The sequence below is a fragment of the Anabas testudineus genome, chromosome 23, assembly GCF_900324465.2.
Source record: "Anabas testudineus chromosome 23, fAnaTes1.2, whole genome shotgun sequence".
In the NCBI taxonomy this organism is placed as follows: domain Eukaryota; kingdom Metazoa; phylum Chordata; class Actinopteri; order Anabantiformes; family Anabantidae; genus Anabas; species Anabas testudineus.
The window spans coordinates 12,317,246-12,461,424 of NC_046631.1; the positions used below are offsets into that span (position 1 = coordinate 12,317,246).

General features: G+C 38.8%; 7 protein-coding genes and 1 long non-coding RNA gene across 20 annotated transcripts in view; 3 read left to right on the top strand and 5 right to left on the bottom strand.

Moving 5' to 3' along the window:
* The first annotated feature begins 3,813 nt into the window (after positions 1-3,813).
* On the top strand, positions 3,814-27,636 carry prkcq (protein kinase C, theta). The gene is made up of 18 exons (XM_026362094.1): positions 3,814-3,909; positions 9,766-10,148; positions 14,817-15,016; positions 16,921-16,981; positions 20,029-20,209; positions 20,298-20,329; positions 20,436-20,521; positions 20,953-21,082; positions 22,501-22,610; positions 22,745-22,871; positions 22,967-23,136; positions 23,410-23,583; positions 23,683-23,774; positions 24,026-24,088; positions 24,184-24,322; positions 24,842-25,030; positions 25,317-25,445; positions 26,641-27,636. Exons 2-18 carry the CDS (start codon positions 10,031-10,033, stop codon positions 26,797-26,799), a joined length of 2,160 nt encoding a protein of 719 aa, XP_026217879.1. The 5' UTR covers positions 3,814-3,909; positions 9,766-10,030; the 3' UTR covers positions 26,800-27,636.
* A 2,158-nt stretch (positions 27,637-29,794) lies between these two features.
* Positions 29,795-47,646, bottom strand: tbc1d30 (TBC1 domain family, member 30). 5 transcript variants are annotated; one of them, XM_026362090.1, is made up of 15 exons: positions 46,959-47,646; positions 45,192-45,356; positions 40,374-40,435; positions 40,065-40,130; positions 39,068-39,193; positions 38,136-38,321; positions 37,973-38,042; positions 37,733-37,831; positions 37,371-37,539; positions 37,150-37,255; positions 36,909-37,015; positions 36,319-36,458; positions 35,245-35,463; positions 34,817-34,903; positions 29,796-32,880 (listed from the first exon to the last, which is right to left on the bottom strand). In XM_026362090.1, exons 1-15 carry the CDS (start codon positions 47,470-47,472, stop codon positions 31,640-31,642), a joined length of 3,357 nt encoding a protein of 1,118 aa, XP_026217875.1. In that variant the 5' UTR covers positions 47,473-47,646; the 3' UTR covers positions 29,796-31,639. The 5 variants fall into 5 exon arrangements, with proteins under 5 accessions (XP_026217877.1, XP_026217878.1, XP_026217875.1 ...); XM_026362092.1 differs by lacking the exons at positions 45,192-45,356; positions 46,959-47,646 and adding an exon at positions 42,230-42,403 and having other exon boundaries at positions 29,795-32,880; XM_026362091.1 differs by lacking the exon at positions 34,817-34,903.
* Positions 47,647-48,858: 1,212 nt separating this feature from the next.
* Positions 48,859-57,638, top strand: gnsa (glucosamine (N-acetyl)-6-sulfatase a). The gene is made up of 14 exons (XM_026362840.1): positions 48,859-49,020; positions 49,611-49,670; positions 49,765-49,971; positions 51,064-51,129; positions 51,418-51,516; positions 51,805-51,972; positions 52,093-52,175; positions 52,293-52,411; positions 52,525-52,628; positions 52,889-52,990; positions 53,298-53,408; positions 53,502-53,612; positions 53,721-53,881; positions 54,251-57,638. The coding sequence occupies exons 1-14, from the start codon at positions 48,859-48,861 to the stop codon at positions 54,324-54,326; spliced, it is 1,629 nt and encodes a 542-aa protein (XP_026218625.1). The 3' UTR covers positions 54,327-57,638.
* Positions 57,639-57,853: 215 nt separating this feature from the next.
* zgc:194209 (strictosidine synthase family protein) lies at positions 57,854-62,970 on the bottom strand. Its single transcript, XM_026362842.1, has 9 exons — positions 62,882-62,970; positions 61,642-61,731; positions 61,400-61,521; positions 61,176-61,277; positions 60,665-60,817; positions 60,452-60,567; positions 59,972-60,132; positions 59,686-59,881; positions 57,854-58,995 (listed from the first exon to the last, which is right to left on the bottom strand). Coding segments are annotated over exons 1-9 (1,152 nt in total). The 5' UTR covers positions 62,884-62,970; the 3' UTR covers positions 57,854-58,785.
* A 1,032-nt stretch (positions 62,971-64,002) lies between these two features.
* On the bottom strand, positions 64,003-110,309 carry rassf3 (Ras association domain family member 3). The gene is made up of 7 exons (XM_026361711.1): positions 109,510-110,309; positions 101,600-101,712; positions 72,972-73,079; positions 71,108-71,281; positions 70,559-70,646; positions 69,444-69,559; positions 64,003-69,069 (listed from the first exon to the last, which is right to left on the bottom strand). Exons 1-7 carry the CDS (start codon positions 110,018-110,020, stop codon positions 68,920-68,922), a joined length of 1,260 nt encoding a protein of 419 aa, XP_026217496.1. The 5' UTR covers positions 110,021-110,309; the 3' UTR covers positions 64,003-68,919.
* Positions 94,794-105,293, top strand: LOC113163258. The gene is made up of 3 exons (XR_003298882.1): positions 94,794-95,160; positions 103,920-104,048; positions 105,208-105,293. It is a non-coding gene; the product is annotated as an uncharacterized LOC113163258 (long non-coding RNA).
* A 959-nt stretch (positions 110,310-111,268) lies between the features above and the next one.
* Positions 111,269-115,794, bottom strand: LOC113164833 (apoptosis facilitator Bcl-2-like protein 14). Its single transcript, XM_026364345.1, has 7 exons — positions 115,671-115,794; positions 113,484-113,930; positions 112,948-113,049; positions 112,754-112,830; positions 112,282-112,443; positions 112,083-112,196; positions 111,269-111,995 (listed from the first exon to the last, which is right to left on the bottom strand). Exons 2-7 carry the CDS (start codon positions 113,920-113,922, stop codon positions 111,942-111,944), a joined length of 948 nt encoding a protein of 315 aa, XP_026220130.1. The 5' UTR covers positions 113,923-113,930; positions 115,671-115,794; the 3' UTR covers positions 111,269-111,941.
* A 2,334-nt stretch (positions 115,795-118,128) lies between these two features.
* dgki (diacylglycerol kinase, iota) overlaps positions 118,129-144,179 on the bottom strand; it is a 56,945-nt gene continuing 30,894 nt past the window's right edge. For 2 of the 9 annotated variants that reach the window (XM_026361993.1, XM_026362001.1), the window contains exons 4-34: positions 142,777-142,851; positions 142,117-142,173; positions 141,945-142,010; positions 141,760-141,828; positions 141,016-141,132; positions 140,475-140,549; positions 139,415-139,510; positions 138,520-138,602; positions 138,033-138,093; positions 137,478-137,591; positions 135,066-135,191; positions 134,664-134,742; positions 134,328-134,383; positions 133,850-133,912; positions 132,741-132,814; positions 132,501-132,612; positions 132,327-132,413; positions 132,133-132,245; positions 130,499-130,561; positions 129,069-129,169; positions 128,271-128,350; positions 127,930-127,974; positions 126,909-126,978; positions 126,396-126,436; positions 126,178-126,302; positions 125,842-125,867; positions 124,739-124,776; positions 124,338-124,458; positions 123,316-123,352; positions 122,965-123,064; positions 118,129-122,576 (exon numbers count right to left, since the gene is read on the bottom strand). In XM_026361993.1, the coding sequence (XP_026217778.1) occupies positions 122,469-122,576; positions 122,965-123,064; positions 123,316-123,352; positions 124,338-124,458; positions 124,739-124,776; positions 125,842-125,867; positions 126,178-126,302; positions 126,396-126,436; positions 126,909-126,978; positions 127,930-127,974; positions 128,271-128,350; positions 129,069-129,169; positions 130,499-130,561; positions 132,133-132,245; positions 132,327-132,413; positions 132,501-132,612; positions 132,741-132,814; positions 133,850-133,912; positions 134,328-134,383; positions 134,664-134,742; positions 135,066-135,191; positions 137,478-137,591; positions 138,033-138,093; positions 138,520-138,602; positions 139,415-139,510; positions 140,475-140,549; positions 141,016-141,132; positions 141,760-141,828; positions 141,945-142,010; positions 142,117-142,173; positions 142,777-142,851 (2,478 nt within the window). In that variant the 3' untranslated portion in view covers positions 118,129-122,468. Of the gene's footprint in view, positions 122,577-122,964; positions 123,065-123,315; positions 123,353-124,337; positions 124,459-124,738; positions 124,777-125,841; positions 125,868-126,177; positions 126,303-126,395; positions 126,437-126,908; positions 126,979-127,929; positions 127,975-128,270; positions 128,351-129,068; positions 129,170-130,498; positions 130,562-132,132; positions 132,246-132,326; positions 132,414-132,500; positions 132,613-132,740; positions 132,815-133,849; positions 133,913-134,327; positions 134,384-134,663; positions 134,743-135,065; positions 135,192-137,477; positions 137,592-138,032; positions 138,094-138,519; positions 138,603-139,414; positions 139,511-140,474; positions 140,550-141,015; positions 141,133-141,759; positions 141,829-141,944; positions 142,014-142,116; positions 142,174-142,776; positions 142,852-144,179 lie in introns of all 9 variants that reach the window. The other 7 variants (XM_026361992.1, XM_026362000.1, XM_026361995.1 and 4 more) reach the window with 6 other exon arrangements.

Here is a 144,179-nt window from a genome sequence, read left to right on the forward strand (position 1 = left end):
GAATTACTTCACACTGCAGAGGAGGAGGGGGGAAAAGGTGCAAAGTTTCTAAACAATACAAAAACCTACAGATTATATATATAAATAAATGAGAAAACATCACGACTCATAGCAAATATAGTGTTAATTCTGAGAAATACATTATCACTGGTACAAAGCAGACGCTGCTCATATGGTTTTAGGGAACACAACCACTCTAATTATCCTAATATCTACAGTATCGTTATACTTAAACGTGTAATAAGCATGTCGTAAAATGACACACATATCATTCAACATAATAAACCATTTTCATTGTCCGGATTGACAACTACATGTGTAAAAAACTAAAACTGCCAACAAAAAGAGTACCATTTCATGTAGATTATTATTATTCGGGTCTCTGAGGTTCACCTCAGCTCATGGTTGAGGTTTCAAAACATGTACTACAAGACCGGCTGCAGGCCAAGAACAATATTTAACTGTGTAAGGAACTACTGTTCAATTCCACTCAAGAAAATATACAGAACTGGAGCTCCAGTGAAGTATTAATGTAAGGGTCTTACAGTACAGAAGAGTACAAGAGAGTGTGAGTCAATGCAGGACATTATTAGTACAAGTACAGGACGATATAGGACAGACAGTAAAGCCCAGCACTGGTTAGTGTGGTACAGTAGAGATCATTATAGTGCAGTAAAAAACTCCAGCATAGTAAAAAACAACTGATTATACTACACAACAGGATAATAGATAACAGCAAAGTACAGAAAAGGATGCTGTAGTATCAGGACAGTAAGCGGTAGCAGAAGACAATGCAGGACACTAGAGAGTAGTACAACAGCAGGAGGATTGCAAAGGAAAACACAAAACAGTACAGTAAAGAACAGTAATAAAGTAAAGAGGTCTAAATACAATACATGGTACAACAACATAGTGGAAACTGTAAAATACATCACAAGACAGTACAACAGAAGCGTAACGGACATCTCACGAAGAGTAAAGTAAAAGATAGTATGGGAGAGTGCAGTACATGTACATCAGAGTACTACAACATCCTGTCTGTCTAATGCCTACTGTACAGCTCATTATCACAGGTTACACACAGTATCCCGCTGGTGTTATTTTACACGTTTAAATTATAAAATACTAAAAGTAAAGTTCTGCACTATTAGCACGTGTATAGTAACTCCACCTGTTACTTCACTGCTTCATCTATATTGATTGTTTGATCATCCTTCTCTGTGAAAACTGTAATTAGTAATGAAGACAGTGTCTCCGGTGTGCGACTGTCTGAACAGTTAATAAATAATAAATAAAACTCAGCAGTTATGGGAAGCAATGCAGTTCACACACACACACACACACACACACACACACACACACACACACACACACACACACACACACACACACACACACACACACACACACACAGAGGTTTACTTGTCCTGCTTAAATCTAAAAATTAAAACCTAGCTCCGTTGCTCTATGCGTGACAAACATGATGGATGCGATGTCCAGGCATAAATTTAAAAGAGTAGCTTGGTTGGCACATGCTGCATATGTGCACTTAAGAGCATCTAATCTGCTGATTGATCCTGATGTTTGGCTGCGGAGGTGGACCGCTCTCTCTGGCGCTCAACAGGACAGATGAACACTGGGAAAACTAGATCCAGTTCCGTCATGCTCCAGGGTTAATCATCACAAACTGGTGATGAGTCAAATTATAACTACAGTATAAATAAAACAAACTCTAATTTCTAAGTGAAACTTTTACTATTAATCAAGCAAAATTATCAACGACTGTATCTCAGATTGTGCTTTCCCCAGCATCACTCAGTACAGAGGTATTTGCCTGCATGCTGCAAATTCAGAGGCTATTCCATGAGCACTGGCACCTCCTGGTGGAAGAAATACTAACTAGTATTACAGTGGCTTCAGAATGAGTTCACAGGCCTTCACCCTTTGCACACTTTCCTCACACTCAATAACCAAAAATAACTAATTGAAACATTTGCATACATCTATTAAAAGGTCACCAGCCAAGTGCTCACGTCTGTATTTGTGCTGTTCATCCCACTCTACCCGACAGATCCTCTCAAGCTCTATCAGATTGGATAAAAAGCATCTTCACAGATCTTCTGTGAGGGTTTAAGTCTGGATTTTGGTTGGACTACTCAACTGTTTCATGGCAGAAACTTGTGAACCCAGTTGCAGGTCTCACAGGATCGGTATTTGGCTGCTTTCAACCTCGTCTCCCCCTTGTAGCATGATGCTGCATTGTAGGGGTGGTTTTAGAAGGTGAACCACTCCTGGTGGTCCCAGACTTCCATTTCAGAATTATTAGAAGCAAAGAATCAAGGCTCTAGAAATTATTTTATACTCTTGTGTTGATCTGTGCTTCACCACAGAAAGTTTTCATGGAGGTCTAACAGCTTTTTAACCTGTGAAATCAATTCAAGTTGCCACAAGTCGACTACAGTTAAGTTGGAGACACATCTAGACACAGGGATACTTAAAGCAAACACAATTGTTAATATCACAAGAAACTGTTTTGAAGAAGAGATTTAATGCAGAAGTACAGACTGATGGATCGAATCGGTGTGAATACTTTAAGAAGCCACCATATGTATTCGTCTTCTTTCTAAATGTTCTGAAAAGTGTAGACTGCAGGTGTTGGACATGTGTAATATCTGTCACATGTACGCTGATTCACAACACTGACGAGGATGCACTTTACACTAGTCAAAAATTTATTTTCTGAAAATAAAGAGGCACACTTCCCCTGAAAAGTGTCACATATGATTCATCAGGGAACATTAGCTCCACCAACTTTCCACTGAGCACCACGTCACTATCTGTACACGCCAACTGTCATGTGACTTAGAACCCAAAAGCAGAAACGATCATTTTAAATCACCTTTAGGTAAAACTGTACTACCCCTACTATTAACTGTACTACTACTACTACTACTACTACCACTACTATTGACTGTGCTACTACCACTATGGTTGTTGTCATTGGGTGTAGTAGTTTTTGTAGTACCTGTTAATTATAATTATTAATTAACAAAGTTGTTATTTAACCTATTACGGTAAATTGAATCAACAAATTGATTCAACTAATAAATTACAAGATAACAGATTGTGTTAAAGTTGCTCTCTGCTGCACTCCACCTACTGAAAAAAAGAAAACCAGACAAACCAACAATAAAATAAAAGTTTTATTGTGCTAAAATAAGTGCTGCTTTCTGTTTGAAGACTGTAATGAATTGAGGACTTTATCTAAAACACATAAGCTGTGACTTTTTACATCAAAAGGTCACAGAATGAGTCCTGTAAGCTCGTCTTCTTTTGTTTGGTTGTTTCAGAAGAAGTTTCAGTTTGGATGTGGGTGTGCTGCATTCACGGTCACTCCAAACCTCCCATGTGCTATTAAAATAAATAAATAAATACGTGAGTGTGTAAAGATTTGGACATTAAACAGAGTTTGTAGTGCTGTAGGTCCATTTAACAAATCAAACACCACAAGGCTGCAACAAAAGCAACTGAACGGATTAATTTTAATTAACGGCAATGTAGAAATTTAGAATAAGAAACTTCACTTAAACTAGCACATAATGTAAACGCTCTCCCCCTTTTAAAGTCTCACACTTATACACACACACACACACACACACACACACACACACACACACACACACACACACACACACACACACACACACACACGTGTCCTCGCTTTTGTATTTGTCCATTCAAGTTGGACGAGTCGCGTGGGATCCTCTTGAAGTGGTGAAATTCCGGCAGTCTTTGAACGCCCCGTGTTACCACGTTAAACGCAGCGTCTGCTCCCTCCGGTCCGTCACGGAACGGCTCGGATGGAGAGCAGCTTCACTCAGCGACAGGGGAGCCTGTGGTGTTTTACAGGTTAGTAGCGATTTAATTTGGTGACTTGTTGATGAGTTGTTGGCGTTTTGCCACCTTTACTATGCGCTCTAATAAAGTTCAGTTCGACAGAAAGTGAGCCACAGCCTGCAGGTGACATTTAGTTTACTTTAACCACAGCAGCTGCTATTTTAGTGCTGTCATTTGCCTTTAGCGTCTTTTTACTGTAGGCTGCTGCGGCCAATTTAGAAACAACTGTTTCAATGTCACTGAATCGATCTCAGGGGGAAAAATGCATTTATTGATTTTGCTGTTGTTGGTGATGGAAGGACCACTTCAGGGACACTTGGGGTGTCACTCAGTTGGTGAATTCAACTGCCAGGGGTGACATATGAATCTCCCATATTTAAGTAATTTGAATTATCTAAATATATATGTTTATCATCTAAATATTGTAGGTATATACTGCATGTTTTGTGGTTTACTCTACAATAACACACAGTTCCTACCAACCTCATGTGTCATCATCTGAAAAAGTAAATAAAGCTGTAGGATGAATGTTTCTCAAATCAAACTACGCTGCAGATTAGACAGCACAGCACTTTGCTGTATTTGCAACAACTACATCTACACACGAACGTCCTCTGGTCACTGTGCTTTTTTTAACTTTAATTCATGTACAAATGCTGCCAAGGGTCACTTCCACATTTACACCATGTTCTCCCTTTGAAATAGTGACCATTTCTTTTTTCACTTCTTCAACAGCGTAGAATTACTCTCTAGTCCTGCATTCACAATCTTACTTACTGTAGTGTTTAATACCAACTTAGCTTTGACTGTACTTTACTATATTTTGGTTTTCCATCATATAAATGTTGTGTATAGCAGATGATACTAGAGTTGGGCAGTAACACAACATTACTGTATTCCTTCAATTACCTTCTTGAAAACAATCTGCTGTCCATAAAAGCTTGTAGCTGAATAATTAAGATATAGATAACGTGCTCTTTCCTCCACCCTTGGTACCGTGGAGGATTTAAAAGAGATGACACTGCTTTGCCTGAGATAAAGATGCAGTTAGAGAGCTCATGAGAGATGTTGAGGCTGGACCAGGTGATGGTGCAGTGACTCAAGAGGAGGACAGAGCTGTGCAATCTGTACCCCTAAAAGAAAGGTGACTGTAGGCAGTACCTACTGCACAGAGCCTGGGATCCAAGGAGTGGATGATCCCCTCCTCTGGAGGAAAGAAAACAATGCCCAATGTCAAGGGTGAAACAAAAATATCCCTCTGTGTGTGCTACAGAGCAGGTCTCTAGCAGCACAGGGAAGATTGCTAGCCTGCTACAGTAATACCCTACACTGGGGTATAATTTAGGTTTTAGGGCATCAAGCCAAACCAAAGCGAGCTGAGATGGCAGCAAGAGGTGAAATTAAGCAAAAAGCAAATCCACCCAGCTTGACTTCTACCTGTTTTGTTAAGGAACGCTCCAACACGCCCTGCACAGCTGTTTGGGTATAATCATACAGAAATCACTGATGTTCTCCGATTGGTTAGAAGGGCGAGGCTCAAAATAAAAAAACTAAAAAAAAAGCCTTTAGAAGTGAATATCTCTGCAGCGCTGCAGGATGTGAAGAAAGTTAAATACTGTAGCTTTAGGTAAAAGGTAAGAGTCATTTCCAGAATCGTAGACGTGTTAATGATTGTACAAATTGGTTCTGTTTTTTTGGCAGTTGGGAACAAATGAGCTGCTGTCCTATTGTTTTGTCACTAACGTGACACACAATTGTGTCGCGGTTTTGGTCTTGGTTTCGGAGCTGTTACACAGCAAGGTTAAAAATCATCCCACAACAAATTCACAACTCTTAATTGTGCTGAAGTGCAGTACTTAAATAAATGGACTTTGTACCACTTTGGGCCCATTTTTAGTGTCTGGGCTCTTGTCAAAGCAGCAACTATGGTGAGAGGCTCCTGTCACACATACACCAACTTCCTGTCAGTGACAACAAAGATTTCCCCCTTCCTCTCTCAACCACACAGTCAGTACTTTGATGGTGTTTGGTACAGAGACTCTAGTGGGAGGCTCTTTTAACTTAACCCTCGCTCATAAAAGGTTTCTGAAAGGTCTCCGGCCCTGGCATGCTGCTCCTTGACCTTCCCTGTATTCTCTGTGTGCGTTTGAGGGTGATGGAGGTGGCATTTCAGGAACGATGGGTGGTTGGAGAGAAGTGAATAGACCACCTCAGATGACACCCTGATGCCTGTACACATAGAAGTGTGTGCTCAGTGACAACAGTCTGTTGAATGCATTTTATTCTCTCTGTTGACTCTAGTCAAAAAGATAAACATCAGCCCCACAAAAGCAAACCGCAAAGACTTCACAGCTCAGACAAATGAAATATTAAAATCAATACAATGCCTTGATCAGTGGAAAACAGTGTTGGTCCTTCCTAAATCCACTCACATCTAGAGTATGGTTACGCTATGAGAAAGAAAGAGCTCCTAGACTGTGGAAACCATATTTACATATCAGTGCCGTCAAAATATAACTACAGCATCTGCATACAACCAAATCAAATCAAGTCGAATTACATTTTAACCAAACTCTAATTTCAAAACCCTTAGGCTTTTGTACAGACTGTGAAAGTCATACAGGTGAGAATGCAAAGATTGTAAATCTACTAAACACTGTGCACTTATTATAATATTTAATTGTAATATAACTTCAAGAATCATTAAAGTGTATCTGTGTTGTTAGACAAATACTTTTATTACAGGAACATACAATGAAGAACGAAAATATACTAAATATGTTTAGTTCTGTACCTGCTGCATTTAAAACAATGCAAAACAAAGCAGTTTATGTCACTGTCTATAGTTGTTAATGGACTGTATTTGATGGTGGGTCACCAGATGGGTTTCAGTGGGCTATTCAGAGGGAAAAAGGGAAAAGTTGTCAAATCAAGTGAGAGAATCACTGACAAATCTGATCAGACCTACTGAAAGCTCCACATCATGTCATATTTTGTCATGTCTTCTCCTTGGCTTCTACCCTGTGCTGTATGTGCATGAAATATATATAATACAGTAACATTATAGGTGTTTTTTTGTTTAGACCCTACCAAAACATCTGACAGTCCTACAATTTATAAACAGACTAATTAGAATCAATCTGATACCCATTTTGGGTCTGCATGCCCACAACATACACAGTGGTGCCAACCCACTGTCACGTTACATCCGTGGCTTAGTTATGGATTTATATTATAAGAGTGGGTTGCCAGGTAACAATATGGCGCTCATTCATCCATGTCCAAGTTCCTCAGTGGCAAAATATGCAACTTCCAAGTTATTCAAGTTAATAATTACAGTTACTATAATCCACAGAAACATCAAGGCAGTGTCACCAATAACGTTTACATCTAACCTAGTCAAAATGAAAGTTACTAGTGGCTTCTGGCTGGTTCAGTTTTCTAACAACCACAACAAAACACACTATTGTATAATTCTATCCATGATACAGTACAGGAGACTGTTTAAACCAGAGGACTGAACAGCAACAATTACAAAGTTGTTCAAATGACATTTGCTTTGCAGTACAGAAAATTCTCTACTCTGTGAAACAAACCACAAATGTGGTGTAATTTAATCAGAGGTGCGATCAAGTCAGCATCTCAAATTGTAAATCAGACTCGTGTTTTAAATAGACACCAGAAAACAGAAAACCAGGTGTTAAGTACAATAATAGTTAAAAAGTAATTAACTGGCTCTATGTTTTTTTTAAAAAAGGTTATTTTTTATATTTATATATTTAAGTTCTAATTTCAGCAAATTAAATTCTGAGGGAGGTTTCCTCCTCTTCATTAAATCACATGAGCAATTTAACCACGTCAAATTACAGGTGTAACAGTAAATGCTTACTCCTGTTTTGTGGATGAAAAGTAATTTTACACTAGTAACACTGCAGACAGCAAATCAAGTAATCGTGAATACATTCATAGGAAATGTACCAACTTGCTAAACACTATACATGTTGCTAGTCACTAACATGTTATTAGTTTATGTAGCCACAATGGATGAGTTTTCCTTTAGCACTTTTATGTTTGTAATCTTTGCCGTTTTCTTCCCACCGATTTAAAATTCTTAGCAGCTGTGTATTTAGTGGTGGTGTTTTTCAATCTCATGTCTGCAACAGCCCCACCTGTAAAGCTTCAAAACGAAGAATTAAACCGCCCCAGAGACAGGAAGCGTGGTTTCATCGTCGTAACTCAGGCACCGGAAGTTTTACTGATCCTACATGAGCACAGCAATATACAACAGGTTCAAGCTGCACTGGAAGCTGCAGCTTTGCATATTTCAAATGTTTGAATCTGTACTGTAGGAGTGTGTGTGTGCGTGTGTGTGTGGTGTTAGTGTTGATACCAGGATTAATCTATATGCAGACGACTGTATGCTGATAACGACATTTGGGCTATTTTATTTACTGGGGAAAATCAATAAGGTGGTAACTTCTCAGCACTATGTAAATATTTTGCCCCATTTTAAGTATAATATTTAAGAAAAGGAAGTAAGAATAGTTTAAACACTATCTTTGTTAATTTCATCACCCTTAATTCATTAGGGTTTAATCAATAAAATAAGTTTAAGTGAAAACGGAGCCACAGCTGTGTTCTAGTTTAATACTACTTGCTTAACTGTTAAAAATACGGTGGTGGTCAGTATGTAGGACAATACTTTAGAAAAATGACTGAATTATCTTTACTTTATAGTAGCATACAAACTAAAATCTGTCATGTGTACAATGTAAAACTGATACAGTTTACCACATATGCTGACAGAGCAACATTAGCTTTATTTAAGGCTTCGTGTTAATATAAAAGTATAGTTTGCTGCAACTTTATTTTAATTAGCCTACACCTTAATGAGTAATTATAGAGGTAGCACCCCACAAACTTACTACTGATTAGAATTTAACGTCAGCAATCAGAAATTGAACACTTTATATACAGAACATAACAGGTTTGATATTAACTTTAAATGTATGTTACTTCTTCTGAAAGGACAGAATACTTTCTGGGACATAAAAAGTTAAACATCTATCATTTACTTACATTACTGTATATATTGATATGTCTATCTTTCTATGACACTGCTGACTCAGCGTCAGTCGGAGTTACAGTATAGGAGGTGGTCAGTGCCCGATTCTGATGATTACGTCCACGACAACAAGTGCTGCGGACTCAGGCGTGTGCAGTGGTGTAGTCCTGATCTGTGTCTAGTATTTCAGCTCTATTAATAGTCGCCTCTCAGCCTTCTCTCCAACACTGAGAGTGAGACAGACACACATACAAGTGCACAAACGCAGCACACACATCTATCCGGCAGGCCTCAAATATCACATTGACCATCACAAAGTCAAAAGCTGCGCAATCAAAACCACTGCAGCACAGGCAGCACAAGTGGAATACAGCAGTTATTGTCGTAACTGGTCATGCAAAGCAAAGTTGTAGAGATTTATTTTCAGATAATTTTTTATTCTTACAAAGTGCTTGAAGGCTCTGCTGAGCGTGACAGGTGGTGTTTACAAGTCCTCCAGGTATGGGTAGTTTTATTTTGGTTGCCTTGAGATTCAGATGACTTGTTTCTCTTGCTTTGAGTTTCTCTGTCCCTATCACAACAAATGCTGTTGGTTCATTTGTTGTTGTTTTAGTGCAGGGACTCCATACGGGGAGATGTTTTGTTGTTGATTCAGTTTAAAACCCTGCTTTGACAGCCAGCTGGAGCAGGCAAAAGTTTGCCTTTGCAGGGGAACTCTCTCATCGTGAGCTCTTGTGGTCACGATGTAATGGGTGATGAAATTTCTCTCTCAGTGTCTATGTCTCTCTCTCTTCCTTTCACAGGTCGCTTGAAGCGTCAAAGGCGGAAAACGACAAACCTCCTCCTCTGCCTCCTCCTCGCCTGCCAGCCCATCTTTCCTCTGAGGGAGAAGGGACAGTCTGTGTGTGCTGCAGCGGAGGAAAGGTGGTTGACAGCAGCACCAAGTTGTTTTTAAATTCTGTGAAACCTCGTTGCCTCAAACTGCTTTGCAAAGGAGGCGTCATTGCAAGGTTTTGTGGAGGTTGTTTGGATATTTAAGTGGAGGTTGGACGGTAAAAACCTGCCAACATGTCACCTTTCCTGCGAATTGGCTTCTCAAACTTTGAGATCGATCCCGGTCTGGCCTACCACGAAGAGGTGCTGAACCCATACTGTGCTGTCTACATGAAAGAGGCTATCGACACAGGTCAGTGACTCCTGGGGTTTCATTTATGTGTATGCAATTTATCCATAGAAACAGAAAAGTATGCATAAGATCTATGGTTTTAGTGATGAAGGCTGTAACTAATGTTTACTTTCATTATTGATTAATTAGTTTAAGTACAAATTGCACAAAATTATCAAGAGTTTCACAGATAATCTGACGAAAAGGGTTTAAAACCTATAGATAAGTTTTCATTAATAAAAACAGAAAAGACCTGGTTAGTGTTTTTTACACAACAGACTGTTAATCGGTTAAACTAGTGACAAGATTCAACAGTATCACAACCAGTGTTCATTATGATGATCAGGGATCTATATTGTCTAGTGTACAGTATAAAATCATCTAAAGCAGCATTTTAATAACAGGGATACCATTATAATGGTCGTGCTACTCATGATTCTGAATTGTAAATATGATTCACCTGTAGCAGAGGCTTCGTCTTGGGTATGTGTGTCAAATAGAGCTGCAGCCTTAACTAATCTTTTCCACTCTGACAAAGAAAAGGGTGGCACTGCTATGACTATAGATGCAACATCAGAATCGTTATAGCGCGATATCTACAGGGAGCACATAACTCTAGCGCTGGCCTCTCAAGGAATATAGAAACAAACCTGCAATCTCTGAGGTCAGCTAACTGGTGCCTTTTAGATTTTCTGAGGCCCTGAAAAATAGTAACTCAGCAAACTGTTCAGTTCATGATTTTTTTTACTGTATCTTTCTCTGAACAGGAAGTTAGGAAGTTATACATGTTGTGTAGGTGTTACAATAATATATATAAACATAGAAATTCTAAGTATAGAAATGTAAAGTAGGATAGCAGATTACATGGTGTAATAAAAGTCAAGTGACATAATGTACCTTTAAATATTTTCTGCTATTTTTATGCTCTCTATGGCTCCCAGGCTGATGCTACTTGTACGGTAAATAATACTGAGGAATCTGAAGAGTACAGGGAATCTGAGGTGTAGGATGTCAGGCACCATAAAGTTGGACTGTTAAATAATTCAACACAACACAAAAAGACAACACTAAAACAAATCGACGAACATGTTCCTAAAATAGCAGGCCTCAACGTCCTTTGTTCTTCACGATCTTCATTGTGGTTGTTGATTCACATCCAGTGTTACCACTTTGGGAAACTTCCCAGCGTGATAGCAGATATCTTTGTTCTGCATCTGGCTATCTTTAACTACTGGTGAATATGAGAGCTAAAAACAGAGTGTCACCGGGAGGAAAGAGGAGGCCTTTCCAATGCTTCTTTTTCCTCTTCTGTCAAACCACAGACTAGTCCCACGAGGCTCCAGAGAAATATAATGTGTATTTAATTTAAATGCCAGTGGGTCACTGGTGGGACTAATTCAATTTCATTTTTACCTCAGATAAAAATCTTGTTCATGATTGGATGATACTGACTTGATGATTAAAAAAAAGAAACCGTGTAGTACAGTACTATAATACACACTATGTTTACATCAAAACTGTGTATGAGCACAGTTTTACCTCCATGAAAGCACAATTTAGTACATCACATAAAATAAACGAAATGGTTTCCCTACTGGCATGTTGAGTTAGTGGCTAAAGAAATTTAATAAATATTGATAGGGCCCATCAGGCGTGTTGGCTCGGTGTAGCAGATTTCATCTTCAAATAAACGCGATGGAAAGCTTCGTTAAGCAGCTTTTTTATTTGAAACCCTCTACAAAGTTAAGATCGCTCCGGCTCTTTTAGGTCTTTTTATATCTCTGGCAACTATAGCCTGTATACAAAACCACAGCATTAAGAGAACCTGTGCCTGTTTTATGACTGTTTTCAAAAGTTCTTAAAAAGAAACCCATCGTCATTTGATTCTTAAACATCTTTTTGGTTGCACATGTCACTCAAGCTCGAGTCAAAAGAGCATTTTTAGGGACTATTTTCAGTTGCAGATTAATTAGTGGTGTTTCCATAGTAATGAATGGACATATCACCCACTGCACCAGTGTTCAACATGTTTTCTGGAGTTTTAGACAACAGTGGAGCTCTATGGCACAAGGAATAAGTGTCATACGTTACGGATGACACAGAAAATGCTGCACTTGTTAATACATTTGTTGCTTATTGTGCTAGCACTAGGCCTCGACCGAGATGCTAGTGTAGCTCATACATTTACTGTACTGCTTCGAAGTTACAACAAAGTCAGTTGCTTGTGTCTGTGGAACTGATTTTTAACACAGTTTCCTGTTTTTGTTGCAGTATTATGAGATAGAGCCTCCTGCATTCATGGAAAATCTAGTTCGACAGCTTGTTGGTGTAATGTATCGGTGGGCCGTTCTTGGGTAACTTCCACTTTTAGAATCCAATTCAAATGAAACAAACCAGCTGAGTCAAGGCTTTGGAGATCAAACACAACTGATCATCTAGTCAACATTTGGGCACAAGCATAGCAAAAGGCAGATTCAGTTAGTTATTAGCTATACCAAACTTAAAATAAGGCAGTGTAATACTGGTCCATTATATGCACAACCAGGTATGCTGCTATAAAATGTGGGTCATGGTTCACCAGTCTGTGCCAAATTTCATGAGAAAATTGTCAGTCAGTTAAAAAATAATGCAATAACGCAAGACTGCAAAGAGTTTACAGAAAAGAGAAAGCATATCAAACGAGAAGAACGTTATATCCAGTGAGCTGCTGTATCCAGAAATGCAACCTGAAGCTCTAATAGAAAAGGAGGAAGCCATACATCAGTTCTGTGCAGAAACGTTGCCAGGTTGTATGGGCCAAATGCTCATGTAACATGAAAGGTCCGTTTTCTCCATCTTACGTGTGTTTTCATGTAATGACTGTGTGAAAGGTATTCATATCCATTTAGATTTTTAGTGGATAAAAAGAGGTGTAAACTACAGGATGATTCAAATTAATCTACAGTAAATAGACTACATATTAATAGCTATCATAAAGTATGACAACAATGACACTATAAAGAGCTTTATAAAGACCAGAGCTACAGCTTCTCCTCTCCAGAATTTACTTATATTTACAAAATACAATTAACTTGTCTTTGTACTTTTTACTTTTTTCTGTCAGATAAAGGATGAATAATAATTAGACAAAACAGTGTTTATTATAGAACTTCATAAGGTTCGTAGGAAAATCACATGACATATAAAGTTCCTGTTCCAACATGCGTGTCCTTTCTCTTAAGCTTAGAACCTCATTACTTTTTTTATGAGAACAGGATGATTGTATATCAACAAAGCTAGACTTACAGTACAGTTCTAGAGGAGCACAAACTGTAGCCTTCATAATGATCACATGGTTGAATCAACAGTTATCACCTCAATGAAGAAGGATTTATGAATGAAGGAGAACAAACTGCCAACTCTTGATACTACCTCTCTATGCAGGACCATGCATTAACTTTAAATTTAAACACTCATGTTATTGTCTTTGATAATATATAAAGAGGTAATTGTAAAGTCCTTTCATGGAGTAGAAGCATGAGAGCACACTGAGTCCACATACCACCTTTTATTTTTTCAAAGAATAACACAGGAACTGACTTCGTTCTGGTTGACACCAAAATATGTCACCTCTCACTCTGCATAAAGCTGCAAGCACATTTTCTTAAAAGAAAAGAAAGCTCATGTGTCTGGGGAAAAACTGGCATATTTTCCTCGCTGAGTACTTTAATCAGCACAGACGGCAGCTGGCAGGTCTGACGGACAGACAGGCGATGAGCCGATGATGGAAAAGGCCGCGGATCACTCAGGGGGTAAAAAGCTTAGTGAGCTTTATTGTTGAAGCAGGAGGATAGCATGTGGCTGTTATACAAGTGGATATATGGGATGTTATTGCACAGGAAAAAAAAAATCAGCAAATTATGGAGGTCAGGAGTGTGTTTTTTTAGTTTCCTAGTGATGCGATTACAAAAATTTCTGAACACTGTGAAATGATCATAAAGGTCCGATCAGCCTGTAGTGTGAACTAAATGACAACAGAAGAGGCTGTGAAGTTAGAACATCTTAGACTCTGCAGATTGCATGATTTAAAGTAAGGTAGTCACATTGTTGTTGTTTGGACTGTAAAAGATCATCTAACCCCCTCGGTATATTCATCCTATTTGACCAGACTAACTCCTGGTGTGGGTTTTCCTCGCTGGAAAGACATCTTTTCCATCTTCCAGATGTATTTAATCAAAACTAGTCAACCGTTTACAGTGGTGCATTAGTATATAGTTGGTGCTCTAGTGAGTATTTACAGTAGCAGTATGGTGTATGTGATTAACCTCCAAATGCAGGAAATGTCTCAAGTGGCTCACTGAAGATTTTTTGTCAATGGAGCTGTATCACACAGAGTAATTTGCATACAGAGACACTACTTGGGTTCACTTATTTTTAGCTGATTTCTTGCTAATAAAGAAATAGATGAGTCTCATTCTTGTGTCTGTCCAGAGAAAAGTCTGACTCAGCAGTGATGGCGACATCTTGCTGCTATTTCTACTTTGCCAGGAATTCATTTGGTGATGCAAAGAGTTTCTTGGTACTGAAGTGAAAGTCAGAATAAAAAAAATTGCAGCTTCACTTTCATCTTATTGTGTGTGTGTGTTGCTGATAAAAATCAAAGAACAGCCTATAAAGAGGTCTTGTTGATTTTATGCTCTTTCTGTACAGAAAAGGGCCAAGTGTATAAACAGAAGAAACCCACCATGTACCCGCCATGGAGCAGCACATTTGATGCCCACATCCACCGTGGTCGTATCATGCATGTGATGGTCAAGGACCGGACGGCAGAGCTGAAATCTGAGGCCACAGTGGCTCTAGACTCGCTGGCAACGCGATGCAAAAAGGAGAATGGCAAGCTGGAGATCTGGGTTAGTATCGTTTGTGTTTGTTTGCATTCACATAGCAGCTGTTTGGCTGTTCTGGCAAAGCTCAGATGGGTTGACTCGCATTAGGGTCAAAAGACCAAGTGTTAAAAAGGGCTAATCCTCCTCATCATCATCATCATCTGCACTGCACCACTCAGCATTGCAGGAATAATCAAAGGTTTGACGTCAATGATTGCTCATTATTATCTATATCAGTGAGTGTTTACATCCACTTAAGTAGCCAGGGTAAATTCAGCTTCCTTGAGAAAGGTGATTTTGCAAGTGTCATGTAAACGGCCAAACTGGTTCGTGTAATTAAGATTAAGAAGAAAGAATGTTATATGGGGTGATGCCTCCTTATAGTGTGTTTAAATCACATTTCCTCCAGTCCCTGAGCTATAGCACCAAAATATAATCACGTCATCTTTGAGTAGTAGTTTGATTTTAACATCACCAGGAGACACAGTAAAAAGTAACTATGCTGAATAGTTTAAATAACACCTAGGGTTAATAGGAACTACCTCATCTTCCGCCTGTCATAGTCATATGGGAACTACAGGTGAGTGTAAGCTGCTGGGAACAGTGTCGACATTCGCTTTAAAACCTGGACCTGGTAACATATAGAGTATGACGATTTTATGAAGTGGTGGACTGAAGAGGTCAAGGAGAAGAAAGGGGCTGCTAGGGCAAGTCAGACTTCCTGCAGTGTGTCGTTTGGCGGTGACGGGCATCATCCAGGTACAGAAAGAGTGTGTAACTTTAGCTATGGTGGCATTTATTACCGACTGTGGGGAAAGCGATTTGCGTCTGTTTTTTAATTTGAGTTTGTTTGTTCCTGTTCAAACAACAAAAGTTCCCCACATCCTTAAGCTACATGATGCCTTGTTATTCAAAAAGATATAAATAGACTTAATAGGTCAATGACACATGTAAAAATATCTTCAAGTTTCGCACTAGCTGTCCACTTTGACTCATGCATGAGCTGCTTAGATTTGGCTAGAAGGTCAAAAACCCATCCTGGGTTAGATTTGTTTTTAACAGAGAAGGACAGAGCATGACACATAAAAAAGTTATGTTAAAAGAAACTTTCAAAGCTTTCTAGCTAAATGTCAGCTGTTTGGAATTTTCAGAACAATAAACTTCTGAAAAACGCCTACAGCAACTTCAACTCAACACTATTTTTATCAACAACCATGCAGATGATTCATTTGTGTGTTAAAATTGGAAAACACTGGGTCATCTCGATGGCTTTGACATTTAAAGGCACTGACCATACAGCCACCATATTATTGTCTTCCATCTCTACCGGCATTATTACCATCTTAAAAGTGCTCCCAAATTCTTCCCACATCAGGGGAAGTTTCATCCTACTCTGAATTTGCCCAGTTGGATTTTAAACTTTATTTATCAATGTCATGGAGACTATTGCTGCTCGTGCAGATTCCTGAGCTGCTCCTCAATATATTTTTAACTACTCCCAAATGCAAAACAGGTCACTTCTTGTACACCAGAGAATTTCTTTCCATGGAAAGTCCTGGCATTGAGGGACACCAGAGACATCATGTATCATCTCTAATACCAAAACTAACAAAGGCAAAATAAATAAATAAGTGGATGAATCAAATCAAATAGGTCCTGTTACTAAATTTCCACGGTAGTCTGGTCATGTCTGTGTGTTTCTACGTGCCAGACAGTCTGTCTGTCACAATGCAGCCAACAGGATGACGTACCCGTAATGCAATTCATGCATCATCACCATCATCATCATCATCATCATCTTGAATCCACATCCTTCCCATTTTTTTTTTTTTAAACTTGATGTTTTTCTCATGAATTTCAGTCCTGAAATGTTTTGTTTCCGTTTCTCCCTTCATCCTCCTTTAGCTTTTTTTCTTCTTCCCACACAGCTGGAGTTGAAGCCACAGGGTCGCGTACTGATGGAAGCCAGATATTATCTAGAGAAAAGTGGTGAGTAACTCAACATAACCTAATACTCCTTCATCAGCTAACACAACACTTAGAATATACCGTATTGTACTGTATTAAAATCAACTGTCCAAACAAAATCTGTAAAACTACATGTGAAAATAGACTTTCTCAGAAAGGAAATGTCATGTTAATACCAATCATCCTTCGCCATGATTTTCCCAGAAATTATCTTTTTTTTTTTAAATGCATGTTCCCCAAAACAAGAGCATGAATCATTCCCTGTGCACCACAAAAGTGGGAGTTTAATGGTTTAATAAAATAAAATGTTGAATCACTTTTAATCTGATTCTAATTTCTACTCAACATTTTTACTTTGCCCACATGGAGCCCTCACTTTTTCAGATTTTATCATTTTAATCCGATGCTTTAATGTGACAGTTTACATTAAAGTGCAGCTTTTGAGGGAATAATTTGGTTCTAATGCTGCAAGTGGACATGTGTTTGCTTTGTGTCGGTCTTCGTTCACTGGTGCTTTTTTGGCATTAACACCACGCCAAGGGCCTGAGAAGCCACCCAGAACTAAAAGGAAGAAGCCATCTCACATTTCTATATTTAGACCCAGCAAATAGGAAATCACTGCTCAGAACAACAGGTGGCAAAGTGACTGAATCTGATCTGTAGAACTTCCCCTTTGACTACATCCACTCACTCAAGCACACACTGTAAAACCTGCTACACTGTCATTATTATTTAACTTCATTTTTATAAGAGTGCAGCTAAATCAGCAGCTATTAAAATAGCTCAACCTTTTGTAAATTGTGTCTCATGTGTTACAGTAAGTGCACAGTTTGAGCCAGTCTTAAGAGAAGCGCAGAGAGCTGTATTATTAGTAGTATTACAGTGTCAAGAAAAAGTATGTTAACCTTTTGGAATTTCATGGTTTTCTGCATTAATTTGTCATAAAATGGGTTCTGATCGTCATCTAAGTCAGGAGTATTAAAATAAATAATAACAAAAACAATCTGATCTTTAATGTCTTTATTAAGAACAACAATTAAGACCTAATAGTGCGAGTGGAAAAAGTATGAGAATTAATAACTGGTTGACCCCCCCTTGGCAGCAATAACCTGAATCAGGCATTGCCTTTATCTGTGGATCAGACCTCCACATCGTTCAGGAGGAATTTTAGCCCAACTTTAGCTCAAGTAGGTTTATAGCATCTCTATCGCGTTGAGGTCTGGGCCCTGACTTGGCCACTCCAAAAGGTGGATTTTGTTATTCTGAAGCCATTCTGTTGTGAACTTGCTCTGGTGTTTTGAGTCGTCATTGTCCTGTAGCATCACTCAATTTCAGCTGATGTCCAGATATTCTCACATTATCCTAGAATAAGAATTTTTTGATAAACTTTGGAATTCATCTTCCACTCAATGACTGCAAGCTGGCGAGGCAAAAGCAGGCCCCCATCATGATGTTTCCTCCACTATACTTTACAATTGCTATGATGTTTTCACGATGACACGATGAGCCCTTTTTACACCAGATGTAGTCCTGTGTTCTTTCCAAATAGTTCAGTCTTACTTTGTCAATGTGCTCTTTCGCAAACTTGAGGCTGCAGCGGTGTTCTTTTTAGTAAGCAGCAGTTTCCTTTGTGATGTCCTGCCATAGACACCCTGCTAGTTCAATATTTTACCTATTGTAGACTCATGAACACAGATGTAAGTCAGTTCCAATGATGCCTTCAAATCTTTGTCACTCTGGGTTGTTGCTTTACTTCATTGATGAGTGTTTGTTGTGCTCTTTGTAGAGTAGCCACAGCCCCAAAGTGTCTCCATTTGTAGATCGTTTGCCAAACTGTAGACTGTTGAATTTCCAAAGTTTTTGACATCACCTTGTAATTCTTCTGTCTTTCTTCTTAACGTAAATCATCAATTCTTGATCGTAGATCCTCTGAAAGCTCCTCTTGGTAAGGCATTGCTCACATAAGCGTAATGTCCTTGTACAGAGCAAAACTCAACTCAAAACGTTTCAGCGGTTGTTCTCAGTAAAGACATGAATGATCAGAATGTTTTTGTATTATTGTGTATTTGTATTATTAAATTGGGCACATTGTGTGTGTATATATATATATATATATATATATATATATATATATATATATATATATATATATATATATATATATATATATATATATATATATATATATATATATATATATACACACACATATACATACATACACACACACAAACGATGCATGAGTATTATTTACAGGTCAAATTATGAGTAAACAGGTACAAGTGGTGCTGTAAATTTAAATATATTTAAAGTTACAGTATACAGTTGTTGACATGTACAGTAAGAATAGCGAGTGGGTGGTTAAGTCTGTGCAAGTTAAAAATAGTGCAAGTCACATAGTGCATATAATAAACTGATGCGCAACTATTATGCTTGATAACAGCCAAAAGATTGACACCGATGTTCTCTCTTCAGGAACTAATAAATGTGAATGATGATACTTTTGTTGAATTTATTATAGTGGTGGTATCATCAGCAGCATCTGTGTCACTGTGCCAGAGCTACTGAATAAATCTCAACTGGCTAGATGTTATATTAGCCATTAGAACTGCAATGAAACACACAACCTCTGAAATCAGAACTAGAAAAAGGAAAAAGAAAGAAGGAGCGTAGGGCTCGTCCAGTGCAGGCAATTAGTACAAAACAAACATTTCATAATGTTGGAAAAACAAATAAAGGAGTCAGATGTTTAGCTTCAGTAGTGTTTCTTCAGCGTAATCACTGTTGCTAGCAATTTACTGGTACCTTATCATTTCATAAAACAAAAGCAAACTGCCCAAACTATAAGCACAGATCATGAACGCTGGGCTGCAAGACTGTCTCATCTATGTGAAATCAACTCTTTGGTCAGAATGAAACTCTGGTAGACACTTCTCAATCCACAAAAGGTGAGAAATTGAAACCTAAAGGGTGAAATCTTGTTTGCAGGAAGCACAGTAAGCTGTGATGCACAGTTGTACCTTGTTAGCATTTGCTTTTGAAATAAAACCTTGTACGGTTCGTTTCAGACACTCCAGGTCAGACTGAGGGAGACCCAGAGTCCGAACGGGAGAGAGAGGGTCTGTTTGCCCTGCATCAGAGACGCGGTGCCATCAAACAGGCCAAAATCCATGTTGTCAAATGTCACGAGTTCAGCGCTACATTCTTCCCACAACCAACCTTCTGCTCTGTCTGCAAAGAGTTTGTCTGGTATGCAATACGCTGAAATTTCATAAACCACTAAATTAGTCACTTTCTTTGTTATAATGAGTCATTTCACCTGTTTTCTCCACTGCAGGGGTCTTAACAAGCAGGGCTACCAGTGCAGACGTAAGTGTCACTTTGTTTTCCACTTTCCGCACAATGGACAAGCTTTAATGATGCGTTCTTTCCTTTTCGCACCTGTCTGACCCTGTCATGTTTGTGTCTTTTTTAGAGTGCAACGCAGCTATCCACAAAAAATGCATAGACAAAGTCATCGCCAAATGTACTGGTTCAGCAATAAACAGCAAAGAAACAATGGTAAGACACCGCCTCACACTCATTTTTGAAACACAGTCATGGTTTCGGATAAATCCTCTCCCTTTCTTCCAGGCAGTCACAGTTAAATTTGGTGGTTACTGATACGATACGTGTTACAGATCCATCTACTTGTGGTTGTAATGCTTACTAATCAAGCAGCCACCTCATCCAGAAGTATCGTTACGCCACACATTCCTGTCTGTTCTCTTCTGGTGCTTGTTGATCTCGTTTCACTTCCTCCTCAGCCACATGCCTGCTGGGTTCATGAAACCAAAAGAGAATGCAAAAACCTTGTAATATTGAGTATGAAGGGGAGACCTGCCACCCACTGTTTGGACACTGAAAGTGTTTCTACTGCCGATTCATTCCTGCTGTTGGCTTTGTTTTTTTGCACGTCTAAACCTGAACTTCTGTTGTTGCATGTATTGCAGATCCACAAGGAGCGCTTCAAGATCGACATGCCCCACAGGTTTAGAGTCTACAACTACAAAAGTCCCACATTCTGCGAACACTGTGGGACTCTGTTGTGGGGGCTCGCCAGGCAGGGGCTCAAATGTGAGGGTGAGAGGCAGGAGTTTTATGCTTTCTGTGGTTTTATGCATCTTGTTGTGAGAAACTGGACCTCACTCTTGTAGGAATCGGCTTACAACTTAATGCATCTGGCGTCAGTAACCTATAGCAGGTCTTTAAAGCCGTTTTCTCACATGAACTCTGGATTCTCCAGAGAATCTGGCTTGAATGTTTTCTGCAGTTTCCCCTTTGACACATGTAGCACATAACAAGAGACAGTCCATGTCAGACATGTTCTCACTCACTCGCCTGCAGAGCATGCAGGAGCCCCGACATAAAATACACAGCAGAAATCATCAATATGCCCACTTGCCTACAGTGAATTCTCTGGTTACATACTCACACACAGACTTTGGCCAAGGAGCTGACACAGTAAAGCCCAAGTAACCTCCTGACCAAGTGCAACAGCAGCTCCAGGTCACATCTACATAAGTTCAGAGCATCAGTATGTGTGTGAAAAAGTCTTAATAAGACAATTTCATCATATTATTAGGTTAGAAATGCTGTTTTTTAACAGTACAGCTGAGCTTGGACAGAAATCATTAGTATGTGCTGCTTCATTATCTTCATATTATGTGCAATGATTCCTTTTCCTGATTGTTCTGATCATTTACTTCCAATTTGTTGTCTTTTTATCTTCATTCGTTGTTACCAAAGCCATGTGAGTGTGGACTCTTATGACTGAGAAGATGATTACAAACAATTTAGAAATTTCACAATCAAAACTGAAGATTTTAGTTGTCACAGAAGAGTAGTGAATAGAATAGGAAGCTGCAGTAAAGTTAATAGACGACTGCAGAGGCCTGCTTGGTGAAGCTAGGTTAGCGTGCATTATAGAATAATAATAACGGGAGAAAGCGTTATTAAAAAGATAAAAATGCGACAAAATAGTCCAAATAGTTTATGTTCATCCCTTAGTTTATCTAAAAAATTCCAAATCAGCAAGTTTGGCTTTCACAGGGCAGAAATTCATCCACAATACAACATGATATACTTGCAACAGCTGCTACAACAGCAGATATTTCAATATTTCCCATCAGGATTAAGCACTGAGCTCTGGATGATACAGTAAACCTAAAACAAACTGCAGCTGCTACAGCAGGTGTGAAATATAGTGTTCCATGAGAAATTAATTACAGTACAGTTCCAATGTAAGCAAACATTGAGGTTTGGGTACAGCATACGGTCTGATGCACCACGTTTGTGTTGTTGCTGATACACAATGTGAAGAATGCATGAATAACAGTGAAGACAGGTGGCTGTAGACACAGAATGCAACTAAACAAATTAGATTTTCTGTCGCTGTGAGTCCTGCTAAACGCATCGCTGCAAGTAGCATTAAATTAAGCGTAAGGTGGCTTTGAATGGTATATTTTTACATGTTAAACCGTGCTGTGTTTTCTGTGCAGAATGTAGCATGAACGTCCATCATAAATGCCAGAAGAAAGTAGCCAACCTGTGTGGGATCAACCAGAAACTGATGGCTGAGGCTCTGGCTACCATTGAGAGCAAACAGCAGGTCAGAAAAACAAATCGGCTCTTTATGCACAGGTGTCTGTCAAGGCCTGTTTACGCCATGTTTAGAAAGACTGTTTCTGATGACTTAATGATGGAGCTTGTCTGTCTGACTCTGGCCTTACCTTTAACCTTTAGGCCAGAAGCACCAAAGACTCTGACATCATTAGTCGAGAAGGTCCAGTAGGTGTTGGTCAGCCGGGAATGCTCCGAGCTCCCTCTGGGTTAGCAGGTTCACCAGCCACGGCTACTCCTGCAAACAAAGGTAGGGAGACTCTTAAACCTTCCCCAACATCAAATCAGGAATGTCTTTTTATGTCACTATCATGTATTTGTTTCCTGACCTGCCTCTTCCTGCAGATATGCAGGGTGTTTCGTGGGAGGCACCAACGGATGTCGGCAGGTTGGCCACTGAGGCGCTGACAAACGAGGAACCTCTGTATGCCGTTCCCAAGAAGGATCACCATCCCAAATTCACCATCGACGACTTCATCCTGCACAAGATGCTCGGAAAAGGCAGCTTTGGAAAGGTAGTGGAGAACCCCTGTTTGAAAAAAAGAGGATTTACAGAACATGCTGAACAATTAGGAACACAACAAATCATTTCAGAAAATTATAAAGGAACCTCTTAAACACAGCACATTGTCAAACCTGTGGTTACTTGTTTGTGCAGCCAGTTTCTACTGAAAACCACAGACTCATTGTTGCTTAATGTTAGTGGTAACAAAGCTGCAGGGACAGTTTGAAAGGGGGTGTTAGAAATGGGTGGGCAGCCGTTTTTCACCTCTTCTTGTCATTCCCAGGTGTTTTTAGCAGAGCTGAAAAAAAGCGGGCAATTTTTTGCAGTGAAGGCTCTAAAAAAGGACGTGGTGCTGATGGACGACGATGTGGAGTGTACCATGGTGGAGAGGAGGGTCCTGTCTTTAGCTTGGGAAAATCCCTTCCTCACACACCTTTACTGTACCTTCCAGACAAAGGTAAAGACCACATTCCCCCAGACGCTCAGGAATTATCTGTAGCCTAAAACATTTCTAGAAACCACAACCTGTGTGACTTCTTTGTGTTTTTACATCCAGGAAAACCTGTTTTTTGTAATGGAGTATCTGAATGGAGGTGACCTCATGTTTCACATCCAGAGCTGTCACAAGTTTGATTCACACAGAGCCACGTATGTATCCAGTCCAAACACACAATATTAGCTCAGTGCTCGCTTGTAAAGAGTGTGTTTATTAAGTTAAGATTTGATGCAGCACTTTAGTTTTTTTTAGTTTCTATATGAACTAGTGCAATGTTTGCTTTTTATAAGTTTCTTTCATCCTTAAAGTTTGTTCCTGTCTTGCGATGGTTTTGATGGAGGAGATGAAACAAGAAAGAACAAGTAACAGTCCATGCTGTCTTTTCATTTCTGTCTTCCTACAGCTTTTATGCAGCTGAGATCATCTGTGGGCTCCAGTTCTTGCACTCCAAGGGAATAATTTACAGGTCGGTTCTGAGTATCAAGCAGAAACAGAACAGAAAGTGATGATTAAAGTTTTACAGGAGGCCGTTTCTTGCTTCATGCTCCTGTCTGTCTGTAGGGATCTGAAGCTGGACAATGTGCTGTTGGACTCGGAGGGTCATATAAAGATAGCAGACTTTGGCATGTGCAAGGAGAACATGCAGGATGAATCAAGGACCTCCACCTTCTGCGGGACGCCTGACTACATTGCCCCTGAGGTGACTACACATATCTCTTGATATCTCTAAATGTCTCCAATAACGTTGTGTAATAAATGTCACTGTATATTATTTATAAGACTTTTTGCGCTACAGGTAACAGATGATTAAAAAAATCCAGACAAAAACTGTTTATAACTGTGCCCTGTTGCTTTAATGAACATTTCCTGAGTTCTGCTCCACTGAGCAGGACTTCCTTAAAGAGAAACACCCTAAATCGAAAGGAAACTGACGTCACTCTAGACAGCATGCACTAAATAGGCAGACTGTGGTTTCCATTCAGTCCAAAAGACAGTTTAGTCTAGACCAAATATTTATGTAGCCTGGTCTGGACTCCCTGCAAATGATACGCTGCTACCATACCACCTGATGTGTAATCTTTTAGACCAAGAGCTACATCTGGTAAGCTTGTTTTGAAGCAGTCTGATACCCACACCAGTTAATTATTTGAGGTTAGTGTGCACTGAGAGAGGCTGATTGTTCTAACAACATGTGAATGTACATGTGATTTTCTAATAGATCCTCCTTGGTCAGAAGTACAACAGCTCGGTGGACTGGTGGTCATTTGGAGTGCTGCTGTATGAGATGCTGATTGGTCAGTCTCCGTTTCACGGCCGCGACGAGGAAGAGCTGTTTCAGTCCATACGAACAGACAACCCGGTTTATCCCCGCTGGCTCACTAAAGATGCCAAGGACATACTAGTCAAGGTCAGACACTGTGTGTGGGAATTAGAGCAACTAAAGTACTTAATCCCTCAAAGCATCAATTCTGTTTTACTGCCACCAATTGGCAGATTAATAGGTTACAAAGAAAAGTAATTAGTTTTAATAGTCATGAAAAATACTCATTCCAGCATCGGAAATGTGATGATGTTCCGTGGTTACACAAATAAATAAATATATGATGATAGTGATACTATCTAACTGTCTGTACAATCACAGCCTCATAAGTAAAAGGGTATCTAACCCCGGTTCTGGTTTACATGTGCCGCAGCTGTTTGTTAGAGAACCCGAGGAGCGACTGGGCGTGAAAGGAAACATCAGGCAGCACAAATTCTTCAGCAACACTGACTGGGACGCTCTGGAACAACGGCAGGTGCCAGCACCCTTCAAGCCAACTATAGTAAGTATTGTGGGATCTCTCTGTGGACTGCAGAATTCTGCGCACCCTGCACTTCATAACTATTTTTAAATAAGGTTGTGTGTTGTGTATGTTGAGTGTAAACTGACCTGGAAATTAAGTGTAGGTTATTGTAGCAGGACTAAGGCTTTAACCACTTAATCAAAACAAACATATCTTGCCTTAGATTTACTCTCAGGGGCTAACACTGTTAATGCTAATACATTATACCCAAACGAACCAACTACATACAACAGAATGATAAGCAGAAAATGCAAAATAATATTTGCAGCTTAAATTGTGTTTAAATGTCTAAATCTAAACAGACATAAATTGTCTTTTCATCAATCATTGCATTCTCCTATTTGGACTTTGGTAACAGTTTCACATGAATCATATACACGTACACTGGAGATCAAAATCTGAGAACAACAATGACTTGAGCATGGAGAAAGATTACAACAACATTTTCTGAAGGTTACAACAGTCAACAATTAGTAGGAAGTGTACAGGCCCTCGCTTTGAATGACTTCAGCACACCTGTGGTCACTGGTCCACTCTTCTTCTAGTCCCTCCCACAGTTCTGACTGTAGTGGGTAGAAAATATTACCCAAACCATGACACTTCCTCCCCCACCTTTCACTTCTTCTTTCTTTACACACTATGGGTTCAGGTTTTCCCCAGTTCGACGACAAACATAATGTTTCCAATTTGACCCAAATAACTTAAACTTGCTTTCATCACTAAAGTGAACTTTGGACCAATTCTCTGTCCGTACAACAGGCTCCTCAGTTAGTCCAGCCTTTTGATTCTTTCTGCTAATGAGAGGTTTGGTCACTGCAGACCGGGCTTTCAGTCCCAATGCTCTTAAATGTGGAAACACTGTACGACGACACACATCATTACCCTGCTCAGCAATTCCAGCTGCAGTGTTGAACCGACTGCCCATTGACACTCTCCGTATCATCCTGTCCTCTCTTGTATTTGTCTTTGGTGGACGACCAGCCTTCTTGAGGGACTTGTATGAGTTTGTGATGTTGTAAAGACGCAGTGACTTTGATATTTAGGACATTGTAGGCTGTTCTCTAATTTCCAGTGTATATTGTGGATAATCATCATGTAATTATTTGATATAAACAGTAGTCACACAGTTTGCCTGCATGTTTGTTTCTGTTAACATAATTTCTCATTGTCTCAGACGTCACCCAGCGACTGCAGTAACTTCGACAAAGAGTTCATCAATGAGAAGCCAAGACTGTCATGTGCTGACCGGACGCTCATCAGCAGCGTTGATCAGACAATGTTCAGAAACTTCTCCTTTGTTAACCCGGGGATGAATCGCATCGCAGCACGCTGAGCAGCCTGACAACAAACTACTACCTACAAACAAGCATCTCAAGCACAGGAAACACTTGACTGTAACTGAAACAAACTGCAGAGACGTTAGACTGTGAATGTCCCATAAACACGAGGATGAAACCACTAAGGGGGTGTCTGGGGTTAACAACACATACAAGACAGCTGTGATGGAATATTTATTGCTGTTGAATTTTCAAATCAAACAAAAATGTCACAAAATAGCAAAACGTCTTTACAGAAACAAAGAGGCAAAGAAGATAAGTCAAGAATCGGAATATAAAAATTAACATTGATTCATGTCCATTGTGTGAAATTAGTCAAACACTTATAGAGCTCAATGCTTCTCATAGCTAATTAAACCAATTATTGAAACTGTAACTTTAGAATTATCCCATATTCAGCCCCCTTACCCTCCTCACTTGCTTGTGTGCTTATCAGTGTGTATTTATCAGTAGAAATGTGCTTGTAATTAACTTATGGTGCCTCAAAGTCCACTTCAAGTAAAGAAAACTGAAATTTGGTAATACCAAATTACTTTAAATCTATCGTCTTGTGTTATTCCATCATACTGAATATTTTACCTCCATCTTGGGTCATTTTAACAGCCCATTGTTGTGTAAATAGATGTATCTAAACATGTTGATAGACTGTGTTGTTGTTGGAATAGATGTGCTATCATTTATCAGAAGGTTTTTAGTTTGTGTGTATTCTTATTGTTCCTCAGGACATTTATTGACGCTGTCATTTGAGTCTGTTTCTTTGATTTACTGCTACTAATTCTGTAGTTTTTATTCCCTTCATTGTGAATCATGTACAATAAATTGTGTGTTTTTTTAGACAAGTGTGTAATATTACTGCACAGATATACTGAGAGTGGAGGTTTAGACAGAAAGAAGAGTCTCAGTTTTCCCACTTGATATAAAGAAAATATGTATTTTCCAAAATGAATGGAATTTCTCAAAAAGAAAATTTGATAAAGGATTTCATGGTTTCTTTAATCAGTTACAGAAATAAGTTGTAAATGCAGAGAGATGCAGTGACGTTGTGATTATTCCTTGGCAAAATCTCATAATACAATTATTTAATCAATTAACCTAATCTGGACCTGGATTTGTAAAAGGAAATGAGGGGATGAATGGAGAACAGCAATTAGACAATCTATAATTATTAACCCTAACCCTAATTATTTTAAGGTCGGGAACAATAGGAGATTTTTTTCCTGGCAGGGTTTGATAAAATTACACAGAAAACTAAGGTTGCTGCCATAAAAAAGTCTAGAATAAATATTTAAATAACCTTCTATGGCCATTTTTGGGGGAGGAAACGCGAAACAGCACCTTTTCAGGCATTTCAAGACCTCTAGATATCCTACTTGTTGTCAACAGTTAGCACAAACGTTTCCAGGATAAATCATTTTGCATCCTAATGTCTACAGTGCATCTAATATGGCATCAAACATTTTCTGATATTTTATAGATGTGCAATTAATTGGGAATAATATTCAACAGATGAATCAATGATGACAGTAAGTGTTACTGCAGCCATAATTACAGTAATAATCACAGAGGTTACACATACTTAAGAGGCCTCTTTCATAGAAGACATTTTGACATGTCACAGTAAGAAAAGTGTATTAATAAACCTGCTTCTTTATAAGGTCCTGCTGAATCACTGTCACATTGCCTTTGCGTAACAAGACACTAACAGAACAGAGCCATTGTTCATGTTATTAACACCTCTGCTTTTCCTGCTTTGACAAGTCAAAATGTGTGATGTGAAAATTCATACTATACTACCCAAAGCCATTTAAACAGGAAACTAGACAACAAACACTTTCTTCTTTCCTTCCATTTCTTTATTTAGAGAGCAGCAGTGTCCTCAGCCGACATCGACTTCTCCCCAGTAATGAAGGATAATTTGGAGTACAGTAAGTGCTATCATTTACCTTTAACATATCTTCACCCACACAATGGACAGTCAGCCAGATACACCCAGCACACATTAGACAAAACTGGTATTTTTGGTGGAACTAAATGCAGTGTCCATTTTAGTGTCGTGCTGACACAACAGAATAAAGTTCCCACAAAGATATTGCTCTAACCAAGACTAACAATAGCGGTGAAAACCAGATGAAGCAGCTGAAGCAAATTATAACAATGAACTCAAGCATTCAGTGCAACTAAGTTAAAACAACATTTAACATACAAAAAGTGGCGTCAGCAAACATTCCCCTTATAAGAAGTTAAAATAAAAATGTGTACAACTCCAGAGATACTTGGCAGGTTTAAAGGCTTAAACATTCAAACACAAAACCACCTGAAGTTATGTGACTGCAGAACTTGCCTAAGAATCATCAGTTTTAAAAGATTTATTTAATAATAAATGCAAACCGGGGACAGTTGTGGTACATTATTGGGAAAATAGCAAAAATGCACTGTTAATAGCTAATTCGGCAAACGTTATTTTTCAAAGTATATAGTACAATACTGTGTAAAAACATAAATAATGGAGATAAACTCACCGATTTTTACGTTGAGACGTTTAACGTTAAAGCTAACTGTTAGCAATAGTTTACAAACCTACATTTTACCACCACTGCAGATCATATGAGCACTTACCGACGTTTTGGACACTTTTCCACATCCCTAAAAACTTTTCTTGACAACAAGAGGTGAAAATATTTCGTCCGCTGAACAATAAAGAACATTTTTAACAAGTTTTAAAACGCCCGTTATTGACATAAACAAAGATGGCAGCCGGAAGTGACTTATGACCTCGGTACGCGCTGCTTTTTCTTCCCCATCTTGGACAATGCAGGAAAAATTGGGTTATAAAAAATATTAGATTAGAATATTTAAAATATAGGTTCAATATAGATTATTACATAAATTGAATATGTTTTATGAGAATGTATTAAAATTAGAGAAAGTATAGATTAACTAGTAGTTAAATAGGAGCTCTAACTTACACCTGCAAACTTTGTTGTGAGCAATTAAAAGTATTGATACTGATGTTTTTCATTGTTAAAAACATAAGGAAACCAAAAGAATTATGATTTACGAGATAAATCGTGTGCTTGTTTAAATAGTTTTAAATAGAAAGTGTTCATTATGTGAGGATTATTTGTTTTATTTTGTTTTATGTGCACATGTGCACAATGCATTTTTGTTGCAGCACTAACCATGCGCCCAGGTTGTGATCTAATATGAATATTTTATTGATGCTAGAATTGATAGTCTATACAACACTTCACATTAGCGGTATTAGTAATTTGGGAAATCAATCCTTGAAGTGTTAGTTGAAAAACAAATTTAGCAATTTTGGAAAACAAGTTTAAAATTCTCTTTTATGCAGCACATAGAATATTCATCACTCCAGCCTGATGGCATTTGTGCAAACAAGACAGCAAAACATGTTGTCAAAAGCCTGCACCATTTACAGCTTTTAATTCTTATTTAGAAAATGATGCTCCTTGCTCATTTGAGTTAATTGAAATCATCAGGGCAGAAATCTCATAAATTTAGAGCTACAATCTGGGTCTACATGTAGTAGAGATATGTAATGGTACAGTATAAATTTTTGCTGACATTGATTTGCACTTCTACTAATCCCTCCTCTTCACTACATTTGTGCTGAAAGGAGGATGTAGAGCTGCAAAGGATTTAACTTGCTATGAAATTGCTGACCTTACTGGGATTATTCATCTTATAAATTGTATTCAACTTATAAAATGTATTTGTATTTGCATAACTGGACAGTCAGCAGCAGCTTTCGGTATGGTTGAGCTTTTTATAATTGTGAAAAAATGTAATGCAGGATTATTTGAAGTAAACACAACCACTAATCTCATATTTGATATATTTTTCCCTTTCTTTACCCATACCAAACAAAAAAAACGAAAAGAAAATCAAACAGAAAATTCCAGTTATGTTTCAGAATGAAAACTTTGCTTTATATTTAGATTTGCCACATTTCATTTACACAGTATTCACCCACTACTAGTCAAAACAAAGCTTGGTCCAATTGGTCTCTTTACATTTCCATTCACGCTTACTTCACCGATAATCATTACATTCCTTGTGTTCAACAGTTGACACACAAACAGAGAGTACACAAACAGAATGACAAAAAAAATCTTAAGTGCTTCAGGAAAGAGATTGGGCAGTTTTTTGGGAACACAAATACTATGTTGTTATGATTATTTACAGAAATTCTTAGGTATTTATTGATTCATGTGCAGTTGTTTTTTTTAAATATTTGGCAACAACTGGATGCTATAGTGTTATCTCATTGGGGAAAGTTATTCATGATTAGCTTCATCATATTGATAGATACAGTTTGTAAGTTCAGAAGGAAGCATTTGTCTCTTCTTCTTTTTTTCTTGTAGCTCACAAACCACTACTGAAGAGACCGACGTAGAGTAACTTGTTAAAGTTTGTAAAACATAGTTCACATCTGACGTCTCAAGTTTTTTTTAATCATGTATCCATTGTGGTCAAGAAGGACCTGCATAGGTCACAGAAAAGGGTTGGTTACTGTCATAACCCTATCTGTTCCTAACTCCTCAGTTGTGGTTCTTAAATGTTTGTCTGTAATGGCTTGAGAATGTCAGAATGACGCCTTTATCAGGTAAACCACCAAGATTCACACCTCAGCAATTAATAGGCAGTTTCTCCATACAGGTAAGCTTTTCATTCCTAGAACATGCACTATACTTAAAATAAGATGTGGGTTATTTCCTTGATATGCAGGAGGCAACATGGTGCAATTATAGACTTATTTTTCATATCATATAACATCTGTGTGTTTCCAGCATCTGTTCAGAAGTGAAAGGTTTTTTATCGCCTCCCAGTGGTGCAAGCAGCGCTACTCCGGTTGAGGTTGCGGCTGAGCTGGGGGAAGTGGACTGTGGGTGTTCGGGATGTGGGACCATAGAGACCAAGGTTTCTTGCTGCAACTGATTTCCTGGGTTGCTTTACAGAAGGGAATGGAGAAAAGACTTGCTGTTTAGGAGTGGAGGTGGTGGGCGTTAACACCGGGGTTGACGGGGAGGAGGTGATATGAGACTTGCCGGATGAGGAGACAGAGCAGAGTGAGGGTGTAGAGGGAGAGGAAGTTTTGTAAAAAGGGGTGGGGGCAGGAAAAGGAACAGCTGATATCCCATTGGCTGATGAAGAGGATGGGAAGCAGAATTTGGAGTTTGGTGTTGGGGTGGAGGGTGGTGTAGGAGAGGCTGAGCATGAAGGACCCAGAGAAGCTGATGTAGGGACTGGAGAGAGGGATGGACTCGGGGTGGAAGGTGACGAAGAAGAGATGCAGGAGTTAGAGGAGTGTAGAGGTGGAGGTAGAGTGCTGGGGGGAAAGAGTCTCTTAGAGCCGTTGTTTCTCTCTGAACCCGAGGAGTCAGACTCTTTGTGTCTGTTTGAGGATGGAGGAGGAGGGAGAAGAGGAACTTGGGGTTCAGGCTTACACTCTTGGAGTTTGGGTTGTATATCTGGGTTTGCGTTGATGGATGAGGTCAGGTCTGATTCGTCCTCTAGATCTAAGGAGTCCAACTGCACTACCACCTCTTCAACATCTGCAACCTGTGGAACCTCGTCGCATGCTGACCTTGTAAGAGAAGGAACTGGTGATGGAGACACAGAGGTGTCCCTGTGCTCGTTCTGAGCTGCATCATCTATTTCATTTTCCACAATTTTCCTCTCCTCTTCACCCTCAAATCTTGCAGATTCTCCTTTCTCTTCATCTTCCCTTTCCTCTGAATCACCAAAGCCCAGCTGTGCTCGAGCCCTGGCTATATTCCTTCGATGAACACGGACATGAGCACGCCAAGGTGACCCGGTGCCTCTGCCAGAGCTCCCCGGAGATCCAGTACTGTTAGAGGGCAATGAGCCGCAACGCTGCCTGGCTGGGGAGCCCTGACTGTGGGACACAGAAGCAGGTTGAGGCCCTGGTAGTGTGGACCTGTGTCTGGAGCCACAGGGACTACCGTGTGGTTTCCGACCCAGAAGGAGGTGGTTGATCACTGAGCTGGAAGGGTTGAGTTGGGAAGCCAGGACACGGGTGGCTGGGCACTTGTCTGGAGGGAAGGCGTGGGGGCACAAAACACATGAAAACAGGTTTACAAAAGATGTTAGAGAACATAGGTAAAAACACTGCAGCTAGAAAAAAAATGTGAATGTTTTTAGATTAAAGCTGCAGAGACTTGTTTTTTCCAGACATATTGTAGAGGAAACAGAGCTCAGTTAACCCCTCAAATTATTTTTTTTCTCTAGCTGCCAACAACTAACACAGCAAAACCTCTAAGCAACAAACTGTGATGACAACATGATTTAACAGAGTAGGTAATTTATCAATTCATCTTACAATTATTTCTTGAATTCTTATGTCACTTAGAATACTGCATGTCTTACTATAGATAATTAATAAAAACTACCATGTTTTTCACATTTACATTGATTGATATTCTGTCAATTGACCATTCAGAACCAATTTTAGCTAAATCTAAATCGAAACTGCCCAATTGTCCTTTTGATCAATGCAGCTGCAACAGCTAAGTCTCGTTTAGAAATCCAGAGCTGTTCAGCGTAGCTGTTGCCAGAAGCTCAGGATCCCCCATCAGACACCAGAGGGCGTCCTGAGCTTGTGAATCACTGATCATCTGCATAGTTATTTCCCTCTCTCCTTCAAGTAATATTATACAATATGTACAGTAGTGTACAGTATTGAGGCCTTCAGACAGTGTGAGTAGAAAAAAACACACAAAAAAAATCCATCGAATCTCAATGTTACACAAAACACAGTAATCACACACTGGCAAGTAAAAGTATGTCAAACCTTTGGAATGAGCTGGGTTTCCAGAAGAACTGTAAATGTCTAATGGGAAATGTTCACTAGATCTAAATACAAATAAATTATAATTGTTTGTGTGGTATTAGCTTAAACACATTGTCAAAACCAGGAAACATACTTTTTCTTGCCAGTATGTGTTAGTATAGTTAGAATTTGTTAATGGAGGTTAGTAACAGGATTCTGCCCAACACAGAGAAAATAGAGCCAAATTAACTTTTGTCATCTATAAATAAAACTTGAATTAAAAGCACAACGTGTTCTAGTTTTGTCATACTGATAGTTGTTTTGTGAAAAATGTGGAGAATATAGCTGGTTAATTGTAGTTAATTGTCTATATATCACCTCCAACCAGAACAAAACCCATCACCAGCAGTCCCAGCTGCAGCAGCCGCTACACCAAACATAGCGCTTCTTATTTAAAAACAATAGGAATTAAAGCAGAGTGAAGAACTAGTGTAAAATGCTCTCAATTTGCCATCAGAATACAGACGACTGCTGTTTTGTTGGCTCAGTATAGTGCCCAACACTGCAGCCATGGTAACTTTTTTATAAGGTGAGTCAGCATTTTCTGTCTGCAGTTTATTATGTGCACAAACGGTTTCAGAGAGGCATTGATTCAAATGTATGGTCATTTTGGAAATTGGAGCTCATGCTGCTGTTAAACTGCACTAGTTTTACCTTGTTGTACCTAACAAGCCAACTGAGTGCATTTATTCAAGCTATAAAAACCAGAACCAGATTATTTACAGGGAGTCAGACTAGATTTCCAGTTACACAACCTGTAAAGGATTCAGTCATTTGGAACCGGCAGTTCCATCAGCAGATTTCCAATGTTTTCTGATGAGTATTTATTACTGATTTAGATACACATTTTTTCCCTACAATATAAAATACACCTGTTTAAAAAGCTGTACACTGTTAACTTTGTAATATTAACTTTAAATGAAAGAAACATGAAAGTCATGTTATTTTCTTAAACTATGAAAGTTAATGGAAATCTGCCTCGAGAACCGACGGTAGATGTAGAAACGAACAGCTTGATTTACAAAAAGATGTTACGAGCAGTGTACTCCACTAGCGTCCCATCGCATTTGATCGCTGAAGCATTAGAGACCCTTAAATCAGCCCAGAACACCCAGTCTGAGATAGTTTGACACCAGTACCGTCTGTTTGGCGGCCGGTACTGTCACTGTGTTTGTTGGGACACTCCTGAGGAACTCCAGGACTTGTGGCCACTTCAGGTCCAGGTCCTGCGAGTTACACATCATCATCAGCTTTGTGTGTTTGTCTTTTGCTTTTCCCCTACAGGTAACACCTCATCGTTATCCCTATTTACAGTTTCTTTAATGATTGTTTAGTTTGGGGTATGTTGTGCTTGTTTTAAAATATTATTAAAATATAAAATAAGAAGCAGAAATGTACAAGAGTCAGTCTGAGCTAAGTAGTAATATTTTAATCATACTAAAACTATTCCTACTGATACTGATGTGAAAAGACTGAACAAAAAAAGCAGTAATTGTTAAATCAGTACATTGCAAACCGAAATCATTCATCAAGTTATGACTACGAGAACCTTTAATCTTCCCCCCACCTGTGCGTATGTACAGTTGCATAGCCTGTTGCTGCTGCCGCCTCTTGATGCGCACATATTGCTTCTTCAGGGCATAGATGTCAGTGCTCATTCTCTCCATCATCATGCTGTTGATGGCTGCTTGATGGTCTGCCTTGGCACCTCCTCCTCCACCCGATCCTCCAGCTCCCACTGCTCCGGGACTCAGCTCTGCGATGTTCCCCTGCTCTGCTCGCTGGTCTGGAGGTGAGAAAATAAACAGGGAGATTAAAGTCAAGGGAAACAGTCCAGCTACAATCAGACACTACTCAATGGGCCTTTTTAGTTCTTTTAAAGCTCCTTTGCTCATCCAGTCGCTCTCATCCTATAATCAAGATCAGCTCACCACCCGAGGCACAGTGCCACAAAGCCTCCTGATGCCATGTAAAGGAGATGACCATGCGATTTTGCTGAATCTATGTATGAATCTATATTATTTTATATTTTAAACATTAGATGTTCCTCAACATATGACAGAGACTGTTTTGGAGACGGAGACTTCAGCCTTCAGTCTTTTCTGTTTTTGTGCTACAAAGACCAAATCCAACATGAGCAGCACTAAGTTGTAAAAGTCCTGTAGCTACTGGCAGAAGAGTTTGTTTACACTAATTATACTGTCTCAGAATGACTGTGGTAATGATTTATTGATTTGCGTTTGCTCCACATAGCTCTTAAAAATGAGCAATGTTTCCTTTTTGAACCAGGTCAAGTAAGCTGAAATCTACTTATGAGTTTAAATGGAGCTCTAAAGTCATTTTTAAATCTCTCTGGAGAGCAACGACTGCTGCTTTAGATCTTAACCAATGTTTTTCCACTAAGTCCCTCAGGCTGTCCGCCCTTTTTCATGTTTGTGAGAGTTGTTGAAGGAGGAGGAAGTAGGGATTTGTTTGGAGGAAACAGATCAGAGACAGTTTGTACTTGGAATCAGAATGGGGGCGGCAGAAAATTAAAGATTTGGGGCAGTGGTTATTCTGAAAACACTTGGCTACTGTCCTGGTATTCTCTCCATGGGTTACCATTTAAATTTGGTGTAGGAGTTTGTGTGGCTGCACTGACCTTTGAGATGCTTCTGGTATCTCTGCAGCTCAGGGGCCAGTAGGCCTCCCAGGGGCCCCAGACAACCGAGTGCCGTCACCACAGAGTCTTCATCATCTATGTCGGCATCATCATCGCTTTCCCAGCTTCCCAGACCACCACTGTAAGGGGAAAACATCATCACCACCATCTCACACATACTCTTGTAAATACTTGAATGGCACAATTTCTCTAAATAGTTACTGGAGGATGAAAATGCACATCAGTGTCTCTGAGTATCTGTATCTGCACAAGAGGTTCGATTTAATTTGGACAAACAACTGACACTTAGAACATTTTGGCCACTAACTGGAAGTGTTCCCTTGAGTTTTATGGCGTTTCCTTGTTCCCTTCTGCTTGCATTCTTTCCCCACAATACATACTGTATAATCTTGAGGCCTGACAAACAAACTGAACGAATTTCCCTCCTCATAAAACATTGGTGAGTTTATGTTGTCAGTGCCTATATTTCATGGATTCCATGTAAAGCACCAGCTCTAGTGCCATTAGTGTTAAAAAACTCTACAAGGCAGTTCTGAGGATACTGACAGGTTTCTAAATGCAGAACAAACCTTCCATTGGATTTGACTGAGGTAGGGAATGGAGTGATGTTGTAGGTGTATTTCTCTCTTAGCTCAGCCAGCTGGGGGAAAGGAAAAACTGCCATGGAGTAAACCTCCTGATTGATACAGAGGAGGAGGGAAGTGAGAAACGACAACAGCTCAACATTTACTGTATTTATGTTATTTATAATAACACAAATACATATTTATGTTATGTATTTAAGTTTAAAATGTGTTTTTTGTCCACTACCTGCATAAGTTCAGTGGGATTGATGAGGTGGTGCTCCAGCATCTCCTGAGTAAGACAACCCATGGTGCTGTAAAACTCATCAGCTGTCTGACAGTACTCAATCCTCCTGGACAGATACACAGAAAGACAGGTAGCAGTTAAATAGTAGTAGTATTAGTATACATAGTACAAGTGTTAGAGGTGCTTTGTCACAGCTGTAATTCAAGAAGTGGCCCACTTACTCTCCCAGTCTCTCCCAGATGGCGAGGGCCACTCGAAACAGCACCTCTGACCCCTCAAAAAACACAGAGTCCCAGATCTTCAACACGGTGGGGGCCGGCAGGCAGGTGGCGAACATGGTCAGGAACCACTGCATAGTGAACACGTTGGTCAGCGGAGGTTCGTAACTTCCTGAGAGAAAACAGACACATTGAGACATGAAAACACAGTAAGTGAAAGTTATTTTACCTCTATGCACGCAAAACATGCAAATAACTTACAGTTGATATTATGGTATTGGCTTTGCAACCTGGTGGCACCCATTTTTTTAACCAGCCAGGTAACTTTATTATTAATGCTGGAACACAAATGCACAGATTTGTACCTCCAGCCTCTCTGTTAGCCGCTTTCTGCAGGTGGTGGAGATGCTGAGACAGTCTGGGCAGCTTTAGACGCAGCAGGTCTCTGAACACCGCCATGTCCACTAACATCACGAAACATTACAGAGTAAAAAACTAAGTTGGTTGTTAAAGGTAATCAACGAAAAATAGATAAAAGATAATTTGATTAATATAATAAAAAAACAATTTCTCTGGCTCATCTAGATGAATTACTTTATGTTTACCTGACAATGCTCGGAGGTTGTTGGCAAAATAACTCTCTGGCAGAACTTTGTCTATGAGATAGATCATCACCTGAATGTAAAAGGCAGGAAGAAGACAACACAGTGAAGCATAAAGCACCAAAGAGACTCATGTTACTATAATGCTGTTACTGGGTGTGTATACCTTGAGTGCATCACTCTCATTGCCCTCTGTAACCTCCAGAATGAGAGCAGCCAATACGTTAAATCCCTGGCAGTAGCCCACGGTTTTATTCCAGCGGGCGTATGCAAGCAGCACTCTCTTCAGCACCACCCTGTCCTGCTCCCCCTCTTGGCCACAATAAGAGCTGCAGCCCGTCCTGTGGAGATCCTAGACAGGAAGAGAAGGAGGATGCACAGGATGGATTATTTCCGGACAATCTTTTAATGAATGTTGTAGAGACACAGAGATGGGAAGACAAACATAGATAAGCAGATGATTGGACTTTGCCCTGTTGATGGAAACAGTCATTATGCTGTTGAAACAGCAAAGAGCCACCTCATGTCTCCATGATGCAGTCATCATCAGCAAACAACTGCTACCAACCTCAGTAAGCCAGCCCAGTGCAGTCTGAGCCCAATGTCCTGATCACATAACCAATACTTTAATACCATATAATTTGAACATTTGAACATAACTTTTGAATTTTACATAATAACATATTTTATATTCTTGCATGTCTCTTAATATTTAACCGATGATGGAACTAACAACTGTTGCAGATCTTTTCACAAACAATCACTGGTGTTGAAAGTGATTCAAACATTAAATATCAGCATTTCCTTCTGGCAAATATCTATTTTTAAATGTCATACAGTACTAATATTGTACTAAAGCAACAAGGTAAATACTGTAATACAGCATTAACAGTGCTCTACACTATACTTCTTATATGTATTTTCTGCCTCTGTCTATTTTAAGCTACATGTTATTGAAAAAGCTGAGGCTTCACTCTGGGCACTGTGCTGCTGACTCAGGACACACGGCCCCACTTGCTCTCTCAAACTCCCCTCTTTGCATGTATACTGTGCATACACATTAATCTCAACCCCAACACGAAAATACAACGTGGTTACCTTGACGATCTGGATGCCGAGAGAGTCGTCGTCCGGATTGCTACGTTCGTTAAACGCAAAACGAAGCGTTTTGTCCCAGTCGATAGAGATACTGTGGAGGTACTGGTCTGCTAGTGTTAGCCAAACCTGCACAAAGACAACAACAGAAGACACACAATGAAGTACAACATGCTCCAATACACCTGAGACCCTTAGAAGGTGACGGCAACATAACCTAGATCAGAAAAGGTTCTAATATCAGGATTGGTTACAGTACAAATCCAGATTTTCATTTACTGTCCCCACTGACTCATGAGAACAAATATTTAAACTGTACTGTTTTACTCTGTGATATATTCTCAGGTTCCTCTTTTCCACACACACATAGTGGCTCATTTTGTTTTACACATTCATGCAAGAGACAAGATTTTCTTACTCTTCTTTCTCTGAAAGAAAATGAAACGAAATCGTTTTTTTATCTCCAGAGATAAAGTTACAGTGTGTGACGAATGGAATGAATTATAGACACAAAGTGCCTCCACATACAGTCTCTCTCCAGTAAAACTCTACAAACAGGTTGACATAGCAGAACTAGGTCAGCGCTTCCTTTAACTAAATACCCTCTGGGTTCTAAAGAGACAAATGTTTATGTTTTATTTATTAAAATTCATTTTTAAATGGAAGATATTTCTAATCTATACAAAAGTTACACTCAGGAGTTGTGGCTCCTGGGTGTAACTTTTAATTTAAGACTTTTCAAGACATCTTGTAGACACTGGATGCAACTTAAGACCTAATTTAAAGGATACAAAGTTAAATTAAAGTTTTTATCTTGATTATTTCTAAGTTCATAATAAGTTTAATAGTGGTGTACAGATGATGTCTTACTGTAGCCTAGTTAATATTCAGACACAGTAAATTGTGCCTCCTCCCTCATAAACAATGTTTGGATTTTTGATGTGCAGAGACCAGTAAGAAAATTGACCCCCCTAAATTGTATTTAGTTTAAGTTACATACCCTCTTCCTCCATTCCTTTGGTATCCCAGTAGGAAGCCTAGCCACAGCTTTAAGGGCGTCGTACCACTGCAGAGAAGAATATCCACTGTTTACTTGACCCTTTTAATTAACCAGTACACTGGTTAATGTAACCTGATAACACGATATTCATACATTTACTGTAGTTAAGAGAAACATTATGCTTCCATGATGAATTGAGCATTAGCACATTCACTAAGTTATTAAAAAGGAGTAACAAAACTCTGTTTGCTGAACTGCTAATTAAACAAACATTTGACGATGTTGAGGAGAAACTCAGGTGTAACTCACCTGCTGGAAGCCGTTTTTTCCCAGCGATGGTTCAATGGTGAACTTCAACCTCGTGTCAACTCCTACAAACAGACAAAGAGAGTGGGTTAAAGTAATACAGAACAACATCAGGTTGATAACATCTCAGTTTAAAACAGAACAAAACAGAATAAATTATTCTAGTTATTATTATTACATTATTATAACTTTCAGTATTAATAGTTTCTAAATTTTAAGTAAGGTATGAAGTGCTGTTTAAAAGTGGGAACTGCATGTAACGTGATGAATTCAGGGTGGTCCAGTCTCAAAAGAAAGCCCACATGCTAATAAAGCTTATTAATTATAATTAAAGGGACATTTATTTGGATAAATAAAGCTTCTTAAAATAAAATGGTACAGAAGATTTAAGAGATTTCAAGAAGCATGGAGCAGATTTGGTTGACTGAATTGAATGGAAATGGAAGACAACCCTCAAAGAACCATTTTATTCACCTTCAGCTTTGTCCCTTTTATAAAATCTATCTAGACATCTTAAAATTATAAATACAGATGCAAAACATTTGTTACTCTGTGCATTAAAGAACTGACTTAAAGAGCCCATTTATGGCATCATCAAAATCCAAAATGAAAAATCCAAACAGCTGAAGCTCTATTAGTGAGCTGGACACCGATCTTAAACTGTGTGATAACACTGTTTCTATGATTTTAGGATTTCTTTGTGACGTCTGAAGCTTTTCAGCTCGGAGTCGCTGTCCGTTTCCCGGTGGTGCTGAAATCTCCGCGTCACTAGAAATCGAGTTAAACCTCCGCACGTACAGTTCACAAACTTTCTTCAGAGAATATTTAGAGCAAGAGGATCAACCCCAGCGAAACGGAAATGAAATTCTGATTTAAGTTAAGAGGGAAGGTCCTGACATGTGAGGGCTCCGAGCCAAACTGCTCCGACATCGGCCATTTCTCTTCCTGCCTTCGCCCAGCAGAGAGTCCTCACCCGGCGGACGACGGGTCGTTCACTCGCCATTAAAAGACAAGAATAAAAGACTAAAGAGATGTTTAACCTGCGTGTGTCTCCTCGGTCAATTTGCTCTGCGCCATCCTGGATGAGGGACGGTTTATTCGGCTCTGCTGTCAGAGCTTTGGGAGAGGATTAACACGGAAAACCCTCCTACTTCCCGGTCACAGATTAGAGCAACACAACCGACACAACATGAAGTTCACAAAGGCTCTCATCGTCATCACAGGGATCCTGAGGCTAAAGGATCATTTCTCAAGAGTTGGAGATAATTAAAATTAAACCAGTTGAAACCACAGCAGGAGAGAAAGAGGAAGGAGTGAAGGTAGAAGTGGAGGTCAAAGGTGTCCAGAGTGTGTAAAGGCACATTACAACAGCACAGGAAGCACATTTATTACTATTCTGGACTCTGATTTGGGTTTTATATCTCTATAAAACCTACAGACAGCTTAGCATTAGCAGATAAACATGTGAGAGCTGGATCAGTATGTGGTGCACTGGACCTGATGCTGTGCAGCTGCAGGTTTAAGCACTTTATTTCTGTCCGATCATTAAAGGTTGTCATTTCCCTAAATGCACAGCAACAGTCAACCTACAGCAAATGTACCATCTACAGAGATACAGATGTTTTTGCTGACTCTTCATATACTGCACATCTGTCTGGTGTAAAGGAAGTGAAGTTACGACTGACTGTAAATAAAAACAGGCCTGATCAGTGACTAATTATGAGACACTGACAGTGTTAGTCTGTATGAGGCCAGATGTCTGCAGCCACAGGATGTGCAGATGCTCCTACTCTAGTGCAGCGCTTATTTCCTTATTGTTTAAAACCTAATGTGGTGCAGTGCTGCTGCTGACGGGTCACCTGGCTCTAAGGTGCACAGGAGCCGGGGTGCACTCCTGGATATCCCGTTCCGTTTCTTCAGGACGTTGCTGATGATGTTGCCGACCCCTCCTGTCGACTGCTGCCGCTGCTTGGAGCCCGCCCTCGGCCTCCTGCCGGCGGCGGGGGGCCGGTCTTGCCTCATCGGGAATCAAAGCGTTCAGCCGGTTCAGTCACCTCATCGTTTGACCCGCTTGTACGATCCTTCTTTTACATCTTCCTTTGTGATGACAAATCCATCTCGCGGCTGATTTCCAAGCGCTTTAACAAGCTCCAAGATGTTTAAATCAATCAATTAAACTGGTGTTTTTTATCCTCTTCCGGTGGCTGCTTCTGTTTCCGACTTCAACCCACACAAATTACGCCCATGAAGTCCGAGCGGCTCAAATATCTACATTAAACATCGTTTAAAAAACAAAAAATAAACGATGGGCTGTGGAGGAAGTAACGTTTTCTCCTGCTTTCAGTGGGAAATGCTGCGGATGCTGCACACCTCCTCATCCTCATCCTCCTCCGGTTTAGCGTCACCAGGAGGAGGCGCAAAGATGGAGAGATGCTGTAGGGAGGAGGGACACGAGGGGACAAGACAGAAAAGGATGAGGTAATGGTGGAGGACAGGAGAAAGCATGAAGAGGGAGAACAGAGAAGAGTATGTCAGGGGGATTTGGAGAGATGCACCTTGTCTTATAATAACTGCTCATCAATCCACTGCTGTGGTGACTGAAACCAAATTCCAGTCAAATCTCAGGGTTTATAAACTCTAAATCTTTCATTGTCTTACTTCAGGAAATGGGGTTTTAATGTGCAACAGCCTCTGTTTACAGTTCATGTGCAATATAGTTATGCAGAGGTTCCTATATTAGGTCAGGGTACAAAAATGAGGGTATGACAGGTGGGTCAATGTTGTTGGTTACATATTTTTTATGGGCGTGAATTAATTGATTTAAAAATGCTCAGCATAGGTTTCCAAAACTCAAGATGGCATCGTCAGATTGTCTGACCAACAGAAGTCAATAAGAATTCAACCTAAAATGATATAAAAACAGAGAAAAGAAGGAAATCCACTCATTAAAGAGACACAGATTCACCTGAATAATGTTCCTTGACTGCTAATGCATCCACCTCTAACAACTGAAAATATGTGTAGTCATTCTATCTTTAGGCTAATGCAGCATCATGACCCTTTCAATAAACACATTTAAAATTACTTAATGTAAAAAAAACAAAAAAACAAAAGAACTCACAGTTACGACCTACACTCTGTGTTGTCCCTAAATGCAGCACACCACAGCTGCAGCTGACAGTGTAATACCTCTATTAGTAAGGATTGATTATGTCATACTATAAATTAGAAGACATAATAAGTCGTTAAAAGCACATCATGTAGATGCAACACTATTTTAAATGACACAAATCCAAAAGATGCTAGCACTCCCAGCCACAGATTTATTCAAATATGATGTTTGTTCTGACTTATATCTTCGTCAGGTCAAACAGTTTTCAAATTCAATGTCACGTCCATATATGTATATATGTAGATCACTACCCCCCATCAGAATCTAGGATGATGCCAGGTTTGAACTTCAATATCACTGTTTTCAATCCTGGCCCAACCTAAACCCACACACATCACATACAGCAGCACTGAAATTCCAAGATATTTGATGTGTGAGTTGCATGTTAACAGAAAAGGACAGAAAAGAAAAGTTAAAGAATAGAGACATAAATTCCTTTAATATTATTTCACTTTGTTGAATTGTCGCCGTTTTTTCTTCATGTGTTAAAAGTGTTGAAGAACAGAAAATAAGTAAATTAAACCACTCTGAGTCAGAATCCCATGTGCACATTCACTATGGCAATAAAAGGCATTTCAGAAGAAATCAACTTTTATAAATGAATTTTAAACATGTTCACATCATGAACTCAGTCCTGCTCTTATTGTTTCAAATTCAAACTGATTAGTCATGATTTTGAATTTCATATGATTCCAAAATGAGGATTAATCCATAATCTCTTCCTTGAAAAAAATATTATGCAAGCCTTTTTATTATAAAGATCTCTTACACAACAGAACATTCAATTGAATCATTCTGAGGCCTTGAAATAGAGGGGCTGGGCACTGTAATATGAAAATGAAGATGCGATTTCGCCAGGCTCTTTTGGCTTTGGGTCTGAGTCTCACGCTTATGTAAATATGAGACACTAATTTTCATACTACATGATATGACTGCTAGGACACGGTCCTATATAGTGTACAACCTTACAGCGCCTGGCATATACAGATAGAACTCTGAGCATTTTGTAATGTTTGTTGTGTTTTGAAGTTATTTACAAATGTGTTTAATCTGAATTTTAACCTGTGATCATTTGCATGAAGCCAAATCGTGTTAAATTTCACAACAGTATAAAACCATATGGCAAACCTATGAATTAAAATATACTACTACACTATTGCTCAGAGGTACAGCGGCACTTAAAAGTTTCTGTATATTCAGTTGAGCTTTATTTCATGGATGAATATGTTGAAATCTTAATGTAGAATTTGCTTGTGCAAGTCAAATTTCATAGCCCCCTCAATTACGGCAAGCCATCAAAGTCCAGAGGCAGCAAAGCCCCAAATTATGATACTGCCACCACCATCCTTCCAATAGTGTTCTGGCTTATTGACATGGCCTTGAGAATACTATTATTTTTGAAAAGTAGTCATTCCTTCTTGAAACTTTGCCATACACATCATTCAGTGCATCTACAGGCACTTAAGTCACCAGGTTTCGTAAAACAAACATGCAAAACCATGTGAACAGACAGTATTTGTGGCCATTTTACTAGAATTCCAGGCCTCAAGAGCACTAATCCTTCTGAAACTTAACAACTATTTTTTGTTGAGACCTGCTTTATTCAGTATTAAAACATAAAAATAAAAAAAGAATCAGTATATTCTTACGTCGCTTTTGTGAAACAGCCTGAAGGCATGCTGTGATAATGTCGTAGTTCTTCTGCAGCTTGTGGCAAAGACGGTCTCGTCTCTTCAGTTGGCGAATCAGCTTGGCCGACTGCAGGCCTGAACGATATCTGACCTCCTGGATGATTGAAAGCAGCTCTTCAGGGGCTGAACATAAAAAAGAAGAAGTTTAATCAGGGTTTTCACTGCATTGGTGTAAAATGATCACTGATTTTCTGCCAGCATATATTCTTCCTGATGTTTTGGAGAAATTAGCGGTAAATAGTATTTCTGAGTAAGAAGAAATGTTTCTTGAAGTCTGGCTAAAATCTGATGTTTTCTAAATAAGGCTACTTGATATAGTTTGGGCCAACATGTGATGTTTGCACTTCAATGTCAGATCATAATATCACACTCATTAGTCTGTTTTCCAACCTGCAGGCAAAGAGAAAATCAAAACCAGACCATCAGCCCACGTGAACACACATCCTTCTTCCATTTAGACAAAAACCGTTAGGCTGAAGAAATGTTTTTGGCTGAAGGTGACACAGTAACTGCAACATTAATACATCTGCAACATAGAGTTTATCATTGTTTATTATTGTTCTGGGTAAAATAACAAGCCCAATGTTAAAAGCCAAACAATACTGTGGTGTGAGCTTCAGAGGCAAAAGGATTAAGGAGTTAAATTCAAAACAAGTTGGCAAATTGCTATTAGTTGCTGCTTAGTAAATATTAATGATGAAAATAACCTTTTTTATGAAGAGGTCAAAGGTTAAAGAACCAACAGAAGAGGAATCTTCCTCAAGATCATTTGAGCAAGAGAAACACTTACCTTAGCATAGTGCTTCTCTCCAATCAACATGTTTATATCTTTGCTTAAGGGGCCCTAATTAGCCTTGACACACATGGAAAAAGACAATTCACAGGTTTAAACTGTTCTTCGAGTCGTTACCAGAGGTGGCAGCCCTCCACATTGTTTGACTTCACCATGCCTCACATGTGTAGAGAGCAAACAGCGAACTCACAGGCCTGACTGTGTTTACTGTAGGATTCCACTTTAACAGAGACACAATAGCAGTAGGGCACCCACAGCAACATGCCTGACAAGACTCTGAGGTAACGCTATAGTACACACCGAGGAAATGAGCTGTCAACACTGTAATCATCCTGTGTCTGAGTGTTTGTCCATGTAAATGTCTGCACACTGTGGCTACCTGTAAGTCACACAAAACTAAACGTCAAGTCGGTTTAACCTCCTCCGATGTCTGACTATGCATGCTAAAAGTAAACAGTTATCAGTTGTCAGCACTTGTGGTATTAAATTTCATACCCTATTCACTATCTCTCTCCTAAGATAACTTGGTAACTGTAAATGTACAACAAAAAACTTAAATTGATCTCTTTAAAAACTTCAAGTTACTAATGTTAAGATTGGGAAAACAACAGCAAACAGTATGTGTATAATATTGTAGAAAACTTTCAAATCTTACAGGACGAAACTGCACAACTATTGCCAAATACCAATAATTTGCCTTTAGGGAGTTATATCCTAATATTAGTCCTAAAAAGGGTAAACGTAAAGGTTTCTTTATCAAATGTAGTGTTGCTGGGTTGATGAAGCACAGATTTAATACGACTTAGAAGCATATTTGTGTTTTATTATGAATAAAACTGACTTTACTTCTCTACCTTGCTCGCACGTTGTCCCAGTGCCAAAGAGGAAAAAGAGGCTGTCAACACACAAACACCTGCCCACACACCCCTCACCTTTCTGGGCCAGGTAGTTCATCTGATGCCTCCTGGTGTGCTTCTCCTGGAGCTCCTGGAGGAAGCTGGACCCGGTGTTACTGCGGCCCAGAAAAGCATCAGACCCGGAGGCCTCGGTGGAGCTGTCCCAGCTGTCCACATTCCTCCTGCTGCCTTCACTGTACGTCTCATACAGCTCCACCAACAGACAGTCCACAATGGAAGTCCTCGGAGCTTTAAGTCCGTCTCCCTGGGACTCAGAGTCGCTGTCACCGGCCGCGTTGGTCCTATGGGTGGCAGTAACGGTGCCAGGCGGTGCCCTGTGCTCGCTGGAGACCTTGTGTCGTCCCGGAGGTGATGATGTGTCACTCGGTGACTCGGCGGGGCTCGTCCACCGCTGAAAGCCGGAGAACTCAGCCTGGAGGGAGGTGGCACAGTTGACAAAAACACCGCTCTCGTCCCCGGAGCACACGCCACCCTCGCATATGTCAACTTCCAAAAGTTCTTTCCCGTTAAATTTGAGCTCCGTCGCCATAACTCACTCACAAACCGGCCCGGATGACGAGTTTATCTCTGAATCAGCTGTTCAACAGTTTGTCATCGGACATTTTCAACAAATCCACTCAAAGTTTTCTATGAACGTTAGAAGACGACTCAGTTCCTGGACCATTCCATTCACTCCGCAGAAAGGTGAATCCCCGTCTGAGCGCTTTTAGTTTCCTTCCTGAAAGTTCCGGACTCCGCTTCCCCGCCCCCCCCCCCTCCTGGACCGAACAATGGACCAGCCCACTCCGCCAAACTTTAACGGCCGCCAAACTTTCCTCAGGTCGCGCGACAGGTGTAGCAGGTGGCCCGACGACCAATCAGAACGGAGCCGAAAACGTACCAACCAATCAGCTTTCACCTGTGACGACAGGGCCAGGAAGTATCTAAGCACCATTAAACAGATGCTAGGCTAAAGGAGTTTAGGCTAAATAAACAGTGTTTGTAAAAAAGTTTATTTAATAACTTTAACATTTTCATCCAAATAAATATTAAATAATAAACACATGGATGGGCTTTACAGTGTAGTGGACTGTCTTTTATTTTATGGTACATATCAGGCATTTTATTCTAGGTAACACCTTTTTGTGGTTACTACTAATAAAATTATTGTAATAAATAAATAAATGAATTGTGCACAGTTGTTATGGAGTAAGTGTTTCTATCTTACACCAAACATATGATGCAGCTATATTGAAACAACAAAACAATAAATCTTATACAAATGTCCACAAATTAGAATGTATACTATGAATCTTGCACCAATCCATAAATGATTTATTTATCTGGCTTTAAATAAATAAAAATTGCTTGTAAATTGAATATTATACACAACTGTTACTGACAATTTTAATTATCTCTCTATTTTTGGGAAGACGTTTTTATTGAGTAAATATTATAAGACACAGTAAATATTTAAAATATTGTTATTAAAACAGTTTGTTTTTTGTTTTTTTTTTAGAAAATGCATAGTAACAGTGCATTTGCAAATTATAATTAATCTTAGTTTGAACTCAATTAAGTAAATACATAAATCCTGGGTTACAACACATTAAGTGTTTATAAAGGTACACAAAACTGAATATAGTATTTTCAGCAAAAACAAAGTTAAGACTTTCTACCTAAATTCATAAATTTAGTGTTAAAAATCATAAAATATCTGTAACGCGCTGCTTGGTTCAAATCAGCTCACTCGGGCTTCCGTAGCCAAGCTGCACATGTCCAGGAAACCAGGAAGTGTCGTCTCAAACAGAAACAGAGCTGAGTTTGTGTTTTTATCCTCCGTAGATGACTCAGTGACAACAATTGTCTCTCTTGTAAGACACAGGACTAAAAGAAGACTCGGACAGCTTCAGTACTTTATGACTAAACTGTAAAAATGGCCTCAAGTCGCTGCTGTGTGTCGTCGTTGTTGAATTGTTTCTTAATCTGCGTCATTTTGTGGAGCCACCTGAGTGACGCCGTGTTTGACAAATCTAACCGGAGACCAAACATTGTTTTGATCCTCACCGACGACTTGGACATCGCTATGGGAGGTCTGGTAAGTACATTTAATTAATTTAGTGGGTTTTTATTAGACTTAGTTTATTATTTATGTGTGTGTCCTAGAGTCGTGACACTGTATTTGCACCTATTTTGTACACACTTCATGGGAAATATGGGATTATTTGTCGTAATTTGACATTCAGTCCAGCCTTATAAAGCTGACAGCTCACATTCCCAGTTGGATACATCATTTAGGCATCTCCCACAGTCAGCAGCCTTATCACTTGCTCCAGTAAACACCCTCCCTCCTTCCAAAAACTCAGCTTAGCCTGAACAAACGTCTATTTTACAGCAGTATTCACCCAAAGTTTTGTTTTGACCACTCTATTTACATAAAAAGTGAAATCAAAACATTAGAAACACCTCAAAATGTAATGCACATCAATAACATATTGCAGAACTATTACGTTTCTGACTGTTTTAACAAAAACTGAGAAATTATAACTTTGTAAAGGTAGAATTTATGGCAGAGCTGCTGTGTTATATTGCATTCAATTCCACATGTGTACCTAATAACCTGGCCAGTGTTTATATGATGAGAATATCTCAAGTGTTTAAAACATGTACTATATCCATTTCTTTCAGAGTCCACTGAGCAAGACTAAAAAACTAATTGGCGATGCAGGGATAACTTTCACAAATGCAGTAAGTAACATCTACGCTTATCTACATCCTCCTCCTCTCAGTCGTCGTCCTCAGCATGTCTCAGCGATCATCTTTCTCCTGTTACTTCTGTCAGTTTGTTGCCAGCCCACTGTGCTGTCCCAGTCGAGCCAGCATCCTGACTGGGAAATACCCCCACAACCACCATGTCATCAACAACACCCTAGAGGGAAACTGCAGCAGCAAAGCCTGGCAGAAGACAGAGGAAGCCCACACTTTCCCTGCATTGCTCAAGAACTTTGCCAACTACCAAACCTTTTTTGCTGGGAAATACCTCAACCAGGTGAAAGGGAGTACTTTAATATGTCCAATCTTTATTCTAACTGCAGGGTTTGGATTTGATTTAACTAATGACTTCAGAACCAGGTGGAGCCTTTTTGTAAAGTATTTTTTATTTAAATGATGAAAGGAGTTAAAAATAATTTTCTAAGTTAACATCTGCCTAATTGCACATCAAAGAACACTGACTTCCTGTGGTTTGTTCAACTGTTCTTGAGTGTGCTTATCACTGTGTGCAGGAGCATTAACACCGGTGAGCCTTTCCTGATCTCCTTTAAACAGGGACGACTTCCTATTAACTTCAATGAATGTGATTAAGTTTCCCCGATCTATCCTTTAGAACTGGTTTTCTAAAGGACTGATGTTGTCGTTGTTGTAAAGTTTATTTGTTTTCCTGCACCCCAACCGGTCGAGGCAGATGGCCGACTAACTTGAGTCTGGAGGTTTCTTCCTCCAGGGGGAGTTTTATCTCTCCACTGTTTTCCTAGGACTTGCTCAAGTGGACTACCTGTGTTTTTGTTTCTTTGTAGTTGGTTCATTACTAAGATAAACACAATTATTGCCAAATGACCTTCAATAATGAATGGATTAAACAGGGCATCAATAAAATATAAACATGTAAAATCTAGTAGCAACATCTCATTATGTGTTTTGTTTGTGTGTTACTTCTCCTCCTCCCATATTTATCTCAGTGTTCTTTAACCCTTTCGACCTCTGACCCTATATAGTTAATCAATGTCATCAGGGTCATGTTATGTTGGTGCATGTGAGTGGTGAGTTGTTATTTTCAGTGGTTTTTGGGCTGTAGGAGGACAAAGACAGAAGAATGTCAGAACTTGAAAGATGAATCCTACAGACCTAACTTAACTCTGACCTTTATCTATAGCCCATCATGAAGTTTATATTGGTACTGATTCTTTTTAGTTTTGATTTAAACCACACCCCTGCCAAATGTTGTTCTGCTTCCTGACAAGTTAGTTTTTTTTGGTCTCCTCTCTGGTCTGTTCTTGTGCTGCTGTGATACTATATTTCCTGTCTGCAGATCAGTACTGTTGTGTCATTAAACAATCTGCTTACGACTGTCTTTGTCTTTCAGTACGGTCACTCAGAGGCTGGTGGAGTGGAGCATGTACCTCCAGGCTGGAGCTACTGGGTTGGACTGGTAAGACACAAAGTTTACATCTAACTTTGCAGCAACATGAAATCAACAATAGACAATCTTAATCTGGACATTTCTACTCGATGAGGATCAGTAAATACACAGATTATTTATTCTCAGCATCGCCATCATGGGAATGAGTAGACTGTTACTGTTACTGTAATATTCTGTCCAATACAAGCACGACAACTTCCAGTGGGCTTTAAGATGTTTATGAATGTGAACACTGATTAAAGTGGTTTAATTATAACAATATCATGGTATTACACATGGTTTTATTGTATTTTCCAGGAGAGGAACTCTAAATACTACAACTACACTCTGTCAGTGAATGGAAAGGCTCAGAAACATGGAGCAGACTACAGCAAAGACTACCTGACAGACGTACTGGTGAGACTACTTTGGTGTATAGCTCTGTACTTAATATTAATTGACACCTTCACTGGTTTCTTTTTATTTTCTATTTAATATAGTAAGTCTCAGTTATTTTTATTACTTTTCCATGGCAGCCACTAACAGTGTTCAGATCCTACTGTGAGCTCTTGAAATAGTTTTCAGTTTGTACTTCTTTCTATTAATTAAGGATTAATTAGTTATGTTTATTTATAAAACTACACGATGATCACATTAAATAAAAAGCTGTAATACTGACTGTGCCCTCTTTCTTTTCCGTTTCAGGCCAACATGTCTCTAGACTTCCTCCAGTACAAGTCCAACTTCCAGCCATTCTTCATGATGGTGTCCACACCGGCCCCCCACTCCCCCTGGACAGCAGCCCCTCAGTATCAGGGCAGTTTCAACAATACGAAGGCTCCCAGAGACCCCAACTTCAATGTCCATGGGAAGGTAAAGCCTGATTCTCTTTTCACTTAAAATATTCCCTCAATGTTCTGAACACTTGTCTTTGAGGAACTGGTTTTAAAGATGAGTTTGATTAATTTTGGATTTTCTATTTTCTTTCTTCAGGACAAACACTGGCTGATCAGACAGGCTAAAACCCCCATGTCCAACTCCTCTGTTCAGTTTCTGGACGATGCCTTCAGGAAACGGTCAGTCTCTCTTTACCTCCTCTGGTTTCTCTTTTTTTACTCCTTCCTTTATTTTCATCTTGAGACAGAGCTGCTGACCGTGGTGCTCAGTTCTTGCTGTTTATGCTTCAACTGTAGGTGGCGAACTCTGCTGTCAGTGGACGACCTGGTGGAGAAAATAGTCCAGAGGCTGGAGGACAGAGGTGAACTGGACAACACCTACATCATCTTCACCTCTGACAACGGGTACCACACAGGTGTGTACAGGCATATTCAGTTCTGTGGAAGTGTAGAAGAAGATACATAAATAGTTTGTTACTAAAGAAAGTAATTTATAGGTTTGTGCTGTCTTCTCTATTTTTTCTTTCAGGCCAGTTCTCCCTTCCTTTGGATAAGAGGCAGCTGTATGAGTTTGACATCAGGGTTCCTCTCATGGTCCGAGGACCAAATATCAAGCCCAACCAGACCAGCCAGGTACACAAGCATGCACACACTTTTATTACTGTATTTACTAACTTTAAATTACTGCAGCTAACATTGGACCAAAATATTTAGCTCACTGCCTTTGATTCCTTTACTTTCTATCTCATTATTTACCCATCAATGAGTATAACTTATAAAAATGACAGTTGTCTTTTCGCCATGTATAAAGATCAGAAACATTTATTCGCCTTGATGATGTGTCTCCTGTAGTGTTTGTTGACTTGAACTAAATTAATTAATTCTGTTGTCAGATGCTGGTGGCGAATGTCGACCTCGGCCCGACTATCCTGGATATCGCCGGCTACAACGTCAACAAGACGCAGATGGATGGCATGTCCTTCCTGCCCATCATGGTGAGTAAATAATGTATAGAGGCATTATAAACTTTTATACTACTGCTCAACTCCTAGAAACTTGGTCACATTTCTCATCTGTTGTCTAAATTTAGTTTTGAATAAATAATCAGAGAAAGAGCCCTGCAGTCGCTTTGAGTGACAGTGAGTCCTGGTATTATCTTGATACTACTCATAGTTGATGCTTGTGTGTGTTTTTTAATACTCTCACCTCACTCTCTACTGTTTATCCTTGAGTCAGGTTACAGGTGAGGATGTTCTGCACATGTTGTTGCTTTTATAACTTTGTGTGTATGTGTCACAACAGGAGGGGAAGATGAACAGCAGCAGCTGGAGAACAGACATCCTGGTGGAGTATGAAGGAGAAGGAAGAAACGTGTCCGACCCTGCCTGCCCTTTGCTGGGACCTGGAGTAGCAGTATGAAGATAATGATTATTAAACTAATGTTCTACTGTATGTGGAGCCAAAAAAAAAAACGAACTCTCTTTTTCCTCTGTCCACTTACTTTAGGAGTGTTTCCCAGATTGTGTTTGTGAAGACTCGTACAACAACACCTACGCTTGTGTGCGCACTATTTCCCCCTCTGCCAACCTGCAGTACTGTGAATTTGATGATAATGAGGTACAGGTGAAAACTTCTTTCCCTTACATGCAAATGGTGGTAGAACAATAAATGAACTGGTTCCAGCTGATGTCTACAGCGTGACAGCACACTGTTTAACTTTTGTAGGTGTTTGTAGAAGTGTACAACGTCACAGCAGACCCCTACCAGCTCACTAATATCGCTAAGACCATCGACCAAGAAGTCCTCGAGAAGATGAACCACAGGCTGATGATCCTGCAGTCCTGCTCTGGACAGTCGTGCCGGACGCCCGGTGTGTACGATCCAAGGTTAGTTCAGTCCTGCCCTCCACAAAGTAGGAGTGATCAGCTGTAGTATGATGAATAAGAATACTGGGAAGACAAAAAAAGTTAAATTATACGCCAGATTTCCTTTGAACAAGTGGGAAACAAACTAATTGTTAAACTCCAGTGTGCTTTAATTACCAGGAGGGTTGTTTAAATTACATAATTTGTTATGAACTCTCAGTACCTTGTTTATTCACAAATTAATGCTGAATATTAAAGTATGACTTTGGTCATTTTCTATATTAATCACCATATAGAATTCAGTTGTTGTCCAACATTAATGAAAACACAGGCTGACCTTTATAAAAATAGTCCAATAAACATTAACAAATCTGCCGGGTGTTTTCTCAGGTATAAATTTGACCCACGACAGATGTTTACCAGCCACAGCTGGCGGCTGAGCAGACTGAGACAGACGAAGAAATAGGACGTCTGGAGGAAGAAGGGCAGTGTTGTGTTTTATCTTTAGCCTTTCCTGCTGTTGTTGCCTTGTTTTGAGGCTTGAGCTGGTCTCTGTTGCTGATGGAAGGAGCATATTATGGGAACAGGTGGGTTGTTAGGCTGTTGCTGGGTGTAGGACCCACTTTTAAATGTCCCAGTTTGGGCTGTTGGTTAGTGTCTGTAGGTGTTCAGCCAAATAACTCATGGATTAACACTAGTAAACCACACATTTGTTTCCGTTACAGTCCCGTATTTTCCCATCTACTTACCTGGAAACTCTCCTTAGTATTGTGATAATTAGCTGTTTTTAGCCTTCATTAAAATATAATTTCTGCACAGTTTGGTTTTAGCTATAAGGGAAATGGACAGTCACTACAGTTATAGTTGGATATAAAAAGGTTGTCGCCATCTATCAGACAGGCTAACAAAAGTATTAATTTAACCGGATTATTTAAGCTTAAGCATAGATTAAGTTTCCACATTTCATGTTTTTATTTGTTCAAATGAACAGTTATTGGTCTTATTCGTACTGAGCTGTTATGTTTATATACTATATATGTATTATATAATAACAGGGACACAGTCCTGTTGTGACGAGGTTTATCTGAATGTAATAAAAGGCTTTAAACAAAACCACCAGAGTTAAATTATTGCTATTGCTAAATGAGGCAGTTGCAGTGGAAGGAACTCTGCTAAAGCCTCTTATTAACTTCAGATAGAAGGTACTGAGAGTCGACATCGTTTACTAAGAAGAGATGTTTAAAGGGCCGAAGTAAACAGGAGGCCTTGTTCATTATTAACAATTTAAAACAGACCTCAGGAATCTTCAATGCATCATAATCACCAAACAAAAATGTATTGAGTCTTGAAAATTTTTTAAATATGAAATTAGTCTTTCTACAAAACTGACAGACGCCTTTTTACATTAATTGTAGCAGCTCAGTCCATTTCCCTTCAGATAATAGAACTATCCTTGTAATTTAAAGCCTTAACAGAACATATCAACGATCTCAACAGTGACCACTAACAGACGCTTTTGTGCATTTGTCAGAAAGAAACTAGTTTATTTTACCACATGTAAACTTTACTAGATTAGTGATAATTATTTAACAGATTTTTAAAAGCCTGTATTTTAATAATAATGCCTGTGTTAGTCTTTTTTTTTTATATATTATTTATCCCATTGGTTGAGATGGAGATTCTACAGACACCTTCAGAATCAGTTTTTTTTAATCAAGGATTATGAAACATTGGTTCATTAGCTCTTGAGAAACTTACCCTTAACAGGGACATTACAATTCAGATAGATGTAATAAAAACAGTCCAGAGTGATCTGCTTAAAGCAACGAAGCACTTTGTGCAGTAACGTCAGAAAGTTGATGATTAAGAGACGAGAAGTTCTGATGTAAAGTGAAGAAATATTTATATTCTGAACCATTTCTAAGTCAGAAATCTTTTGTACAGAAGTTCAGATCTTTGGTTCTACCTGCAGCTCTATGATGGTGGGAAACACGGCCTCAGCATTAAGTGGAAGTGTTAGAGGGCAAGATGTTGACTCTAAAAAAGAAAAAAGAAACGTTCTCATAATACACAAAGAGAATAAACAATATTCTGAACTTGAGTCATATTTTAACAAGTGAACAGCTGCAAGTTGAGATCAGATCTTCTGCTCAAAGGATTTAACAAGAAATAGTTCAAAATCTTGAAGGGAAACTCAAACTGTCAGCTTGTTGGTTTTTAACGTCTCTCTGCATCATCTGTATTAAATCTCTCTGCCTCCACCTTAAATCCTGCACATGACATCTGAGCCGGATGAAAATAAAAATCCTCCAGGTGACATTTGGAGGATTTTGTCTTTCCAACTAGAAGCAGAGAGTTCTTTTAATGTAGAGTGAAGTTTAAAAACATTCTACTCAAACTTGATGAATATTTCTGTTTTAGACTCGCATGCAGCAACATCTGGTTAAATTTAAAAAATAAACATGAAAGCTGACCTGTGACTCGCCCGGATTACCTGCAACCCCTGCTTTGATATTCATGTGTAACAGTGATCAGACCTGAGGGAAACAGATGAAACTGGTATTAAAGAGCAAAAAATGAGTTTTACAGTGAAATTCATACTGGATAGACCGCGTTAGTGTGAGTAGAGTGAAAATAGAAGGTTTTACAATATTTTGGTCATAAATATAACAATTAAAAACATTTAAAGTTGTCTGTGGCAGCAGTAAAACTCTTTACTTTATGGATTAAATATCCATAAAGTTTAATTTACCGACACAACAGACAAACATTTTAGTGTGAAATTCACCATTTCAGTATTTTTCTACATTATGACACATGTTGAAACTTAAATTGTCAAAATGTAAAGATAATAGTCACATATTCACTTATTGTGTTCTACATTTCATACTGAGTTGATTTTGAAGCCACTAATTACGGACGTGTTTCACTAATAGTTTCCACATTGCCAGAATTTCACTGAGCATTTGAAACACTACACTGGCTCAGTACTGATAACTTAATGTTAAGAGTAAAGAAGTGAGCAGCTAATTCATTTTACCACAACTTCTTAATTCTCATTCACACTTTGTCATATACACAACATAGTAAAGATGCTAACTTTAAGTAAAGAGGTTTTCTTTGGATCATGTTTAAACCATAAACTGCACTCAATCTATAAGAACAGATTTCTGACACAGCTAAAACAAAAACACATTTTGATGCTTTTCCTGCTTTGCTTTATGATTTAATGAGATATTTTATAATATTTAGCTTCATTGCACAAACTGAAATAAGATGCTAAATGTGAAACTACAGCGAGAGACTATTAGCAGAGCATGAAGATATGTCTGAACTAGTGATGGCTGCTTGTAGACAGAACCTGCTGTTTCCGGTCATTATGGACTTCTGGCTGTAGCTTTATCTTTACCATATGAAAGTGGCCTCTGTTGACAATGTGGAAAATAATCACATTTCTCAAACTGTTCCTTTAAAGCTGCCTTGTAAAATGTGTAAAATACGATAAAATCTGTGCAGATTATTAACGTCCAACCAAAGATTAGATTTAGAGTTTCAATGACAGACTGTTTCTTACCTGTGAGTCGACCTGGTCGGTTCACACAGAAAACACAGGAAATAACATTCCCACTAGAATTCAAACTGATCACCTTGTTTCAACTCACTGATGCACTTTCCAGTTGTCAGAGCCGTTTAGTTTTGGCACCTTTATAATTTTATTTTTCAGAGTAGTTTTTGATGATGTATCTTTGGCTTGTGTTGTTTGTCCAAATAAAAATATTCTCAAGGCAACAGAATATGATGTTTTATATATCATTCTTCAAATTTACACGTCTCTGGGTGATTTGAGTTTGTTATTTTGCAGATTTTAATTAGTTGTGTTGTTATTTTGGGGATTAATATACAGGTAGAGCTCTGCTGTTAGAGTCCTACATCACAGTCTGGACATGTAGAGGAAAAAAAAGTGCTATGTAATAATAATCATATATAAATACAATAATTCTGCTGATTTTATAGACTCCTTCAATTTTTACCTTTACAGAAAGTGATTACCTTCTGCGAACGAATCTGCAAACCACCATCTCTGGAAGGCCAGTTCAACATTTAGGTTGGGTTTTGAGTGAGATTTGCTCTAAAACTAGTTTAAACTATTAAATATTAGAAAACAAGGCTTTAGAAATGGTGTTTTATTTGTGACATCTGGCACAAACACAATTCATTCACTAGTTTTCAGTCAAAAAAATTCTGGGTTAATCTTAATTCCTCTGGGAGAAAGTTAATTTGCTTTTAACAATTCGGGTCAGATCTAAGCTGTCGGGAACGAGATGACGAAATTAGGACAAACCGTCCAAGACAAAACACAAGTTCAATTAAAGCGTCCAATTAAGTTCCTATGCAGCTTACAAATAAACTATTAATGGATTCTGCCACAAGTCAAGAACGTACAGAAAGTGGGTATCGTTCAGTATCTAATGAAGTTGAGTGTAATTCCACAGAGTTGATGAATTCAGTCGGTGTCTCTTCTGCAGACGTCCAGTCCAGAAATAGTCTGTAAGTGGTTCATGTCTGCTGCTTTTAGCCCGGTCAGCGACGCGACTTTCAGTCGATTTAAGGCCACAGCGTCCGTCTACTCGCTCCAAAGTTAAGATTAATTTATGATCTTTTCACTCCATTATTGTGTAAATTTTACTTTTCACAACTTATTAAGATTTTATCTCATTAGTGGATGAGACACAGCTAAAACAATCCATATCCTGGTTTCAGTAACTAAACGTCCAGATTTAGTTCCAGGTTCCATTAGTGACTAAAAACCTTCAAGTATAAAAACAGAAGCAACCTCAGACTTCCTGTAGTTGCTCAGTCGTGCAGAAACTGTCCAAAAATTAAAAATGAACAAGCCTACATTAAGTCTCAACTGCAGTCCACGTTTAACTAGCCCACTCCTCCAGGACCGGCAGGAACGGCAGGTCGGTGTTGCCCAGGTAGGTCCTCCCTTGGTGCTGGAAGACGTCGCTGATGGCCCACGTCAGGCGGCCTTCAGGGTCGTGCAGCGTTCCCACAAGCTCCCCGTCCAACCCCAGCTCCAGCACCAGAGCGTAGCGCGGCAGGAGGAGGCTGTACCAACTCAGAGGAATCACCTGGAAACACAAACATAATATAGTTAATTTAACTTTAAATGATGGTTCTCAGAGACGTTTCTGTCAGCGTGACCTCAACTTAGCTTTCACTGGGTTCACTGGGAGTTTTGACCGTTTCCCTGGGATGTGTGCTACCAAACAGATTCTGGCCCTGTCCTGTCAGATTCCACACTATGTTGTCTCAGTGCAGCCTGGAACAAAGCCTCGTATTCTTCACATAATTGAGAATCCGGCAGCGTTTCACATGACAACGAAGGCATCATGGGGAAGTAGATGTGGTCAGAGCCACTTATAAAACATCACTGCAGGGATCCTCAGCAAAAGTGTGGAGTGTGATCTACGTTTAAGGCCAAAAACTAGAGCTGCAACGTTTTGATTCTTGAATAAACTGCAGATTATTTTGCTTGATTTAACAGTTATAAAACAATGACTTTTGTCTAATTGTTAAACTAATATTTTTTTAAATAATAATTTTACCTTTTTTACATAGTCTAATCTGTTGTTCAGTTTAGTCTGGTTTTACCTTTTAAATGAGTAGATAATTGTATTTTAGCTTCAGTGAAAGAAGAATCACAATCTGCACTTTTCTGTGGTCATGATGTGTTTCCAATCACTGATCATCTCTTTTCAGGAGCCAATAAAAACCCAGTTCTGTCCATATTCATTGTGTAACTTAGAAAACACACCGACCTTGGCCAAGAAGCGTTTCACGGCCGGGTACGGAGCAATCATATCCAGGAACGGAGGCATCAACTTCTGAAACCGCGGCGTTGTTATGCCAACCAGGAATGTTCTGTGGTCGCTAAGGCGGATGTTGTCAGGGTAACCGATCATGTTGTCCATGATGGTCTCCACGGTTCCGGCCTTCTGGCCCTTTAGCCAATACCTCGAGGAGAGAGAGGTAGAAAATAGTCATGTAATAAAATCTGTATCACTGATGTCTGTTCCTTCATCATCAGCGTGTTCGTGTTTGTACTTCAGTATGCGGCCGATGCTGGTCTCAGCCAGCAGCAGGAAGTCTTCATCGGGTGACAGAGCGATGCCGTTGGGCATGAAGAGAGAGTCCAGCAGGACCTTCACACTTCCTGTCTCAGGATCGTAGGAGAGAAGGCGACCGAGGTTGTTCAGCTCGATCACCTAAAACATCAAACAGTAGTTTAGCTTCACTTAGTTTCTCTCCACGGTAATCAACAACCTGAAGATGACTGTGGAAGCCATTTGAAATGTACAGAAAATCTTTGTTTTTATCTTTTATCCTTTGTTTAATACAGCTCGTATTTGTTTTACTTTGTTCACTTCAGATTTTCAAGACACTTTCTTATTTTGTTCTAGTTTCTCTTTTTAGCGTAACCGCTAATTAAAGCTATAATCTGCAAGTTTTGGGAATCAAGCTAGTTATAACCCCGCTGCATGTGTCATTACTGACACATGCAGCTGATCTTTCGTTCCATCTCACCTCCAGCCTCACGTGTCTGCGTCCCCAGCGACTGGAGGAGTCAGTGAAATAAACGATTCCAGTTTGGGAGGAAATCTCCAGGCCGTTTAGAAAGGCAAAGGGAACGCCATCAGCACCTGAGAGATGGAGAAGACAAATTATGAAACATCACAGAGAAATTTACAACAACAACAACAATAATAATAATAATACTTTAATCCAATGTGTCTGCACCTTGTGAGTTTGCCAGCAGCAGAGACTTTTCTCCGGTTTTGGGGTCGACGCTGTGCAGCCCAAAATAAGAGTCGGCAACAATCAGCTGTCCGTCACGATCCAGACGAACACCGTGAGGACGACCACAGACAGGTTCATAGTCTGTGCTGCTGCCTGCTGACAGAAGTTCAATTTATTTTTATATCATTTACAAAAACAGCAACACCAGCTACATTTTATATATTTAAGCTTTCAGTCGTTACAAGTTTTCATCCCAAGAAATCTTAAACAGTTTTACAGGAAAAAATTTGGTTCATATGGTTCAGTCTTGGCTCTAATAACACAAATAAAGGATAAAAACCTAATTCAGAACACATTAATCATCTTCAGAGTCCTTTCAAAGCACCATATACCGAGTATAACCAGTGCTGTGATGCCAACATCAGGTCATATTGTTATGGGAAAGTAAAGAGTTAGTGAAAAAGAGGAAGGATGAAGTCGTCCCTGAACAAACAGAACAAGAAACACGAACCACATTCGGGTAAATCCTGTCCCATCTGTGTGATGATAGTGAGGCTGTCATTAGGAGCGATCTTCCACAGCTTCCCGTCCACGGTTCCTGTGTAAACATTACCTAAAAACACACACGTCTGAATTTAAACATATGAAAAAATAAGATAAATCACAAGTTGAAGTCCTCTAAAGTCCCAGAGAATAAATCTACATTAATTAGTTAATGTTTTCCAGCTCACTCACCGTCTTCATCAGCAGCGAAGGATTCTGGTCCGTGTAGTTTTCCTGTAAACAGCCTCCGGCCCTTCTGCAGACGGGTGTTGACAGCCAGCAGCCCCTCGAGGGCTGGAGGAGGCCCCTTCACTCTGGGGAAACAATTAGCAACAACAGCAGAGTAACTAGAGTTCACTTCTAGAAAGAAAAGCTAGTGTAACCGTAGGTGTGGTATTTGTAGTAAATGTATCTCTCACGTATGTTGTACTTACACGTGTGGTTTGGGGTCAATAGGAGATGGAAGCAGATAAAGTCCAACAGCCAGAGCTAGTAGAGCCACAAGCAGCGACCTCCGACTGGACCTGAGATAATTAACACATAACGAACCTCTGGTCACAAAACCTTTATTTAAAACTGCAACGTTCCTCACTACCTTCAGTTAATAAGTCGATAATGTTGAGTCACACATCCTGACAACAACTCTCTAAGGTGTAATTCTGCATGTTGGTCATACAACTGTCTGTGCAAGAGTCTGTTGCACACAAGTACAAAACAAACGGTTTTTCACAATAAACATTTATTTTTTTACATTCAAAGGAAATCCTATGGAATTTGGCTCTGTGTTACCTCCTATCAGGAATAAACAATGATGAGGTTAAGAAGTCAAAGGTCCAGATGTGACATTTAAACATCTGAACTATGTGTTGTTATCACTTCACAGAAAAAAACAAACATTCTAAGCTTATTTTGGTTTTCAAGTAGTTCGTGACTCTTATAAAAAAACCATTTTGAACCCTATTTAACTTGATGCTGTTGATAACACATTGTAGATTTTAATGCTGTTTCACCTTAAAAATATTAGTGAAAGGGTCGTTTTGTTTTGGGGGCTGAGAACACAAATGACCTACACTCTGATCTTTACTCTGAACGCCTCATACAAAAGAAGCAGCTGACAGACAGCTCAGACTTTGACACTATTACTTTTTACTTAAACGTAAGAAAATAAACTGGTAAAGAGTCTTAACTGTCAAACTATGCATGTTGGTAAGAATATTAACTCTATAGTAAACAAAACAATGTAAAACCTACATATTCAGATCAATTTAATTTGAATTTACAGTGCACAAACATACAAGTCTAGATTTGCTCAGAAATAAAGTTTCTGCAGAAACTTTCAACATTCAGAGCTTCTTATATTTTAATATTGAGTAAATGTGAAGTTTGGTTGTGATGTTGAGGTTGACGCAGAGTTAACAACTGAACCGACTGTTTACTGTATTAAAATAAGTGATGTTTGTGTATAATTGAAGACGAAACGTTCACTGACTCTTACTCACTCCAATCACCGTCTTTAAATATTTTTAAAGACACATCTGCCTGCATGATAAACAAAGAGACCTTAAACTGGAAGATTTCATAACACAGTTTGGCGACGATGAACTAAAACCCCGCCACAGAGAAATGTATTCATCTCATTTCATTTGAGCCGAAACTAAACAGAGTTAAACTCACATTTTTCAGTCTGTAGTCGGCGTCTTTCTCTTCCAGCTGATTAAATCAGGTGTGACTGAACAACCTGAGCAGAATCTGTGCGTGAAAACGAGTTAGAATTAAAATTCACCGCAAAACTCACCTGCACATCCGGCGACCACCTTCACAATAAGAGTCTGCCGTCCAGCTTTCACAGCGTTTTTAGACTTAATTAATGAATAGTAAGAGATTTACAGTAAATTATAACATTTAATTACTATTTGACTTTAAAATAGATTATATACTTAAGGCAGAAGCCATCGTGATAGGATAAAGTCTTAATATTTTAGGATAACATTTAATATTGTTCAAGATGTGCAAAGCACTAAATAAAGCAGCATTTCACCAAATTCTAAAAAGGTACATTCAATAAATGTGGTGGTTCTGCGGTTCCTGTGAGTACTGGGTCCAGTAGTCACATTTACTCACGTAAAAACTTTAAAGTCTAAACAACCACTAAGTTAAGTGTTTTACTTTGAAGGACCACCATCCTGGAGTTCTCAGTCCTGCAGCTTTACATGAGACTGAGCCTGGGTGGTGGTGGTGGTGGTGGTGGTGGTGGGGGGTCCCCACTTTAAGAGTGGGGTCAAACAGGGGACAAGAGGAGGAGCAGCTGCATCTGCTCCTAATAAAAGAAAAACTCTTGTTAGCTTATGACAGAGCCAGACAAGCTGTTTCTGATTTTATTCTCCATTAACTTGCTGATTGAGTAAGAAAATGACCATTACATCTACTAAATGTTCTTTTGCATGTAATTAAGAGTCAAAATCCCAAATCCTCTGCTTACGGTGATATAAAACAGAGAAAAGTTGCAAAGCATCAGTGTTGAGTATCAGTCTAGTGTTCAATTCAAACACTAACATTTAAAATTGAATTAGTAGAAGTTTACTACTACTCGTTTATTACTACTTGCAAAAATAAAATTAAATTGCTTTTAAGTGACTAATTTAGTATTAAATTAATTCAGCCACTGAAAGAACCAGATGCACAAATAAGCCTTAATAGAATAGAAATAAATAAAAGATTTATAGCATCTTAATTTAACCTCCAGCTGTGTAGAATAACATTTAAATAAATGTTCAACTTAAAAACTCCAGTAGACATTTTGTTTTTATTTCACCTTTAATATATGCAGCCCGCCGTGCATGACGAGAGGCCACAATTAATTCCAAAAGAAACCTACAAAAATAAACCTGCCTCAGTTACAGTAAGTGTTCGTCTCCTCTTGTTTTTCTGCTGCCGTTTTCAAAAGGCACTGCTGAGGACAGAGACCAGAATGTTTCAGACCGAGCTCAAAACTCACTTCAATCCTTCAAGTGTGGTTTCTTAAATCTTCAGTAGACAGGTGAATGAATTTAAATTAGAGGATCATCATTAGAAACCGTGTCTGTGCTCACATGAGAGCGTCTTTTCAGATCTGAAAAATAAAACCTGTGAGCGAACTTCCAATGAACTCGTCATGTGAGACACACCTGACCGTTCACAGAACATCTATTCTCCATCTTATCTGCGTTAAAAAAAAAAACAAACAAAAACAGCATCATGGGAAAATAACATGGGTAAATGGCAGCAGAGCTACACACAGATCTTACAATTTCCACCTGTAAAAACCAAAGTCACTGATTTTAAGCTTTTAGACTCGTCAACTAAATCACCATCACCGCAAGGTCCATTTAGAACTTGTTCTGGAACTTTCAAGCATGTCAAAGGATCCTGCGTTTGCTTCCTCAGCTCTATTAAAGCTCATGACTGACCTTTGAACCACCGCTTTGAGATAACACAGATGAAACAGTGGGAGAACTGATTCATTTTAAATTCTAAAATCCTGTGAGTAAATGAAGATCGTGTAAAATGACCAAAAGCTCCACGACAGCAGCCAGGAGATGGTGGGAGATCTGGTTTGATTCCAAGATCAAGAATTAACTGTGAACTCTGCCTTTGAGTAGCTGATACAACATTTTAAATGAATAAAAATACAGATTGTTCTAACCCTCGACATCAAAGATAAACAGTGAATTCACATTCTTGTATCAGGTTTACCTCCAGCTGTCATTTTACACCATTTAATGCTCATATGTCATATTCACAAGACATAAATTTGTAAAATACTACTCGTATTGAATAAAAGTTTAGGCATCATTAGGACTCCATAAAATAAGACTGATAAATAAAATCTAAAATGAATCTTGTAGAATATATGGTTCAGTTCAGACACTTGGACACTTGAAATTAACTTGTTCAAATTTCAGAAGGTTCAATTAGCAAATGTTTTTGCTTTAAAATAGAAAATTTTCAATAAACACAAAAAGTTTATTTCAAATGCTCAAATTTAAAGCTAAAACAACATTTAAACAAAATGTCATTAATTTATGACAGAACTGCAGAAGAACATGAAACAAGCCAAAGAAGCTAGTTGTAAGATTGCTGATTGATAGATGACACATTCTGAAAGATTAAGAAAACCAAGTCTCAGCTCACTATCGTAGAGGATAATACTACGGTTTAGACCCCCTCTTAGACCCAACACAACACTTAGCATTATAAAATGGAACATTATGACAGCTGGGATGAACCAAAATACAAAATCTCAACTGTTTTTTTTTTAAGCTCAAAGATCCGGTGATCATTTTCATGTCCTCTGCTTCTAGCTGTGATTTAACAACCTTAAAAACTAAATCACTAAATACATACCAGGTATCATATGTCAACCCTTCATACATTAACACTACTGGCCTAAAGCGTTTTGTAATAGATATTTATCAGCAAATTTCAATTACAAGCAGGTGACAGCATTTGAAAAATAGTATTTGTTTTCTCTATTTTACAAATGGCGTCTGACTGCCGTTTTATACACGATGCGTACTTTAATGTTTAACAGCCCAGTAGTGTGTACAGTTAGCATGTACAAAGACGGAAACAGGAACACATGCGAGAGTCGAGACTCAAATAAGCATTTCACAGTCTACAGCAAACTCAAATCATATGGAAGCTCAGAGACAAAAAAAATAAAAGAAATGAGCCTAAAATAAGAACAAAACCATCTTCTGTCACGTTGTTCTTACACTTTTATGAGTGGCGCTTAAGAAAATCTTTAAAAATAAGATTATAGTGTATTATTATATTAAGTACAGAGTGTGATGTTGCAGATTAAACAAGACAAAAAAATAAAAATAAAAACCCGTCTTCCCTGAATTCAAAGTTAAAGTGCCCAAAAAAAAAAAAGAACATATGATTAGTCTTAACAGCTAAAGTTGTTTTTACGATACTCAAACAACAAGAACATGGCTTTAGGATTCTTTAACTGTTTCCATGCAGACTATCATATAATTTTAAGTTATTACATATGGAGGCAAAAAAGGCCAAAATAAATTGAGCTTTTTAAGCAAAATATAATTTATGCAATTCAAAATACCCAGTACTAAAAAAAGTTTTTCCATCTTCGATTGTATTTTTGCAACTTCATCTTGTGACTTGACTTTAATTTTTAAATCCAAATATGACTAAATGTGAGCAACTTGAATATAATGTTTAAAAATAGCTTTTATACTTAAATTACCCTAAAATAATCACTACAGTAATTCCAGTTACAATTGCACAATTTTACACTGAAGATGCTAACATGGGGATTAAAACCACATCATTTCAGAAATATGTTCTCTAAATTAAAATATGTAAAGGTTATAACTTTATCTCACAAGATCTAAATAGTTCTGGCCTTTTTCTGCTTCCACAGACTCACCCCAGTGTTTGATTAGAATAAACCAGGGTTAAAACCCCTTTAAATAAAACTCTCAGCTCTGTATGTTTTTCCCAACAGTAGGAAGAGGCCTCTAATATACATTTGCTCCAGGCAACACCACAAAAATATCTTTGGTTATAACAATAAAATCAAAATAAAACATTTAAGATGATCAATGTTTGACACAGTAATGAGAGAATAGTTTCAGGATGTGATCACTAGATGGGGACACTGTACAACCGCAGCACCGTCAGTCTGACTTCATTCAGTACCTGCAGCTAAAACAACAAAGCATTTTACGTAAATTATGATAAATTATGATTATTTCAATAGTGTGAATTGTAGATTTTCGTTTCCAGAATGATTATCGTTGTGATTTATCATTATTTGCTGGTATGTGGTTTCCTCAAATACCAGAATAACTTGATTCAAAAAAGGAAAAGTCAGACATTTACTACAAAACTACAACATTTAAAAAATCCTTTTTGGTTTTAAAGCCGTACATGATTGATAACAAAATGCCAAAGAAGACATTACATATATGTTTAAGGCAGCTATCTACTTACATCTTCATCAAAAGCCCTTTTCAAACAGCCCAAAAAGACTCCAACTTACTATTTTATGTACCTTTTATTGCACTTTCTGGTGCATATTCATCTTAAAGCTTATCCTCTATGCTGCTCTCCTTCTGTGCTACTGCCCATCACACCTTCCTTTACTTGGTTCCCTCTTCACTACTCCTCCCTTTCATCCACCAGACAAAAAAAGACAAAGCCACAAAGCTGAAACAGGGTCAACAAGCAGGTCAAAGCTGCAAAGAAGCGCAGAGGTGTTTTAAATGAATGTCTGCTGACAAACATGCTAAAACACAGGAGAGCGGGACAATGCAGTTGTTTCTTTCTACCCCGTCTTCTGCAGCCATCAGCACTTACAGACCTTTTCTCTCAGCTGTGGATTATAAGAACTGAACGAACAGTTCATCACAGCAAAACTCCCATCGTCGTCCTCAAGGTTATGGTCACACAGCTTTTTCCTCCTTCAAATGTTTCTTTTCTACTTCCTCTCTAACGCTCAGTCAACTTACAGAAACTAGTCTATTCTCATTTCTCCTTCTTCTGACCATGCAGGGTCAGAGGTCAGGGGTCACACCTATCCAAATCAATCAGTCTGTTTATCACATTATATCAAACTTGGCTGGTTTGTTATGCGACGTGCTGTTTTTAGTCACATTAAACCTGAAATCCACCTCTTACATTTTCTCTGTTAACTTCAGCCTCAGGCCAAACTGTATGGAGTCTAAAGTGTGCCAAAAATAATACAATTATTAACAATCATAACTAATCATTAACCAGCTAAAATAAAATAAATATAAAAACTATTCAACTTTGTATACATTTTATTGATTGAGTTTGTTATGCATATATTAAAAAGATATGAATGATGATATATATGTAGCCAAATATTAAACCTCAATTAATAAGAAAAACTGCTTTAAGTGTACTTTAAGTTTAAACGCGTTCAGATTATAATTAAAATTTTTGTTTTGACACACTTGAGACTTCATACCTATATTCTACTTCCTCCTTTTTCATTTATGTTTGTCACAAATTTCTCAACTTTTAGTCTAATTAAAGCAAAATGCAATAACGACCAACATCTAAATTCTTTCTAGTACGTCTACAGCTTTTGGTTTTTAATTTTAAGCTGATAAATATCGTGTCTGGGTTCTGATGCTCATATTGTGTGTTGTGTATTTACCTCTAGCCGAAGTCTGAATGAACCATTCTCTGTGTCAACAACCAGTCGGTTGCTCCACTTCTTGAGAATAAACTAAAATAAGACTTTGTTTAAAGAAAAACAAATAATAAAAGATTTCATCCATATAAATAAAAAAAAATATGTACAGACCTTTAAAACAAATTAAATAAAACTCTAACTGCACATATGGCCTTGAGTCTTTCACAAGTTTAAAGGATAAAGAGAAGAAGAAGAATGAATATGGCACAATCAGAGTGAATATTTGGTGTCTGCAGGGAGATGGAGCGGAGCAGTCTGAAGTCCAGGATCCAGTCTACATCCAGCTCCAAATGTGTCCTTTCCTTTTATTTGCTCATCCTTCACTTGCTGCATCCTAGTGTTTTTTCTGTCTGTTTTATATCCTCCCATCTTCAAGGTGCTGGATCCTCTCAGCCTGCGTTCACGCCCCTTTCTCCATTAAAATTTTCATAACTTTGCTCTTCTGAGGAGTTCAAACAAACACCTTTCATGAAGTTTAAATTCTCTACGAAGGCCCTCGGACCTCCCTCATCGCCTCCTGCAGTCTCTGCCGGTAGATGCTGTAACGTCGAATCACTGCCTCCCTCTGCTCCTCCTCCTCCTTATCAAGGATCCGCAGGAAGTTACGCAGCTCGGGGATGGAGAAGGCGTCCCACTGAGGAGAGGAGGGAGCGAACACATTTTATTTATTCATCATTATTTCTTTTCTTTCTTTTAGTTGATGTTATCTGCTCTCTATACCTTAAATGGTCTGTTTCTATTTTATTTCATTGTGCTTATATTTTTAATGCTTTAATGCACTTATTCCTTTTTGCTATAATTATTTTTGGTTGACTATAGAAGGAATGAAAGAATTCTTCATTGAGAAAAATGCACAAAATTGACTCAAAAGACAGAAGAAAATAGATAAATTAAATGTAAATACAGTCAAGATGATGGATAAAGAAAAGAAAATGGATGAAAAAGCAAAGTGAGGATGAATAAATGAATAAAAAAGTTCATCTCAGACAACAGGTGGTGCATCGTTACCATGACTTCTCCGGTCTGTTGTTCTCTCAGTACGAAGCTGAGTGTGTCGGGGTCGGGTCCCGCCATCAGACGAAGAAACAGGGGCTGCTCGGTGTCCAACAGCTTGCACACATACACTGCAACACACACACACACACACACACACACACACACACACACACACACACACTTATTTAGTCTGTACAGTCCGTGCTTACATCAAACCACATGCATGCAGGCAGCTCTGTGGTTACTGCAGTTAAATTCTGCAGCGTGTGTGTGTGTGCATATAAACAGGCATGGCAGAGGATGAAAGGATGGGTGCGGCACATTAACGACCAGTAATTTACAAAAACAGACAGACTGAACATCACAGTGAACAAACACCACCGGGCTTTTAAGGCCACTGTCGATTTCAACGACTGAAAACAAAACATTTAATGAACAATACCGTTTCAGAATCATTATTAATGATCATGTTTGGAGTAGATTATAAATACAGTCTGTGGTGCTCTGCAACATCTCACTGTGTGTAAGCAACACTGGATAGACACATTATAAGTTTCACAAACCTCATTCCAAGCATCGCCTGAAAAGCTAATTTACATCTGTTGTCTAGTCTAGACTTTTAGTCTTTTATTAGCAGGCTCAGTCTTAGTCTAGTGAAAACCAGACCAGCACTCTGAGAGGGTAAAACTCCCCAAATCTCTATAAAAAAGTTTGGGAGCAAAATGTTTTACAGATTCCAGTTGAAAAAAAACCCCAACATGCAATAAATTCAATACATTTAAATATGACTTTGAGCTTCATTTAATGGTAAAAGTCAAGTTTGGGGCTAATAAACTCCTTCTTTTCCCATACATGGAGACGCTAATATTTGATCCCAAGTGACTCCACAGCAGCTGTTGATTCATAGAGTGTGTATATGTGTGTATTCCTGGTGAGCTGCTGATAGTGGGGAGAGCCTTGAGGCATTCAACAACCAGCTGCACGAGGGTGAGGCGTCCAGAAATACACACACACACCCTTCACGTACAAATACACACAGCGTCGTCGACAGCATGTCACTGCCAAAGCATCTGATGTCAAACTAGCATGAGCAGCATGAAACACTGACACACATACAACGGTCTTACCCTGCTCCTCTCTCTGGCAGCGTTTGTACAGGGCGTATTTTGCCGAGTTGTCAGCGACTGTGAACTTGTTCAACAGGGCGACGATCACCTGAACACACAAGAAGGAAACACTGAGATATTATTGACGGTTGACTACACGATAAACACAAGGACGATTCTGATAAACAGCAAGAACAGGTTTTAGACAGACGAAGATACAGATATGAAGTGTTGTAACAGTAGGACCTGTAGCTGTAGCTCACAAATGATCACAAACAACTTTAAATACTTTAGACCCAAGATACACACTGCCTGGCTGAAAATATAACAGTGCAGCAACATGCCAGAAAATGAATGGTTGTCTGAAGTATCTCAGTTCAGTGATGAGTTATAGTTTTTTGTTTTGTTCTATGTAAGAGTGAAGAGACAAATCTGACCAGAGCGATCAGATTTTAATAAAACTTCAACATTAGTCGACTTCTCTCTGACCCTGACTTCGACCCACATGTCATCAGATCTTGATTAAGTTATTTTTCAGCCTGTTAAGTGAAGTGTGTGTGTTTCAGCCACCTGTCGGACTGTGTTACTGGAGCTGATGTGGAGGGTGTTGATGACTCCTCGGGGCAGATAGAACGCCTCCTCCACTGCTGCTCCTCCTGCCCCTGTCTGGCGCCCCCGCACTGTGACCGGCCTCCTCAAATCCATCTGGACCTTGATGAAGCCAGTATATACACCAGAATGACCCTGTGAAAGATAGTTTGTTCAAGTCAACACTATGTGCCATTTGATCTCTCCAGAAGAGACCAGTCCACCCAATAAGCCCAGCGAGTCCTGCAGGACAGATGGCCCAGACGGAGAAAAAGCATCTTAATCTCATTACTCCATATGGAGCCTGGAGGACGGGGGATGTGATGTTACTACATCAGACTGAACAGAAATCAGAATGAAACTAGACGGGATTGCAAAAGGAACTTGCAACAATAGAGATGAAGTGATAAAGAAACTTAAAAGAATTAAAACAACAATGAAGTGAAGACAGAAAGACAACGAATTGGAGCTACACGTCGATTCTACATGTCAACTCCCTAAACTCAATTTTAGGCTAGAGAAGACAGATACAACAGAGCACCTTATCCCAGCACAAACCTCCTGAATTAAAAATAAATATGTGGTGGAAAGTAACTTATTTAGATTTTCCAGATGTCACTGTTGGTTCCAGTTTTCAGTTGGATTTAAGATGAACTTGGTTTAGAAATGAGGAGGCATCGCTCTGTTTACTGATCTCACTGCACTCCGCTGCTTTCACTGTCTGCAGCCTTTTGTTCTGCACATTCACTCTTACAGCCGACTGAAACCTGGTTATTTAAGTGCATTTAAACGTAATGATAGCGAGATTGAACTTGTTGAGGTGCAGACGGTTATGGAGCCTAATCTCTAAGTCCAATGTTTTATAGCTATGACGCACATCTGTATATAAAACTCTTTATCTCCAGTCTATGAGGGACACACCTTTGGTTGATGCTTCATTTTAGAGTTACTTTACCTCCATGTCATCATATTGTCAACACCTCTCCAACTATGATCTCACTCTCTTCCTGGTTTTCTGAACGTACTGCACTGTGTAAACTTTGCAAACTGCTGCATCATTGATGTTTGATTTGGTACAAGAACAAGCAAGAAACGGTGCAATCTTCCAGAATTTGAAAGTTCATCTACTACAAGAACATCTGTCCAGGTGTGAAGCCCGTTACAGTGTTTACTTTGCTGTCAGGTGTGTAAAGATAATTAAATTAAATTTTCCTACAAAAATACTAAATATATATTTAAACTTATTTACTGTATTATTACTCATGTTCTCATGTGGTGCATGTCTGGCAGAACACAACCTTTGCTTCACACTAAATGTTTATTTCTCCAGGTTTTAACAGAGTTACTGCCTCTTGGTGTCACTGCAACTTCACACACCTTTCATCCTGCCAAGGAAAACACTCACTGTGGGGGGAGAACAATAGCAGGAACCACATCACTCTGAAATGACTGCTGAGGAATGCTGGGAGCCGGAGGAAGACAGCGTGGCTGTCCAAACTTAAGCACCATTCAAATGTTAAAATCGAATTGTTTGTTTTATTTATGTTTAGATTTATATATATTTTTTTTTAAACTTATATTTACATTAACAAGAACTGAGATTAAAAGTCAATTATCTTTGAAAAAAAAAAGACTGTTGTAATAAGAGGAAGACTGGGGCTCTAAGTTAAAGTTAAGTTGCAATTTATTACAGTAGTAATGAGTTTAATGCCTGAGTATTTATTATTTTTTATTAACACAACACAAACAGCTATATCTCTGTAATCCAGGGTGGATGAAAGGATGTATAGTAGCGTTATTCTGGTTTTAAACGATAAAGAAGCTGGTCTGTGTGTTCTCCACTCACCAGCGTCATTTTAAGGTGGTCTTTCGTCAGCAGGTTGTACTTCTCGATCTTCTGCCTGATCTCCTCCCTGCTGAACTCCGTCCGCAACACTCTGTCCTTCTCCACATCCTGACACAGAGTGAAAATGAAAAAGAGAAATGACATAAGGCACGACCAAGATCACTGAAGCAACAGTCCCTATTCAGACAGTACATTAGTTTAACACAGATGAAGATATAATGAAGCACTTTGTTTTGCTCTTCTCCTGCATGCAAAGCAAAGTCCTGCACAAATCATGTCCAACTCTACAAATGGAGACAGGCAATTTGCTTAAAGCTGAGTCTTACACTCTCTGTCAACACTTGTTTAATAATTGAAGGCTGCATATTGATAAAAATGAGGAGACAACCCCCTTTAAAAGAAAAATACAACACAAAGCTGCAGATTAACTGTATATTGCAGACTAAATAGAAAGTCTTGAATTTCAGATTGTGAAAAGACCCTTACTGCTAGAGGGTCCACACATGACAAAAACACATTTCTATCAGCTTGGGTCCCATGGTGAGCAACTGACTTCTAATATTAGACAAAACATAGAAAATTCCTGCAGGACAGAGAATACAAAACCATCCAAAGGTCAAATATATATATAAAAAATATATAAAGTCACTAGTTTCAAATACTGAAGGCCACATGGTCTTGAAGAGTGCATGTAATAAGTGTGCACGTTTGTTAAGTCATCCACATGAGAGGCTTCACTGTATGCGAGGCCTGCAAAGAGCCTCAGTCAGCAGTCGACACTGTGTTTATGTATAAATAGCATCAGAAGGTGGGGAAGGTCAAAATGAAGGTCAGTTGATAAGCTGATAAGTTCCAGGGCAGTGAAACCCTTTTTATAAATTAGTAAAACAATATGTTTTCAAAATTGTTCTTTTAAAAAACTGATTTAAAACAACCTTAAAACCAGCATAATGTTGTTTTTTCCTAAGAAATGCAAGTGTAGGGTAAAGCAACTTATAGAGTAGGTAAGATATATTTCTGTTTTTAACCTTTTGACTATGAAAATGTGGTTTAAAAAAAGTTGATGTACAATGTTATATAATGTAACCCAAGCTCTGTGGGTATAGGTGTAGTAGTAGCAATGAAAGGTAGAGCCTGTTTCAACTGTATTTACTTCATATATTTCTCTTTATTTTCTGAAGAAATGCTTGGTAGAGCAGAGTAAATTATGATCAGTTTTTACTAGTGTAAATATTTTTAAGCAAAATAAATTAATACATGTAATTATTTATTTGACAATACAAACACCAGGTTGATAAGGAAAATGTTTTAATTTCAGATGTTGAAGTAAACTAAGTAATACAATAATTACTGTTGGTTGTTTTTATTTTATCCACATTAGTCCATTAACTGATAAGTAAACACTGGTATCATCTATAAGTGATCATTTGAGACCTTTATATCATCATTATAAATACAATCCTTTAACAGCAAACTAAAACGTTAAAAAGTCATATTTTATCCTGAAGAGACTTTCAGTGTTTTGAACCTTTATAGCCTCAGTCAACAAACTGTTTATTAAAGAGCTTTCTATCTGACTCACTCAGGTTTTGCTGTTTATGTGAATGACTCTGCAAAACATCAGCACAGTTGAAGACATAAAGTCCATCTAGTGTAAGTGAAAATCTTCAACCCCTTGATTTTAAAGCCTTAAAACAACCGTTTGCACTTATAAAATTAAATACAAAAACTCTAAAAGCCATTCTCATGTTTTATATCCTATGTCTGAATGTGTACAGTATGTGAATGTCAAGTCGAATTCCCCAGTGTAGTGTGTGCTTACATGGGCATAGTGCAGCCCTCTGCATCTATTAAAAACTACACACACACATAGTGGAGAATCCAGGGAGGGTTTGAAGGCACATGAACCCTTATATGGAAAACACACACTGCTTAAGAGAAAGACAAGGTGCCAATACAGCATGTGACTGCAGACACACACAAACATACACTTACTGCACGAAGAGCTTTAACATTATACTGGGTTCAATGACTGGGTTCAATGAATTTTCTACACCTTCAGTTAAACCTTGTAGAGCTTTATCACATTCTTTAATAGATCAAATGGAAATGTGATGATCTCTGTAGAGGAACTCATATCTGGTCCAGCCAGGGTCATTCACAACTGAAATTATGGATATAGTTTATGTTTACTTTAGCATTCATGCTAGGAAAATGAAGGGAATGAATAAATGAAATGTAACCATGTTCTGTTGGTTTAAAGACAAGATAACTGACAAATGATCGTGGAATTCATTAAAATAGTCTAGTTTTATATATCCCGGACAAATACGATGTAATATTAAGTATATGTATAAACAGCTTACAGACTACTGGTCACATGATTCAATGATTTGTTGATAAATGAATCAGTGGATAATGATGAGGGTTTATTAAGATTATTTTCCTACTTCTGAGTTCAAAGAATAGTTTTTGAAAATGGTCAATATTAACATCCACAACATAAAGGAATCTCCAGCTGATTTCTAAACACTTCCTTGGAATTGTGTATTGTGATTTGACTCCCTGCTCCTCATGTTCAGTCTTTGCTTTAAGCACCAGTCGGGTCAGGTGAGTCAGAGCTTATTAGCTAGAAGTGACGGGTAAGGCGATTACCTCACCATCCAGAAAGACATGCAGACAGAGGGGAAAAGACAAAAGAGAGAGAAACATGATCAAGGGAACCAGGGAAGTATTTGTTTGTGTGACCACTGTCTTTCGGCGGTCAGTAGTTAAAAGCTTATGCCTATACCACATTGCATTAGAGTTAGATGGTAAACAAAATAAAATAAAAGACAACTCTCGACCAAGTGTTGGAGGTTTTTCCCAAATCCCCATCGTCTTCCTTGTCTCCTTCCTTCCTGTGTCTGAACAGGCTAACGTGGGCCAATATTAATATTTATGTATGTATGTAGGTTTTTTTGTCTCCAATTCTGATGATTTTCAGGCCAAAATGATCCAATGCTTCTTTTTTTATACTTTTATTCTTGTTAGGGTGAAGAAATAACTCTTCGCTGGAACCTCTGGTAAGTATCACTATGTTGACAGATCGTCTCAATCAAGACGTCACTCGGCGTGAGTATGTCCAGTGTAGGTTTCGTAATGTCCAGAACAGAGAGGGTTAAGAGGAACTGGGAGGGTAAGAGCGACAAAATCCAAACAAACAGGAGAAGCAGAGCACAGCGGTGCTACAACACAATGAGGTCATGGTCCATTTAAGAGCACAGTAAATCCTCCCTCTGAAGCTAGAAGATCAACACTGGACAACAACAAGAAAAGAGGAAAGAAGGAAAAGACAAAGACAGCAGCTCGGTTCCAATGCAGACTTTTAAAAAAAAAACAGTATAAAAGCCTCTAAAGGACATGAGTTCTTCTTGATAGTGCATCATTTATATCTCTGCATGTTGTTCACATACAAAAGCTCTTAAATGTGCCTCTTTCATATTAATTTTAAAACCTCTTCATGTTTCAACAGCCAAAGAGTTCTCAGGAAAACTGGTTTCAGAGTGCCGTCAACTCTTTACTAGTCTAGAACCAAGAACCACTTGCATCCAGAGCTCTGGACTTGACTATCTTGGTCTACAAAAACTAAAGCATCGTCGTTAAGTTAAATATCTGTGTATAATTTAATTGCATTTACGTGCAGCATTATTCATAACCATGTAAACGATGGTAGTTAGTTAGCTAAAGGCTAAAGCTAACAATGGTTAATATGAACATAATCGCACTCCATAGAGATCACAATGAGCCACGCAACCATTCACTGATCAACACAGGATATATTTTTTCTAGAATATAAAATGCTGTGAGGATGTTATTTGAGATAGCATAATCCTAACCGGGCTGTTTACATTGTCAGATGTTTTAAAGCTTGAGTAACTATTTGGTGCACTGCCTGCCTGAGATTGTATGCACACTGTGGATGTGTAAACTCTCCAGACAACACTGAACTGAATCACTTTTAAAAAGTCACAGTGAAGTGCTGCAGATGAGTTTTTGATGCTGCGTATGACAATGTGTAGGCACAAGAAATCCTCATATTTGCAGTTATTTTTTTAATTTGAGGTTAGTTTATGCCTTATATGCAGATTAAAAATATTCCCTCTGTTGACCCTTCTCTTGTTTTTTAAATAAACTAATTCAACATTTGTTACTGCATACACCAACGTACTTGAAAGCCATGTGGCATTTGCTTATTTAAATTGAACAAAAGGCTAAGCTTATCATAAGTTAATCCTGTTATGACAGCAAATATACAGTATTCCACACTGAAGATGTCACCTTTGGCTTTGGCTGACATTCTTCAGCCAACTTTAGAACAGGACTGAAAACTGAAGGACAAACAGTTGCAGACCTGAGATGACATAATATGAGATGTTATGTTTAACTCCAAGTTAGGGTTATCCTGTTGTTTCCAAAATCACCCTCATAGTTTAGTCTGTATGTGTGTGAGAGTTCTTTGTCCTCAACCTTTCATCACACACACCTGCAGAAGCCATATCTTTGTTCAGCACTGTCACGCTCATCTGGATCCACAATCTGTAAATAAATGACATCATCGCACAAATGTGTGTTTAGCTAGACAAAGCATGTTTAGCTAGGACTAGGACTGAATCTTCCCTAAGGCCCTTCGTGTGTACTGCATGCTACAGGAAGACTAAACACAGTGATTTGTTCTAACTGAATCTAACCTACGTTTTAAAAGAAGAAGAAGAAAGACCTTTTCAATCTCAGCTGTGTTATTTCTGTCCTCATGTGTACTTGACTTAACAGTGTTCCTCAGAGCCATTCGTGTTGTAAATGCTCGAAATTAAGGTCAATAAAACATTAACAAGAGTTTATACTGTCAGTTTACCATATTACACCATTTTCTCAACAGTCCTTTGTACTATATGTGGAAAATAACAATCTTGAAATAACGTATTGCTCTTTACTACTTTTTAATTTGTCCTAGTCAACTGTAGTGAATTGAACTTTGGTCTACAAAGTATTACAGAAAAAAATACAGAAAAGTAAAAAAAAGTCAAAGTATACATATTTTTAATCTCTTATCAATTAAAACTACCAAAATATTTTGTAAAATTGACTTAAAAATAAATTTTTGCATGATAACCCACCTGCTGTACACTGAAAAATTTATTAATAATTTAAATGGCCCACTAACTTAAAATAAAGCATATCCCATTTTTCCAGTGAACCAATGAAAAATATTCTCAGAACCGACAATTTGAAGTCAGTCTCTCCGCAAACTCTCTGCCACTGACATTATTCCTCCTTTGCAATTAATTTTTGGATTTATCCATTCTTGTAGTGTCCTTCCTATCCTTACCATCCTTACTCTCACCACTTCCCTCTTTCAGTTACTTCCTGTTGAATCCGTCGGGGGAAGCTGAGATGGGCCACACCTTTCCTTCCAGCATTCCTGCACTAATTGGTGCATACATGTAGTGTACAAGTGGAAGTGCTCACACCTTTCCTCTATAACAAACATTCTTCTGCTAATAGACATAAACAGACACTCAACAGCTCCTTATATTTCTAGGGTAACAGACATACAACTGATGCAGCACAGGACTGATATTGAACCTCTCATTTTCCATTATGCACTGTGAAACTTTACAGTATTAATATACAACCACTTTGTGCCCGATACAAACACCTGTTGTTTCATGAGTTTCTCGTCATTAAACACATAAGTAAAACATAATTCAACAAGGTAACAACAAAGCTAGAAAAAGCAACCAGAGCATTAAAGCATCACTAATAAATAATAAGTAGTTTCAAGTTAAAAAAACTGATAAGAACAATCACAATATAAAATATTGCACGCTTTTAATAACCACTTAGAAAATTGCAAAGTGTTACAACATATACATCACTCACCCAAATGTGCATAAAAAAGCTTTGAAAGACCCCCAGTCTAAAATGAACAAGTTTAGAACAAGTTTAGATAAAAAACAAGATTAGATTTCTAAATCTAAACCCAACTGGACCCACAAAAACCTCTAATCTGATTTTATTTTTCAAAGAAAAAACACAAAAACTATTATCTTTGTAAACAGAGACATGAGTCCTCCAGACTAAACCATCTGGACCACAAGGAGACAAGATGCTTCATCCAATACAATGATGTGAAACAAAGTGGACCGTCAGAATGTTTCCAAAGCGGTTCAGAAAAGTCCAACAAGTAAAAATGGACAATATGGTTATGGTTCAACTCTTTGCAGGAGTCTGTGTGAACAAGTGTGTTTAGAGGGACCACCCACAGAATGGAGGTCCATCAAGAGGAGTGAAAAACGGAGCAAGTAAGGACAAAAAGGGAAGTGGGAAGGATTAGAAGAAATGGGAAGAGTAAGACTAAGGAGGAAATGTGAGGGAGCAGGGGAAAAAACAACAAGGAGGAGAAGTTACAGAGCAAAAGTAACGTATAAGGAAGTGAATTTCCACCTCAGCTACTCACAGCAGTTAACTAACTGTGGAGATAAATTCAACATTAAAAACTGTAAACTGGCAACCGCTCGCTGAGAAATGTTCTCATTAGATTCTTCACCAAAACAACAACATGCTGGGGAAAGATACAGCTTGGATGTGACTCATATCTTGCACATACTCTGATGTATCCCATGCACATAAACACCCAGAGTTCATGGTGGATTATCAGTTTTTCCTGAAGTCAAGAGATTTCTAAATACAAATAATAAGAGGGAGAAAAGAAGAATACTTCAGCAACAGGACTAAAGAGGTGTGTGGTTGTGTGCTGAATCATAATGTGTGGGCTGATATTTTGAAACCTCAGTTTTGTCCTTGAAGGAAGACGGCAAAGGGAGTGAAAGAGAAGAGGTGTGTCAACAATAGGTCAAACTTCCTCCATAGTGCTTTCACAATTATTAAGGGTTAGTTTATTAACTATAAATTACTCTACAACATAAACTACTACATTTCCTGTTAATCTCCAAGTCTCCATCTCCTAAATGTCAAAAAATATGCATAAAACTGCTCTAGAAGTAACAAGATCTATAAGATCTGTAACTTACATTTAAACAAAGTGTATTTTGTGTTAACAACAGCTGCTAAACCGAAGATATTTCATTTACTACATAGCAAAAGACAAAACAGTGGACAAATGTTTCATTTATATATCTTACAGCTTAAGTTGACATGTTAATTATCTATTAACTATTGTAGCGCTACCGTTGTTTCTGTTTAATAATAATATTATTATGCTCCATGTAATAAATTACATGCTCCAGCAATTAATTTTTATTATCCTCCATTATATTTCAGGACATTGTTCATATTCCCCATTTGTCATGTCAAAGACCATAGAGTTTGCACTAGAATATATTTTAACGTTGTACTCATATAATTAATAGAACAGCTATAAAGTATCAATACTGATAGATAAACTAATGAGACATTTAAAAACCCACTGACACTAAAATGACTTCATAAGATTAACGTTTGTTGCAAAACTCTGGGAATACTGGCACATCATCAACTTTTACGTCAAAAAAAGCCACATGAAGTTTTTTAATGAGACGAGGTTGGACTCTTTAAAAACCACAAAAACACAAAAAAAGAATCATTCCAGAAACACAACATGACAAAGGAAACAAACAAAGCAGCAGTAATGTATGGTGATGAAAGCAAAGTTCACTACAGAATACAAACTCCCCACAGCAGTTTCAGTGAGTCAGATGTGAAGCAACAGTGTAAGAGCCATTCACCATCAGTCATATCTGACAACTTTATTACAATATGATCCTCGTTGTGTCTGACACTCCTCCTACAAGAGAATACAGCCTCTGTAGGCTACATGAATGCTGCAATGAGATAAAAATGTATGTTTTAATGAGAAACTGTAGCTTGAAGACAATCATCCCACCTTACACATCAGTACACCTTAAAACTGTTCAAAATTTCAGCTCAACTAGCTGAGCTACTGCCATCGAACATACACTTTAATGCTTTGTATTAGCATGCTAAATGTTACATGTTACATATTAACATGTTAACATCCAGAATTGTCTATTTATCTGCTGGCGATATCCAAAAAGAGATAAATATATTGGATGAAATACAAACGATGAAAAATTACCACAACAAGGCACGACATCAAAAAAATGCCAATTGTACTCCAAGAGTTACAAAACATCTACAGAGACATGTAAGTTATGCTAAAAAACAAAGAGTGACCTTAAAGAAACATAAATTGTTCACAATCGACAGAGCTGCATGGTTCGTTATCGTTTTGTGTCTGACGCCTGTGCCTGGCGATAACAACAGAGCCAACTGTGTTACGAATGTACGAAAAGCCAAGTTTAGATTTTATTGACCATCCTCTTTGGGTTTTATTCTCTTGTAATGGATTTTCATTCTTCTTCTGCTTTTAATAGTCTGATTATTTAAAAATGTATTTTATTTCAGATGTTTCACAGAATGAACAAGTAGAAATAACTCAAATTATATAACGTGGTATCAGGGTACTACCAGTCATTACCATGACACAATGGACACAATGTGGATGTCAAAGGCAGGTGTGTCTGTGTGGAGCCTGATAATGGAAACAATACCTGTTGTGTGAAACGGTCATTTTATAGTGAGACCAGCTCCTTCACCTCTGCTGCAGTGGAAAGTCCCTTTAAAAGGTGTGAACATCCCCCACCTCCAAACACATACTACCACAGCCAAAATACAGACTTAGGGATATTCTACCACCATGAGCCAAATCCTAATGTTTAAAACCTCCACACACACATACTGATCAGTCAGAGCACTTAAAACACACAGAGTGTAAAGGTTTTATTTGGGTTTTTGTGTATTTTCACCTCACTACATTCACAGCTGTTGCTGTACTGTTGCTTCATTTTAAGTATCACATGAAAAAGCGAATGACACACATCCTGTGGGTCATTTGACACGCAAGTGTGTGTCTGTCCCATCATTACGTGTAAACCTGACATTAAGCATGTTATGGTGTGATGACTGGAGAGTGTGGAATGTACTTTACTCAACTGTATTTCACATTTAGTACTAGTTCAGTACTCAGCAGCAGGGCACCACCAAAATATTTAAATTACAACACTGCTCATAAATTAGCATACTTTTCCCATGTTTGCATTAAAATTAATAAAAATGTAAAACTGTAAAGGAATAGTTTAGCATTTGGTGAAGATATCCATTTGCTTTGTTGAGTCGTACGGGAAAATATAGCCAAACCTCATATGTGTAAACTAGTTAGCTTAGCATAAACGCTATAAACAGGAGGAAATAGGTAACAAACTCAGTCCCTAGTGCTTATAGCATCGCTATAAAACATCTGATTGTACCATGCAAAAACCTGCTTCCAGTCTGCATAATAAGCCAAGCTAAGCTAAGCTAACAGGTTGCCAGCTCCAGCTAGATATTTGTTGTACATTTGTTGTTTGAAACATTACTTAAAATGATTACTAGAGTTTCAAAAGTGTAATCAACAGATTAATTCATGAAGTAATTTTTATTTTGCTTTTCTATAAACAACTGGTACTGGTACAATGTCACCAAGTGGGATTTTCACTTGCACCAACACACTTTATCTGCACTAAACAAATATTAGTCAATACATTACTGCATTGACAGCGTTTTACTTTCTAAGTTTAACTATGTTCAATAAACAAGATGGATGGCTTGTGCTGAGAAAACATTCACACACATCGTCTGAACAAAACTTCAACTTTCAGCTAACCACAACACAAACTCTCACGATAAAAACGGTATTTCAAAAAAGAATATCTAAATATTTCCACACTGGGTTGTCTTCAACACATCAACACATACTTTCTGTTGCCCTGCCTCATCATTAGACTCTCACTTTTTCATTTGCACATCAAACACAGAACCAACCCTCCTCAAATTGTGCTGTGGTTTGGTGATAATGGCATCCTAGAGATTATGGTCACTAAACTGCTCCCACATGAACTGAGGACTGGTATGTGGCAGAATAGCTTGCAGAGCATGTTGGGAACAGCAGAGACCAACCAACACGTTTCATTACAGATCACATAAACACACAGAAGACAGGGCAGAAAGACCTACTTACTTTTCTACAAGCAAACTCAAAACATTACATAATTTTAGCAGCAACTTTGACACTAAAAGAGCTGGATAGTGCTGTTTTATCCTCTGCTTTTAATAAGCAGGAGGGAAATAAAGAAAAGTGCCCTGTGTTCTTCGTAAATAAATAAGTTTTACTTAACTTTATTTAATGAAACTCAGAATGTCTGCTATTGTTGCTGGTGAAAAGCAAAAATTAATTTACTCTTTATTGTCATTGGGTGTATCTGCTGCAGAGGAGGTAAGATGGAGTAGGGGGATGGGGAAAAGAGGGGCTGTAGAAACCACTTGACCACCTGTTCAGAGACTCTGGACCAGAGCCATACAGTAAAGGGTTTGTTTGAAGCAGCTGGTTGCACAATTCATCACTGCTGACAAGCTTCATGAGCTGTGGCCAAGACAAAAACACACAGTGGACACTTAGCGTAGGCCTGCAACTAATGATTACTCTCTGTATCAATCAATCACTCTGTCTGACCCTGATCGTTTACTCTACAAAACGTCCAAAAGCAGTGGGAAAGATAAAACGAAATGAAGATACCATATATTGAATGCTCCAATATGCAAGTAAATGTTTGCAAAATCAGTTAATTTAATGCTATCATGATGTCGTACATGTCATCAAAACATGTTATTTTTTTCCAGCCATTATAGACCAATAAATCGTTCCCTTCTCCGCTTTTTCTGTAACACACTGTCTGACAATCACCTCATATTCTCCATGACGCAGGAGGCTCCTTTCAAAGGCAGATTTATCTTATTATACAACTACCCAGTGCTGTGTTAGATGTACTGTACTGTGTGAGTGTGTGTTTCCAGGCATAAAAGCACTCAGGTTCTGTTTGAAAAGATAGCGTGTGCCGGACAGTTTAGAACAATTCCACTTATGTTTCCTTTGGAAAAGCAGAGCACAGGAGGAGAGGGGAAAGGCTAAAGAGTCTCATAAAAAGCTTTATATAACCTGCGGACGGTCAACAGGGACTGCACGTCAAAACACAGGACTGCAACAGGTCTCTTAGATCACGTATGCTGACAGACACACAGCTGTGTTAGCTCATGCATTATATTATACATGCAGAGTCATCGAGTGAAGTTAATAGTTTGAAAGAAATCCTTTAGACTTGAGTTGATAGTTTTGCAGCTAGATTAAATCTCATCTCTACTGTAAAGTAATTACAATGCAGTGAAGTATGCAGGGGAACCCTGTAAAATGTATTTCTGTGTGTGCAAAAGCTTCTGAAGCTGCAATTAAACTGTCAAGAGACACTGTAAACCTAAAATGAAAGTCAGACAAATTCTAAGTGGGTTGAGGGAAAGTTTAACCACTGTTGCTGAGCAATATCATCCAACACCATGTTGAAATGCCTTTAACGTGGTGTTGTAAAAATAAAAAGCAACAACAGAAACTTACAAGGGGTCGTCTACAGCCATGCTGGCAGCTCTACACAGTAGTGCTTTGAGTTCAATGCTAACCAGCAAAGCTAACAAACTGATGTTAAGCTGGTTTATTGTTAAATATCAATTCAATAAATTAACTTACGCTACAGAAAATCCACCAAAATTCACTAAGGGGCCAAGATAATGTTCTGTTTTTATAAAGATCTGAACCGTTGCTTCATTCAAGCGCCACATTACAGCCGCCAACAAACAGAAAGAGAGAACGATCCCCAGCTCCTGTGTTTATGGTTGGCATGGCAGTATTGAGTCTCAACACTGTAAAGGTTGACTGAAAGGACAAAATACAGCTGTAATTTATACAGGAGGCACACAGTCGCTCGTATGATGCTTGATCTGCCAGACAACCAACCTGTGGCCTCTTGATGTGGTAACTGAGGAAGCTATAATCACAGACTGAAGACAGACTCATGTTAAATCCTCCTTCTGTTATTGTTTTTAGTAACAGACTTCTATATTATGCAAACAAATCCCTTAACATTTGAGACTTCATTTACAGATTTCAAGAGATGAATCATGCTTAGTGGGTCATGAGTTTAATCTGCATCAGTGGATGTGGCCTAATAGTCTTTAGTGAAGTTCAAAGACGGCCAAGGAGAGTTCGACTTACACTCAAAGTTCACCCTGCACGTTTATACTGTAGACACAGTATCAGACACAAGGCCGCCACCATGATAAACCAGGAGACTTTGCTTAATTGGAACTAACATCAAGTGTTTCAAGCAAAAGGAGAAGAAACTGTGTTCGAATCAGCAAAACACAGTCGTAGCAAAGCAACATGGAGTCGTCAGGTCTCCTCTTGCAAAAATGAATCATAATACAAAGTGTTAAGTCTAACCACAGACTAGAATCAAGAAAATAGAAACTTTTGCTATTGTTCCATGTAAACTCTGGACATAAATAAAATTAAAAAGGTTTAAAAATATGCTTATTACATCCAGCAATTCTCTATATTCTTCTCTTTGGAAAACAAACTAGTCATAGATTGAACCAGTGGACAGTTAAACAACAACCAGGTCTTTAGTGGTCATGCTGGTGTTGAGAGAACAGGAAGGTGAGTCGAGAACAGCCAGGAAGTGACACAATAGACATACAATAGAGGAGGAGAGAAGGGGATAGAGGGGGTGAGGAGGAGGAGAGAGCAGGGGGTGAGGCTCAACAGACAGAGGAAGGAAATCTAGAGAGGGAGAATGTGAGAATGGACAGATTTGGATTCACGTGTACATGAGGACAGGAAAGGCTGATGACGAAAAACCATTTTCTTTGGCTGTGGATTTACCAGCTCAACAATACTGAAGAGCAGGGCTGCAGCACTCTGGAGATATATGGATCACATTTTGTTTTCCATTTACTGTTTGTCATATTTTTGCAGTAGATACACTAGAGAATGAAGAGGAGAGATGATTTAAAGGATTTTAAATGTCTTCTTCATGAAGACATTTGTAAACGAGGTGTACTGCTGCTGCTGCTGGCATAAAAAATGTTTACCCAACGTATGTGAGAAAAAGAGACAAAGAGAGAGATAAGATCTGTGTCTGTCATAGTCACTCTATCAGTTGGCCTTGGATATAAAAACAACAAGGTGCTTTTCTTACAGCAACCAATGAGATGATCTAACTCTAACAATAGAGAATGAGCTCACTTAATATGAGCTGGGACTCCAAAAAATTCCCCTTAGAAAAAGAAACTGATTTGAAAATGAAAATAGTGATAAAGTATCAACAGCACAACGATACTGGTCTAACCAGACACAGGCAATTTGGATAAAACTGAAATGAACACAGTGTTAAAACACACCTGGGAAAAACTGCAGGGTGCGGCCAGGTACGAATATTTCACCATAAATCTATCAGCAGTAGGAAGAAGAACAACAAACAAGCTCCCATTATACAACACTGTACTGTACACTATGATGTCAGTTCATTTCAAATGCAAATATAGCAGCTTACCAAGAAAAGAGATCATAGTAATAAGAATTTACTGCCCGTCCTGAGAGGAAATATCACTTCCTTTTACAGGCTGACGCACAGAATTAAAGCTGCGACACAGTAACTGTTGTCTAAAGCTGCTGATTTAAAGGCTGAAGATTGAATGTTTGGCCACTTATTAAATTCTGTTCTTATACGAGGTAGAAAAGTTTTTGTTTATTCTTTGTTTCAGTAAAGTAAAAACCAGTATCAAAACACATTTTTCAATTCCTCTCAAAGTGTTGAGTGATACCAACACACAAGCAACTGCACAGGAAATGTGCATAAATAAAGGTCACTTCAATCAGGAGTTGAAGATGCATAAAGAGTTAAAACATCAATCCATGAATCAATTAGTAGATGGCAGTTCATCTGCAATCACTGGTGTAATGATTTAGTCATTTTTAAAGCAAAAATACCAAAGAATTCAGCTCAATTCAAACTAGTTGTATAGGGTTTTGGAGTGAAGGTTGCACAAAACAAGCAATTAAAAGAAAATTCTCAGCTTTACATCACTGTGAATGTAATAACCGAGAGCTTTGGGCTTTTCTGTGCAAAATTAAAAACATAAGTTTGGAGACCTGGATGCTAAAATTGATGTTTTGCATCTGTGACATGTTCCACCTCTTACACTGTAAAGGTGTGACAGGTGTTTGCACGTCATTGCATTTGTGCATGCTATCTGCACACGCTTCAGTTCAAACCGTGAGCCTAAACAGTGGAAAACATTTGATGCATGATTGATTTTGTTTTGAAATATTGCACATAAAGAGAAGTGTCAGTGCTGCAGCACGGTCATGAGCTCACATGTGAAAGATGGTGACCATGCCGCACATGAAAGCTACAGTCTGTGAGGATGATCTGAATTGAAGATGAGCCGGTTTAGCTGGTCAGTGTGTGTGTATATGTAGATGTGTGTGTGTGTGTCGGGGGGTTGGGTAGGATTACCCTCGACTGGTTTTCCATGAGACACAAAGACCCACTGGTCAGCGTGACATTTCATGACAGAAACACCATTCACACACTGAAAAGGTGAATGAGTGGGAGGGAGAGCATGTCTGTGTCTGTGTTGGTATAAACCCTCTTCTGACCACTCTGCTACATCTCCTTCCCAGAATCAGCCATCACTCTGTTTGTCCTCCCCTTCTCTGTTTGCACTGGACCCTATTAAACTTCACTTTCTCATACAGACCATATCCTGAAACCTTAATGAGAAATGTCTCCTCTCTCCTTGGAGCCACTGTGATTAAAAAATAATAAATCCATGAATGAGTGGAGCTGTATCCAGTAAAGAAGTTCTACTAGTTCTACTAGTTCTACTGCAGCTGAATGTCTCTACAGTCCACACAAGCAAGTGCACAAGCACCTTGTATAAATAAAATAGCGTCCAAAATTTGGAAACGTGATTTATATTTGGCGAGCAGTTGACGCCAGCTCATTGACAACCAAACTTAATGTTTTTTCTTATATATTTATCATGTAAAAAAAAATTGGGGGGGATGGAGACAGAGCTGAAAATACTGCTTTCACATATTGACCACAAGTACAGGTCAGGCTGTAGCATTGACTTCCACACATGTGCGTTGGCAGTGAATTTACATTGTGAATTATCTGCACACATCTGAGCTCCATGAGAACAGTGTGCTGCATAACATTAACTTTAATGTCACTTATCAAGTAAACATACCAGAACTTCACCAGTTTCAGTTTCTACAATGAAGGAACTAATTGATTATATGGAAAAACAGCAGTCAATAGATGAAAAACTAGTTCAACATGATGTACTTTCATAGTTTTAGTACATTACACATACGAGTACAGCTCGGAGAGAAACACAAATCCACATTAACTCACATTATACATTCTATTTTTCCAATACAGAATCAGTAATTTAACACAGCAGTGTCACATATTCTTCCCCAAAGGACACATCCCCTCTTTAGTTGTAATTACTGCTGGCATGTGGAAAACCACCAAGCTGGTTCCAGCATCCCGGTTCAGAGCTGCATTTTAAGAAACCATAGGTCACAACCTCTCCTGGAGCACTGTACGGGCCACATTGTGCATCCACACAAACACACACCCACTTGAGGAATGAGGACCTGTGTTACAGTGAGGGGGTCATGCATTGATGCAGAGTCTGCAAGCCACTCATGTCACACACATTAAGTAGGCAGAGACGAAGAATAGCGTCTTTCTGTTACAGTATGCTGAGTCTTGAAAGCGTGGAACAAACCATCTGTGTGTGCAAGACTGTCTAAGACCCTGTGTGTGGTGTGAACGCAATATATGAGTGTGTGTGTCTGTGTGCAAGTGAGAACCACTTGAAGAGTGCAGGAGCCCAGTATTTACCAAGGGACGTGGAGAGTGACCCAATTTTTTGAGTTCCAGACATGATCAAGCCAAATTTCTAATTCTCTCAGTCTGCAGTCGAGGACACAACCTCGCAAACAAAGTAAAACTATGTTTGAATGCATAATTGTATTTAGAGTTGTTTAAACTCTGGGTGGTGGTTAAAGCGGGTCACAAGGTTGGAGCTGTAATGGGCTCATGTGAGTCCTTGAGGAAAGCGACGGTCCTGTTGATCACAGTCTCCTACTTCTGTATTTTTAATTCAACTATTGTTGAATTGGTAGTTCATTTAGAAAACCCTTTAACTTTTAAATGGCGTCTTCTTTAAATAAGAGGGAAACTCACACTTATTCTCAAGTGAAATGTGGATTGGGCAGGTTCATTGTTTGTATGCAAAAATCCTATAAAATGCTCCACACATGCCAAATACCAATGACAATTCTGTGGATTTAAAAGTGTTCTGGTTCACTGACAAGCCTATTTCAAAGCTAAAATATAAAAATGCAAAGGTTACACATCATTTGAGTCCTGTTGTGAGTTCGGTGTCGAGAACAATGTACAAGGTCATGAGTTTTACAGCTGGTCATGAATTTTATAGGACTTTTATAGGACGGAGATAACAGGTGAACCAACTAAACTATACTACATATTCGCCGAACTGAAGTATGACGATTAAATCAATGTAAAAGTTCTTCAGTTCTTATTTATGTCGTGTGTATTTTCCAAGAAAAGCTAAGAAACTTTGATTTTTGAACTTTTAAATGAAGTTCTGTACGACACCCGCCACTGCCTGGGACGCTTTCCTTTAGCTTTAAGCCGAAATACGAAACAACAGTTTGTCTCCACAGACACAGAGAGCTCCCAGAGGGGTTAAACTCAAACATTATTCTCAGTATTAGCTGTTTTTTAGGTGTTTACCTTGCTCTCTGTGACTTTGCCGGAGGGTTTCTTGAAGAAGGAGGTCCTGGCCGTGAAAAAGTACTCTTCGGAGTCCTCTTCCAAGCTGCTGTAGCCACTGCTCATCGTGCTATTCCACGTCATTTGCGGGGAACACTTCTCGACTCAAACTCGGCCGCATCAAAACCCCCAAAAACTGAACGGTTGTTGGGGAGAAACGAACTCCAGGAACCCGCCAGGGACCGAGGCGTCGGTTGGTGTGTGACCGCAGGACTCGCCGTCTGCCCGGGGAGGACTTCCTCTTTCAAATCCGCTCAACCGTCTCCCGTTAACTCCACCGGCACGAGCAAAACTCATTGAGAGGTGTCCATTTTTAACAAGAAAGTGTAACTAGCTCTAGTAAATCGTCTAATTCAAAAAGAAAACGAAATAAACCAAGCAAATCTCCATATAAACGACTTTAAGACCTTTTTACTTCAATGTTCTGAGTTCGGACCGAGTGACAGCCAGCTACAGTGCGGCCCCGCCCACTACGAGCAGTTACTCCAATCAGCTGTCTGGATATTAATGAAGTCACGCCCTGTGCAGCTGAACAGCCAATCAGCGCTTTGACAGTCAGTTTAAGAGGAACTAATAAAAAAGTACTTGAGGTACTTGTACTTTATCTAAATACTGCTGTTTTATGTACAGTAACTTACTTTTACTCCACTGTAATTCAAAAGCAAATATCTTGTATTTACTGCTATAGACACAGATTTTGAATACAAGTGTAATGAGCTAATAAATTATGATTATTATTATGACTTGACCACATGGCTCCAAATCAGCTGTTACCATCACCTTATTTTTACATCACTACCTTTTTTTACTGTATAATTTAGGTTTATCTATGAACAAATTAACAAATGTAAAAATTAATTCACCATTAATATTTTCTGTACCTAAGCGTAGCTCCCAAACCTTTGCTGTCTTTATTGCTATGTAAAAATCTGAATAGAATCAATGCTGGATGATTTTTCTAATAAAATTCTGGCAAATAAGGTTTGTGAAGTATTTATCTGTTCTTGAATTACACTTATCAAGGCCTAAACATTTTAGATTTCTGCAGAAACCTTATTTATGAGGCACATGTGGACTGGACTTCCTTCTTCAATAGTGCTTTAAATACTGACTTTTTATTAATTGATGCAGACAAATTGGTTTCAGTGGAGTACTAGTACTTTTGTACAGGTTTAGGTACATTTCAGAACATGTGCTTAGTACTTTAACTTGAGAACAAACTTAAAAAGGCCAGGCACCAAAACCTCTACTATGTTTGTACACATCTTTACAGACTTTATATGTAAGTGTATCTTCTAATAAATGCTATTATTGATAAACAAACAGCAGAACTTCATGCATTATTGTTGTAAAACAATATGTTTTTCTAAACATAAAAAAATATTCTTAAACTTGTTAATAATAGTTTACAATAGTTTGAACAATCCCAACTGACATCTAATCTAAAACTACTTATTGCATTGTGGAGTAATACCCCATCTATCCTAACAATGTGCAATAGAGTGCTGTATCTCAGCATGTTTCCATTCATGCTTAAACACAAAGGAGATTCAAGCTTGCACTTTTTACCCTCTGCACTTCCCGCTGACATTTGAAGTGCCCAAAGGCAAAAAAAGGGAGAGAGAGAGAGATTTCTTTTGCCTTACCGGTGGAGCTGGTGGAGCTGGTGGAGTAAACCTCAAACCTCCAAAACAAAGTTTAAAAAAACACCACAGACAAGAATATAAATTTCCTATATTCCTAAAATAAAAGGTTAAAGGTTAGTTACAGGGCAGCAGCCTTTTACAGCTCATACATATGTGACCCTGTTCTCATTATTACTCTGAACGCACTGCGTTTTTAGGATGCAGCAAATAAGCAGCTTCCCTTTTAGGCCTTAACATCTTTTCTCACCAACCTGCCGATAACCACTCATGTTTTTATATAATTAGATTTTTCCTTCATTTTCAAATGTGATCAACTTAAAATCCATCTCAGGTCACTATGGTGTTAACTAATGATCAATTAGTTTTGTGTCCAATCCCTACAAATGTTTAATCTGCCTTTAATTCATTCAGTAAACTTAAGAAAATAACTGACATGACAGCTGTTATGTCTGTGCAGTTTCCTTCATAAATAGTCCTATTGAGTATCAAAACCAAAAACAAACCAACACTACAGGACTATACAGATCAAGAAATCTGTTTATATGATGTTTTCCTATAACTGCTCTGGACAATGGGAGGCTCTGGTTCAGATCAGCCAAACCCAAATGAGAGGTCTTGTTTCCATGTGGTGTGGTTTGGTTTTACCATAAGGCCAGACAGTTTGAAACACTGACCGGTCAGCATGGGGTTTGAAGGTTGCCACCAGTATTTCTGGATTAAAGCTAGTTAAATCTCATTGTGTGCCAACGTTTAGTGTAGAAATGTGGTGTTTACACTGGATTTTTACTGGTCAGGGTGAAGAATCTCATATACACCACTACAAACTGCAATCTGAAGTTAGCATTGTGCCCATTCATCCCTATAAAAGTTGCTCAGTGTTGCATGTGAGGAAAAAATCCTCATTCTTCTGGATACTGGAGTCCAAAGGAATGACTGCACCTTAGTGCAGTGTGTTTGGGTGCATATGAAGAAACGCACATATAGTGCATCCATGCTGACGTCATTTAGCATCAATAAACACAGATGAGAATTAAAAACACAGTGAAAGCTTGTTTTACAGTATGAGTAGTCGAGCAGCAGCTTGACCCACTACTGAGTTTATGTGCTCATAAAATGGATCAGAGTTTTACTCATGTTTCCAGCGGGTGGTGTTTAAGTCTCTTATATTGCCCCTTTATTCCCAAACAACTGGAAACCATTACTGATCACAGAGATGAATAAAAGTGTACCTTCTGTTTTTAGCTACTTCCAGCACCTTGTTCCCCACTGCACACAGAGTGAAAGATTTTTAACATCATATGTTCTTATATCAGCCCACCCAGCTGCTAAAAAGCCCCAAAACATCAGCAGGATGAAATCCACAGTACATCTGCACTAAATCAAGGCAAACACACGCACATAAGCATGCATGCAGCAGTAGAAACATCCAGTGGACTAGATGAGCGATTTTTAAATGGACACACTCTAATTTAAAACCAGTGGGGTTAGAAAAGGTACCAAAAATAAATGAGCCACATCTGGGGCTGCCAAACCACAATCTGGGTTTGCTCAGATCCATCCAAAGCACACACTCCACAGATAAGCATGCATGTCACCATCTTGCCCCTGACCTGTCCAGCGTCATGCAGAATGAAGTCCAAAGCAAAAATATACACTTTAAAATGCTTTAGACCACACTATTTCTGTTTTTAAATTAGTTATTTAAAATAAATCAGAAAGTACTTTAACTTTATCTGTTCTTCTGTTGTTCAATTTTCATGGTTTTCATGAACAATATCTACTGATTACACATAAATGCCTGAATGTGTAGTATTCACACAGACGCAGAAACACACACTCTGACATTAGTCGGCTCCAGCAGAACTGTTGGAGGTGATGAGGTGGAAGCATGTGAAATCAGCACACAGGTTTCCCACACACACCATATTCAGAGGTATTTCGACCGAGAGCCACACCCTGGTGAAGAAACTCACACTCACACAGAGAGAGGTGGTGTCACTGGTGTTAATCTGCTGTCCAGTCGATTTGGCCTGGAGCCAGTCTGGTTACACATTACTGAAATTCCAGTGAGACCAGGTTGTGACACTCTACTGTAACTCTGTGACTGTTAACATGAGGGCCTGGGTGCAACAGCCAGATTAAAAGATTACAACTTTCCCAGGAAACTGAAATTCATATTGTTCTGCATCTAACTCAATGCAGCAACAAATAGTAACAACATCTAAAACCATTATTTTACATTTTACACTAACAAGTCAAAGAGTTAATTTTATCCTTCTGCACACACACTCTCATAAAACCCAACAATTATTTTCAGAAATGTACTGTCACAAAGCTTAAAGGGCCAAAGAAGATATAAAAGAAGGGTTTAAGTCTCCTCTACAGCCCACCTTTACTCCCTGGCACAAACAGAAACAGCGAGAACACTGGTGTGTATCTATAGCTAAAGGTCTGGTTAAACAATAATCCAGTTTCAAAGCTGGAACCGACTTTAACAGACCTTCAAATGTGTCCTTGGTGATGAGACAGTAATGGGATCAAGCAACATCAAAGCATCAGATCCAGGTGTAAAGATGAATTAATGATCTTTTCTATCAAACAGTATCCACCTCTTAAGACCACTGAAGTCTGAAGAAAGAAGACACAAAATGGAGAGAGGGAAGTTTGAAATTTTCCTTCAGGCTCTTTACTTAGTAATACTAGTACTGTAGTATTTGTACATGCACACAGGTGTGTTTGCAAATGGGGTGTGGGTTCCTCTTTTTTTCTGCGGGTATGTGTTTAGGTTCTCAAATATAAAGGCAGTAGGAGCTCATAGGGTGGTAGGTATGTATGTTATGACTTTTTTATTTTCTCCAGTAGACACTAATAAAGGCGAACTACATCCATCTGTGTCAGACACAGCAAAAACCTACAGGCAAAGGTGAGTCACACATGTTAAATGTTGATAAATGGCATATAGAGAATCCTGCAGGCTGAAATCAAACACCTGTATTTAGTAAAGTACTTAATTCCTGTAGTCTGGGAATATTCAAACTAATAATATACAGGACGGTGTAACACCAAAGCATGGAGCAAGCATCACACATTTAATAAAGAATACCAAGATTGTACATAGAGACAGGAACAGCAGGAGTCCGTCGTAATGTGGCACACTGTGGGGCTTATTACAGGTGTTAAATATCCAACCTGAGCTCCGTGTTGCTTCAGGGATTGTGAAACTGATCCACTTTGTGCAGAGTATTTTGACACATGATGCTCATGCAGTAGTTTTTTGGATTCCATATGCTGATTATTGTGTGTGCAGCCCCATGTGTGCGTCCTGGCATCCACAGGCCCATTATTTCATCCTGACAGACAAAACACTGAGTGTCTCGTGATCAAAGAGAGGAGGAATGCTGTCTGAGGATCACATGTAGCCTCGGTGTATCACATAATCAAAGACAGACAACGAGAGGAGGGATGCAGGTTTAAAAACTGAGCCTGTGGGTCACACTGCAGCTGGAGGAGCAGAATTACAAGGATATTGATGTTAATGTGGGAGTGACGGAGGGGGGATGAGAAACATGTAAGGAGTTGGAGTTTTACCTGTTTACTCAAAACCTGGGGGAAGAATTAAACTCACGAAAACATGCATTAATATTTACATCCAATCCCACCTACACTGTCATCATCAGTCATGTAAGTATGTTAAAAAACATTGACATGTGTAGGTGTTAGCAATTAGCCACTAGCCATGTCTGCAGATTTAATAGGTAACTTTTGCAGTGTTTACTTTTATTGCTATTGTAATTAGAAATGGTTTATTGAATACTGTACTGGTGAGTGAACTATATAACTGTTGATAAAGTCCACTGTGCTAAAAGTAAACGCTAAAGCCACCGTCAGATTCAGGGCACTTCATAGCTGCTGTTGCTCATGACCCCATCAATTTGCTTCCACAAGACCTTTTTATACTTAATCTGTTTTTGCATTGTACCTCACCAGTAAGTCGCTTTTGATTAAAGCAGCTGCCAAATGACTAAATGTAAAATTAATATTTACAGACTGATAGCAGTTCTGTTGGCATGGGGTCATTCAGAGGAAACAGTGCTTTAAGAAAGAACATTTGTTCGCTGAAAACTGAATTAAATTACTTAAAATCTAACAAGATAAGGAAAGGTAGCAGCACAATAGCAGAACTGTGAGAGACTGAGTCGCCAACCAAACACAGACTCCCAGTTTAATTCAATTCATAAAGATTTATTGGCGTGATCTGATTTTGCTTCACTTTAGTATCAGGTGTTTTATTACAGAAACACTTTATGCTGTTCTTTTTGTTTGTATACTGTCTGGTATCTACTTTTTCCACTGTCTGTGTCTATTCTGTTCAGGTCTGTCTGCTTTGAACAAACTGTATATCAGTGTATTTCTGTTCCTGACAGTGAAGTCAGTGGGTCACTGCTCTGTGGAAGCTGTATGAATGGTGAATGTGAGCTCTTATCTGAGCCGGCTGGTATCTGAGGCTGAGATTGTCGGCCTGGATTATGACTGAACCCCAGATAAGAGCAAACAAACATACGCTGTGAATGCACACACATACAGTAAACAGAGGAGACTACTGTGGAGTTCCTCCCTGATACAGATCTTTGTTTTCCTTCGACCCTCCCTCAAACTAACTTGTTGTGGGCACGTAGAAGTTGCTTTTACAGAGTTCGGTTTACCTCTTGATACAGCGATGCTGACTCCTGTACATGCACACAACATTACTAACATCCTATCCTGTGTTAGGCCTGTGTTAATTCATGCTGAGCTGACATTTTCCACTCCTAGCAGGAGCCATTTTTATACTGTGTCTCATGTTTTAGAGCAGATTAAAACCTGTTATCTGATTATTACTTAGATTTACCATTAACATAAAACACTAAAAGGACAAAAACGATTCAAGAGTCCTACAAAGACTCCTCAGAGACCACATGGGGCTCAGCCGGTGTTCTTTTTATTCACCTATAAAATGTTTTAGCTGCAAATTTGGCCGCGCTGGGACATGTTATCATCCAAAAATGAAGTAAATTAACGGGTCTCGTCTGTTGTCGTGTCTCTAAGCTGTTGACTGGTGTCCTGTTTCTGCAACAGGCAGCTGATGATGGGGGAGCTTTGTCTGTCAGACCTGCATCTGACTGAGGAGTTAATCCTCCACAATCCACAAAGATTACAGTGGTAAACTGGCTGCTATTATTCATCCCTCTGTTGGTGCTTCTGTGATGTTTTCGGGTGTGGGATGGATGGAATTATAAACAAACCAACAGTTTACCATATAATAGACCCAAATGTCTTTAAAAGAAAATAGTTTGTCTTTTTAAGGCCATAAATCTTTGTGGTTTTCTGTTGTTTATCCTCGTTGTTCATGCAGAAACCTGTAAACACTGCTCCTCTTTGCAGAGGGTCTATGTTTAACATGTGTTATTGTAATTGTCAGGATTGTTTTCCCCCCACAGTTGTTTTTAATTTTCTTGACCAATATACATATATGCAGATCAGAAAGAAACTGTCTGGAGGAATGATTTTTGTCTTGAGCACAGTTTTCTTCATAAGATTTATACTAAAGCTTTTCCACATCTATGGAAAAAAAATATTTAAGCTAAATGATACTTATTGTTTATACAGTAAATAATTTAAGCCGAAGAAACCATGTTGTGTTGTGCAACCTGTAAATATGTCTTTATTAGTAATATGATCTAAAATGTTTCTTAATGCAGAGAGGCCTCCTGTGAGAAACCTTTCTAACCAATCCTCATTACTAGGTTTTGAAACATTCTTGTTCTTATTTATTATAATTTCATAACGATGGCTACCTGAAGCACTGAAAAGTGTAAAGGAAGAGCTTAGAAGAGCAGCAGGATGGAGGGCTGGGTTTAGCAGAGGGTTTCCAGGGCTAGTTTAGGTTGCATATTGTAACTTTAAGTCTTGGAGCTTTCTCTTTGAAAACAGTTGCCTCCTGTTGCCAAACACAACAGTAAGAGAAACAGAAAACATTAAAGTTGTGGGCACAAAAACCAAAGCTATGAGTGAAAAGACCCTGAAAACCTGCTTATTAAGATGAAGGAAACTGCAGAGTTAGTAATAATTATCTGTGGATTTGTATCCACGAGTAAATTATTGATTATATGAACTGTTAAATACAAACTTGTTGTTTGAAAGTGCATTTGCTAAATTATTATAAAGTAATCTTTATACTGTATCCAGCTTCAGACAACATCTGAATTAGTTTTGCAAAATACAACCTTCCTGTGAACATCTCATCTGCCTCTAACTAACATTTCCCTTTTATATAAACATGTTTTATCTGAATACGTTTGATTTTCGCCCAGAGTTTTTTTTCCATTTCAATCTCTGTGTTTAGCCAGGTAAGCTTCCACTGTTTGAAGTTTGCTTAACACAATAGTCAGCTGATTAGAGGAAAGGGAAGATTAAAAGAGATTCACTGAGAGGAAAGAAGGTATGATAAGCAAATGGTGATGATGTTTGTTTACAGGAAGACCTGTATGAAAACAGATGTTTGATAGTGAAAGGACAGGATGGATAAGGAACTCCAGAAATTCAGGACTCACTGTTCTTTGCTACCTTTCCTCTCCCAGTAATTTATAAGCAGTTACAGATTAAAACTAGACAAGAAAAAAGTGAAAGGTTAAAGAAAAGAAGAAACAACTTTGCTGCTAGGAAAAATTGATTATTTGAAAATGTGCATGTGCTGAGATGAAAAATTACAAAAGTTGGAAGACAAAAACTATTTTACCCGAGCAGCTTCTAATGTTTTAGTGCCTCAACAAGGTCTAAATTATGTTTGAGAGTCTTAAAGGACTTGGTCAATATTGTGATGGAAGGTGTTGTTAGACTGACGAGAACAGAAACATGACTCATGAATGTAGGGTAGTGAGTTTAACAACAGTGTAAAACAAGAAGAGCTCTGTGCTTTCATGTGAATGTTCACTACTCAGCGTGGCTCAAGGTTCACCTGTGCAAACTCTCAGTCTCTGGACGCTCTAGAAAAAAGCTAAAAATGGCATCTTGAGTCAGCTCATTAAGAGAAAGTGTCTTGTCTCCACATCCACAGTGTTGCTTTGTTTGCTTAAAACATTGCAGCTGTCGCTATAATTTACTGTCGTCTTCATGATGAGCTTAATCTACAGGCACATTAGAGTTTTTCTTGACCAAAAAGACATAAAAGAAACACAAAACAGACCACAACGAGATAAAACACATCAACAGAGATGTTTAAAAAGAATAAAATGTGATGCAGGATGACTACAAAGATACCCAAAACTACCACAAGACACAAATAAACCGACAAACAGCTGCAAAATAACCACAGATGGGGTCCTGTATACAGCAGGAGTGAACACAAACATCATCATATCGAGTTTTCAAGTCTTGAGTATAATCCAAATACGTCATTATCAGTTTCTGCATTATGACACTCTTGATCAGTCTAAATCTTGTTCTAATGACGGAGATGAGTCGGTGCTGTCAGCGCTGAGATGAAGACTAAGGTGAAGCTATTAACCAAAGGTAAAGTCAAATCTATAGGACAGAGAGAGGAAGAGGACTGAAAAATATTCACAGGAGAAGTGAATAACAGAAACATTTTCCCACACTAGAACATGTTTTCTCAGGTTTTACAGCAGTTGTTTTGCTTTTGTTCTTGTTTGTGTGTGTTTACTGTGTGACCCAACCCGGTCCGAAGCTAGCCAATAGCTGTTAATGAGTGACCATAAAACCATTATGAATAACCATAAAACCCAGAGGGAAAACACATTAACATTCCAGTTTCTTTTTTAAATTTACCTTTCTACCTTTTAAAATGGTATCCTCTGCTCAGTCTCAGTTAAACTTCTAAAATAATATTTGCACATTGTTAATCATGCTGTTTGTCACCATGAACTCTGACCTCTTCCTTTCTTAAAGCTTAATGATGTCACTTTGCAGAAAGCAGGTTAAGAGTACTACTACTAGACGCAGTAGTGGTATTTGTTGGTATGTTCTTACTACTACAAACCCACTTGAGCAGCACTAGTAAACAGTTGAGAGGAAAAACTCCCTTTAGAGGAAGGAACCTCCTGCAGATTAGGCTCAGGTTGGGCGGTTATCTGCCTGGACCGGTTGAGTTGAGTGGAAAGAACAGCAAGTAGTATGCATGATTCATATGCTGTGGTTTATACCTTTATTCAACCAGGTAAACATCCACTTACACTCATGAATGAACTGATTAGAAACAGCTCATTGGTTGGCAGAGGCTTGTAACTGTGAAGTGTTACTGCTAGTTAGATATAAAGCGTATTCTCATAGTCGATAACGTCCTTTTAGGATTGAACAACTTTATTTAGAGAAAGAAAATGAACTAATCTCTAAAAAATCTGCACACATATGAGCTGTAATGCATTTTCAGGTTCAAGAGGTCATGTGCTGCAGATTCAGGCCAGCTGATTGAATTGACTGCTGATTATGTGAGTCAGTCAGTGGTTAAATAAAGAGTCTGGGGATTGTCTGTGTAATGACACTAACAAGGTTTGACAGCTCAGATTGACTGTAACTCTGCACTGTTAACAATATCCCATGACTTTAATGGTTGTTCTCAGTCCTTGGAGCTCCTCTTATTTAAAATTTTATCATCACATGTTTCATTTTTCACTTCGCTGGGAGAGCAACTGAGGAAAAATGTCGTATTTTTTCAGTTTCTCAGTTAAAATGAGGCTTTTACAACCATGAAATGACAGAAATAACCTTCACACATTAACTCTGATGCAATTCCATCACATTCACTTAAACACATGAGAGCTTATGAGCGTCTTATGGCTGCAAATCATGTTATGATCTGACATTCAGTTTCTAGACAGCTTCTTCACCACAAACCACAGACAGACTGAGAACAACACAGAGGCAGAGACACACTTAAAAACAAAGAGAGACAAACAGCCCCAGATGACAGATGAGTGTTAAATATGTATTTTTACTAACGTATTTTATTTAAAATCCAATAATCTAGTATAATTTTTCTACATTTTTTTGTTTCTATGTTCATTATCTCACTAAAAACCGCTGCAAACACACAAAAATGTATTTTTATGAAATAACCAGCACCTTAAAACCCGCAGCCCTTTACTCAGCACAATCAGAGTGTGAAATGTGATCACTGGTTTAAAATGTGCTGATCTAATCCTCCTCATGCTGCATGAAACAAACCACAACAGTGTTGACAGACGGTGGAGCCAAACCCACGAAAAGAAGAATTACCACCAGATGACATGTAAACACTGGTGGGGTAACGTCGTCTCGTTCGGGACCACAGTCGTAGTATTTTAGTTTGGGTTTACGTTGGTTTAAAAATGACAAATAGGTCAATGAGGTAATGAAATTAAAAAGAGCTAATAACTAACATGAGATATTTCTACTTCGCTTTGAAGTGAAGTTGAAGTTTTTCATGTGTTAATGGTCACTTTTTGTTTTTTCTGTCTATTTTTCGTCATTTTCTGTCACTTTGAAATCATTCTGTGTCCAGTTTGATTTCCGAGTCTCTCATGTCAACTGTTTGTGGTCATTTTGTACATATTTATGGTCTTCATTTCTCTCTTTTTGTTGATTTTGTGGATATTTTTGGTAATTTCTTGTCTTTGTTTTGCTTCTTTTAACTGATCTGGGATTTTCACTTCATACACAGACTCTGACCTAGGATCCCTAACCACTCGGGTCCCTGGACCTGTGTTCAATTCCTTAAATTTATCGTAGTAATACACAATTATTTATGTTTTAATACTTTTTTCTGACTTTTCCTAGTAGTCTACATAGAATTATTATTCCAATCATTATAAAGAAATTAATTCACTGATTTACCCTTTATTATGCTGCCTATATTAATGCCTCATGGTCTATGATCTAACCACCAGCTGATAAAATGTTTGACTACAGTGCACTCTAGTGGTGTTTGTGCCTCTCAGGATATCAGGGTAGACAACACTCTCATTTAAAGTAAACGATCAAAAGTCTGACTTGATTCAATAAAAGAAAAAGTCAAAGCCTGGTGCAAGATATGAAAAATATAAGTAAATAAAAGATGACACCCAAGCGTATTATAGTGTTTACTCACGTGGAGCTGTGTGTTGTTGTTGTTGAGCTGGTCCTGACCGACGAGTAAAGTTGCAGAATTACAGTCGAGGGATACTTTGTCCCGACAAGCAGCGTGACATGCATACTTACAACCTGCAGAGGAATAAAATGAATATGGATTAATTTACTGATGAGAAAATGTTAAAATTACAGCAGAGGTTTGAAAATAAACACTCAAAGCATCAAACGAAGTGCATGTGTGTCTGTTTATGCAAATCATCTCCTGATATTAACAGAGCTCGTCAGTTGAGGTTCCTCTTTGCAAATGGAAAACAACAGCATGCAAATTTTGACCTGAACAAAGTTCTGCAGTACTTGACCTCTATACGTCTTTGAGGCCAAAACCAAAGCCTTAAACTCGACTATTTTCCTCTAAAAATGCCAGATAACTTCCAACAATTGGATTTTTGCCACCAACATTTACAGTTATGGCACAAAACAGTGGTAACGGCTTTATACATAAAGAAAATAACAATTATTATTATAAAAGGCAAATGATTTGGTCTCAATCACTCTTTATTTTACAGTCAATAACACAGAAACGTAATTTAATTAAATTTAATTAAGTGTGAACTGAAGCTTGTGTTTTTTATTTTAAGAGGTTTGCAGTCATGTTCACGTAGGTTCCTTTATTGAGGCACAATGAAGTTAATCTGTTACAGCAGGTCTGCACTTAAATATGCTAAGAGATGAATGTTTCTACTAGGCTGCACACACAAAGAAATAATTACGAAGCACATAAAGCCACAGGGACTAAAACTGCAGGCGTACCTCTCTCCTGACATGTTTTACTGACCCTCCAGATCAGACCGGAGACATCCAGCCCTGTTGCCCAACCTTAAAGTTTCTACTACTGATAAAACATCTTATTCACACAAACACACAAAGTAAAGTTTGGCCACACTCCAGCAGCTCCATTAACGACTTTATTAACTCGAAGAGGAAGCTTTTGTGCTCACTTCCTGTTAACAAACACACACACCTGCATAAACAGTGTGTGTGTGTCAGAGTGTGTGTTGGCTCCCATAATCCTACCTGTCGACCTCTTTTTCACGTGCTGTCCAACTTTATCCGACAGTTTGCACATGGCTGCTCCCATCTCCCATCTTCACCACACACACACACACACACACACTCAAATATCCTCACTAAGGTCTGTTATCACTTCATCCCCTGAACACACACACTGGAATAGCAGCACACTCTCTCTCCTCTCTCTCTGCAGTCTGTTTCAGTGTCTCTCGACCGTGCTCCGCTCTACATTCAGTCTCCATCAGACTTCAGATGCTGATTTGTTTCCCCCTCTCTCACTGGGTGTCTCTGTGTTGTTGTGCTGAGTGGGTGATTTAACAGTCAAATTGAGGCCCGGTGTGATGGACACACAGACAGGAGAGCAGGGAGGGCGGTGGTGGTGGAGGTAGGACTGCTGACTCAGTCATCTACAGTCCCTCTCTCCTCTTTGCTCTCTTACGTAGCTTGTTATGATAACACTGCCCAGTTTCCTGCCATCGCTCTGTCTCTCCACTCACCACATCGTCCATCTATATCCCCACTGACAATGAACCTGATCCACAGAGGAAGAGCGTTCTACATCCATCCATCCATCCATGCAGCAGCAGTGGTAGAACGAATGTGGCACATTTTACTCCACTTTAACTTTAACAACTGTTTTCAATAAAAAAAAAACAAGAATATTCTATAATAAGTTCCAATAACGATATAGTGGACATGTATGTTTCCCCTTGACAATTAATTTTAACATCATAGAATAATCTGCAATGTCATTTAAAACATTTCATGCTAGTTTTGGTTATATGATTGAAGGGCAGAGGATGCTGTTTGTTATACAGATTGTAAAGAACCAAAAAATGATTTGTGATATTGGACTACATGAAAAACACTAAGATATGTTTGCAGTCTCTTGAGCACAAAATTGTCTTTTTTTGTTCATTCCATTGCAACTCAATGGGGAAGCACTGTCTAGATACATAGAAAAGGGAATTTATACTAACAACACATATTTTAACACATTCTCACCAAATTGTTGTTTTGTGGAAATTAGCTATTAGCTAAATTTGCTACAACGCACCTCTTCTCATTGTATGAGATTAATGTTCTTGTGCATGATCTTAGATACATAAACATATTTGGTGTTTTTGTAAACTTTTATGAAATTATCAGAAGGTCTCAAGTCTATTGTAAGTCAGCTGAGCGTCTCCATCTGAAAGATTTAATCACCTTGTTCTGCTTCCTTCTCTTTACTTCCTCCCCTGTCTCTCTCTCTTTCTCTGCTGTCTCAGGGATAAAAGCATTTCCCACACACCACCAATCGATAAGATTCAATCAGTCACACAGAAGAATCTGCAGCCTATGAATGAGACACACAGAGAGGGCTCTTATTGTGAAACTCTGTGTTCATCAGGTCAAAGGTCAGACTTAATGTTTTTGTGTTGTCTGTGTGAAGCATCTCATAGCACGAGGTCTCTAAACAGATCTGTGTGTGCAGAGAGGAAAACAATGAGGCTTCAGCTCCTTTAACACTCACCTGCTGAAACACACACACACACACACACACACACACACACACACACACACCATTTGGCGTCAGCAGCTGACTCACAGCTCTTCAAACTGTCTATAAACATTACTCTACAAATGTGTTTGTTGATACGAAAAGACTTCAGCAGTCCCACCAAGAAAAACTGAGAGGCTTATTTAAACCAAGATTTCTCTATATCCACATATTGACCTCCATACCACTGCACCGAGGTCAGAGGTCAAAGATAGACACTACAGGTATCAAGCTTTCTGCTTTATTTCTGCAGCGAAAGTCTTGAAAACCTCTCTCAATGTTTAGTTCATCACATATAAAAGGTGCTGCTGTGCATGTTCTGTGTTGTTTAACATATCAAATAAAACTTTGATCTCATATTCATCTTTAGATCTTCAACCTGAATGTCTTGTGTGCAGCAAAAACAAATAAATAAGCCTTCCTGTTCCTATACTCCAATAAGTACGACAGCTTAGAGCCTTATTATGACCTTATTATAAATGTTATATCATTTAATATAAACTATATCACAAATAAATTACAAAAAAAAAAAGATTTTTCACGCAGATTCAAGCTGCTGATGACTTAAATTAAGCTTAAAGCCTCTACAGCAGTTTAGAAGACAAAGACAGGTGTGTGTGAGGACAGGTGTGTGTGAGGACAGGTGTGTGTGAGAACAGGTGTGTGCTGAATACAGCAGCCACCTGTTCTCTAATTATTTGTCAAAATCTCTTTCCTTCTTTTCAAGCATCTGGACACAAGCTCACGTCTTTTATCGTGTAATCAAAGCCGAGCTGGTCTGAATATAGAGAACGTGTGTGTTGTGTCATGTTTCGACAACACGCTGTACAGTCTGCACACGCTCTGACTGTTTGGACACTTGCTGAATAGCTGCAGACACAAAGCAAGAAGGAGACACTGGAGAGACTCTCTGTGTCACGGTCCTCAAATAAAACCTTAGTTTAATAAAACAGCTGATTTGTTCCAATATTTTGTTCCCACGTGCTAATTTTTCTTATTTCACATTTCCATTTCAGGAAACACACACTCAAGACTCACCCGAGTTCCTCCACAGCAGACGGACTTCAAGACGCCCGGATCGTCGCATCACTTTTGGGAAGCGATAGAAAAATCCAGACACTCTCCTCAAGGTTTTACCAAAGTTTCTGGCAAAGCCCATAACTCCGACTGTCACAAACACACCGCTCAGATCTTACAGAATCCAGATGTTGATTTAAATCCAACGATAACTTGATGTAGATCCACAAACTGGACAAAACCATCCTTCCCTGTCATCCACGAGGTCTTTCTGTCTCAGCTCAGGTCTACACTGGTCCCTCCCCTCGTGGATTTACCCCCATGTGTGTGTGTCAGCTGCCGTCTCATTGTTTGTTCAGTCGCTGTGACAGTTTGGCTCCACAAGAGACAAAGACTGAAGAAACACACAACCCACGGCAGCTAATGACACACATTCCCATCCCAAAGCTAAACCTAAATTTAAGTCTGACTTAAAACAAGTGTCCACATAAAGCAGATTTCACTTCCTGTAATCAGTCCTGCTGCTCTAACTGAATATGACTAGATCCTTTACTATAGTGCTTCACAACCGTTTGCTGTGTGCAGTGAATTTGTGCTAGAACGGCTCCAGCTGTGTAAATTACCTACTTAATGTGACTCGTTAGGATGGTTGAAGTCTTATATTGTCACAGATAAACCTTTTAATGCATTTTACACAGAGGGAGCTGTGGATCTTATCACCCATCACTAGAGGGATCTCTGTATTAATGCATTACAGCAAGTCAAACCTGTTTTAGTGTACATGCACTATGCAGTATGGTCACCTGACTGCTTCAAGACAAGCCTGGCAAATGAGAACCAAGTCTTTTAATCCCTAAACCAAGTCTTAAGGCGTGTTCATGATTTACCCCTCCAAAGCTCCCAGGAGGCACTAGAATAAAAACACACTGTTGACAGCAACAGATTCAGAGACTCAAACAAAGATTTAATACATGCATATTGATATTTCAACATTAATGACCATCCTTTGAACGTGCCTTAACTCTCAGGCAGCACTCTGAGGGTGTGAGAACTTAAGAAATATCCTCGAGGTGCCGACATATCCGCCCTCCCGAGGTTTCAGAGTCCAGACAAACCCAGCAGACACACAATCAGCTTCAGTATTTCTCACAGAGGTTCAAAATGAGCCTCAGTGTTAAACGTCTCCCTTAAATCAACATCTGACCTCCCTTTACCCGATTAACACTTCAGAAATATTTCCGCTTCAAACACACATACGTTTCTTTTGTTTTTCTTTCCCAGACGAGGAGAAATCTCAGCATATACACTCAGGAATGCCGTCTAGTCCTGTCTAGTCAAACTGTTTTAGAGATTAATCGTAATGTTAATTCAACTTTCTTCCTCTTGTGCTGCTGGACGAGGATTTACTGCACCACTGTTGCATTCGACTACTACTAGAACAAACTGAAGGTGTCACCTACTGTAGACTTATCAAATTAGTCAATCTAATTACATCAAATAACAGAGAACAGATTGAAATCAAGCCACTCGTGTCTGCTACGAGTGATACGTAAAGGAGAGCCCAGTGTATCTGGTGCAACACTAAACCCTGTCAGACAAAGCTCCTGCTCTCTGTGCCAGGTTTCTGTTACTTCACCTCGAACAGAAAGAGACAAAGGACGACAGACCCACAGCAAGAGTGAGACGGAGTCTGTGTTTTCAGGAACTATCCAGTCACATCTGACCCACTTGGAAATTCAAAACACATCAAAATGGGCATAAAACATCTTCAAGTGCTGCACTGGGTTTTCTTATTTCACTGTTTACTCCAAATAAAAATGCAATATTCAGTTCAGATCCCAATACAACCAGAGCAAATTATATTAAACAGAAATCTGCTAGATTTATTCACATCCTTTGTAAAAAAACAAACACATAGTTTCCTGAAAACAACATAATTATGTACATATTATTGAGATAATGGGCTCCAACAAACAGAAGGTCTTTAATAACTACATTTAAGTAATAAATATATGCATATTACAACACAACTCATATTGTTAGAATATTTACTTTAACTGCAAAATCATGCAGCCTTAATAATCCTGTGTCGTTTAAGTCATTGTGATTTGTTTGTCTATTAACTCACTCAATTTAAATGCATTTGCAAATCATGAAAGTCAAAATCTACTTCAGTCACAATCTACTTCTTTAAATCTGCTGTAGCTTCCTTATATCCATCAAAACGTGTTCACAATATAAACTGGGTCATTTCAGCAGCTACAATCCCACCTGACAGTAAACCGCACAGCATAAGAAATTAATTTTTAAAGGAAATAACTGAACTAAACTGCTCAACAAGCTTATAAGTGACTGTTCCGTGTGTTAATAAGTCAACTGACTGCGACTGACCAACAGCTACACTTCTCTACAGACCCACAGCCTGTCAGCAATTATATTTTCCCACATCGATAAGCTTCTTGTTTTTAATCCAGAAATCACTTTTTGCTGTTTTGATGTTGATGTTGTTGACATTTAAATGGAGTAATGGACCTTTAACAGGCTTCCTGAGTGGCAATCAACTGTGGAAATGCCTTTTAAATTAGCAGAAATCTCAACGCACACATTTAATAAACACACAAGCCTGCACGCAAACTCCATCCGCCCTGATGGGAAACAGCAGATCTTATGTCTGCAAATGTAATGAGGTTAAAAGGCTGAATGGACAAAGGCTGTACGAAGTTTTCTATCTGTTTCTGTGTCAGCTGATGTCGTTCACTTGCTGTTTTATTGCTGTAATTTGCGTTTTTTAGATTTAAATGCTCAGAAGATTAAACAGATATTCAAATATATTAAAGTGAAGGCTGCTGTGTATGCTAACATTTAAAGTGTACATTTGTAGTTGGCTTACTGTGAAATCAAAAACAAACCATGATGTTGCAGCTAAATAACTGTTGACTAAAATAATAACTGAAGGAATTAATTAATGGAGGCAAAAAGAAAAGGTCAAAAGGTTAAAACATGACTAAAATGTTTTTCACTAACATGCAAAAATGCTGAAAAAACTAAAATAAAAGAACTGTTTCAATATTATGGACTAAATAGTAGCACGAAGCTAACTAACATTATCCTGCTTTAGCTAACATAGCAGCAAAATACCAGCATTTAGTAAATTGGACAATTTGTGTTTAAGCCAATAATCAATTAACAACACAAACAATGCCTAGTTAACGTAAGAAAACTGTGTCAGTACTGTGACCAAAAATGCAGCAATCATCTAAAATGTGCCAACTAGAGCTAGCTAACGTTATCCTGTCTTAGCTAATTGCAGGAACATACCTGAGAATGTTTTAGTCTCACTTTAAGTCACACAAACACGTTGTCTGGTTACACCTTCAAAGATTTTGTCATTTATGTGTTCATTCACCACAATTTAGTCTTAAAATTACACTTTATCTTCAGTGTAATACTGAAGTCACCATAGTTTTAACTTTCACTCTACGCTGTTTGGCAACGAGCCTCCAACATATCAGGCGTGACTGAGATTGTTCTTTGTCATTCTTTTATTCTCATTATTATTATTTAACCATTTTAAAATGATCAGGACAAATGAGTAATGGAAGTAGAGAAGCAAATGTTACTATGAAGGTTTAAATAGCAGTTGACCTTCAGTGTTAACAACAGATATACTGTGGTTGGAAGTCTGTTTCGTCTGTGGACACCACAGGAGGCCTGGAGTTTCTTCCTTATAGGCCTGAACCGGTCCTTCTGCATACTGACTGCATTCCAGCTGCTGAGCCGTGCTCCAGTCTATTTATGTCATCATGTCATGTGTTAAGGTCTACCTACAAATATCGATGGCACGAGCATAATAACCTGTTAATTCAATGATTATAGTCAATGAGGTGAAACCATCCAGATGTGAAACCTCTGGTTCGTGTCTGACACTTTAAACACTCAATTATATTCTTATAACACTTCTGACAGATGTTGTCATTTACTACTTTTAAGCTACTTATCCAGCATGTTTGACATCTGTTGCTATGAACCTGACTTCAACTAATGGTTATTTTCATCATGGAGTCATCATTTAAAGTCAGGTTCTTGGTTTTATCCCCCCAAGAAAACCCTAAAAGTCAAATATACCTCAACTGGCTTTTTCTTTATTGTAACGTTTACATTTACACAGGTTAAATATTCAAGTGTTTAAGGATTTTTTGTTGAATTTCAGGTATAAAAATGTTTAAATCTAAACTACTGAATGTTGAGTTTCAATCAAAGTTGATGCTACTTGTCAAAAACCTCTATTTCCACCCACTCACCTGTACAGGTGAGCCCGTCCTCAAAGATGTATCTGCAGCACAAGTCACACCAGGTGTCCCCCCCTCCTGGCTCGAAGGTGTGCCCCTCTCCGGATTCCACCTTCACCCTGGGGTCCCTCTCCTCCGGGGAGAAGATGGTTCTCACATCGGGGGGTCTGAACCCCTTCTTCCTGCCGCGCGCTGGCCCTCCTCCGTGACCCTCCATTCCGGTCCTGGCTGCTTCCACCTCGCCGTTCCTCCTCTCGGGGTTCGGTGAACTCTCCGGGACCAGCCTCCCGCTCCAAGCCGCCTCCAGGCTCTCCAGACTGGCCGGCTGAGGAGACGCATTCCTCCGGACGGCTCTCACCACCATTCCGCCTTTGGAGTTTCGCATCTTCGCACCTGGCGGCGGCCACGACGGCGCACCTGTGGACCCGTGGATGTGGACCGGCTGCACGGGGACCGGAGAGTCGTCCGTGACCGAGGAGCGCGTGGGGACGTATTTCCGACCCCCCTGCACGACGTTGAACATCACGCACACCGGTCACAGGTGACGGAGGCGGGTTCAGTGACACGGACAGGTGCGACCGAGGCGAGCACCGACTGAGTCCCTGCACCTCTGCCGCCCGCGTTTGTTGTCGGTGAGCAGGTTGAGGCAGTCCGGGGTGTGCAGGGGAACGGGTTGGATCTCATTTCACCGGAGCGCATCGAACACCACAGCTTCAGAGAAAGAATGCTCCGTTCAGAACTACGTTCACAAAAGTGCACATTTAAAGTTTCTCGTATTAACGAGGAGCTTTGTCAGTTTAGAACTCAACTTAAATATATTAATGACATTTAAGGGGCTTTACTGAGTAATTCAGCATCACTTGACTGCAGCACAAGTCATGATAACATTTAGTTATTTTTGGTGTCCTGCTGCTTCCTCCTTTACACAACTTCCTGTTCCTCTAATAAAAATTCAATGAAGTGCAGCTTTTGTTGATTATCTACAGTGTTGGAGACTCACAACAAACAGATAGTTACATTTACAAAGTAAATGTAAATTATTCTGTCACAATAAAAGAAAAATATAATGAACAGCTACTAATCACATTGCACATGTGTAGTTTTAAAAGGTGTAAAAGTAGAATGGAGTTCTGTTTCATTGCTGGAAATTCAGTAATAATTTCTTAATGACTTCAGAAAAAGGCCCTAACATTATTATACAATGTAAAGCTTGTTTAGCAGAGGTGAAAACACTGTCAACATCAATCATTCAACATTCAGCAGTAATTAAAAAGCAGTCAATTGTAATCAGTTACATGGTTTTGATGAAGTAGTTAAATAGTTAATTGTATCTTTAGTATGGTAATCTGTGAATTACATTTCAATAGTATCTATAGGCCGAATTAACCAATACAAATGCAATAGTTTGTCAGTAGAATAACCATTTTTGAAATTCTATTAATTTATTTACAAATGACTACAAATATAAATGTGTACATTTTTTAAATGGGATTCACAGCCCCTGCTGTTGACCTTCAGTTCCTTCCTGCCACTACATGGTGGTGCTGTTCACACTAAAACTAAAACAGGTCTCAGCAGTGAGTTTTTAATGACTCATCTTCTTCAGCGTCATCTTCACGTCGATGTGTTAACGTCTGCTCATAACAGGTAACACACTCATCATCTAAAGACTTGATCAGAATATTTTCACAGTTAATGCATAGTTCTTCTTTTACTTCCCGTTTTTATTACAGTATTTAAAAATAATGAAATCTGATGCAGTACAACACGGTAAAAAAATATCCTTATTTTATTGAATTTGAGTGAAAATTGGTCATTGAAGTACAAACATTAGACAGTAAAAATGATTTCAACAGTCGCTACAGGTACACATCATGGTCGAAGCAGTTTTTACTAACAGCTGTGTTTCACATTTGTTCTTCATTTTGTTGGGCTCAAATTAAAAAATATATGCATTTGACCACAAGTTGTGTTGTTTGATGAAATCAAAAATGTTTTTTAACATTTACTAAACAAAATTTGATGTCGGAATTAAGTCATTTATAATAAAATATGACAAAGACAGCTTGATCAGTTCTTTTATAAACCTGTACGTGAATAAAATCACCCGGTAACACACAACATTCACACACTTTTAGTCAAGCATGTGTAGAATCGGTTTTAAAAGACAGACCGTACGATTCCCTTTCTAAAAAGTGCAAGTGCTCGACAATGCTTCAATTTGATGATGTACAAAACTAATTAAAAGGTTCATGTTTTCACACAGACACTTCCAATCATCTGCAGACATACACTACGCTACACCACTGTCCTCTGTGCTGTTCTCTTATTGCTAAGTTTAGGTGCCTGTAAACAGATTTGGTAGAAATAAGTGTCCATTTAAAGCTCTGATCATGACGGGGGATCTGTGGAGGTCGACTGTTGCAGGTTTTTCCTCGTTCTGATCACTGGACTTCATCCTCGTCCTCGTCCTCGCTGTCACTCTCAAAAGCGTTCTCCTGAGCAAGAGAAAGAAAAATGTTTAGGTCATTTTAGGTTTTAGAGTAAGTTTCATGGTGTCAACAGCAGAGGAGGGGTTTACGTACATATCCGCCATGCTCCTTTATCCAGGACGAGTGATATTCCTGCAGGTATCTCGCTCCAAAACCGAGCAGCTTGTTCATCGGCAGCGTGTCCAACGATGTCAAACGACTTGTGGCCTGTGGAGAAATGACGTAACACACAGACACGGTCAGGCTCAGTTTAACGAGCACAAGGCAGCTAACACCATAAAGATGGTCTCACCTCACAGGTCACAGCGATCTGGGTTTTGGGTGAAGCGTGAGGCCCCGGAGAGTCAGGGTTGATGGACTTAAGGCCCATTTTCAGGAGAAGGCTTGATATAAGCGACTTAAAGAAGCTATAGTCCCAAAAAATCTCTCTGACTACAGCGACGTTTCTCAGCTCCTGGTGGAGACAGGAAACAGAATTTATTAGATACCTGTTTAAATAAATGACACATTAACACAACACAATCATTTCACTGCTGGAGGTAAAAGGCAGCAAGCAGCTGATATTCGTCTCAAATGTTTATCAGCAGCACAAAGTTATAAAAAGACGAGCCAGTTATGGTGAAATACAGTGGGTTTTACAGTAAATGCTGCTGAGACATGGACTCAAACACAACGTTATAAAGCCTTATAAAGTTATTCCATGGTTCAGACTGTGTCCCAATGTGCTACATTTCCAAAGCTGGAGGTCAACCAGCGTTTCTGACCTGCTCGTTCAGCCTGTCTCCGCTCTCCCTCAGGATCAGACCAATCAGCCGCTCCATACTGTCCTCATTCTCATCATCTAGAAAACAGCACAGGAAAGTCAATACAGGTTAACCAGAGCAATGAAACACAAATGCATACCAAGATTGAATCCATATGTTTCAATAATATGTTCATCTACATGGAGGAACCTCACCTGGAGCGTCTGACTCTATTTCTGGAACGAACTGGATTCCATTTGCGATCTTTGTCAGTCTATTTGCTACGTCTTCCAACGAGTCCTCTTCTTTATCTTCATCTAAGAGAAATAAAGAAAAGGGGAAATACATTCACACATAATACAAAAAGCAAACAGCAACGAGATTAAGTCTGATTGTTTCCTGACGAGTTTCCTCAAACACTCACACACTGATAAACCTGTTATGACAGGTGGAGTCATGGGACATGACTCACTGCCTGTAAGATAGTACAAATACCTGTCGGGAAAAGTGAGTAAACAACAGGAACCTGTGGCAGCACGTCTGCATTTGAACTCAACTTAATTTGCACACTATGACGCTGCAGGTTGTTCTGACTGAGAACGAGTCACGGAGGCGATGGTTTCGGATTAAAAACGGTTGATTCTGATTTGTGAGCGGGAGTCGAAAACCAAAGTCCACGGCTTGTTTATAACATTTAATCTTTAATTAGGCCGTTAACATATTTACTACATGTAAAACGTGTAATACTCACCTTCTTTAAAATCTCTAAAACGACACCTATCGTCCACATTATGGTGATTCTCTACTGCCGGCTGTGGTTCTTCTTCTTCTTCTTCTTCTGTCTGCGGTTTGACACATTTTAAAATGCTAAGCATTCGTTTCAAACCCTTCTTGTTTTCCTTTTTCTTCTTCTTCTCCTCCTTCCTCTTATTTGTGGGTTCAGTCTTTTCTGGTGTCTGTGATGGAGCTGATCCGTTTGCGTCTGTGTTCCCATTGACTACGACTGGATTGTCCGTTGTGTCTGCCTTTTTCGGCCGTCTCCTCGTCGCGTAGGCCATAAGGATCCTGAACTCCACCGTGTCGTCCATGTCAGACGTGTCTGAGGTAGATTTAATGTTACAGTCTGAGCTGTTATTGAGGTTGTTGTGGTTGGAGATGGGGTTGTGGATTTCCACGTGCCCGTTTGCCATTTTGCTTCCTGTTGATAAAAAAATAAATAAAAATGCAGTGATTATTTTTTTTATACTGTTAACTGTATGATTCAGTACTTCATGAACCAAGAGGACTGGACATTGGATGTATTCTGTCACTTGACTTTTCTACGCTAAAATCAAATCCACAGACTAATCTATCATTCTTATTTTTTATATACAAACTGCAAATTAGGTTTTGTTAGCTGCATGTTTACTGATACTTTTTATTGGATTTGTATGAGTCCTGCATCCTACAATTATTCGGTAATAAACATTTTCGTGTTTTTTCTTTAACACTTTCTTTTTGCTTTAGTCTTGGTTTGTAGGATTATTCTAATTATTACCTATTTTTGTTATTTTAAGGGTTAAGGGTTTAAAAGAAGTTAGGGGGGCAGCATCTGAGTAACTGAAACCAAATACAAGTTTTCTGCTTGACAAAACCCTGAATGACTTAAATAGCTGCTGACTATCATATTATATGATAATAATATCACAGTTTGTGTAATAATGTTTACGCTTGTGTTTCTATTCCAGAGTGCGATGGATTGATTACGTGATGTAAATGTGATAAAGAGGAAATCGCACTCTATAACATGTCTGGACATGTCAGGCTGTCACTGTAGTGATCAGAGTGATATTTGTGTACTAGTAGAAGTACACAAAGAGTGAAAGTAACATAAAATACATATTCAAGTAAAACTACTACAGAGAGGAACACTTGTACCTAAAAATGTACCTAATAACACTTCACCTGTGCAATATTAACCAAGTGTTTTACGAAATACAATAAAATACACACATTACAATAGTTTAAAGCCAATTTATCTGTTGACAAGTTTCTCTTAGGACTGTTGGACTTTAATCAGTAAGAGCTCCACCTTAACACACATTAGTGTCGCAGAGCTAACAATCAGTGTCTTTAACAACCAACTAACCGGTCATGTTAAAACCCCCAGCAACGAGCTTAAGAAGCTAATTGTTGTTCTGACTTTATTTTCAGGATCCACTGAGTCTCTTCTAACAATCCGGATGAAACAATAGTTGATTAATGGGACATAAAATAAGGATTTTTAAACGTTTTCCCCCCGTTTCCTATCCACGTAGACAGCGGGCCGCCATCTTTGTTTCGATTCGGAAACTTTGGAAACATGTTAAAAATCTTATTAACGTTTACTGGTGTAAATATTTTACCGCCCAGATGGTTAAAAGAGACTTTGTTTGTGAAATAAATTCATTAAAAACATCGGTAAAGGTTTTAAAATTATTCTAACGCTTTTTTAAAGATGTTAATTATTGTTCAGAGAAACCGAAGGTTAGCTAACTTATCTTTATGTTATCTCTGTGTTACAAACGAAAAGTACAAACTGTGGCTGGACACGTCAGTAAATATAATAAACAAATAAAAAATAATATAAATACAAATATCTCAGTTTGTTTTTGTTTTGTTTCTGTAACCAAAACAGTGTCATGAATGTTTCCAGTCAACTTTAGCTAGCTGGCTTCCTTGTTGTAACACAACAAACCAACAAAGTGAACTAGACAGGAAACTTTCTACTAAATGGTTATAAATTGAATAAACTAAATGTCAGTTAATTAATTAACAGTTGGTTTTGACACCAGGTGACGTTAACTTGGTTAAATTTAACCAAATTAACTAAAACTCCCAAAATGCCTAGTTACCGTAGATTTAAGTACTACTTCGTGTACGTGAAATGTATAAAAACACAAGAACAGCGTGTACTTACTGTGTATTAAAGCCAGAAACAGAGAATAAAACTAAAACACAAACATCCAGCGGAGAAACTCGACTTCAGCTCCGTCGACCAAACAGCTGTTTATATAGACGTCACCAGTCACTCTACTCATGGCGCATGCGCAGTGTAGGCTCGCTTATTTTTTTATTTCTATTTATTTAAGTTCTGATTTTGATTTTATTGTTAATATATGTCATATTTTTGTACGTCTTATATTTTCTGCCTGACAAAACAAATTCTTAATCTCAGTGATTTGTGGTTTCTCTAGTAAAATAAAGGTTAAATTAAATTAAATGCAAATCTTCCGCGTCAAACGGATATGAACGAGTTTTTTAGCTCAAAGTCATGTTTTAATACCATTACTGCTAATATTACTAAATAAAAAAATATCTTTACTTATAATCCTGTCTGTCGTATGAGATGACGTCACGTATATCCAGCCTTATGACAGAGGACTCGTTTTGTTTTGTTTTGTTTACTTTTCAACATGTCAGCTCATCTTTATTCATAGTTATTTCTTATGTGTATGTTCATATGAATTTAAAACCCTTCTGTGTTTAATGATTGATTGATTTAATGATTGTGATTGAATGATTTATAAAACATATATAAACATATATAAACATATACTGTAGTAACACTTTCACTTTCAGTTTAAAAATGTGTTAATTAAATATATATAGAGACAACAAAGTAATGAATGTTATTCAAAGTTTTAAATATATAATCAAACACTGTTTGACTCTGGTTGGTTCTTTGGTTTGTTTTGTCAGAATAATCCTACATTGACTTTGACTGTTTATTAAAACATATAGCTTTAGTTTAAAAGTAAATTTACCTCAAAAACAGAAGTTGTTAAAATTATCTCACAAGTTCTATGTTTTTTTTATCATCATGATGGTAAAAATCTGACAAACGCTGTTAGAAAATGCCACAGTGGTGCCCTTCGTGTTGAAAGGTTTTTAGGAAAGTCCCACCTGTGATTCCCTGGAATGTGTTTGACTTTGCAGCTGTCTGAGAATCATTAAACCTTCACGAGTCAGCAAATGAAAGCTTGCTGTTGTTTTCAGTTCGTCTGAACGTGATGTTTATGAGTCAAATATCACAAGAACTTGTGAAACAACAGGCAAGAAAAACTTGTGCTAACGGCGAATGACTCAACTAATTTTATATCTCAACAGTTTCACTAATAACTGTCCACACCCTGTGATAATAACAACGATACCTATAATAACCAAACCGTACTTACCTAATGACCTAGTGGCTTGTAAGTAAAATAATCTGTGCTTATACACTGCATACTGTACCTAAGAATTACTACAGTGATTAAAAAGACAAGAGTACTGCATGTTAAATTGACCCTATTATGCATTAACACAAGTTCACTTTAAGTTTCGGGTCTTTGACTGTGTAACAACGCACCCAACTTCACAAACATACATAAAAATATAATTTAACCCCTTTGTATTGAGTTGGGTGTAATGTGATGTAACATGGTGAAATGGGAAAAACTGCTGTCACGTAATACGAAAAACTAAATTATGTAATAAAACTCAAAAATGAGGCAATAAGACTAGATCTAAAAACTATCAAATGCAACTTCAGGGCATAATATGTGCAACAAAAAGTCTAAATTAGGAATTAAAAATCTATATGAGACAAGTCCAAATTCAAAACTGTTAAAAGAGAGTCGAGGTTTGTCGAGAACTCTAAAACCATTTGTTCATTTTCCTATAAATGTCATAAGTAGCTGAAAAAACATCACATGTATGAGACAAACTCAAAGTTAGGCTAAAAATTGAAATGTATGATATAAATATAAACACACATGAATGTTTTCTGATTGATTTTTTTGTGTATTTTGAATATTTTTAGCCTTTAGATTAATGTTTTTAGACACATTCATTTGCCGATTCTGTGAATTCTCTTCCTCTGACACCAACATGACATTAAAAGCTGTGGTTCTCAGCAGCTTTCAACATTTGTGTTCTATTTTTGGCGTAAGATAGAAAAGCCAGGTCAAAACTGTGACTGACTGATTAAATAACTGTAAAACGAATGACTCTGCCATTAGTCACAGCTTCACTTTGTGTGTGGTGCTGAGGAAACAGCTCAGAGGATGAAAACCACCATTAGAAAAGATGATTTTATTTCTTTGTACTTCTCAGTTCCATTCTTTAGAACTGGTGCACATCTTCACTGTCTACTGTTATTAGTCATGTTATCATCCTTCTTCATAATTGTTGTCAGTTTAAGATCAATTCCTTGTTATTGTCAGGAGGAAACTGCAAAGCGACGTCACAAAGAGAACTTCCCCAAACATACAAACAGGAAGTAATGTCACAAGCAGCAACGGTAGCATGAGCTTTTGAGAAATAATCAAAACAAACAATACATCCTGTGATTATTAGGAGGAAACACATGTACAGATGAAGAAAAAACTCAGATATAAATCGTTTAAAACTATAATTTAATACTTTAAACAACAATAATGCCATTTTTTTAATGTCATTACCAGAAAAAATCCCAAGGAGGTAAGAAAATGCCATGCATAACCAACGCTGATGAGAGACAGTTACAGTAAATACATGTTTCTACTGAATCGAAGCGTGTGTGTGTATGTCGCTCAGAAGGTGTCGAACTGTTCACCACAGTCACGTCATACTGTAGAGAACGTGGTCACCATTCACAGATTAAAGAATTTCATTTGAACACATTTTCCTTCTAGTTCATCACCTCCTGACGTTCAGAGGATGGTCGGTCGTAGCCATCGTAGAAGTTCTGCATCGTGAATATTTAAGAAAATAAATTAATACTGATAATTAATCGATAAAAGTCATATCTGACTGAACAGAAATGTTAATTTTGTTGTGTTGTTGTTTGTTAAAAATCAGTTTGACGTCAAACTGCACTGTAAAAAACAATATTTTGTAAAACGCGAACTCCTCTCAAAATAGTTTGACAGTCGTCTCAAAGCTAAATCAGAGCCGAGTGTGACCATGTTATCCTAATTTGAACCATGGCCTCAAAAATAAGTCGCATCAAATTCTTTTGACATTTTTTGGACTTTACGTCTCCATATTTAGTTTTTATGATCCGCGGTAATGTAGCTGTAAGTAGAGAATTTTAATATTTAATAATTATAACTCCTTCTGTTGACAAGTGAAGACGGCGGCATTAATGAAATACAGTGTAATAACAATATAAAATGTCTTCATAGAAGTTATAGTTGGTGACAAATAGATAAACATTTAAATACTGCAGCTGCTTCTACAGTATATGATAAAAAAGGCTTGTTTAAAGTGTAACTGTACACAAATTTTAGTAAATTTGATCGAATACAGAGTAACTGACTTTGTAATTACTACTTACCCTATATCTACTTTGAGTCCTGCTCTGTATATGTGGAGTTTAAACTTTTCTTTAGGGGTGTAAAAAAATCATCTTATTAAAAAAAACAGTAACAAATAAATTCTCAGTTACTAATCAGGTCTAATGTGACTGAGTTTGTTTAAACAGTTTTAGTTAATTAGCTAAAGTAGTAATCAGTTAAAATTTGACAGTGTTTATGTATCATATGGTCCAAAATCACAAAACTGTTTTAATGTAGTGATGTTTTAAATCATATTTATCACAGTTGTATAATGAATGGATGGATTAATATATTATATAAATGAACTATTAAAATCTTTTTATTTATTTTACATTTTGTAACCTGAAAATATCCTGAATAATACTGAAACTTCATGCTATGTTACCACCTAACACTGGAAAAAGTTTATTTAAAATGTCTGATCAGGTCTCAGGGTCATCAAGTTGGTCCTCCTATATTTATCTTTCTGGTAAGAGAGAGTTCAAAAAATTAAAGCTGCAGAGGCTGAGACACTGTGCCTTTAAATTTACTTAACACAAAAATGAAAGCAAAACTGAACAGCGAGTGAATAGTAACGAGTGAACTAACGTTCATGTGTAAAACTGGAGGAGCGTTAGTCTTAGTCTTTTTTTTAAAGATTGTCAGTGTTTAAACTTTTTTTAACATTTGGCGACTTTTCATAAACGTGAATACGACATGTTAGAGAAAAACATGCATTAAGTTATTTTGACTCTCCAAAAGTAAGATATCAGTACCAAAACCTACAGAACGGATCAATCAGCAGTAATTTAAACATTTTTCATATAATATGCATCTTTAATCAGGACGTCCTGTGTTATCAGTTACACACTGTAACGTTGTTTATAAAGAAAAACACACTTGTTGAGTTAAAGATTCATTATTTACATTGAAAACTGAAGTTTGACAGAAATCTAACTCACTGTCCACCTATTAGATTTCTGTATTTTTTACAGTCAGAGGATAAATTAGCTTTAAGTCAAAGCAACCTCGGTGGGAGTGTGTTTTAAAATGAATCCTAATCGGTTTAACTGTAAAGAACCACTGTGAGTAAAGAGATATAAAAATATCTGAGTAACACTGTAAATTTTAGTAGCAGCTAAAATGTCCAACTTCTACCATGGCTACACTGACATCTGTTCCCACAAACACTCTGGAAAAGCATATCCTAGTGCGTATATCAATTTAGTTTACAACAGGTTATATCAAAAGAGAAAAGTTCAATCCATTGACACACATGCACACAAAAGAAAAAGAAAAGCACAGAAGTAAAATTGCACATTCAATACTCCTCAGTGACGAATGGTCGACTATGATAAAAACATTAATGTAATGTAAACGATTAAGAGAGAAATGCAAAACGACGTCTTCTATTCATATTGCATTGAATATGGCTCAGATTTTACTTTTCTTCTTTGATAAATGCTGCAAACACACACACACACCTGCGCATGTGTAGTTGAGATACACATGAAAACACCCACACACACTCTCACACACACACTATTATAACACAACACACAGTGTGTAGTTATGTACATGCTGCACAGACAGCAGAACGACAACTGTTTCCACTCCGTTTCAGTCCATTTCTGTTTCAGTTGTACTCACATCGCTTTTCAGATTTGATATGGAATGGGACATGTTATCACACACACACACACACACACACACACACACACACACACACACACACACACACACACACACACACACACACAGGTGAAAAGCCTTGTCACGTCAGGAGTACCGGATACACACAATCCCACGGTGAAAAGTGCAGCTGCAGAAGCTTTTTAGTGATTATGCTTAAATTGTTCTTTTTTTGAACACAGTCTGGTCTGAAATCAACCAGCTGCTCGTTCTAAACGTGGTTTGAATCCACACTGGTCCTCTCTCCATCTGGTTCAGTGATATGATGATTTATGACAAAAACTCCCATTTTCAGTCTGCAGGGCTGTAACTGAACCCTGTCTTCTAATCATCAATTAATTTACCAGTTATTTACTAGATCAACTGTTTGGTCCTTAAACTCTCAGTTAAAACTCACGTTTCCGTTACCTTCAAGTTGAAAAACGGTAAATTCTTGTATAATATTTGGCACACTACCACCAAGCTGTGGAGGGATTAAATAATGATTAGTTGAAGGCAAACTCGGACCTGGTAAAATAAAATCGGGGCGTGTTTCACTACAGTCCTGATTGTATGCTGTTGTTTTTTCAAACATCTCTTTCACAAACCAACTTTATTATTACGCTTCTATGTTGGCGTTATAACGTTTAATTCCAAAATAACACAGGGACTTTGAAAACCCAGGAACCTTCCAGAGACCTGCAGGCCAAAAGAATATATTTAATATTAGTCATACACTCCGCTATGAATTAATTCACACTTATAGGATCTAAGTTTCCTAAAGTAACACAGCTGTGGGCAGCTAGCTTATCATTAGCACAGGCTGTGATGGTATTCTGTCAGCTGACATTTTCAGCACTGAGACTTCTGTAAGCGTTTATATTTCCATGTGTTTAACGTCACTGTCTTAATATAATAAAATCTCAGCTGCAGAAAAGGCAACACCACAACCTGATGGTTCCTGGGTGCTACATTATCACCAGACCAGGGACTTACTGGACCAAAATAAACCTGAGTCCCTGAAAAGTTCCTGGTTCTCCGGGAAAGTTCCTGTGATGATAAAGTTTGGTTTTACAGTATGTTGGACTGTTTCCTCTAAAGGCTTTGCTTGCACTTCCTTAAGTGTATGACTATGAGTCATCAGTGACTCACACTGAGTCCAGCTGTGATAAAAACCTCATCGTTGGTTGTGACACTGGAGATTCGGGGAACCTGTATATGTGATGACTTTGGCACACGATACTTATTTCTACCTGCTCTGAAATGCAGTTTTAACTTTTTTTTAATGCTTATAAACACATGTTCAGCCACTGCAGAGGTCTTACAGAGTAAACCCACAACGTCTGGTTTTCTCAAAAGATGATTCATGAATGAAACAATCCCTTACAAGATGAGAAACGAGACGAGCTCACGCTCCTGAACTAGTGAACACGCTCTGTGACGGCTGCTCAAAGTGCACTTGCATCTTAAAACCATTAATAGTCCTACAATCAATCAATCAATCAGCACAACCAATAAATAGAATAAATAAATACAAATAAATAGACCATTAAAATCTCCACTGCGGTGCTGCTGTGAGCTGAAGCAGTTCATCACTCCTCTGGTTTGTCTGATTTATCTCCGCCTGTGGAGAAACTGGCATCAAAACCAGACTCTGTTCATTTTTTTAAACATTTTTCTCTCTCGCAGTTTCTTCTCCACTACGAGTGTGTGCAGAGTCCACAGAGACGGAGTGAGTGTGTGTGTGGTGTGTGTGTGTGTGAGCCTCAGACAGCCGTCTCCAAGTCTTCATTGGTGGCAGAAGATGAGTGTTGGGCGCTCAGGTAGGTGGCGAGCTCCGAGTCTCCCTCTGCTTGGCCCGCTGGCGTCTTCCCCTGGGGGACACACGACGATTTAGGTGTAAACATATTTCTTTGTGTTCTCCAACATTCAATTAGTCTGAATCTGTTTAGTTTATGCACCCTCTGGTTTCCACTTTCCTATTTCTTTCAGTGTTTTAACCAGTGATACATTCTGGCAGCAGGTGAACCCAGAAAACTCAGGCAGCTAAAACTAGCTGATATTCAAATATATAACATAACAACAGATCTGCAGACATCCTAAAAATCAAGTTAATCCAGAGAGGGACACACCTTTAAAAAACCTGAAACTAGTTTCTCTGCAAATCACGTTGGTTTGAGTGTGATATGACTCACTGGGATGTACAGGAAAAGTGTCTGTCGGTGTGTTTGTGGTGAAATGTGTGACTGTGTGTGTGTTTACCTGGAAGTTGGTCTTGTCAAGCGACGCTCCGGCCTCCACTAGTAATCTACACACTGCATGCTGCTTCTCAGAGGCTGCTTTGTGCAGAGCAGTGTCCCCTCTACACACACACACACACACAGCAGATAAACTATCAGAACATGCAAAATACACTAATATGTCGGTAAAGTGCAGCCACAGCTTGAGGTGAGATGGTGTGTACTCTGACCACAGTGACGTGAAACGTAAAGACAGAAAACAGAAAGAAAACCACATAGTAGATGAAGAAAGATTTTATCTGTGATGTTGACATAAAGCTTCTCGATATGAAACAGACTTTAGAGGAAATATACATTAAAATGCACAACATACTTCTCTCTGTCTGCCAGATCCAGAAGCACTTTGGAGCCTGAGGAAGGAGAAATACGAGAAACAGAAGCAGCTTTAAACATTTAATTAAGAAACAATGATGATTTAGGAAAAGACATTTATGCTTCATAAAAGATTTAGTTTGCACCTTCATTCAAATCCACAGTAAAAGTAAAGCTGAAGCTTCATAGCTGCAGGATGCGTCCTCTGTTGTTTAATCTGCTAATGGGTTTCATTTTCATATGTGAAGTTACCTGAAGCTAGTTTAGCTTAGCATAAAGACCAGACTCCACGTCAAGTTATTAAAATCAGACGCTGAGCTGCTCTAAACCTGGATCGAACCTGGTTGTTTAATGTACAACATTTCCCATAAGGCTTTGGTGTTTGAGGGTTAAATGTCGCAGCTTGAGGAGTCATAAAAAGCTAAAGTGGAGCTCCGGCTGTGATTTATCAAAGTCATGGTTACTGGTTCCTTACAATAAAGCTCGAACACATGAATCTTCATAAAAACACATTTTAAACCCCCTCGTCTCAGTTGTTTCTCTCCTCCATGTTTATTTCTACTGGACTATGTGGTGACGACACTGACTTTAAAAAAATCCAAATAAATCCAGTGTGACTGTTCTGACATCTGATTTGAGTTGGATTTTTTTCTGAGTGGTTTTGTTTATTGTTCTTCTGGGGCCACGTCTGTGTGTAACGTGACAGTAGCTGATGGGAAAGTTGGGCCACAAGAGATTTTTTTGTTGCAGCACCACACAGCCAGAGCCGGGTTTCCTGCTGCTAAGCTCAGCTCGCTGGCTGATGGCTGTAACTACTGTAATATTTACTGTACAGATATTTTAGTGGTGTCAAATGTCTCGTTTAACTCATAGCAACAAAACAAATGAACAAATGTTTGTGCTTCTGCTGCTGACTGTGATGAGATGACTTCTGGTTAACTCATGTTAAAATGACACATACGGCACATTTAAATGAATCATACCCAGATTTCCAGTATGTGTACACATCATTCAGGTTCTCACCCTGTTGCAGGATGTAGCTGACCACCTCTGTGTGCCCGTTCTGGGCGGCTTTATGTAGAGCTGAACAACCACCAGAGTCTCTAACCAACAAGCTGACGCCTTGACGCACGCACTCTGACAGCTGACAAACCGAAAGAGAAACAGAAACAGATGTAAATTTTACATAACATGAGACCGTGTTTTATCTGCTTCTTGGGGAAGAGAAGTTCTTTTTTCCAGAGCTAAACTTCTAACTTCAATACTATTCAGGAAACATGACGCTCATTTTCAACCAGCTGCCTATAGTCTACAACCTGAACAGGTTTGTATTTAATGTAAATGTGAAGATGGTCAATATACAAACAGGTGAAACAGGTTTTAAATAAACGGTGTGTGTCTGTCTGTTCACGACTGCGTCTCACCATGGAAAGATCCCCAGATCTGGCAGCTGTCAACAAAGCTGTTAAAATAATCAAGAAACACAAATTAACATGTCAGATGCAGGAAAACGCAGTGAAAACGCAGTGAAAACGCTGTCTGCAGTAAAGAATCCCTGAGAATAAAGAGGTTTCTAACTACAGTTGTGTGTTGTTTGTATCTGTGTGTCAATAATACATCACATGAAACTGAAGCATTGTTTTCCACATCAAAGAAGGAAGGAAATAAATATGAACTGCGATTTCTTCCAGCCACACTACCCTCAGTAACTCTGCAGGGACTCTCACACTTTCTGTTTCACCTTCTTACCAATCACAAACCTTTATTTAGTGTCTAAACATGTACAGATCTATCTTTAGAACGTAAAAAACAAGCCCACACCAGCTAAAAATACCTAATGACAAGATTTAATCGAAAGTAATACCTGTATCGTTCGTATCTGTGGTGCTCATGACATTCATGCCAGGACTAAATGTTGAACACATTTTTACTGGTCCACAAAGAATAATGCAGAGTTAAAGAGGAGAATGACTCACTTTGGTATTTATGAGACATTTTTCAGTTTTCTAGAACTGAATTTATCAAATAAATAAATATGAAACGTGCAGCTGTAATTAGGCAGCACAATAAACACAGGAGGATGTTGTCCTAGTTTCTGGCAGCTTGTTGTTTTGTGGTTTGGAGACGACAAAACAGAAAGTGGATACACATAAAAAATGATAGGATGAGGAAGCACAGGTTTATTAAGCTGGAGAGTACCGGGAATCCTGATGATCTATTCGTGACATGACACTGAACGGCAACACTGCTGTAAACAGTAAGTCCCCAGACAAAGTTAAAGAATATCTTTGTTAAATATGTTTCAGAAACTCCCAAATCATCATCACAAGCTGAGTAACATGATGTTTAAAAAGAGGAAAAACACTCGAAACTGCAACAACTGGTTTGATTCACATGCAGACGTGGTAAATAAAAGTGCAACGTAATCACAACAATGAAACAGCACGTCTCAGAAGCTAAAACAGGTTTCTCCTTTGGATGATAACAGTCCAAACAACTGATGATGAACTATGTGTGTGTGATATACCTTGTTCCTCGGGTGTCAATGGAGCTCTGGAAGGAGAAATTACAGAAACAATTAAAATATGATTGACTTTGGTGGTAAATAATCACTTATACATGATCACATCAGGCACTCGAACAATCATCAAATCCAGTCAAACGTTTTCTGGTTCCTGCTTCTCAAACGTGTCAACAGTTATTTTAACAGTAAAATAACATGTTTCCATTTCTGGAACAGGTGAATCATTTGTTGTAATACTACTTGAGTTTGTAATACTCGTTTCAGTGACTATAATACTGTATGTTTTTAGTTGTAGATCTAAAGGAGAACTGGGTTTGTCTCATGTATCAGCTGACGTACCCAGCAGTGGGTTCCACGACCAGATCGGGCATCCCCGTGGACGATCCCTGGCTCACCACAGGCCCCTCGTGGTCCAGGATAAACACCTCGTCCTGACAGATTTCTGTCACAAAGTGAAGGTGCTCCTACGAACGCACATATAATAGTATTTAATAGTACAGTAGTACAATAATAGGCTGTTATAGTGTTCAAGCACTAAGAAATAAACTCATATTTACCTGAGCTTTGTCAATGCGATAGAATCGATCAGCTGATGTGGCTGTAGAGAGAAACAGAATTAAGAACTAAAGAATTAAACATTATATATTACAGTGATGTCACTGTATCTCCTGGTCACGATTATATTAATTTATTTATCTGGTTTTATATTTTACTGTATAGTTTTGAGTCAGTCGTTGCTGTTTATTTTTTTTATCTTTATTTTATTTATGTTTTCACTTGCTGTATTTGTATCATCTGTCTTACTTTTGACACCATCAAAAAGTAGAAAAAGACGGTGGTGGAAACTGTGAGAACAATTCTCTCTAATTTAAAAACACTTTATTCTTTGTACTTTGCAGGTTTCAAAAAATTCCCCATAAACCACATTGATGACTCATCCAAGCAGTGACACAGGAGCCAAGGACCCGTTTGATAACAACAAGAATCAAAGCCTTGCAGAACTCAAACTTTAACTTTGAGATTTGGTAGAAGGTGTCAGTTTTATTTCTTACTAGTTATTTAACACTCACAATCCAAGAAGCTCCAGTTGGGAGAGAGTCTACTGGCTGAACTGGTCCTGGGGAATCCTCTGCTCTCATCCTGGAGACAAGAAAAAGAAAAACACTGTGATCTTTATCATCACTTTACCGAACATGGAACAAATTTAACGTTTGAATTTGAAGAAAGTGAAGGCAACAGAGAGAAACTTCGGACGAGGGAGGTTTTTATTTTTAGTCATTTTGAGCAGCTGAACAATCAATAACAGGACAGAGACAGTCAGGACAATGGGACAGTGCGTATTGTAGTTTACATTAGCATTAGACTTGGATGTGAGCCGAGTGACCTTAGTTAGTGATTATTACTCTTCATGTGTTCGGATTTTTTCTAGTGTGGTAGGAGAAGACTTTACTTAACATGGGTGTCAGCCAGTTTATTTACAATGGGCAATTTCCTGATTTTCTGCATAAATGGCATAAAAATGGAACCGTTAACCAACATCAAACGTTGACGTAAACGTAAACTAGAGTATCTAGTACTAGAGAGGTGAAAATGGTCCAAAGTTCCTCCTGGACGTTGTTTAACTCTAATCCGTAGCTACAGAGTTTGTTTGAGGTTATTGCTGCCAAAGGTGGTTCAACCTGTTATTAAAACACTGTTTCACTTATTTTTTCCACCATCACTCTACATGTTTAATGGGTGTGTTTAGTAGAGACATGAAACAGGACTGTTTGGGTTTTATCTGCGACCTTGGTAAAGATCAGGTCACAACCAGGAAACTGTAAACAGTTTTACTAGTTTTACTAGTTTTCCTTTTTCTTGCCACTGTAGCTTTTCTTTGTAGAGTAGGTCAGGTGTCATTTTAAGGGTGTAATGTATCCCAGAGTTTTGTTTTCATGCTTTGTGCAACTGAAAACACTGTTAAATATCATAACTATTGTAGTTCGGGGATAAGTCTTTAAAATAAGACACAGATTTAAACATCAAGTCAGATTTTGCTAAGTAAAAATATCTAAACGTTTCTTTGCAGAGACACCCCAGAAAGTGGTATACCTGATAGTGCACTCTGTGGCCAGTAGATGGCGCCTGGTGTAAATCCTAGCAAGCACAGCAGACAGGTTTCAAGGTTAACAAACAGCCAAAGCAGTTACATGAAAAACTTCCACAGATGTTAAATCGGCTAGAGAACGTTTCCCACATGAGACACACAGCTAAAGAACAGCTCTGCACTCCCAGTGCTGCTGGTCACGTACTGGTCTAAAAATATCTGAGAGTGGGGAGATGATGCGGCAAGCATCATGAAATAATGATGAAGAGGAAAAGGAAAGAGGAAGACGAAGATTAAAGTGGTAACTATAATGATGAGAGTGACGAAGATAAAGGTGAAAACTTGCCTCCTGTAATCTGTCAATATAGAGTCTGCATGTTTCCAGGTCACAGTCGCCTCTTACCACCACGATGCCCACTGGGATCGCTGGAGAGCCAAAGAAAAGCATTAAGAAACAATACATGACTAAGAGGAGAATAAACTCAATTAAAATAAAAAATAAAAAAATACAAACAGACACAGGTAATAATAATAATAATGTATAGACAAAGTTAGATTACAATCTTAAATGCAACACTCCAAGTGGTTTAAAACTGACAGTTAACAGGTTCCTGCACTGCTGCATCCAGAAATTCAACCTGAAAACTCCACAACAGCCAGCATTCACATCTGTGTGAAGGTACATCAATGCAGAAGTGCAATGTAATATTAAGATTTGAGAGACAAGCTGCCATCAAGGCAAAGTTTAAGCCAGTGGATATTTCAACAGAGCGCCTGTGCATCTGTTCCAGCTTTTGTTATGTGACTGAAAATCTCTTATTTGAACACCACAGATTTTAGGGAATTCAAAGTGAAAGCTGAGGTATTTCTGGGGCAGCAGAAACAGGCTGTAAACACTGACAGTTTACCTTTGTTTAAAATTATAAATTTATCTTATTTACAAACCTCAGCAGAAATTAAACATCATTAAAACTGATTCTGATTTGTTTTTAGTTCTGTTTTGGTCTTTAACAACGTTTTAGCTGCTCCATGCTTCACTATGTTCATATGTACTTGTACTTCACAGTAAACGACCCATTTTATTGATAAAAATATAAATTATACTGAAGTGTTTTAACACGTCGTGGCACACTGAGAGCCTTACAGATGTCTCGCAGTCGTTCTTTGTCGTACTGCAGTCTGTCGTACTCCTGGAGGCTGATCCGATTCACCCGAAGACGAAGACGATCAGGAACTGCATGAGGACTAGAAGAAAACGCACACACAAGTGCATGTACGTGCACACACACACACACACACATAATTCGGACATGTCCAAACAATGACACAAACAGTAACACACAGATGCATTCATACATGCACAGACACTCACGTCACAAAACAAATCTGAGCTTTTGCAACATGATGACACTGAATTCATCGTCTGTTTAGTTCCAGTAAAACCCCAGTCCAGACCAGTTTTAAAAGTCTCACTATTAGGAGAGAGATTAACTGGAGGTTGTAAAAAGCAGTAGTAAACCTCCAAAAGCACGAAATAGAAGATAAAGGGCTCTGCTATCGTGCTGCTTCCAGTTTGAGTTTGAGTTGGAAATGGAGATCGATGAAGGTAGAATATCGAAGTCCAAAACATGGTGGGCAATAGTTAAAGGAAAAAACACAGCAACTGTTGGCAAACTCTCATCTACCCGGTCTTAAAAGCTCAAAACTCCACCAGCAAATTGACTGAAGTGGTGACAAATTAAAGTACAGTAGTAGACGTTTGTTCTTGTTCCGTATCACAGCTGAATGTGAGACCTAAGGATCGGTGCAGGCGTAAATAAGGTAAAGTGACTAAAGCAAGAGAAACATCAAGACAAAAGGCAGAAACACACACAGGTAGAAAGGCTTCAGCGTGCTGCCAAACAGTCTGTCACTCACTGCACTTACACAACTTACAAACACAACTCACATTAAACATTAAACACACCAGACACGGTACGTCACGAGCTGAGGCCAAAACTGATACGACTGCTCGCACTTATTTTGTATAAATGCAGGATTGAGTATAAGAAAAGTACTTCTATTCCTGAAATATTTTACTATCAATAGTTAATTGTTATTATGCAGGATTTTATATTCTTTATAATTCAATATTGGAATTAAATTGGAATATGTCCATATTTTAAACATATAGCATTTTAATTAAAATCGTGGCCTAGCTTAAGGGTTTCTGAGGAGGATACGTGAATTTAGACAGAGAAGGAGAACTGGAGTGAACTAAATTATCATAAAGAGCCTGAAAACAAAAAAAAAAGTTTACGAGGAAGTTAACTGGTAAAGAGTTAACTTTAAAGGTGACTTAGACATAAATACAGTAACTTATTACTTTTAATCAATAGCAATATATTAACTATAATAATATCACTTTTTAAACAAGCAGCCGTTACGAAATTGTAATTTAATGTTAAAAAACAAACAATATCAGCAGACGTCAGACAAACCACGACACAACATCAACTCGTTCACTCACACGTACACGTACGGTAACAAATATACACAAATACACACAAATACACACATACAAGAGGTACTTACACAGAGAAGGAGTCGGGGGGAGCAGAGAGGCGGCGCAGATCAGCTGCACACACCTTCTGAATACTACAGTCGCACACATAGACACAGAGAAGAAAGGAGGGATGTATGGTGGAGAGGAGAGGAGAGGAGACATGATGGGAGAAGTTAGGAGACATGGAGATGACAATAGGGCAGGAGAGAGGAGAGGAGAGGAGAGGAGAGGAGAGGAGAGGAGAGGAGAGGAGAGGAGAGGAGAGGAGAGGAGAGGAGAGGAGAGGAGACATGATGGGAGAAGTTAGGAGACATGGAGATGACAATAGGGCAGGAGAGAGGAGAGGAGAGGAGAGGAGAGGAGAGGAGAGGAGAGGAGAGGAGACATGATGGGAGAAGTTAGGAGACATGGAGATGACAATAGGGCAGGAGAGAGGAGAGGAGAGGAGAGGAGAGGAGAGGAGAGGAGAGGAGAGGAGAGGAGAGGAGAGGAGAGGGGACATGATGGGAGAAGTTAGGAGACATGGAGATGACAATAGGGCAGGAGAGAGGAGAGGAGAGGAGAGGAGAGGAGAGGAGAGGAGAGGAGAGGAGAGGAGAGGAGAGGAGAGGAGAGGAGACATGATGGGAGAAGTTAGGAGACATGGAGATGACAATAGGGCAGGAGAGAGGAGAGGAGAGGAGAGGAGGAGAGGAGAGAGAGGAGAGAGAGGAGAGGAGAGGAGAGGAGAGGAGAGGAAGAGGAGAGGAGTGGACGTGTAAGTTGAGAAAAGATGAGAGAAGGAGATGAAAGAGGAGGTAGAAAGAGGGGAGAAGAAGAGAGACGACAATAAGGAGAAGTGAGGAGGAGAGGAGATAATGGCAGGAGGGAAAAATGTAGCAGGAGGAAATTAGGTCATAAGGAGAAGAAGGAAAGGTGGACAGGAGACAAAGGAAAAGAGTGAAACAGTAGTGAATAGGAGACAAGATGAGAAGGAGATGAGGAGGAGGGAGGAAAGGAAATAAGAAAAGAGGAAAGGAGAGCAGGTAAATCAAGGTAAACATAATAATAAATAAAAAGATATCGTAGGTAAAGAACCAAGACAAAGAGGAGGAGGAGGAGGGACAGATGAAGAAAAGCCCAGAGGTAAGTAGACAAACACTGATAGCACATCAAGCAGAGACACTAGTTACTGCAGCTACAGAAGTCATCATCCTCTACACAGGTTCCTCTCACATGCATGTTGTCCTGCACACGTTTACTGTAGCGTGTTCAACAGACACACACTTACACACACAGATAAACATGAGGGAGTGTTAGAGCTACGGGGATCAGCGAGGGTCAGTCGACACATCGCTCTGCTGTTACTTTATCCCTGTGAGGAATCAATAAACGTCTCCTTCTATTTGTCTTGTCGCCCCCCCCCCCCCACACACACACACACTCATTACATGTCCCGCCTTTGATTGTGGTTTGGCGAGCGGAGCAGAGATGTAGGACAGGGAGAGGAGTGAATGTCAGCTCCCACTAAACAGATTGTGTGACTCACTCGGTGCAAAGGGGTTTTTACAATACCGCTGGCCCAGTTCCTCTGTGTGTGTGTGTGTGTGTGTGTGTGTGTGTGTGTGTGTGTGTGTGTGTGTGTGTGTGTGTGTGTGTGTGTGTGTGTGTGTGAATGACTCACTCGTTGAGCAGGGGCACTGAGGTGCGTCTCTTGCTCTTCTGGACCATGTTGGCCTGATTTCGAAGGGAGATGCGGAGGGTGGAGGGCGCCAGTCGACACGGCTCCCCGTCCACCTACATGAGGACGATATCACAGGCGGTCATGTTAGCGGATTATGTCTGAGTAGCCGAGCGGTGATGCTGTCGTGCACTCACCTGAACAGGTACAGTCTTGTATGTTGTGAGAATGACTTCTCTGCACTGGTGGAGTCTCTCTCCGTGACCGCCAACCTGTAGCGCCGCCTGGTGGACAACAGGTAGATTCACAGTGTGAATTAACAGCATCGGAGCAGTGACAGGTTTTATTGTCGTCTTTACCGTGTCTCTCACCAGTGAGGCCATGGTGAAGCCGATGACCTCGATACAGCCGTCATCATGCCGCTGAGGTTCAAAGTCCCGGTGGTCGCCTGTGTTTCCCCATGGCATGGTGCCCGCACAGTACCTGCACACACAGACACAAGTTGAACATTACAAACATCTTGTTTCCTTCATGTCTTCTTCTTTAATCTTCTGTGTTGTTTTTTTAATCCTCAGTAGAGAGAGACGTGCTGCATCTGTACGTTCACTCACCTGGGAATGTTTAGAAACACGATGCACTGGAATTTAAGCTCCTGGATCTTGGGTGTTAGATCTGTTCCATCACACTGAGAAAGACAAAGACAGAGGAATTATCATCGTATGCTGATTTACAGCTTCACCAAAAATTAACAGACATACAACAAAACTTTTGACTTCACTCGCTGTTATGCGATACGATACAGGTGAAGCTCAGCTCTCTGTGGTTATTATGCTGAGCCTCGTGGATATATTAATAAGTTATTATTAACAGTTTAATGCAGTAAGAAGGAACAATAACGATCCTAAAGTTAAATCAACAAAAACTTTGTGATCGAAGGCTGTTGTATTAAACTTTCTTATATTACCCAGGTGTAGCTAATAAACTGAGAAGTATGTTCAGCGGAGGAATATCAGCAATCAGACTCACATTTATATTTACACAGTTGTCATTCTGAGTGTCTCTACTCTGTACACACAACAGCTACTTCCTGTTTGTCCATCCTGGAACAGAGATCCTTCCTCTGTTGTTAAATGGCTTCTGGGATGTTTTTCTTTGTCCTACTATCCACCCACAGCTACTATATTGTTAAATTTTTAAGAAGAGTAATATGTTATTGTGCTATTAAAAGCAGAATACAATCATCTGAAATTTTAGAAAAAGTAAACCTGTTTAACACGCCTACATTTCGATGTGCATTCACTTTTTGCAGCCTCACGTTTAGGTTGAAGTGTCCGATTCTGACAGGTCGTGACAGTTCATCTGAATGTGCCGTAGATTATGCTACAGGTTCGATCTTTTCCATGTGGCTGCTAGTTGTTTTAAATTTGTTAAGCAAGTTATCTGTAGTGAACTAAAATGAACTAAACCTTATTCACATCCAGTTCATGTTTAATTACATACTGTAACTATCCAGTGTTAGTGCTGGTATACAAACGTGCACCATGTTGTCAGAGTGGGAGACAGAGCAGCAGCGTCTGCGGCACTGACAGGGTGTCCGTGTCTTACTGAGGGACACTTCGTCAGCTGAAGGACGAGCTTTTTAATCACCCGGCCGACCTGCTGCTCCGACATGTCGACATGGAAAGCGATACGGACTCAGAGAGAGTGTGTTAACACTCACCACCACTCTGACGTGCTTGGACAAATCCCTGGAGCTTCTCTGGAGGAAATCTGAGAATGCAGCCTGCACACACACACACACACACACACACACACACACACACACACACACACACACACACAGATAAAGGCCCAATCAAACAACATTACAGTTCATTACATTTGCCTCATTAAAAAGAGATAACTCCTCTGCATGCTTCCTCTCCCACTCCCACCCATCATTTCTTTCTTCATTGAACATCCTTCACATTATATCTGCAGGATCTCAAAAACTATATTTAAGATTTTATAAGATTTGTTTAATGCTTTAAAACCACAAAACAAACAAACTGACTTAGACAAATGACTTAAATGATGATAAAAGATTTCTCCTGTTACTGTACTTCTCTTTTCAGTGATCGTCTGATTCAGTCATCATTTCTGTACAACACTCTACATGTCTTTGTGTGAGTGAATGTGAAAATGCATCGGGGACTCACTCCTGCATAGAACATCTTGTTTCGGAAGCGACTGTTAAACTTTTCTGGGTTGGCCTCTGTAAAGACACAATCGGAGAGAACAACATGTTAAATGTGTTGCAAAGATTGTGGAATTAATAATTTAAAAAATACAAAGACAGAGGAAACATCTCATCTCTTGTTATGTGTATGTGGATGCTCATGTGTATCTGAATGTGTCTATTAAATAATTAATCCTGTTCTCTTTTACAACAGCCTGTCTGATGCATTATGTGTAAAGAACACAACACATAAATAGAAACAGAGTTCATACAGGGTGACGAGATGAAGAAAGACAGTAAAATAACTTTCACGAACCTCTGGACTCATGGAACTCCAGGGTAACGTGAGCATCGAAGCCGAGGCTGAAGTAGTTGTTGAACACATTTAAAGGCAGCTGGGGACAAAGGAGAATATGTTAAAATGTGCACATGAGCATCAAGATTATACAGTATATTCACAATAATCTAGTTGAGCCACAATTCTGATCGAGCCATCTGAAAACACTGTGCTGGACTGTACCTTCCAATGTTTCTCTCTTAACTTCTAAACACCAGACTTTTATTTTGAAACACTTTGTTGTTGATGATGTTAGCGCTTTTACTTTGTGCATGCACACCACAAGCATCTAAACCTTAATCTTAAATATCGCATGGAGGAGCTGTACAAGTTCAACTTTTTGTTCGCTCCTGTGATGTGAACTCGGGACTGGACGCTGACCTTCTGTGTGCCCTCCTCCGGCTGGGCAGCCGTCTTCTCTACTAGAAGGTTCCACCTGTCCAGCTGCACCACAGAACCGTCCTCAACATGACACAGAACCTTGGACACTGGCTCGTCTGTGTAGCCCTGCATAGAGAGAAGACGTAAGTTGGATTTAATATTTTTATTTTCTTTGTATTTATGTTGACAAACATTCATCAAAACAGATACTAGAGCACACACGATGCAGGTTGCACTACACTAGACGGTTGCTACACTCCTTCCTGTCCTTCATTTCTTCTTCTCTCTTTACTTAATATATGTTTCCTTTAAGCTGTCAAAACTGTACAACCTTTTAAAAAACACTATAAAATATGATACTGTACACGAACAAATGTTGGAAAGACAGTGAATGGTCAAATGAGAAAATAAAGAGCAGAGGAGAAGGAAAGGGCAAAGAGAGAAGAAGATTAAAACAAAGTGAGGAAAGTAGAGAGATGCAGATGGACGGGAGAATAAAATGAGGAGAGAAGGGAAGCAGGGGATCCTCGATATCCTCTTCTGACCTCTGTCTAATTAAGAAGAGCACAGCACACACACAAAAAGAACGAGTGAGAGAAAGAACGAGTGGAGGAGACAGTGACACTTCCAGTTTCTTCCTCCATCTCGCTCTCTCTCTCTCTCGCCTTTCTTTCTTAGTTTCTCTTTCCTCTGCTTTTTAATTTCTGTCTCCCTCTGGACGGGGTCAGGAAATCGGAGTAGGAAAGACTGAGAGACACACTGATGATAGTAGCGCTCAACTGTGAGACCTCCTCCGAGACGCACACAGTGAGTCACACAGAGAGAGGTAGATGGCAGATGAAGCAGTGAGTAACACAGATGAGTTAGAAAGAGATGTGAAAGGAAAGAGAGGAGGGGAAAGAAATGAATAATAGGAAAAGAATGGAAAGGGAATGAGAAGGAAGGAAATGAGAGGGAAGTAGAGGAAAAGAAGATGCTAAGAACAGGGAACTAATAGGAAAAGGCAAAAAACAGAAAAAGATCAAAAAGGAAAAGCACAGGATGGGAAACGACAGCAAAAAATATGTCAGGGAAAAGAAAACGAGCAGTGAGATGGACAGGGAAAGGAAAGGAAAGGAAAGGAAAGGAAAGGAAAGGAAAGGCTTTAAGAAGGCAGGGAAGGAAGAGAGAGGAAAATGAAAGCTAAGAAGACACAGAGCAGATAAGAAGTGTGCAGTGGGAAAAACCAAATGAATCAAAATGAATCAAAGGACGATAGAGTCACAGTGATTCCACTAATTCCACACATAGATATGAAGTTTCAGGCTTTTCACTCTGCATCAGGACTTTTGCAGAGAAGCCAAAGTCTTTCACTTGCCCTTGGTTCAGACACTACACTAACAGATCATCACTGAGATGATCTGTGGAAACATTTTCATATTAGTTTTGATATTATCAGAAAAAAATAAGTGAAATACCACTTCAGGTTCATATTTGATGTATTATCATCGCTTCAAGCCCACAGAACTACTCTGAAGAAAGGTCTAATGGAAGAATGTGGGTGCTCGTAAAAGGTCTCTTCTTCTTTGTTGCAGAACAGTTATGCAACGTGTGTGTGTGTGTGTGTGTGTGTGTGTTAAGGGGCTGATTCTTGATGCTTCAGCACTTCAACGTAACAAACTGTTACTAAAAGTTTCTGCAACTGTGCACGTAACCCCTCCTACATTTGTCCTAATACAACTACTGTAGATAGCATCTGTCAATTCACTCCCTCTGCCTCCAATTCATAACTGCCTCATTAGTCTAATAGGGATATGAGCATGATTTATTATGTTGGTCACTGCGCCCTGAGTTTCATCCTTCACTGTCCAGCAGTGAGTCTGAGTCTGTGTTTAAGTATAGATCAGGTTCTGAAACTGATCTAGACATAACTCAGGGTCAGGTCTGCAAACTGTTTCCGTGTAGGAGCAGTACCCATCCTGAGGACAGCAGCATTACAAACAGATACACAGGAAAAGAGCTCTCATGGATTTCCTGGATGTCTGTGAGTTTTTCTGCAGCTCCCTGAGGTGTTGGAGAGGAAATATCCCAGTCATTTAAACTGCTTGTTAACATTTAGGGTAGGGTCCTAGGAGTTTAATTTTATTCTGTTAGTCTTTTGCTGTTTTGTGGGATCCCCTGTAATCATACTGTGTTAGTATCAGTAACTAATGTTGAACTTGTCCTGGGTGTAACTTTATATAATTTTCCAGCTGTTGTGATCCCACAGAGACAATAACGCTTTCATCTGACTCACTTTAATCACGATGTGGTTCAATAATTTGACCTGAGTCATCAAACAGACACTTGAATGAATAAATACAGGGAGGAGAAGCTGGTACGTCCTGTCGCTCTGTGTGAACCCTGCGGCAGAAGTCAAGGCTAGGAACTCACCCCACCCCAGTTGAGCGTCCTGGCGAGGTCATTTCCTGTTCCCAAAGGAAGAACAGCGACCGGAGGCTGGGGGGTCATCTGCAGCTCATCGAGAGTGGACAGGATCCACCCCACCTACAGAGGCACATACACAGAGTGTAAGATAAGAGCATAGAGCAAATGGAATTTGTCCCGACAGGTCAACATATTTCTTTAACTCTTCACAACAACAGTAGTCAACCATGTATAGAAGTACTCCACTGAGAAACAGACTTCTACGGGAATCAGCCTGACTGAGGTATTTTTAGCGGTACAATCTACAAACTGGAGAATTAGTACCACCAACTGTTTTCTCAACAAACCAACTCCTGCTCACATTAACATGATGGAAACTGGCTAAATGAATTAAAGTAATTAATTAAGTTCAGACATTTATGCTTTTCGTATTTCATTAGAAAGTTTTCATCTAATTACTAATACTGTATATTCAGAGTAATTACAATATATACTATTACATCTGTGTGTGTGTGTTTATGTGTAATCCAAATAGAATAGAATAGAACAGAACAGTCGTACCGTCCCATCCCCTCCACAGGCAAGGATCCTCAGATTTGGCACTTTACGATACAACTCCAACCTGACGGGTGTGGAAAAGCAGAGAGAAGCCTGGTTGCAGAATAAAAAGCAGCTTCTGCAGCAGAAAGCAGTGCTGATTGGTGTCGAGTGGGTGTAATTGGTCCAAGTTTCATGAAAATTGCTCGACCCCTTTAGCAGAGTATTTGAATAAAAGAGGATAATGACTAAACCTGAAGTGAGAAGATACATTATTTTCCGCCAGCAGTGGATTGTGATAATAGTGTGATGGGATATGAAGAGTTCGGTTGTAAAACTACAACTAAAGTGGCGAAAGAGTTTCACAGTATCTGTTCCACACTTCTCTGTAGTTCAGTAAAGCAGTGACACATAATTTACCAAAACATTTCAGACTGTCAGAATCAAAACATCACATAGACTTTAATGTAAATGTTTAAGGAGCAGCAGTCGCCTAGAGGAGGATACGTACGCCTCTCGCAGGCCGCCCTGTGACAGGTCAAAGACTTGTCGGGGGTTCAAGATCCACATGAACATCTGTAACACCTTGGCACCCTGCAGAGAGAGAAATTAGTAATAAAAGTTCACATAAACACCAACAGCAGTGATTACTACAAACAAGCTCTGGGAATCAAATCTGTAATTCTGATTATAGTTAGAGATGGATCAGGTGACTCTTAATTCTGCTGCTATAGATTAGTCTGCAGGGGGACGTCTACTGATCTACACTGAGCTCCTCTCCTCATTCAAATGCTACCATTACATCTCATTAACTTTGTGTCTTCTCTCTCCTGCAGTTGTGTTTCCTCCTCTCTCTGTACACCTCTGCAGGTATCCTCCTCCTTGGAGCTGTCTCTCTGTATCGCTGTATCTCCAGGACCCAGTTACTGGTCCTACCAACCTGCCCAGCTGCCTGCTGTTCTTGTCTCTCCCCCCTTTCCACTCACCCCCACCAGCCGAGCCAGATGGCTGCCCACCCTGAGCCTGGTTCTGTTGGAGGTTTCTATTTTTGCTTAGTGGGATTGTTAGGTTTTCTATATAATTCTGTATAAAGTTAAAGTTTGTAAGGTCTTAAACCTTAAGCACTGTAAAGTTGACATCTGATGTGACTTGGTGCTATACCAATAAAATTGAATTGAACTGATTGGAAAATGAATGTTCTCTAGTTTTATCAGTAAACACCGTTCAACTGATAAAACGAATTCTGTTTTCACTGACATCTTGCTAATGAAAAGTTTTGCTATTAGCAAAACTGGAGGAGTAAACTAAATCTGATAGTGTCACTAAAAAGATTAAAGGAGCTTCTTCACTGATGTTTATCTGTGTCTGAAATCTTAGACTGATGAGAATAAGTTTAGGTTACAGACCTGGTTGCCCCCGCTCTTGGGATTGACAAAAACCAAGATGGGCTTCATGAGAGGTGAAGGGAGAGGCTTCAACATGAACGGACGCCATTTAGACTCCTAATAAAGAGAGAGACAGATCTACAGTGAGGATGTGTAATGTCATAGATGATAAATCTTTAATTTTACACAGTGAAAGGTGACAAATGATGGTTGTTCACAGGCAGGTACACTGACAGTGAAGCTGTAATTAGTCTGTGAAGCTGTTTATAGATTAACTACAGTGCCCATATGTTTCATAACAATCATTCACGTGTTTTATCTTTTTTGTATTTGTTAGTAGCTTATTTTTAACGCACTGTGTGACTCGACTGGGTGAAATTATCCTCGTGAGCACAACCCAACACATTTTCACTGTCTCACACGTTTGCTAACATGATTAAAAATAGAAGTTTTGGTACATGTGAGTGGATCTGGGACATTTGAACATTAAAGGATCGAGTAGTTTTCATCCATAATCATTTGAGTGTTAATTCTGTGATAACGGTACGACTCAGACAAGCGGCCACGTTGTTATTATTTTAATGTGTGTGCCATCGATCACTCTAAAAGCTCCAGTTAAACCGGCAATTTGCATAAATGCAGGCTGTTTTTCTTTGATTTCACACTGTGTGGTGGAGAAATGTAGCATCTGTGCATTATCTGTGCTGCTTTTGTCCAAATGATATGTTTTAATGAACTTGGTGTTGCTAAGTGTTAGAATTATCTCCCCTCCCACAGAATCTGCACACTTCTGTGTCTGGACACCATTTCCTGGCTACTTTTAACCAGTTAGGACACCTCCGGAGATCTCCTCCATTGCGGTGGAGATAATTTTTAAGTTAGGAATGTGGATAAATTGCTCTTAAATGTGTCCTAAAAGTAGGACACAAAAAGGTGTCACTGACAATTGGAGTAATTTCCTGCTCTGACACATTTGATAAAAAGGCCCTGAACCGTCTACAAACATATATATATATATATATATATATATATATAAAATAAGCATTTATACTGGTTCTGTCTGTCTCATAGTATTACTTACATCCAGTCCCTTTTTGCTCGTCCTTCGTTTGAAAGATGTCCGTTTTTTTCTCCTGGCAGAGTTCTTAAGTGAGCTCTGGGGTAAACAAACACACACACACACACACACACACACACACACACACACACACACGTGCCAACAAAGAGTTCAGTGGTTAGTTCACTGTCACTGTGTCCCTTGATGATGGTAATTAAAAGTGCAATGAAGCATGTGATGTGGCTGAGGGATATGTGTGTGTGTGTGTGTGTTCCCAAAGTTCCCTCAGACAGATCAGACGTTTGTCAACTCAAATCACATCACAGCCAAAATCACACACACACACACACACACACACACACACACACACACACACACACACACACACACACACACACACACACACACACACACACACACACACACACACACACACAGTTTAACTTTTAAATTTAGATCCAAAGTCATTCCTCGTTACAGTCACTACATGACAGCTGGTGAACTTTATCTACTGACTTCTGTGATGGGACTCTTTATCTGTTTATATGTGTGTGTGTGTGTACACCTGTGGTTTCCTGACTTTGATGATCCAGGAGGGTGGGACTATGACTCCAGCGTGGGCCCCCAGTGAACATGGCTCCTCGATCTGGTGCAGCATAAAACACGTCACCTTGTTGTGGAACTGCAAGAGAAATTATTTATTATAATTAATCTTAATTATTAATACATTTCAAAAACAGTTTTGTAGAACTTAGACATTATAATCTATATTTTAATTAATATTAATTTTGTAAATAGGCCACAAGTCTCCAGCGAGATCTGATAACATGTCCCTGTGATTTGCAAGCAGTATATACTCAGATTGTTTTAAACACTGTAAAGCACTGTAATACCTTTAAAAACTACTTTAGGTTTCAGTTTCAGTATAAATAAGACATGTTAAGGGATTCACCAGTGAACATAACGACTCCCGGGGTTCACATTTGGGCATTGCTTTAGGTCCCGTCTCAGTAGTTTGGTTCTAGTCCTTAGATGAATAATTTATTTATTTATAACACGAGGTTTATATCTTTTTATCATTTTTCTGACTATATTAGAGAATCAGGTGCAGAGAGACAAAAGGAAATAAAGGAGGAGAGTTCACAAGATATAGCAAAGGTGTCCAGATGTTGGTCAGTGCCTCTGTCAGTGTGGTGCATTACATGGATATGGAAATAAATAATACTGATTCCTGTCAAATTTTAAGATGAAGGAGTTCACATTTTTAAAAGGAAATAAGTTTCCACAGCTGTATTGAACATTGACTTACAGCCTGTTTACACCAGGAACAACTGATGGCGATGATTTCTTTACTGTGGAAGAACTTCTGTTGGAAACTCTGCAGAAACAGAGAGAAGAACACTCAGGTATGAGCGAACTGAACAACATGTGTGTGTGTGTGTGTGTGTGTGTGTGTGTGTGTGTGTGTGTGTGTGTTTGTGTTTGTACACTTACCTTTCCACACTGTCTGCATTTCCCTTCCTGTCTCCGTCTGTGGACCCAGTGATGTCTCAGGATGTTCTGCTGTCAAAGAGACAGGTGCTGAAAACTCTCTCTGTCTCCCACAGTGCAAACAGGACACAAGGAAACAGACGTGTACACAAATCTCATCCACCTGCACACTTACATCTCTGAGACACCGGGATCCCCCCTCTCTGAAGGTTGGCTTACATCGGAAGTTAATCTAAGAGAGACGGAAAAGCAGAAACAAAAACATACAGATAAATCACAGGCATTGGTTTAATTACAACAAGTACCATGGCAGGTAATATAAATATGTATATAAATAAATGTACTGTGCCTAATGCAATGATTTTAAAAAGAATCTAGAGACAAAAAACGTGCAAACATTTACAACTAAAACTGAGGAGATCATGTTTAGGTTTAAAGAGCTTAATGATGTTAAACTGCAGTTACGTTGATTTAATTAAAGATAAATATAATAAAGATTCTTCTCTCTTCTGATTTCTTCACGTCACTGTTTCTACTTTCCGACTTTGGTGGCACACAGTATTGTGCTAAAGTTACCCATCATGCATCTGTCCTATCTGTGCTCTGTGCACTTATTGTTACACTAAATGTGGTTTAACAGACTTTAACAGCAGGAGCCTTGTTGCAGGAAACTCGGTGCTCACTAATAACTGTGGGACGTCAAGGATGACCAACGTGTTTTATAAATTAAATTCTCAGTCATAGTGTGTCAAGTCTGCACTACAAAATAAGATTAACTGTGTGTGTGTGTGTGTGTGTGTGTGTGTGTGTGTGTGTGTGTGTGTGTGTGTGATACCTTTTCTAGTTGCTCTATGCAGCCGGTGTGTACGACGATCTTACAGGCTGCACATTTCCTCCTGGGGGCCGACTTCTTAAGGGAGAAAACAGACACAGAGCACAGAGGGCGGTGACATACAACACGCTAACACATCAACACACTCACAGAACAAACACAAGCCGTGTAAAGACACACACTGAAGATATGCACACGCTGTTACGCACTAAGAAAAAACACAAATGCACACTGAAATGTGCTCAAGGTGCCCAAACATTCTCTTCTCGATCAGAATAAAGATTCCGTATCTGATTCGAGGACCAGAGGACACGGCGTTGCTGCTGTTGTAGTGAAACAAATTAGCACAAGTGGATCTGATAATTGTCCATGAATGAAGTGTGTCGTTATTCTCTTGAGCTCAATGAGATTCCCTCATTAAATAAAACAGTACAGTACAGTTTGAGGTATTTCTACAAGTACTCTTACCCCACTACATTTACCTGATGACTATAGTTACTTTTTATAGTACAATCATATTAATTCATTGATTTCCGGTGAGAAAAATAAGCTGCAGCATTAAAGTGATTCACGGATGCCAAATGAGCCATTCTCCATGTTACTTTTAATACTTCAACTTTCAGGAAAAACCTGAGACTGAGCGACTGACATATGTGTCATTCAGCTAGCTGAACATATTGTTACTGTTATTTAAAACTAAAACTAGAAATAAGATGAATAACAATTATTTACTCCTCTGCTCATGAACTACTCATGATGACTAATCTGACAACTGAAAGTCTGTTGGGCTCAGCTCTAGTCAAAGTAAAGAAGATAATAAAATCCACACAGTCTTTTACTCTCATATCTCACTGGCCAGTAGTTGTTTTCACATGAGCACATCCACCACAAAACCCTGTTTTTAAAATGAAATTCACCACATTAAAGAAAACAAGATGTTCTTTTTCAAGATGGCCTGACAGATAAACTTCAGGAGACTAATTGCAGCACTTTAGCACTGATGCAAATCTACTTCTTCATTACTCTGACGGTTACATAGTTCTTCTTTAACTGAAGCATTTCCATTTTAACACCACCTCTTTGCAGATCGGGGACAAAAAGCCTGTGAATATTTAGTAATTAGTAAACACTGATTTTAAAATGTGCAAAGGAAATAATTTTACACATCCCCGCTGCCATAAGAGAGTGATTGTGAGTAAATCTGCCCTTTTTGGATTGATACAATAACCAGATTAATAAATAATAAAAATAAACATTAGTTCCAGTTGTAAACAGAATAATTCAAGATAAGAAAAGAGTTCCACCTCTACCAACTTGCTTGATTAAGCAGCATTAACAACTCCCTTCAACAGCATTTTCTCTAACATAACTCAAACACTTTTGGTGTTGCGTTAGCTGCATCCTTC

Coding starts and splice junctions, on each gene's coding strand:
- gnsa (XM_026362840.1), top strand. CDS start 48,859: ATGGCCTCAAGTCGCTGCTGTGTGTCGTCGTTGTTGAATTGTTTCTTA. Junction 51,130..51,417: donor GGAGCTACTGGGTTGGACTG/GTAAGACACAAA, acceptor TGTATTTTCCAG/GAGAGGAACTCTAAATACTA. Junction 52,629..52,888: donor AGCCCAACCAGACCAGCCAG/GTACACAAGCAT, acceptor TTCTGTTGTCAG/ATGCTGGTGGCGAATGTCGA.
- rassf3 (XM_026361711.1), bottom strand. CDS start 110,020: ATGTTCAACGTCGTGCAGGGGGGTCGGAAATACGTCCCCACGCGCTCC. Junction 101,713..109,509: donor GGACGGGCTCACCTGTACAG/GTGAGTGGGTGG, acceptor ATTCCTCTGCAG/GTTGTAAGTATGCATGTCAC. Junction 70,647..71,107: donor CCAGTAACACAGTCCGACAG/GTGGCTGAAACA, acceptor TTGTGTGTTCAG/GTGATCGTCGCCCTGTTGAA.
- prkcq (XM_026362094.1), top strand. CDS start 10,031: ATGTCACCTTTCCTGCGAATTGGCTTCTCAAACTTTGAGATCGATCCC. Junction 10,149..14,816: donor GAAAGAGGCTATCGACACAG/GTCAGTGACTCC, acceptor CTTTCTGTACAG/AAAAGGGCCAAGTGTATAAA. Junction 22,872..22,966: donor GGCTACTCCTGCAAACAAAG/GTAGGGAGACTC, acceptor CTCTTCCTGCAG/ATATGCAGGGTGTTTCGTGG.
- LOC113164833 (XM_026364345.1), bottom strand. CDS start 113,922: ATGGCAAACGGGCACGTGGAAATCCACAACCCCATCTCCAACCACAAC. Junction 112,444..112,753: donor GAGACAGGCTGAACGAGCAG/GTCAGAAACGCT, acceptor TGTCTCCACCAG/GAGCTGAGAAACGTCGCTGT. Junction 112,197..112,281: donor AGATCGCTGTGACCTGTGAG/GTGAGACCATCT, acceptor ATTTCTCCACAG/GCCACAAGTCGTTTGACATC.
- zgc:194209 (XM_026362842.1), bottom strand. Junction 60,568..60,664: donor GCTGCTGGCAAACTCACAAG/GTGCAGACACAT, acceptor TCCATCTCTCAG/GTGCTGATGGCGTTCCCTTT. Junction 58,996..59,685: donor TGAAACGCTTCTTGGCCAAG/GTCGGTGTGTTT, acceptor TTGTGTTTCCAG/GTGATTCCTCTGAGTTGGTA.
- tbc1d30 (XM_026362090.1), bottom strand. CDS start 47,472: ATGGCGACGGAGCTCAAATTTAACGGGAAAGAACTTTTGGAAGTTGAC. Junction 45,357..46,958: donor GAACTACCTGGCCCAGAAAG/GTGAGGGGTGTG, acceptor TTTTATGTTCAG/CCCCTGAAGAGCTGCTTTCA. Junction 36,459..36,908: donor TCAGTCAAATCCAATGGAAG/GTTTGTTCTGCA, acceptor TTCCCCTTACAG/TGGTGGTCTGGGAAGCTGGG.